The sequence below is a fragment of the Balaenoptera musculus genome, chromosome 6 (genome assembly GCF_009873245.2).
Source record: "Balaenoptera musculus isolate JJ_BM4_2016_0621 chromosome 6, mBalMus1.pri.v3, whole genome shotgun sequence".
Lineage (NCBI taxonomy): Eukaryota > Metazoa > Chordata > Mammalia > Artiodactyla > Balaenopteridae > Balaenoptera > Balaenoptera musculus.
In genome coordinates this window covers 33,714,233-33,849,085 of record NC_045790.1, presented here as the reverse complement: position 1 = coordinate 33,849,085, position 134,853 = coordinate 33,714,233, and the positions used below count along the sequence as shown (strand labels likewise).

General features: G+C 36.9%; 1 protein-coding gene and 1 non-coding gene across 2 annotated transcripts; one reads left to right on the top strand and one right to left on the bottom strand.

Annotated features, from left to right (window-relative positions):
- Window positions 1-49,402: 49,402 nt before the first annotated feature.
- Window positions 49,403-130,401, bottom strand: GKAP1 (G kinase anchoring protein 1). Its single transcript, XM_036854132.1, has 14 exons — window positions 130,142-130,401; window positions 129,561-129,694; window positions 121,530-121,782; window positions 119,004-119,147; window positions 112,385-112,404; window positions 110,083-110,137; window positions 106,325-106,448; window positions 103,119-103,141; window positions 68,426-68,578; window positions 59,998-60,099; window positions 56,378-56,441; window positions 53,043-53,113; window positions 52,458-52,535; window positions 49,403-49,725 (listed from the first exon to the last, which is right to left on the bottom strand). Exons 3-14 carry the CDS (start codon window positions 121,737-121,739, stop codon window positions 49,678-49,680), a joined length of 1,092 nt encoding a protein of 363 aa, XP_036710027.1. The 5' UTR covers window positions 121,740-121,782; window positions 129,561-129,694; window positions 130,142-130,401; the 3' UTR covers window positions 49,403-49,677.
- On the top strand, window positions 64,073-64,145 carry TRNAG-UCC. Its single transcript has one exon. It is a non-coding gene; the product is annotated as a tRNA-Gly (tRNA).
- Window positions 130,402-134,853: the final 4,452 nt, after the last annotated feature.

Sequence of the window (134,853 nt, the reverse complement as noted above, 5' to 3'; positions counted from 1 at the left end):
TTGCAGCATGCGGGCTTCTTAGTTGTGGCATGTGGACTCTTAGTTGCAGCATGAGGACTCTTAGTTGCGGCACACAGGATCTAGTTCCCTGACCAGGGATCAAACCTGGGCCCCCTGCATTGGGAGCATGGAGTCTTACCCACTGGACCACCAGGGAAGTCCCTCACCATTTCTTTTTATTTATTTATTTATTTATTTATTTATTTATTTATTTATTTATTTATTTATTTTTGGCTGTGTTGGGTCTTCGTTTTTGTGCGAGGGCTTTCTCTAGTTGCAGCGAGCGGGGGCCACTCTTCATTGCGGTGCGCGGGCCTCTCACTATCGCGGCCTCTCTTGTTGTGGAGCACAGGCTCCAGACGCACAGGCTCAGTAGTTGTGGCTCACGGGCCCAGTTGCTCCACAGCATGTGGTATCTTCCCAGACCAGGGCTCGAACCCGTGTCCCCTGCATTGGCAGGCAGATTCTCAACCACTGCACCACCAGGGAAGCCCCCTCACCATTACTTTTTAATTTTTATTTTGAAATAATTATAGACTCAGATGGAAGTAGCAAAAATAGTACTACAAAGAGTCCCTTGTACCCTTCACCCAGCTTCCCCCAATGGTGACATCTTAAATTTTTGCTGCATGATATCAAACTAGGAAATTGACATGTTAACTAGACTACAGACCATATTCAGTTTTCACCATATTTTTAAATCTTCATTGATTTGTGCATGTGTGTATGTGGTTCTATGCAATTTTATCCTATGTATAGATGCATGTAACCATAACTAGGTGCCAGGATACAGAACTATTCCATCACCAGTCTCACTGTTTTTTATCGTTCCTACACAGCAGGGTTTCTCAACCTTGACACTACTGACATTTGAGACCAGGTCATTCTTTGTTTGCAGGGGGTGGGGTGTGGTCCTGTGCATTGTAAGATGTTTAGCAGCATCCCTGACCTTTACTCAGTAGAAGCCAGTAGTACTACCACCCCACCACTGTTATGACAATCAAAACTGTTTCTAGACATTGCCAAATGTCCCTTGGGAAGCAAGCTGTACAGAGAGCTGGTGGGATCATCCCTACTATCTACATTTTTCCTCTTCCTCTGTCACAAAGTAGAATAGCAAATATTATCAAATATCAAAAAACCATATTTCACTACAGTCTCTTTAATTCTGAATTGATTATATTACTCATGATAAACCTTACTTTGGATTTTCTCCAGTATTGGTAAGTATTGCCAGGATTCCATTATAAACTTGCTTTTAATGTTATTACATTTCACCTACTCATCTCTTATTAGGAGTCTGAATTTATTCAGGCCTTATGAAAATGTCTCAAAATATTCATAGACTATTCTCTTTTGACCTCTCTTATAAATAGGATACTACTGATAACCTGAGACACAGTTCCTAGGGCAAGCCTTGAATATCTTACAGAAGTGGTAAGACTGGTTCTCCTGGAAACATACAAATACAGGGATAAATATTTTTGTAATTAGACTCAAGCTTGGTTTTATTCTGTGTAAAACTCCAAGCCTTATGATTTCTTTTCAGAGGACAAATTTATTCAAACACATGTATTTGGAATGTGTTTCCTGACCTTAGGAGGTTACCTTATATGAAGAGTTTGCCACCTTGTTGTATAAACTAACCAAATGAGCCATGGAGAAATTTTAGGTGTTCTCTGAAGGCAGAGAGAAGTAAGTTAAAGAGTACAAAATCTATGAAGCAAATCATCTAGAAATTTCAGAGAATAATAATGCCTCTGGGAAAAAAAAGAATGCTTCCGGATGCTGGGGAGTTTTGTAGCACTCAAGAAGGCAACTTAAAGGGAATTCCCTGGCAGTCTGGTGGTTAGGACTCCACGCTCTCAATGCTGAGGGCCTGGGTTCAATCCCTGGTTGGGGAACTAAGATCCCACAAGCTGCACAGCGCAGTCAAAAAAAAAAAAAAAAGGCAACTTATTGAGATATTTTACAAAGGAAGATGAAAAGTGTTAAAAAAATTTATTCATCCAATCCTTTCATTTCATCCAAATAATTCTTAAAATCTTGGTTCTCAAATGAGTCGAAAGGTGAAGACAACACCATAGCTTATCTGAGTTGTTCTATAATCTAACAAGAATTGTGAAGGGTTTGAGATTTTTTCCTACTTATAAGCTAACAGTTTCTTGGAATACTGGCAGAAGGCACATGACTCTTACGTTAGAAACAAAGGACTTTGTTACAGCAGTAGCAGTGGGCAGTGAATCAGCAACTTCTTGCACTGGTTCCCCAATCCCTAACTTCTGCAGAATGATGCAAAGGGGGCCAGGTGACATCTGTACATGCAATGGGTTGCATTATAAGAGCGTGGGGAGCCCATGTCTTTCATTTATTTATTTTTTAATATATTTATTTCATTTATTTATTTTTGGCTGTGTTAGGTCTTATTTGCTGCGCACAGGCTTTCTCCAGTTGCGGTGAGCGGGGGCTACTCTTCGTTGCAGTTCACGGGCTTCTCATTGTGGTGGCTTCTCTTGTTGCAGAGCGCGGGCTTTAGGCGCATCAGCTTCAGTAGTTGTGGTGCGCAGGCTCAGTAGTTGTGGTGCATGGGCTTAGTTGCTCCGCAGCATGTGGGATCTTCCCGGACCAGGGCTCGAACCTGTGTCCCCTGCATTGGCAGGTGGATTCTTAACCACTGTGCCACCAGGGAAGTCCTGAGCCCATGTCCTTTAAATGTGCAGTAAGCCTCCAGCCCTTTGCTCTGGAGGGAGACATTATGTTTTCAAAAACCACTGTACAAATATCCTTGAAAAAATAGTCCAGAACAAAGGCAGTGTGTTAATTTCCTATTGCTGCTATAACAACCATAAATTTAGTCGCTTAAATCAGCACAGATTTTTCTTACAACTCTGGAGGTCAGAAATCCAAAATGGATCTTAAAGGGCTAAAAATGAAAGGCTGTGTTCTTTCTGGAGACTCTAGGGGAGAATCCATTCCTTGCTTTTTCCAGCTTCTAAAGACTGTCCTCATTCCTTGGCTTGTGGCCAGATCACTTGAACATCTGCTTCATTGTCGATTTCCTCTGACTTTCCTGCCTCCCTCTTTCCCTTATAAAGACCACATAGAGATGATGTTGGGCCCTCCCAGATAATCCAGGATAATCTCTCCATTTTAGGATCCTTAATCACATCTGCAGAGTCCCTTTGGCATGTAAGGTGACAGATTCATAGTTTCTGGGGATTAGGATATGGACATCTTTGGGGGGCCATTATTCTGCCCACCAGAGGCAGTCAGTGCCTGTATTTATAAGATGTGCAGAATTATGAGAGACCCATAAAGAATTTTCTCTCAATAATATCCACTCCTTGTTTCTACAGTTTCTTGGCTTCTGGCAAACTTTCCCATCAGTATGCCACTCTGTTTGTCATTCTGATTAATCTTACCATCAGAGGCTGGGACCAAATCCATTAAATTTGTTTCATATAACATTTAATAAGGGTACCATCAATAGACTCCAAATAGCAGGATGAGGCCAACCTGCAGTATTAATTACTGTGCTCCCCAGAGGTTCAGACCCAATCAGCTGAACAAATCCCATAAACCATCAGAATCTACTTTGGCTGCTTCCTAGGTATTGTTTCTGTATTGACTTTTCCCCTTGGCCCAAAGCATTAATCTAGTTACAGCAGGATGTCTTAGCAATTGCACGTATTTTGCCATGGCCTGCAAGGAAGAAATCTAGGGCAATTATATCAATCATAACAGCTCTGAGCAGTGAACTGAGGATGGCTTGAATGCCATCTAGGGCCAATGTGATGTCATCCATCTTCAGCTGAAGTCAGGACTAATTTTGTCCTACCTCTTCTAATTCAATGGTTCTCATTGTAGGAATAACTGCCCACTGGTTGCATATAGATAGCAAGTAAGTAAATAATCCCTCTGGGAAACTCCCCCAAGTTATCAAGAGCAGCTTCATTTCGGATAGTCCTCCCAGTAATCTGAGGGCTCTGTGAGCTACTGACGGTGTTTCTTAAAGGTCTCATATGACCTCCCCTAAAGCACAAGCCACTGTGTTTTTAAGAGGAGGCAAGTTAATGCCTAACTTCCACACAAGACGTACAGTCCTGGGGGTGCACGTGGTGTACCTTGAAAGAAAATGTTTATAATTATTGGAACCCCCTAAATGTGATCAGCAGCTGGTTGATAGGCCTTAGGGTTCCTAGTTCAGTTTGAATAATTGAGTCTAGGCCTTCCAACACTCAACTATACCAGATGTCTGTGGATAATAGAGAGCATGGAAAGTCCTCTAAGTACCTTGGCCAGTAGCCCATTGTTGAGTGGCTTTTGCAATAAAAAGTATACCATTGTCAGACTGTAAATGGTCCAGAAAGCCAAAAACATGACACATTAGTTTCAAGGGCCACAATGGTGTGGTTACAGTCAGTTGATTGGACTAGACCAATAACACCCAAGCTGAAAAAGGTCAAGAGCAGTGAGGTACCACCAGTAGCCCTGAGACAAGGGTCTAAAGTCCAATGTATTCAAAATGCCAGGAGTGGGTGGGGGCCACACTCATGCAACGTGGCCTTATTCTCTGTGAGACAAATGTGTCACCTTTTGTCAGCAGTCCAGGTCTGACATGCAGTGGTAGCCTTTGCATCAGAAACATAGACTCCTCTGCTCTGATGGGTGTGGATCATGTCCAGTACAATGATGGACACAGGCAGCAGTAGTGGCAATAAAGGCAGTGCAAAGCTCTGTCAGCAGCTTGACTCCAGTTAGTCTCATCAGAACGGCTCCTCCCATATATATCTATATGAGAGACCCAAGTGGTTGGGTCAGCAGCTGTGGTTTGTTTCCACAGTGCACATCTCCACAGAAGACGAGTGTTTTTAATCTGCCAGTCTGTAGTTTTCGAAGTACAGACCAAAGAGCTAGGCCATTGGCAACAGCCTAAGAGTCAGTACAAATATAACAAGGTTCATCAAGAGGACTGTTGGTAAGAGATAAGAGAGTGGCCTTGAATTCTGCCCACTGAGTATAGTGACCTTGTCCACTTTAGGTTCTACATGTTAACACTGGGATTGAACGGCTGCAACAGGTCCAAGAACTTCTATCAGGTCTCAGTGTAGCCAAACCATCAGTGAATCAGACCCAGGCATTTAGGGGAAACTGAATTGAGGATCCCATTGAGCCAGTGGCTTTGCTTCCAGCAGAAAAGCCAGAGGGAGGAGAAGGTGAAGGATAACTTTTCTCCTGGGGGATAGCTACCACTTTTTCGTATAAAACCAAGATGCCACTGGGGCCAGAACAGTGGTATTCTTGAACATATTTCCATTGACAAGTGAGACTTACTGATCCCTTCTCACCTTGGTGTCTTTCAGTCCAAGTTGACCCACCCGAAAATGGGAGTATTAGCATGAGTTGCAAAGCTTTTATCAGTCAGGTGTTCAGTTTCAACAAGAGCTCAGTAGCAAGCTAATAGCTGCTTCTCAAAAGGGGCATATGTGGCAGCCCTGTTTGTTAGGAAAGCTATGAGTGAAAACCCCAGGAGCACCTACAAATGGAGGTTGCCATTGTCAGAGGCTCCAGTGGGCAAAATCATCAGTCCTGTAGACTTGTAGCTGAAATCGTGGAGCCTCAAAAGTACTAACATTTCTCAGGAAGTGCGAGACCTCCAACTTTGCTTTTCTTTTTCAGGATTGTTTTGGCTATTCGGGGTTCTTTGAAATTCCATAATACATTGTGGGATAAATTTGTATATTTCTGCAAAAAGTGCCCCTGGACTTTTGGTGGGTGTTGCATTGAATCTGTGGATTGCTTTCAGTGGTGTTGACATCTTGACAATATTGAGTCTTCCAATTTGTGAACACAAGATGTCTTTCCGTTTGTGTCTTCTTTAATTTCCTTCAACAACATTGTGTAGTTTTCAGTGTATGTCTTTCGCCTCCTTGATTAAATTTATTCCTAAGTATTTTATGCTTTTTGATGCTATTGTAAATAAAATTGTTTTCTTACTTAAAAAAAAAAAAAGTACTAACATTTCTCTACGTGCAGCTCTTCCCAATCAGGAGGATCTCCTCTGGCATTTATGGTATGAGGAAACACAAGTATATAATGCATTGATTCCTACTGTACATTTAGATGTAAAAGTAACAGCAACAGTACGTTGAATTGGCTTGGAGGGCCCCACCCACAAGGTCATGTCAGCTCTCCTTCCCCAGGTGAACCCTGCCTGAACCCCATTAAGCTGAATCCAGGAGCCAGTTCCCCTATGGGTCTGGTAGAATGGTGACTTGGGCGCCTGTATCCAGCAGAGCCATATAAGTTCGACTTCTTCCCCTCCCCGAAGTTTCCCAGCATACTTACCAGGTGCATACATAGACCTCCGGTCCCCCATGTTGACACAGAAACCTTGGCCCCTCCCCTAATCATCTTTCCCTTAAAGTAGCTGAGATTGGGGTAGAGGAGAAGGGAGGGAGTAAGAGGCATGGAAGGAGAGAGTGACCGTGTGTGGAAAACAAGGTGCATTGACTTTGTTTTAAGCAGTGCAGTGGCTGACCTCAGCTTAACCAAACAAAATTCCAATGTTTCAGTCCACCCAAAGTCATTATTTGGCCACATTATTTCAGCCTTCGGCTCTGCGGCAGCTGCAGCCACGTTTTGCAGCTATGGCAAGAGTTTGTGTCCTTCAGCTGACAACTTTCTTGGAGGAGTCCATCTGTTGCCCCATTATCAAAATAAGATATCTTAAGTTAAATGTAAGTGCTAGGGGGAGTTTTCCATGATATCAGGGCTGATTGCAAGAAGTTATCTATATTTCTTAGGGTCTGTTTCTCAGTCTTCATTGGGTTACTTCATCAGCATTGTAAACCAATCTGGGGCAGTAAGAGCCTTAATCTAAATGCCTCATTGATGGTTTCCCACAGGAATTAGTCTGCCTGAGGAAAATCTCTCTGAGAGGGCCAAAGCTTCTTTTAGCAGTTTGGATGTGCGGTTAAAAAAAAACAAAAACAAAAAAAACCTTTACTGTCATCTCTGGATAGATCTAAGATTAGCGTGATAGACTTCAAGGAAGGGATGAGCTAAAGAACAGTTTACAAGCATTGTATGCCCACTCCCTAGCCAACCAGCCAGAGTTCTAAAAATTTGCCTGGTTTCTGCCATAGCAGTTGCAAATTTCCCTCTTATGTTCACTGTAGCGCATGTCTCTGTCACTGTTGTCTGAAAGAGGGCAAAACTTAGTCCTAGTTGTTACAGTGGGGTAGACCTGAGGCTGATCTAGTATCAGCCTCTACTTGCCCTACTTGCAAGCTAATGGATTAGTCTGCCACAGTTTTGTGGATGTGGACGGAAGACACAAGGCTCCTATGTCATAGACAAAGGACTTTATTACTTGCAGCAACAGCAGTAGGCAGAACAGCAGCATTGTCATGCACCATTTCCCCAGGGCCCAGTTCCCACAGGGCAAGGCAAAGAGGACCAGTGTCATCTGTACTTGCTCTTGTGTTACAAGCGAGGGTTCTCTGAGCTTAGAGAACCCAAATCTTTCGTAATAGGCAGTAAACTGGGCTGCTCTTTGCCCTGGAGGGGAACACTATGGTCCAAGGCTGTAAGCACATCTGCCCTTTGCTCCAAAAGGAGCCAGACACAATATCTTCCAAGGCTGCTGTTCACTGTATAAGCATCATTGAAAAGCTAAAAGGGGTCAGTGCCTTTTCTCACCAGACATGCAGAAATGCAACAGACCAATGGGGAATTGTCTTCCAACAGAGTCTCATGACAATTTATATTTGCCTGAAACTCTCTAGCGTCGGAAAGTTCTTGAGACTATATTTATTCTAGCCCTCCCCATCCTTAGAGACATATCTGAGAAAAGACTATCAGACAGAGGTCAAAAAGTTTTTCTATAAAGGGCCAGGTAGTAAAGATTATAAACTTTGCATGCCATGGAATCTCTATTGCAACTACACTGCTGTTGTAGCACTAAGCAGCCGTAGACAATAATCAGTCAGTCAAGTGTTACAACTTCACTTACAGACATTGAAATTTTAATTTTATGTAATTTTATGGGTCATGAAATATTATTCCCCTTTTGATTTTTAACCATTAAAAATGTAAAAACAGTTATTAACTCTCAGGCTGTAGAAAAATAGGTAGAAAAATGAGCAGCAGGCCAGATTTGGTCCATACTGCTTTAAAGAATAAGATTCTCATAAATTGGCATGAATTCAATTAGGAGAGGGCAACATTTTTCATCTGTTTCTTTCTAAGTACCTATTCCCCAAGTTGGGAGAATTTACAGTTGCAGAAAAATAAAACCACTTAAGTACCGAGGCTTACAAAAATGCTAATTGTGATGCATTTAAATTAAATGCTAATTGTGATGTGATGGTTAAATTTCTGTGTCAGCTTGACTGGGACATATGGTGCCCAGATTAAACATTATTTCTGGGTGTATCTATGAGGATGTTTCTGCATGAGATTAGCATTTGAATCAGTAGACTCAAGTCCTCAGATGGGGACTTCCCTGATGGCACAGTGGTCAAGAATCCGCCTGCCAATGCAGGAGGACACGGGTTCGATCCCTGGTCCGGGAAGATCCCACATGCCGCGGAGCAACTGAGCCCGTGTGCCACAGCTACTGAGCCTGTGCTCTAGAGCCTGCGAGCCACAACTACTGAGCCCATGCGCTGCAACTACTGAAGCCCGTGAGCCTAGAGCCCGTGCTCTGCAACAAGAGAAGCCACCTCAATGATAGGCCCGCGCACCGCAACAAAGAGTAGCCCCCGCTCGCCGCAACTGGAGAAAGCCCGTGCGCGCAGCAATGAAGACCAACGCAGCCAAAAATTTTAAAAATAAAATAAATAAATAAATAAATTTTAAAAAATAAATAAATAAAGCAGATGGCCTTCCCCAATGTGGATAGGCATTACCTCTGGGATGGAGGGAAAGGAATGATAATTGGGGAAGGATATGTGTTTGTGTGTGAGTGCTTTGTTTTATCTGTATTGTTTTATTCTTTAAGCACATCGATACACAAATGTTTGTTGCATCTTTATCTAATCTTTTGTACCTCTGAAATATCTCATTAATTTGGAGAGATTCTTTTCAAACCCTTCAAAACGAAGTAGTCTCCTTCCTCTTTCTCTTCCTGAAAGAGCCCTAAAATCATTAGGTGAGTGAGAGAATAGGGGAGAAGAGGCTAGGTGGTAGGTAGGCATTATAGCCTGGAGCTGGGCATCAGAGCCTGAGCAAGGTGACAAGGGCATTCGCACGTGGAGGGGATGGCAATACCCATGGGAGATTGGTTATAAACAGGGAAATCGATCAAATGAATACAGATCCTCATTATTTGCGAATTCACTTACTTGCAAAAATTCATTTGTAACCTCAAAATCAGTACTTGTGATGCTTTCACAATCATTTGTAGACATGCACAGAGTGGCAAAAAATTTGAGTTACTTGATGCACATGTTCCCAGCTGAGGTCAGACAAGTGACACCCTGCCTTTGTTTCAGCTTCCACATTATAAACAAGTGTCCTTTCCACAGTCTAATTTTTTTGTTTTTTAACATTTGGGGCTTTTTGTTAGTGATTTCACTATTTAAAATGGTCCCAATCGTAGTGCTGAAGTGCAGTCTAGTGCTCCTAAGGGCAAGAACCCTGTGATGTGCCTTACAGAGAAAATACGTGTGTTAAATGAGGTTTGTTCCAGCATGAGTTATATTGCTGTTAACCATAAGTTCAATGTTAATGAATCAATAATATATATTAATAAAATGTCCTTAAACAGAAACACATAAGACAAGGCTATATACTGATCAGTTGATAAAAATGTTAATGAGAGGCTCACAGGGACCTAACTCTGTATTTCCCCTAGGAGCAATGATTCAGTGTTTGCAGTGACATTATAGAACAAACTACCTCAAATCATGAGATTCAACTGTAAATATATTAAGGATAATGGAAGCCAGGTTTCTTCCTGTCAGAGAAGGGAATTACAAATGTGGTAAGGAGAAAACTAGAATGAATTTTATAATGTTGGGATTGGAATCTGTTGAACTCGTAGTTTTCAATATAGATATGACTATGAATGGAAATATGTGTATCCATGAGTGTGTGTGTGCATGTGTGTATTCCTGACTCTGTCCACTGAGAGGCCTAGGAGCAATAAGCACACCAAGCACACAGATCTTGGCTCTTTCCCTGCTTACAAAAGGACCCAGAGTTCCCTGGAAAATACCTGACTCACAGGGCTGCAGTAGGAAAAGTACATCTTTTTTGTCCCAGAAAGCAAAAAAACGTGCTAAGAGAACAATGGGACGTGTCAAAAGTACACAAAAGTCAGCTTGAGGAGGCTCCCGATGACCAAATTGGGGACAATTTGAGAACAAAATAATGGATTACAACTCATTGAATAGAATAGGAAGGCACAAGTCCATAAGATATAAATGAATGAATGAATAAATTGAAAATTTGATGAAGATTAGTACATTTACATAATTTAAAGCACACACACACACAAATTATTAATTACAGAGGGGAGAAGAGTAACTTTATACTGGGAAAACCTGGTAGACTATATCAATCAAGCAATCAAAGCAAACAGCCTCAGGAATGGGACAGACCTGTATCATGCATCACTTAATAGGATACCATGAGAGGAACACAGCATCACTTCTGTGATTTTCCAGCCTAAAATGCATAATTTAATCATGAGGAAATATACAAACCAAACTGAGAGATATTTTATTAAAGAAATGGCTTGTAATCCTCAAATGTGTCAAAATTATGAAAATCAAGGAAAACTATGAAACTGTTCCACACTGGAGACAAAGAAGAAGACAGGCCAACCAAATGCAACATGTGGTTCTGAGCTGGGTGCTTTTGCTGTAAAGGACGTTGTTCCATCAGTTTGAGAAACTTGAATGGGGGCTAAGAATCGAGCTGTTGTAATGTAACAGTGTTAATATCCTTATTTTGATGGTTATATTGCAGTCACGTAAGAGACTGTCCTTGTTTTTACAAAACAGAGAAAGTATTCTGGACTATCAGGTTGGCAACTTATTCTCAAATGATCAGGGGAAAAGAAAGTTTTTTGTACGTATAGATTTTCTGTAAGGTTGTAATTTTTCCCTCCAAAAATTTTTTAATCATTAACATTAAACAAAATTAAGTAATGTGCACTAGAAGACAGAATGGGTTTGGTGAGAATATTGTGCCAGAGTAACTTTATTGATAGGTTTTGATAGCTCTACTGGGCTGATAATCAGGCATAGTAACCCTGATTTCAGCAAGGTATTCGGCAAAAACCTTATACAATGTCTCTGTAAATAAAAGGGGGAAATGTGTGATGGAAAATAGGAAAGTTAGGCAGCTTCAAAGCTGGTTCAATATTTACACCAACATAATGCCTCTTTTTTAAAAAAATGTCAGCCTGAAAGAAAGTTTCCAGCAGCATGCCACAGGACTTTGTACTTGGTCCTATTCTGGTCAACACTTTTGTCAACATGGAAGATATGAGTCATCTTTATCAAAGGTACAGAAAGTAATACTTAGGAGACTAGCTAATATAGTGGATGGCAGAATCATTAAAAAATCTCTGCAATGACAGGCTGAAGAAAGTTTAAAAATGTATAATAGATACATGTATAAAAACCCTTCACTTAGGTATATAAAACTAACAAACACAATCCAAGGAAGACCTGGCTTAATAGCAGTTCAAATGAAAAAACACCTGTAAGTTTCAGATGACCACAAACTTAAGTAGCCTCACTGCCAAAAAATAATTTAAGCTTAGGCTGCATTAAAAGAGGTTTATTGTCTATAACGAGAGTTTTTTGTACTATGAACTTATTCAGACCACATTAAAAGGACCACATTAAGTTCTGGGAGTTACTTATTGAAAGGGACAATGACAACCAGAGTGTACCCAGAGGAAAGTGATCTCAGTGAAAGATCTGTAAATCACATGAAAGACAGATGAGTATAAATAGCTAGTTTTTCAGTGCTTACTCTATGAGGGCTTTGTTACGCCTATTTTACAGGTAAGAAAATTGAGGCTTAAAGAGGTTAGGTATCTTTCGTCAAGTCACATGGCTGGTAAATGGTGGATGTAGGATATGAGCCAGAACTCTTCTGATTTTTTTTAAATTAATTAATTTATTTATGGCTGTGTTGGGTCTTCGTTTCTGTGCGAGGGCTTTCTCTAGTTGTGGCAAGCGGGGGCCACTCTTCATCGCGGTGCGCGGGCCTCTCACTATCACGGCCTCTCTTGTTGCGGAGCACAGGCTCCGGACGCGCAGGCTCAGTAATTGTGGCTCACGGGCCCAGCTGCTCCGCGGCATGTGGGATCTTCCCAGACCAGGGCTCGAACCTGTGTCCCCTGCATTGGCAGGCAGATTCTCAACCACTGCACCACCAGGGAAGCCCCAGAACTGTTCTGATTTTAAAGCCTGTGTTTTTAACCACTCTACTGCACTACCTTGAAAAAGTAGTAGGAAAGTTCCACTTAGATGAGAAAACAGTTTCATTGTGAACATGGTAGTTGTTTTCAAATAGATGTTAAGTAGTCATGTGGTCCCTGAGAACAGAATTAAGACCAGTGAGGGGAAATGAAAAGGAGGCGGATTCAGTACATTCTAAAAGAAGAGTCTTTAATGATTAGAGGTGCTTACAATTGACCAAAATTGACTTGTGAATGTTCATGTAGAAGCCAAATGAAAATCTGGTACCATAGATGTTACAGAAGGATTCTTGCATTGGCTGGGCCGGGTAATCACCAATATACTTCTTGCTTTAATATTCAGTGGAGGTAGAAACAGCTAGGAATTTTCAGCCCAAATATTGTTTTTCAACTTCCAAAGATGCTGAGACGTGCACTTGTATCTGTGTAGTATCTATTCCTAGTATCTGGAAGTATTTGTGAATTAAAAAAAAAGAGAGACAGTATAAAAAAAAGCATATAGGGCTTCCCTGGTGGCACAGTGGTTAAGAATCCGCCTGCCAATGCAGGGGACAGGGGTTCGAGCCCTGGTCTGGGAAGATCCCACATGCTGTGGAGCAACTAGGCTGGTGTACCACAACTACTGAGCCTGCGCTCTAGAGCCCGCGAGCCACAACTACTGAAGCCTGTGCACCTAGAGCCCGTGCTCTGCAACAAGAGAAGGCCCCACTCGCCACAACCAGAGAAAAGCCCACACAGCAAGGAAGACCCAATGCAGCCAAAAATAAATAAAATAAAATAAATTTATTTTTAAAAATGCATATAAGGGAACAGGGTAATTAGATTTTTATCTAATTACAAGCTGAACTGATAATTAAATGAAAACTATACAGGATAGGTAGATTGAGTCTAGACCTATTTTTGTAGGAGTTTAGATTCTATAAAATATCTTATGTAACAACTAGCTGTTTTTTAGAATGCTGTAACTTTATTTTTTAATTTATTTTATTGAAGTATAGTTGATTTCCAATGTGTTAATTTCTGCTGTATAGCAAAGTGAGTCAGTTATACATATATGTACATTCTTTTTCATATTCTTTTCCATTATGGTTTATCACAGGATATTGAATATAGTTCCCTGTGCTGTACAGTAGAACCTTGTTGTTTATCTATCCTATATATAATAGTTTGCATCTGCTAATCCCAAACTCCCAATCCTTCTTTCCCACACCCACCTCCCCACTGGCAACCACAAGTTGGTTCTCTGTGAGTCTGTTTCTGTTTTGTAGATAAGTTCATTTGTGTCATATTTTAGATTCTACATATAAGTGATATCAAGTGGTATTTGTCTTTCTCTTTCTGACTTGCTTCACTTAGTATGATAATCTCTAGGTCCATCCATATTGCTGCAAATGACATTATTTCATTCTTTTTTATGGCTGAGTAGTATTCCATTGTATATATATGCCACATCTTTTTATCCATTCATCTGCTGATGGACATTTAGGTTGTCTCCATGTCTTGGCTATTGTGAGTAGTGCTGCTATGAACATAGGGATGCATGTATCTTTTTGAATTAAAGTTTTGTCCAGATATATGCCCAGGAGTGGGATTCCTGGATCATATGGCAACTCTATTTTTAGTTTTTTGAGGAGCCTCCATACTGTTTTCCATAGTGGCTGCAGCAATTTACATTCCCACCAACAATGTAGGAGGTTTCCCTTTTCTCCACACCCTCTCCAGCATTTGTTATTTGTAGATTTTGTAATGATGGCCTAGAATGGTATAACTTTAAAATCACCTAAATGGGGGGGGGGTGTCTTCAAGATGGCGGAGGAGTAAGACGTGGAGATCACCTTCTTCTCCACAAATACATTAGAAATACAACTACATGTGGAAAACTCCTACAGAACACCTACTGAATGCTGGCAGAAGACCTCAGACTTCCCCAAAAGGCAAGAAACCCCCCACATACCTGGGTAGGGCAAAAGAAAAAAGAAAAAACAGAGACAAAAGAATAGGGATGGGACCTGCACCTCTGGGAGGGAGCTGTGAAGGAGGAAATGTTTCCACACACTAGGAAGCCCCTTCACTGGCAGAGACAGGGGGTGGTGGGGGGGAAGCTTCGGAGCCATGGAGGAGAGCACAGCAACAAGGGTGCAGAGGGCAAAGCGGAGAGATTCCCGCACAGAGGATCGGTGCCGACCATCACTCACCAGCCCGAGAGGCTTGTCTGCTCACCCGCTGGGACGGGTGGGGGCTGGGAGCTGAGGCTCCGGCTTCGGAGGTCAGATCCCAGGGAGAGGACTGGGGTTGGCTTCACGAACACAGCCTGAAGGGGGCTAGTGCACCACATCTAGCCAGGAGGGAGTCCGGGATAAAGTCTGGAACTGCCTAAGAGGCAAGAGACCATTGTTTCGGGGTGCACGAGGAGAGGGGATTCCTTCCCCGTCTGCCTACAACAGGCAGAGCACCACCTAAACAAACTCCAGAGACAGGCGTGAGCCGCAGCTATCAGCTCAGACCCCAGAGACAGGTATGAAATGCTAACGCTGCTGCTGCAGCAACCAACAATCCTGTGTGCAAGCACAGGGCACTATCCACACCTCCCCCCCAACCCCCTCCCACCCCCCAGGAGCCTGTGCAGCCCGCCACTGCCAGAGTCCCATGATCCAGGGACAACTTCCCCGGGAGAACACATGGTGCACCTCAGGCTGTTGCAACCTCACGCTGGCCTCTGCCGCCCGCAGGCTTGACCCGCATTCCAATTATAGCTAGCGTTCCCCTCCCTCCTCCCAGCGTGAGTGAGCCAGAGCCCCCTAAACAGCCGCTGTTTAACCCCTTCCTGTCTGGGCAGAAACAGAGGCCTGAGGGTGACCTACACGCAGAGGTGGGGCCAAAACCAAAGCTGAACCCCAGGAGCTGTGCGAACAAAGAAGAGAAAGGGAAATTTTCTCCATGCAGCCTCAGGAGCAGCGGATTAAATCCCCACAACAAACTTGATGTACCCTGCACCTGTGGAATATCTAAATAGACAACGAATCATCCCAAAATTGAGGTGGTGGAATTTGGGAGCAACTATAGACTTGGGGTTTGCTGTCTGCGACTGACTTGTTTCGATTTTTATGTTTATCTTAGTATAGTTTTTAGCACTTGTTCTCATTGGTGGATTTGTTTATTGGTTTGCTTGCTCTCTTTTTTTATTATTATTTTTTAATTTTTTAATTTTAATAATTAAAAAAAATTTTTTTTAATTTATTATTATTTTTTCCTTTCTTTCTTTTCTCCCTTTTCTTCTGAGCTGTGTGGCTTACAGGGTCTTGGTGCTCCGGCCTTGAGTCAGGCCTGAGCCTCTGAGGTGGGAGAGCTGAGTTCAGGACATTGGGCCACCAGAGACATCACAGCCCCACGTAATATCAATCGGTGAGAGCTCTCCCAGAAATCTCTGTCTCAGCGCTAAGACCCAGCCCCACCCAATGGCCAGCAAGCTCCAGTGCTGGATGCCGTATGCCAAACAACTAGCAAGACAGGAACACAACCCCACCCATTAACAGAGAGGCTGCCTAAAATCATACTAAGTTCACAGACACCCCAAAACACACCACTGGATGTGGCCCTGCCCACCAGAAAGACAAGATTCAGCCCCACCCACCAGAACACAGGCACCAGTCCGCTCAACCAGGAAGCCTACACAACCCACTGAACCAACCTTACTCACTGGGGGCAGACACCAAAAACAATGGGAACTATAAACCTGCAGCCTGTGAAAAGGAGACCGCAAACACAGTAAGTTAAACAAAATGAGATGACAGAGAAATATGCAGCAGATGAAGGAGCAAGGTAAAAACCCACCAGACCAAACAAATGAAGAGGAAATAGGCAGTCTACACAAAAAAGAATTCAGAGTAATGATAGTAAAGATGCTCCAAAATCTTGGAAAGAGAATGGAGAAAATATAAGAAACGTTTAACAAGGACCTAGAAGAACTAACGAGCAAACAAACAATGATGAACAACACAATAAATGAAATTAAAAATTCTCTAGAAGGAACTTATTCATATTTGATGGAGAAATTAAAACCTTTACAGACAAGCAAAAGCTAAGAGAATTCAGCACCACCAAACCAGCTTTACAACAAATGCTAAAGGAACTTGTCTAGGCAGGAAACACAAGAGAAAGAAAAGACCTACAATAACAAACCCCCCAAAATTAAGAAAATGGTATTAGGAACATACATATTGATAATTAACTTAAATGTAAATGGATTAAATGCTCCAACAAAAGACATAGACTGGCTGAATGGATACAAAGAAAGACCCATACATATGCTGTCTACAAGAGACCCACTTCAGACCTAGGGACACATACAGACTGAAAGTGAGGGGATGGAAAAAGATATTCCATGCAAATGGAAATCAAAAGAAAGCTGAAGTAGCAATTCTCATATCAGACAAAATAGACTTTAAAATAAAGACTGCTAAAAGAGACAAAGAAGGACACTACATAATGATCAAGGGATCAATCCAAGAAGATAAAGCAATTGTAAATATTTATGCACCCAACATAGGAGCACCTCAATACATAAGGCAAATGCTAAGAGCCATAAAAGGGGAAATCGACAGTAACACAATCATTGTACAGAACTTCAACACCCCACTTTCACCAATGGACAGGTCGTCCAAAATGAAAATAAATAAGAAAACACAAGCTTTAAATGACACATTAAAAAAGATGGACATAGTTGATATTTATAGGACATTCCATCCAAAAACAACAGAATACACTTTCTTCTCAAGTGCTCATGGAATTCTCCAGGATAGATCATATCTTGGGTCACAAATCAAGCCTTCATAAATTTAAGAAAATTGAAACCGTCTCAAGTATCTTTTCCGACCACAACACTATGAGAGTAGATATCAATTACAGGAAAAACAATGTAAAAATTACAAACACTTGGAGGCTAAACAATAGACTACTAAATAACCAAGAGATTACTGAAGAAATCAAAGAGGAAATCAAAAATACTAGAACAAATGACAATGAAAACATGATGTCCCAAAACCTATGGATGCAGCAAAAGCAGTTCTAAGAGGGAAGTTTATAGCAATACAATCCTACCTCAAGAACAAGAAACATCTCAAATAACCAACCTAACCTTACACCGAAAGCAACTGGGAAAGAAAGAACAAACAACAACAAAAAAAAACCCCAAAGTTAGCAGAAGGAAAGAAATCATAAAGATCAGATCAGAAATAAATGAAAAAGAAATGAAGGAAACAATAGCAAAGATCAATAAAAACTAAAAGCTTGTTCTTTGAGAAGATAAAATTGATAAACCATTAGCCAGACTCATCAAAGAAAAGAGAAGATTCAAATCAACAGAATTAGAAATGAAAAGGAGAAGTAACAGCTGACACTGCAGAAATACAAAGGATCATGAGAGATTACTATAAGCAAACTATATGCCAATAAAATTACTACAAGCAAAAAGCACAACATTCCGAGACTGAACCAGGAAGAAATAGAAAATATAAACAGACCAATCACAAGCACTGAAATTGAAACTGTGATTAAAACTCTCCCAACAAACAAAGCCTGGGACCAGATGGGCTTCACAGGTGAATTCTATCAAACATTTAGAGAAGAGCTAACACCCATCCTTCTCAAACTCTTCCAAAAATTGCAGAGGAGGAACATTCCCAAACTCATTCTATGAGGCCACCATCACCCTGATACCAAAACCAGACAGAGATACTACAAGAAAAGAATATTACAGACCAATATCACTGATGAATATAGATGCAAAAATCCTCAACAAAATACAAGCAAACAGAATCCAACAGCAATAAAAAGGATTCATACACCATGATCAAGTGGGGTTTACCCCCAGGAATGCAAGGATTCTTCAATAAACCGAAAATCAATCACTGTGATACACCAGCTTACCAAATTGAGGGAGAAAAACCATATGATCATCTCAATAGATGCAGAAAAAGCTTTTGACAAATTCAAAACCCATTTATGATAAAAATTCTCCAGAAAGTAGGCATAGAGGAAACCTACCTCAACATAATAAAGGCCATATATGACAAACCCACAGCCAACATCGTTCTCAATGGTGAAAAACTGAAACCATTTCCTATAAGATCAGGAACAAGACAAGGTTGCCCACTCTCACCGCTATTATTCAACATAGTTTTGGAAATTTTAGCCATAGCAATCAGAGAAGAAAAAGAAATAAAAGGAATCCAAATCGGAAAAGAAGAAGTAAAACTGTCACTGTTTGAAGATAACATAATACTATGCAGATGACATGATACTACACATAAAGAATCCTAAAGACTCTACCAGAAAACTACTAGAGCTAATCAATGAATTTCACAGAGTAGCAGGATATAAAATTAATGCACAGAAATCTCTTGCATTCCTATACACTAATGAAAAATCTGAAAGAAACTAAGGAAACACTCCCATTTACCATTGCAACAAAAAGAATAAAATAACTAGGAATAAACCTACTTAAGGAGACAAAAGAACTGTATGCAGAAAACTATAAGACACTATTGAAAGATATTAAAGATGATACAAACGATGGAAAGATATACCATGTTCTTGGGTTGGAAGAATCAACAATTGTGAAAATGACTTTTTTACCCAAAACAATCCACAGATTCAGTGCAAATCCCTATCAAACTACCAGTGGCATTTTTCACAGGAACTAGAAACAAAAACTTTCACAATTTGTATGGAAACACAAAAGACCCTGAATAGCCAAAGCAATCTTGAGAAAGAAAAACGGACCTGGAGGAATCAGGCTCCCTGACTTCAGACTATACTACAAAGCTACAGTAATCAAGACCATATGGTACTGGCACAAAAACAGAAATATAGATCAATGGAACAGGATAGAAAGCCCAGAGATAAACCCACATACATATGGTCACCTTATCTTTGATAAAGGCGGCAAGAATATACAATGGAGAAAAGACAGCCTCTTCAATAAGTGGTGCTGGGAAAACTGGACAGCTACATGTAAAAGAATGAAATTAGAACAATTCCTAACACCATACACAAAACTAAACTCAAAATGGATTAAAGACGTAAATGTAAGGCCAGACACTATAAAACTCTTAGAGGAAAACATAGGAAGAACACTCTGACATAAATCACAAGATCACAAGATCCTTTTTGATCCACCTCCTAGAGAAATGGAAATAAAAACAAAAATAAACAAATGGCACCTAATGAAACTTAAAAGGTTTTGCACAGTAAAGGAAACCATAAACAAGATGAAAAGACAACACTCAGAATGGGAGAAAATATTTGCAAAGAAGCAGCTGACAAAGGATTAATCTCCAAAATATACAAGCAGCTCATGCAGCTCAATATCAAAAAAACAAACAACCCAATCCAAAAATGGGCAGAGGACCTAAATAGACATTTCTCCAAAGAAGGTATACAGATTTCCAACAAACCATGAAAGGATGCTCAACATCACTAATCATTAGAGAACTGCAAATCAAAAGTACAATGAGGTATCACCTCATATCAGTCAGAATGGCCATCATCAAAAAATCTACAAGCAATAAATGCTGGAGAGGGTGTGGAGAAAATGGAACCCTCTTGCACTGTTGGTGGGAATGTAAACTGATACAGCCACTATGGAGAACAGTATGGAGGTTCCTTAAAAAACTAAAAATAGAACTACCATATGACCCAGCAATCCCACTACTGGGCATATACCCTGAGAAAACCGTAATTCAAAAAGAGTCATGTACCACAATGTTCATTGCAGCACTATTTACAATAGCCAGGATATGGAAGCAACCTAAGTGTCCATTGACAGGTGAATGGATAAAGAAGATGTGGCACATATATACAGTGGAATATTAGCCATAAAAAGAAACGAAATTGAGTTATTTGTAGTGAGGTGGATGGACTTAGAATCTGTCAAACAGAGTGCAGTAAGTCGGAAAGAGAATAATAAATACCGTATGCTAACACGTGTATATGGAATCCAAAAAAAAAATGGTTCTGGTGCACCTAGGGGTGGGACAGGAATAAAGACACAGACATAAAGAATGGGCTTGAGGACACGGGGAGGGGGAAGGGTCAGATGGGACAAAGTGAGAGAGTAGCATTGACATATATACACTACCAAATGTAAAATAGATAGCTAGTGGGAAGCAGGTGAATAGCACAGGGAGATCAGTTTGGTGCTTTGTGACCACCTAGAGGGGTGGGATAGGGAGGATGGGAGGGAGATGCAAGAGGGAGGGGATATGGGGATATATGTATACATATAGCTGATTCACTTTGTTATACAGCAGAAACTAACACAACATTGTAAAGCAGTTATACTCCAATGAAGATGTTAAAAAAATTAAAATGTGAAAGAATGAAAAATAAAGTAAAATCACCTTTAAAACAAGCAAGTACAAGGAAGCAGGAAGGATTACAGAGAGCGAGAGGAAGAGGAAGAAGGAGAGGTAAAGTGAGAGAAAGAGGAAGAGATGGAGATGGAAGGAGAAAGAGAGATGGGGGAGGCGGAGGGGAATCATGCTTTGTAGGCTGCTGATCACTTGGGGAAAAACCAAGTATTTCAAAAGGAGTAGCTTCTCCTCAAAGTAGTAACTGAATCTATTGGATTTAGTGTACTAACCACACATAAGAAAAGAAACAGGTCACATTGCAGTAAATGGGAAGAGACTATAGGCTTCACTGAAATGCAAAAGGTATTTTTTTTGTTTACAGTTGGAGGATTAAATCTATTTTACCACTTTATTCCTCAGCATTGCTTTTATTCCAAAATGCTCTAAAGGATAAATGCAAACCCTTATGAATTATATGATCAGTATTTAAAACCTAAGACTTCGAAAGGAGAGACTAAGGCAATGAACATCTAAATAACTATTATCAGGTAAATGGTCAACACAGACGAAATGCACAGTTTGGGTTTTCTGAGTTCTCAAGTGTGCCTTGCTCACTAAAGGGTACTGCATTTCACCAGTATCTACATCTCACCTCAGAAAAGTTACTATGTTTTCCATCTAGTGGAAAGACTGAATAATTGATACTTCTCAATCTCTGATTAATACAAGAGCAATAAACTGTAGGGGGCTTTATTAAACAGCTTGAGGGAACCAGGACAAAGAGAAATGATTTACATTAAATACTGAAGACATTAGCCCCAAATATAATGATATACCAAACAGGAAAATTGCATCCATGTTTTCCAAGAAACAGAACAGTTTTATTCTCTCCTGAATGGAGCAGTTGGAAGTAGACAACAACTGTTGAGCAAAGTACCTAAACAGAAGAGGACTGTGTCAATGATTTTTCCTTTTCCTGTTAACAACACTATTAGAAAATGTCAAGTTCTCGGTCTAATGCATGCCAAGTTTTGTCTATTCTTCCGTTTTTTTCTACTCTTCAATTTTTTATTTTCTAAGTTTTATATCAGTTTTAAGTTCTCTTGTTTGAGCAGCTTTCTTATTTAAGGCTTTGGAAGTACCTCACTGTCTTGATAGAATTGTTTGTTAAACATGTTAAGCCTCTCTAAAGATAAGAAAGCTAATGAAGAAAAGTTTAAATTTATATTCAGAACTCTTAGTCTTTAAGCAGTAGTGTGCTGATAAACCAGTTGGGGTGAAGGTAGGGGTGCTGATTTGTAGCATTTATCCGTTGCCAATTTCCAAGGTGTAAATATTCCCACTAATATAACCAATTTTAGGCTATCAATGTGAAGTGATATCATTGATTGCGGAGTTGGAAGAGATGCACACAGTCAACTCTCAGGAACCAGTAAAAGTCATGACCAACACATCACTGAGATCTTAAGTCATAGATTACTACCCAACATATAGTATTCTTGTTTTTGGTATCTATATTTTTTAAAGTGCACCTTTAAAACTTACATGGTGTTAAAAAATTCCCTGATAATATTTTTAAAATCACAAAAATGCAAAATGGACATTTAGAATCTTCTAGAATCCTTGACATATACATAAGTCATTAAGAGGAAAGTGCCTAGTTTCTTCCTAGAAGAATTTATTTATTTATTTTTAAAATATTTATTTATTTATTTATTTATTTGGCTGTGCCAGGTCTTAGTTGCAGCACGCAGGATCTTTGTTGCCACACGCAGGATCTTTAGTTGTGCCATGGGGGATCTATTTCCCTGACCAGGGATGGAACCCGGGCCCCCTGCATTGGGAGCGTGGAGTCTTAACCACTGGAGCACCAGGGAAGTCCCCCTAGAAGAATTTAAATAGTTATTTTTATTTAAGTGGCTGGTATCTTAGGATCCTTTTCATTTTCTAACGTAGCATGGAATTGCCCTGTGGGAAATATTAAAACAAGAGATACTTGCAAACAGTTCCCCTTTTATACTAGTTAATTTTGTGATATGTAATACACAGTTACATATAGAAAGTGCATTATATATACATTTTAAAAACCATTTTTATATATAGATATAACTATATCCAGGGTCAAGAAATAGAACATTCCCAGCATCCCAGTAGACCCCCTAACTGTGTCTCTTCCTACCATAATCCTCTATGATCTGCTAGAGATAAACAATAAAATGACTTCCAGGATAATCAATGCAATTAAGTTAATTTTGTCTGTTTTCAAATTTCATATGTATAAAATCACACTATTTGTATCCTTTTCTGTCTTCCTTCTTTCACTTAGTATTACATTTGGGATATCCATCCATCATGGTGTTTTGTATGAGTGGGGCTTAATCCATTTCAGATGGATTTTTTCCCTCAGTTTTTCCCTTTTACAAACAACGCTTTTACGAATATTCTTATACACATAAAGCATAAGAGTATATATACTTATGAGTGGAATTGCTGGGTTATGGGGTCTGTGGGTCTTCAGCTTTTCAAGATAATGCCAAAATATTTTCCAAAACAGTTGTAACAATTTACACCCCATCAGCTCTGTATGAGAATTTTGATTAACCCCAAATTTTACAAACTTTTGGTATTATCAGACCTTTAAATTTTTGTCATTTTGGTTAGAGGTATAAATAGTTTCTCACTGTGGTTTGAATTTAAATGAGGCTGAACACATTTTCCTATTTTTTTTGACCATTTGGATTTCTCTTTATGTAAAGAGCCTGATACAGGGGGCATATTTTTTTCTGTTTGGTTTTAACAGTCTGCTGGGTATGTAATGGTATTTCACTTTGGTTTTAATTTTTATTTCCTTTATTAATAAAGCTGATCACCTTTTTATATGCTTACTAGCCATTTGCATTTCCTCTTTTGCGAAGTGTCTGTTCAAGGTTTTTGCCCATTTTGCGACTCTGTTATTTTGCCAGTTATGTATATTGCAAATAGCTTTCCCCACTGTGTTGATTGCCTTTTTATTCTTTCATCGTATCTGTTCATGAAAAGAGGTTTTTTAGTTTTAATTTAAGATAGTTACTTCTTTCCTTTATAGTTAGCGCTTTTTTTGTACTTTAGATACCCTGAGGTCATGAAGATATTCGCCTATGTTATTTTATTAGTTCCTAGAGCTGCCATAACAAATTACCACAAACCTGGTGGCTTAAAACAACAAATTTATTCTGGTACAGTTCTGGAGGCCAGAAGTCTGAAATAGAGGTATCAGTAGTGTTGGTTCCTTCTGAAGGCTCTGAAGAGAGAACCTGTTCTATGCCTCTCTCCTGGTGAGAGTTCTGCTGGCTGCCAGCAACTCCTCACCTTCTTTGCCTTGTAGTTGCATAATTCCAATCTCTGCCTCTATTCATGTGGCCTTTTCCCTTGTGTTTCTCCTGTGTGTCTTATTTTCTTTCTGTTATAAAGACACTCATTATTGGATTTAGGGCCCACCCTAATCCAAGATAATCGCGTCTTGAGATCCTTATTCTAAAAGCATCTACAAAGACTCTTTTCCAAAATAAGTTTACATTGTGGGGTTCCAGATGAAAATATCTTTTAAGGAGGGGCCACTATGCAACCCATGACAGTGATCTCCTAAAAGCTTTAGGGTTTTGCCATTCACAAATAGCTCTTCAGTCTATCCATGATTAATTTTTTGGTATGGTATGAGGTAAACATTTTTTGTCCAGTTTGTACCAGGACAACATATTGAAAAGACAGTCCTTTCCCAACTGGTCTGCAGTGACACTCTTCTCAAACAAGTATTGATACAAATGTCCTCTAAATAAGCTCTCTATTCCACCAGTTTATTTGTCTACTTCTGAGGCAATGTCATAGGCGTAGTTAATGTAATGTAAGAATTCTTGGTAGCTGGTAGAACAAATCCTCCAAAATGATTTTTCATCTTCAAGAGTGTCTTGGCTTTTCTTGGCCCTTTCTTCAAGCTAGTCAAGTACCACAAAACAAAGCAAATATTCCGTTGAGAATGATTGAGGTTGCTTTAAATCTATAAATCCACTTGGAGAGAATTAAAAATCTTTAAAACATTAGACCTTCTAATCCGGGAACATTGTATATCTATTTATTTAGATTGTTATTGTCTCTCAATAAACTTTTATACTTTTCTGTTAACAGTAATTGCACACCTGTTTTGGGATTAGTGCTATACATTTTTATGTTATCTTAAATGATATCTTTAAATTTTTTTAATTTTTAATTATTTAATGGGATATATGAATAATATACACAACCTAAATGCCCATCAACAGATGAATGGATAAAGAAGATGTGGTACATATATACAATGGAATATTACTTCAGCCATAAAAAGGAACGAAATTGAGTCATTGTTGAGAAGTGGATGGATCTAGAGACTGTCATACAGAGTGAAGTAGAGTCAGAAAAGAGAAAAAACAAATAGTCGTATATTAATGCATGTATGTGGAACCTAGAAAAATGGTACAGATGAGCTGGTTTGCAGGGCAGAAGTTGAGACACAGATGTAGAGAATGGACACATGGTCACCAAGGGGGGAAAACTGCGGTGGGGTGGGGATGGTGGTGTGCTGAATTGGGCGATTGGGATTGACATGTATACACTGATGTGTATAAAATTGATGCCTAATAAGAACCTGCAGTATAATAAAACAAACAAACAAAACAACTAATACTAAACTTTCATGGGGTTATTTGTATGGAAATATGTTAATATAAATGTTTCAGACATTACATGAAATTTCTAAAAATCTTATATTTGTATTTGTATGGAAATATGTATGGAAATATGTTAATATAAATGTTTCAGACATTAAAAAAAAAGGAATAATATACAAATAGTTTTGTGTGTGTTTGACTAAAGATGACTTTTTGTTGTTTTCTTTGCTTGTCTCAATCTTTTTTTAACCTGGAACATGTATGGCAAGAATTTTTAAAATCTACTTTTTGGAGATATAATTTACACACATAAAGCACACTCAATTTTAAGTGCATGGTTCCATGAACCTTAATAAAGTATTCATCTATGTAACCACTACCACAATCAAGATATAAAACATTTCTATCAGTCTGAAAAATTCCTTTTTTTTTAAACGTTTTTATTGTAGTATAATTGCTTTACAATGGTGTGTTAGTTTCTGCTTTATAACGAAGTGAATCAGTTATACATATACATATGTTCCCATATCTCTTCCCTCTTGCATCTCCCTCCCTCCCACCCTCCCTATCCCACCCCTCTAGGTGGTCACAAAGCACCGAGCTGATCTCCCTGTGCTATGCGACTGCACTAGCTATCTATTTTACATTTGGTAGTGTATATATGTCCATATATACACTACACTCTCTCACTTCGTCCCAGCTTACCCTTCCCCCTCCCCGTGTCCTCAAGTCCATTTTCTAGTAGGTCTGTGTCTTTATTCCCATCTTGCCCCTAGGTTCTTCATGACCTTTTTTTTTGGAAAAATTCCCTTTTGTCCTTTCCCAGTCAATCCTTACCCTCACCATGGCTCCAGGAAAATACTGAAGTCTTGACTGTCATTATAAGATTAGTCTTCTCTAGAGTTCATATAAATTGAATCAGTATGTATCTTTTGTGTCTGGTTTGTTTTATTCAGGAAAATTATTTTACGAGTCATCCATATTGTGTAAATCAGTGGTTCTTTTAGTATCCCATTGTATGGATATACCTCAGTTTGTGTTTCCATTCACCTCTTGATGGACATTTATGTAGTTTCCAGTTTGGGGCTATTCTGAATAAAACTGCTATGAACTCGTGTACACATCTTTGTGTGGGCATATGTTTTTCTACCTAGGAGTAGATGGAATGAATGGATGTGACTGGATCATATAGTAAGTATATTTTGCTATTAGGTGATGAAGCTTTATTAGGATGAGTGTTTTTAACATAGTATATCTTACTCTATCCTTTCAATTTATATGTGAGATTTCTTGTAGCTAGCATGTCATTCATTGGCTATTACTTTTTTAAAATCTAGTCTGACAGTCTCCGCCTGTCAGTTGGAGTGTTTGTTTAATCACTTGCATTTAATGCACTTGTCAATATAGTTAGGTTTTAAATCTGACATCTTATTATTGTTTTCTGTTTGTTTCATCTGTTCTTTGTTGCTTTTATCCTCTTTACCTGCCCTCTTTTAGAGAATTTTTGAGTATCTATTTGATCTCCACCACTGGCTTCATATATGTATAATTTTTCCCCCCTTTTTGTTATTGCTCTAAGGCATGGTTTCTCAACCAGGGGTGATTTTGCCCCTTGAGGGACATTTGGGCAATGTCCAAAGATATTTTTGGTTGTTACAACTGGGGTGGGGGTAGGGCTGCTGTTAGCATCTAACAGGTAGAGACCAGGGATGCTGCTAAACCACCTGTCATGCACAGGATAGTGCCCCTCCCCCAACAACAAAGAATTATCCAGTCCCAGAAGTCGGTAGTGCTGAGATTAAGAAACCCTGAATTTGAATTCATCACAGTTTAACTTCAAATAATAATATGCCACTTCACATATAACGTAGGAATCTTGGAGTGTATACTTCATTCCCCTCTCCTGTCCTTTGTGCAAGATAATGTTGTTCTATATCATATATGTAATAAGCCCTACAATGCTTTCTTAGATTTATACTTAGTTATCTTTTTAAGAAATCAGAACATGAGGAAAAATATTTTTTATATTTACCCAACATTTCCATTTTGCTGCTGCTCTTCATTCCTTTGTGTAGCTCTAGGTTTCTATCTGGTAGTATTATCTTTCTGCAGAGAGGATTTCTTACACATTTCTTTGTAGTGCACACCTGCTGGCAATGAATTACCTGAGCTTTTGTTCATGTGTTTCACCTATTTTTGAATAATATTTTCACTGGTTATAGAATTCTGGATTGACAGTTTCCTTTTTCCTTTCACATTTCAAAGATGTCATTCTATTGTCTTCTGGCTTGTATATTTCTGACAAGAAGTCTGTATAAATTCTTTTTTTTTATTTTATAGACTTGTTTATTTTTATTTTTTATAAATTTATTTTATTCATTTATTTTTGGCTGCATTGGGTCTTCACTGCTGCATGCAGGCTTTCTCTAGTTGCAGCGAGCTGGGGCTACTCTTCGTTGCAGTGCGCGTACTTCTCATTGCAGTGGCTTCTCTTGTTGCAAAGCACAGGCTCTAGGGCGCGTGGGCTTCAGTGGTTGTTGCATGTGGGCTCAGCAGTTGTGGCTCGTGGGCTCTAGAGCGCAGGCTCAGTACTTGTGGCGCACGGGCTTAGCTGCTCCGTGACATGTGGGATCTTCCAGACCAGGGCTCAAACCCATGTCCCCTGAATTGGCAGGCAGATTCTTAATCATTGCGCCACCAGGGAAGTCCCTGTTTGTTTATTTATTTATGGCTGCTTTGGGTTTTCGTTGCTGCACGCGGGCTTTCTCTAGTTGTGGTGAGTGAGGGCTACTCTTCGTCGCGTTGCACAGGCTTCTCATTGTGGTGGCTTCTCTTGTTGCGGAGCACGGGCTCTAGGCACATGGGCTTCAGTAGTGGTGGCATGAGGGCTCAGTAGTTGTGGCTCGGGGGGTTCTAGAGTGCAGGCTCAGTAGTTGTGGTGCATGGGCTTAGTTACTCCGCGGCATGTGGGATCTTCCCGGACTAGGGACCGAACCTGTGTCCCCTGCATTGGCAGGTGGATTCTTTACCACTGCGCCATCAGAGAAATCCTAATACTTTCTTTAGCAGTGTCTAATCTGCATTAATCCCATACAGTCAATTAAAATTTTTTTTCAGATATTATACTTTTCATCTCTAGAAATTCTATTTGGTTCTTTTTTTTATGTTTTCAATTTCTCTCCTTATGTTCATGTTTTTCTTGAATAACATATTTATCATAGCTGTTTTAACATCCTTGTTGCCAGTTCCATTATCTCTGCCATTCTGAATCTGTTTCTATTGACTGATTTTCCTTTTAATTATGTGTAACATTTTGCTGCTTCCTAAACATGACTAGTGATTTTTTTATTGGATGTTGGATATTGTAAATGCTGATTAGTTCAGATAAGTTTTGAATTCCAACTATTACTTAGAAGTGAGAAGAAAAAATTTTCCTAGTCTGTAAATTGACAGATTTGTAGGACATTTAGAAGAACTGACACGTTATATCCAGCCTTGTTCTCCTTGCTGTAGGAGGTTAAAATTGCTTGAAAATTAGTATGATTACTCCTGCACTTGGATTTCATTTTGCTCTTTTGATCTGGATCAACCACACTTTTCTGTTTTGAGTTGCCTTGACTGCTGCAAATTTGGTACCTGATGTTCTCTCAGATAAATCTTGGTGACATTAGTAAAGTGCTTCATTTTTAGGTGATAAATATCACATTTAAGAAGTCAGACTAGGGACTTCCCTGGTGGCACAGTGGTTAAGACTCTGCGCTCCCAATGCAGGGGGCCTGGGTTCAATTCCTGATCAGGGAACTAGATCCCACATGCATGCCACAACTAAGAGTTCACATGCCACAACTAAGGAGCCCGTGTGCCACAACTAAGGAGCCCACGTGTGGCAACTAAGGAGCTGGCGAGTCGCAACTAAGGAGCCCTCGAACCGCAACTAAGGAGCCCACCTGCCACAACTAAGGAACCCATGTGACGCAACTAAGACCCAGCGCAACCAAAAAAGAATTTCAGACTAGGGACTACCCTGGTGGTCCAGTGGTTAAGATTCCAGGCTTCCATGGTGGGGGTGTGGGTTCGATCCCTGGTTGGGGTACTAAGATCCTGCATGCTGCACAGTGTGGCCAAAAAGAAAAATAAATGAATAAAATTTAAAATAAGAGGTCAAAATTTTTTTAAAAGTCACACTAGAGATACTTGACATTTTTTACACACAGTACAATAGGTCAGTTGCTGAAAGCAAAAAAAAAGTCAGTTTTTACAAGAAAGTATTTGTGGTAACTTATTTTTTAAATATTTTCTTTCTATAGTTTTAAATCTTTCTTCCCCTTTGTATATCAGGAATGTGGTTCTTCAGTTGGAGTTCACCTTATTCACAATGCCCCACTGAAAGCAGTTCTAGCTCAAATGAGACTCCTTTAAAATAGGCTTCTATTGTACATAAAGTTCATTACTTAAGAGATGTTATAACAAACAATACTATTTGCTTCATCCAAAAGAGTGTTATACATCTGATACATCTGTAGACAGCTGGCAACTTTTGCAAATAACTTATTCTTTAAACTTTGAAGTGTTTTTCCATCACTTGATGATGGTAATTTTTAATCATTTGGTGTCAGTATATCTTGATAGTCACTGTTTAAATACTAAATGTGCATTCTGTAGTTTCAAGAGTTCTGTGAAGAACATTTACTTTTATACCTTAAAAGGATTTTAGAGATTATCTAATAAAACTTTTAATTTACAGATAAAGAAATCAAGATGAATTTTATAGGTGAAATTGAAGTTTTGTGAACTTAATGATACTTAAGAAGTACTTTGAAAGCTCAAATGGAAATGACTACTTTAATATACATATCAGAAAAAGCAGTGGTAGTATAGTGATTATCAGATTTTAACATGCATAAGCATTTCTTGGGAAATTCATTAAAACTTTAGACACCCAGACCCACCTCCAAAATTACATGTTTTTTAACAAGTGCCACCAGTTAAGTCTAATGCATTTGATCTGCAAACCAGTTTGAGAAACAGATATAGTAGAATGGAACTGCATCCAGAATTCTAGTACCTGGCTCCATTATTTAGTCACTGAGAGATCTTATGTAAGTCACTGTTTATTCTAATTAAAAACTAGTAATATCCTGGTTCCACAGGTGAGAGCAGATCCTTTTCTTTCTTCTAGTGAGCCATTTCATAGAGAATATAAACTTATCCATAATCTTGTCTTCTGTCTTCTCAGTGGGGAGTCAAGATGAAGATCTCTAGCTCAGGGTAAAGGGAAGGAAAGCTCTCATCACTCCAGGCAGATACAGTATACTTGGATGGTGGGAAGAGCTGGAGGAAAGGTATCATACCATCAACCTAGAGGTGAGGGAGGAGCATCTAAGGAAGTCAGGGAGGGACATTTAATCACTGAGTTAGAGCATGTTTAATACATACCAAGGTATGTGGCTTTGTTCATTCAAATTGCCCAGAAGAGGGCCATAGAACCCTCTATTTCAGGCTAACTGGATGTACTAGTAAGCTCATAGTGAGAGCCACTATATTTATGGGCTTGACTCTCCCTGTGCAGTTAAGCCACTCAAACTTTTATGTATCTAACAGCATGTTTTTCTGAATTCAAACCACTGTAATGTAAGCAATTTGTATCACCTTGCTTATTAAATTACTAAAGCTTATAGCCTTTATGGGCTAACATAGTGAGCAAAGGGAGAGATAGTCTTTGTTAAAAGTGGCATTTGTTTGTGCAGAAAGAGGTTCTCCAAAGGGGGAATATTCTGTATATTTCTACCAATACACATGCTGTAACTCTGGGTCTCAGTTTCCTCATTTGTAAATTGAGTAGGTTGCATATGTTCTTAAGATTCATTCAACCTTTAGTAGTCTCTGGTTCTAGTGGTTGCTAGATTATGAAGACTTGGCTATGGTGGTTTCTTTTTTATATGACAAAGATTTTAAATTAGCCTCAAATAATTACTCATATCTCATTGTAAATATCTAGAATGTTTCATGACCTGAAGACTTGCTGGGTTCATTCATTGTTCATTAAGATATTTGTATTAAGAATCCATGACACACCACACACAAAGTACTGTGGATACAGTATTACCAAAAGACATGACCTTAGCTCTCATAGAACTTACATTCTAGTAAAAACAAACAAAAAAACCAAAACTATAAAAATAAGATAATTTTAGATATTAAGTGCCAAAATTTTTTTAGTGTTAAGATGTAACAGAGAGTAACTAGTAAGAGTTACTTCAAACAGAATAGTCAGGAAAGGCCTCTCTGAGATGACATTTGAACTGAAACCTGAAGTATGAGAAGGAGCTAGATATTGAGAATTGAGAAAAGAGCACCGTAAGGAGAGAGAGCATCAAGTGTGTTTTAGTCCGTTCTGGCTGCTATAAGAAAAACACCATAGCCTGCGTGGCTTAAACAACAGAAATTTATTTCTCATAGTACTGGAGACTAAGAAGTCCAAGATTAAGGTACTGGTAGATTCAGCGTCTGGTGAAGACCCACTTTCTGGTTCATAGACGGCTTTCACACTGTGTCCTACACAGCAGCACAGAGGGGAAGCAAACTCTCTTATGACTCTTATAAGGGCACTAATTCTATTCATGAGGGTTCCAACCTCATGACTTAATCACTGTCCAAAAGTCCCACCTCCAAATACCATCACATTGGGGATTAGGTTTCAGTATATGAATTTAGGGAGTGGGGGACACAAATATTCAGTCCATGGTAAAGTGCAAAGGCCTGCCTGAAGTAGGGAACAACTTAGTGTGTTCAAGGATCAAAAAGGAGTCCAGTGTGTCTGGAGCATTATAGTCCAAGAAGACGGGAGAAGTAGAGGGCAGCCCATGCTTACAGGGTCTTGTGTGCCACAGAGGTAGGTTTGAATTTTATTTTCCATGCAATGCAAAGCCAGTTAGTGACTTTCTGCAAAGAGTGGCACGGCCTGATTTACATTTTTTAAAAAATTGACATGATTGTATGTGAATGGTGTGGGTGCGTGAGCAAAGGCAGGAAGACCAATTAGAAGGCTAGCACTAGTCCAACGTAGAGATAACAATGACTTGGAATAGGGTGTTGGCAATGGAGCTGGAGAGATATGGGCAAATTTGAGATATATATGGAGGAAAATTTGAGAGGACTTGCTAAGAGATGGGATGATGGAGAGGGAGAGATCAATGATGATAGATTTTTGACTTAAGTATATGCATGGATATTAGTATCATTTATTGAGAGAGGAAAAGTTGGGAGGGGAGGGAATAAAATAAGTTTGATATGTCTCTTAAATATCCAAGTGAGGATAAAGTAGTTGGATATGTTATCTATTTATATCCAGCCTGTCTTTAAGGGGGAAATCAGGTATGGAAATATAAATTTGAGAGATATCAACATATTGCTAGTATTTAAAGCATGGTAATGGATGAACTCACCTAGGGTGATAGAGTAGAGTGAGAAGAGCAGACATCCCAGAACTAAGTCATGGAGCACCACAATATTTAGAGGTCAGAAATGCTGTCATAACAAATCGCTATAAATTGGTGGCTTAAAAGAACATAAATACATTCTCTCACAGTTCTGGAGGCTAGAAGTCTGAAATCAAAGTGTTGGCCGAGTCATGCTTCCACTGAAGGCTCTTGGGAAGAATCTTTCTTTGCCTCTCTCAGCTTCTGGTTTGTTCCTGGAAATCCTTAGTGTTCCTTGGCTTATATACCTGCCATCATTCCAATCTCTGCCTCTATTGCCAGGTGGCCTTCTTCCCTATGTTTGTATGTACAAGTTTTCCTCTCTTTTCTCTCATAAAAGTATCAGTCATTGGATTAAGGGCCCGCTCTAATCCAGTATGACTCATCTTTTGGATTCCACATATAAGTGAAATTATACAATATTTGTCTTTGTCTGACTTATTTCACTTATCATAATACCCTCTAGGTCCATCTATGTTGTCCAAATGGCAAGATTTCATTCTTTATGGCTAATATTCCATTTTATATATAAAAATATATATATACACACACACACATTTTTAAAAAGTAGACAAATCCACAATCACTGTCAGATTTGAACATCTCTCTCTCTTGCTCAGTAACTGATAGAAAAGAAGACAAAGAATAATTAAGGATATATTAGATTTGAAGAAACTCAATCTAATCGGACATGTATATAATACTGAATACTGCATCCAACAACTGCATAACACATATTCTTTTTAAGCCCACACATAACATATACTAGTTAGATCACATATTGGTGCATGAAGCAAATCTTAACAAATTTCAAAGTACTGAAATCACAGAATATGTTTACTTATCCCATATAACATGTGCAGTTGTATGCCAATTATATCTCAATAAAGTTGTGTTATAAAAAATTAATTTTATATAAAATGGTACAGTCAGTACCCATTATGTATATTGAGGTATCAAAAAGAAAATTCTCTCTTCCTTAACAAATTCAGAATTGGGAGCATACTATATAAGTTATACAATAAAATAATTCACATTTTAGTTTGTAATATGAAAATCAAAAAACTAATTTTTGAATAGATGTCACCAGAACAGTATAATATGGTTAATGATAGTAAAACTTCTAAAGTTCTGAAATATTTTTGAATGAGAAATAAAACAAGGGAAACATCAACCTGGTTGACTACAATTTTACAAGTTTTCTTGCAGCCACACAGTCATTTTGATTCACAAAGCTACCTTCCCTGGTTCAGTTCTATTATAGTGAAGGGTTCTGGATTAAAAAGCAAAACTTCCATGTCCAGGAGATGTTCTATATTAATTAACACAATTCAGTTGAACATGTCAATACATAAGTTACTACAACCTACTTCTGTAACAGGAAATTACTTAACACAAATCCAAGCAATAGTAATTTTTCTTTTTTTTGAATTACAAAAAATGGTGTATTAGATAAAATTTGGGGGGAAAAACAACCCATAATTCTCCATTATCCCCCATCCCAACACAAGCAGTGTTATTTTGGAATTACTACTTTCCAGTTTGTCCATATGCATATAGATTTTCACTTTACCTGTAATGAGTGTACAAGTTTTTATATTTAAACTTTGTTCAATATATTCCAAGTTTTTACAGAGTTGTTCTAATTATACTTTTCTTAAAGGCTGCATAAATACTAATTCCCACTGATGTGTTAATTAGTCATTCGAGTTGGGGATTTGTGTTAGACACTGAAGCTAAACGTTTGGGTTACTCCATGGTTCCCTGTTACACTTACTGTTATACCTGTATAGATCTTTTAAAGTTTATTCTTCTCTCAAACTGTTTCCTTAGGATAAATTATCCAATATTGGGAATGAGTGGGTATAAACATTTTTCTGGCTCTTGAAATATATTACCACAGTGCTTTTCCAAAAGGCAGAAATCAAAGTACAAGATTGCTAATAGTACATATGGGTATCCACTTCAAAACAACCATACTAGCAGTGGCTGTTAACTTTAAGTAAATAACATTTTAAATTCAATTAAAAATTTACCCCAGGACAATCCGTCAATGATTTACATACTTTGGAGGATCTTTCACTTACCATCTTGTCTGTTGCTTCAGGAATTATTCCTTCATGGAAGTTTACTAATGTCTGATTATGAAATTATTTTATATTTCTTTTTTAAATCCTTAAGTTCTGCTTAAACATTCTTAAACCGTTATAAGGAAAGTACATAATTCCATTAACAGAGAGCAGCTTAACTTAGAATTGAACTATGAATGGGAGAGGGTTGACATGGAAACCAAATTACATAATGGCAAGTAAATACCTAATTGGTGGGCTCTGAAGTCAATTCCTCACCCCCATTCCCCCAATCTCATTGTTTTTTCTTTAATTGGGGTATAATTGCTTTACAATGTTGTGTTAGTTTCTGCTGTACAATGAAGAGAATCAGATAATATGTGTACATACATCCCCTCCCTCTTGGACCTCCCATGCCCCGGCATCCCACCCATCTAGGTCATCACAGAGCACTGAGCTGAGCTGAGCTTCCTGTGCTTTATAGCAGGTACCCATTAGCTATCTATTTTACAATGGTAGTGTCTATATGTCAATCCTAATCTCCCAATTCGTCCCACCCTCCCCTTCCCCTCCATGTCCACATGTCCATTCTCTACATCTGTGTCTCTATTTCTGCCCTGCAAACCGGTTCATCTGTACCATTTTTCTAGGTTCCACATATATGCGTTAATATACGATATTTGTTCTTCTCCTTCTGACGTACTTCACTGTGTATGACAGTCTCTAGATCCATCCACGTCTCTACAAATGACCCAATTTCGTTCCTTTTTGTGGCTGAGTAATATTTCATTGTATATATGTACCACAACTTCTTTATCCATTCGTCTATCGATAGGCATTTAGGTTGCTTCCATGACCTGGTTACTGTAAATAGTGCTGCAATGAACATTGGGGTGCATGTGTCTTTTTGAATTCTGGTTTTCTCTGGGAATATGCCCAGTAGTGGGATTGCTGGGTCATATGGGAATTCTATTTTTAGTTTTTAAGGAACCTCCATACTGTTCTCCATAGTGGCTGTATCAATTTACACTACCACCAACAGTGCAAGAGGGTTCCCTTTTCTCCACACCCTCTCCAGCATTTGTTGTTTGTAGATTTTCTGATGATGCCCATTCTAACTGGTGTGAGGTGATACCTCACTGTAGTTTTGCTTTGCATTTCTCTAATAATTAGTGATGTTGAGCAGCTTTTCATGTGCTTCTTGGCCATCTGTATGTCTTCTTTGGAGAAATGTCTATTTAGGTCTTCTGCCCATTTTTGGATTGGGTTGTTTGTTTTTTTAATATTGAGCTGCATGAGCTGTTTATATATTTTGGAGATTAATCCTTTGTCCGTTGATTCGTTTGCAAATATTTTCTCCCATTCTGAGGGTTGTCTTTTTCTCTGGTTTGTAGTTTCCTTTCCTTTGCAAAAGCTTTTAAATTTCATTAGGTCCCATTTGTTGATTTTTGTTTTTATTTCCATTACTCTAGGAGGCGGATCAAAAAATATCTTGCTGTGATTTATGTCAAAGAGTGTTCTTCCTATGTTTCCCTCTAAGAGTTTTATAGCGTCCAGTCTTACATTTAGGTCTCTAATCCATTTTGAGTTTATTTTTGTGTATGGTGTTAGGGAGTGTTCTAATTCCATTCTTTTACATGTAGCTATCCAGTTTTCCCAGCACCACTTATTGAAGAGACTGTCTTTTCTCCATTGTATATCCTTGCCTCCTTTGTCAGAGATTAGTTGACAATAGGTGCATGAGTTTATCTCTGGGCTTTCTATCCTGTTCCATTGATCTATATTTCTGTTTTTGTGCCAGTATCATACTGTCTTGATTACTGTAGCTTTGTAGTATAGCTTGAAGTCAGGGAGTCTGATTCTTCCAGCTGCGTTTTTTTTTCCTAAAGACTGTTTTGGCTATTCGGGGTCTTTTGTGTCTCCATACAAATTTTAAGATTTTTTGTTCTAGTTCTGTAAAAAAATGCCATTGGTAATTTGATAGGGATTGTACTGAATTTGTAGATTGCTTTGGGTAGTATAGTCGTTTTCACAATATTGATTCTTCTAATCCAAGAACATGGTATATCTCTCCAACTGTTGGTATCATCTTTAATTTCTGTCATCGGTGTCTTATAGTTTTCTGCATACAGGTCTTTTGTCTCCCTAGGTAGGTTTATTCCTTGGTATTTTATTTGTTTTGTTGCAGTGGTAAATGGGAGTGTTTCCTTAATTTCTCTTTCAGATTTTTCATCATTAGTATATAGGAATGCAAGAGATTTCTGTGCATTAATTTTGTATCCTGCAACTTTACCAAATTCATTGATTAGCTCTAGTGGTTTTCTGGTGGCATCTTTAGGATTCTCTATGTATAGTATCATGTCATCTGCAAACAGTGACAGTTTTACTTCTTCTTTTCCAATTTGTATTCCTTTTCTTTTTCTTCTCTGATTGCCGTGGCTAGGACTTCCAAAACTATGTTGAATAATAGTGGTGAGAGTGGACATCCTTGTCTTCTTCCTGATCTTAGAGGGAATGCTTTCATTTTTTCACTATTGAGAATGATGTTTGCTGTGGGTTTGTCGTGTATGGCCTTTATTATGTTGAGGTAGGTTCCCTCTATGCCCACTTTCTGGAGAGTTTTTATCATAAATGGGTGTTGAATTTTGTCAAAAGCTTTTTCTGCATCTACTGAGATGATCATATGGTTTTTATTCTTCAATTTGTTAATATGGTGTATCACATTGATTGATTTGTGTATATTGAAGAATCCTTGCATCCCTGGGATAAATCCCACTTGATCATGGTGTATGATCCTTTTAATGTGTTGTTGGATTCTGTTTGCTAGTATTTTGTTGAGGATTTTTGCATCTATATTCATCAGTGATATTGGTCTGTAATTTTCTTTTTTTGTAGTATCTTTGTCTGGTTTTGGTATCAGGGTGATGGTGGCCTCATAGAATGAGTTTGGGAGTGTTCCTTCCTCTGCAATTTTTTGGAAGTTTGAGAAGGATGGGTGTTAGCTCTTCTCTAAATGTTTGATAGAATTCACCTGTGAAGCCATCTGGTCCTGGACTTTTGTTTGTTGGAAGATTTTTAATCACAGTTTCAATTTAAGTGCTTGTGATTGGTCTGTTCATATTTTCTATTTCTTCCTGGTTCAGTGTTGGAAGGTTATACCTTTCTAAGAGTTTGTCCATTCCTACCAGCTTGTCCATTTTATTGGAATAGAGTTGCTTGTAGTAGTCTCTTATGATGCTTTGTATTTTTCAGTGTCCATTGGAACTTCTGCTTTTCCAATTCTAATTTTATTGATTTGAGTCCTCTCCCTCTTTTTCTTGGTGAGAGTGGCTAAAGGTTTATCAATTTTGTTTATCTTCTCAAAGAACCAGCTTTTAGTTTTATTGATCTTTGCTATTGTTTTCTTTGTTTCTATTTCATTTATTTCTGCTCTGATCTTTATGATTTCTTTCCTACTACTAACTTTGGGTTTGGTTTGTCCTTCTTGCTCTATTTCCTTTAGGGGTAAAGTTACATTTTTTATTTGAGATTTTTCTTGTTTCTTGAGGTAGGATTGTATTGCTATAAACTTCCCTCTTAGAACTGCTTTTGCTGCATCCCATAGGTTTTGGATTGTCGTGTTTTCATTCTCATTTGTCTCTAGGTATTTTTTGATTTCCTCTTTGATTTCTTCAGTGATCTCTTGGTTATTTAGTAATGTATTGTTTAGCCTCCATGTGTTTGTGTTTTTTACGTTTTTTTACCTGTAATTTATTTCTAATCTCATAGCGTTGTGGTCAGAAAAGATCCTTGATATGATTTCAATTTTCTTAAATTTACTGAGGCTTGATTTGTGACCCAAGATGTGATCTATCCTGGAAAATGTTCTGTGAGCACTTGAGAAGAAAGTGTAATCTGCTGTTTCTGGATGGAATGTCCTATAAATATCAATTAAATCTATCTGGTCTATTGTGTCATTTAAAGCTTGTGTTTCCTTAGTAATTTTCTGTTTGGATGATCTGTCCATTGATGTAAGTGAGGAGTTAAAGTCCCCCACTATTTTTGTGTTACTGTCAATTTCCTCTTTTATAGCTGTTCCCAGTTGCCTTATGTATTGAGGTGCTCCTATGTTGAGTGCATATATAGTTATAACTGTTATATCTTCTTCTTGGATTGATCCCTTGATTACTATGTAGTGTCCTTCCTTGTCTCTTGTAACATTCTTTATTTTAAAGCCTATTTTATCTGATATGAGTATTGCTACTCCAGCTTTCTTTTGATTTCCATTTGCATGGAATATCTTTTTCCATCCCCTCACTTTCAGTCTGTATGTGTCCCTAGGTCTGAAGTGGGTCTCTTGTAGACAGCATATATATGGGTCTTGTTTTTCTATCTATTCAGCGAGCCTGTGTCTTTTGGTTGGAGCATTTAATCCATTCACGTTTAAGGTAATTATCAATATGTATGTTCCTATGACCATTTTCTTAATTGTTACGGGCTTGATTTTGTAGGTCCTTTTCTTCTCTTGTGTTTCCCACTTAGGGAAGTTCCTTTAGCATTTGTTGTAGAGCTGGTTTGGTGGCACTGAATTCTCTTAGCTTTTGCTTGTCTGTAAAGCTTTTGATTTCTCCGTCGAATCTGAATGAGATCCTTGCCGGGTAGAGTAATCTTGGTTGTAGGTTCTTCCCTTTCATCACTTTAAATATATCATGCCACTCCCTTCTGGCTTGTAGAGTTTCTGCTGAGAAATCAGCTGTTAACTTCATGGGAGTTCCTTTTTATGTTATTTGTCATTTTTCCCTTGTTGCTTTCAATAATTTTTTTTGTCTTTAATTTTTGTCAGTTTCATTACTATGTGTCTCGGCATGTTTCTCCTTGGGTTTATCCTGTATGGGACTCGCTGCGCTTCCTGGACTTGGGTGGCTATTTCCTTTCCCATATTACGGAAGTTTTCGACTATAATCTCTTCAAATATTTTCTTGGGTCCTTTCTCTCTTGCTTCTCCTTCTGAGACCCCCATAATGCAAATGTTGGTGCGTATAATGTTGTCCCAGACGTCTCTTAGGTTGTCTTCATTTCTTTTCATTCTTTTTTCTTTATTCTGTTCCACAGCAGTGAATTCCACCATTCTGTCTTCCAGGTCACTTATCCGTTCTTCTGCCTCAGTTATTCTGCTATTGATTCCTTCTAGTGTAGTGTGACCCATTTCAGTTATTGTATTGTTCATCTCTGTTTGTTCTTTAATTCTTCTAGGTCTTTGTTAAACATTTCTTGAATCTTCTCGATCTTTGCCTCCAGTCTTTTCCCGAGGTCCTGGATCATCTTCACTATCATTATTCTGAATTCTTTTTCTGGAAGGTTGCCTATCTCCACTTCATTTAGTTGTTTTTCTGGAGTTTTATCTGTTCATTCATCTGGTACATAGCCCTCTGCCTTTTCATCTCGTCTTTCTGTGAATGTGGTTTTTGTTCCACAGGCTGCAGGATTGTAGTTTTTCTTGCTTCTGCTGTCTGCTCTCTGGTGGATGAGGCTATCTAAGAGGCTTTTGCAAGTTTCTTGATGGGAGGGACTGGTGGTGGGTAGAGCTGGGTGTTTCTCTGGTGGGCAGAGCTCAGTAAAACTTTAATCTGCTTGTCTGCTGATGGGTGGGGCTTGGTTCCCTCACTGTTGGTTGTTTGGCCTGTGGTGACCCAACATTGGAGCCTACCCAGCTGTTTGATGGGGCTAATGGAGGACTCTGGGAGGGCTCACACCAAGGAGTACTTCCCAGAACTTCTGCTGCCAGTGTCCTTGTCCTCACGGTGAGGCACAGCCACCCCCTGCCTCTGCAGGAGACCCTCTAACAGTAGCAGGTAAGTCTGGTTCAGTCTTCTATGGGGTCACTGCTCCTTCCCCTGGGTCCCGATGTGCACACTACTCTGTGTGTGCCCTCCAAGAGTGGAGTCTGTTACCCCAGTCCTGTCAAAGTCCTGCAATCAAATCCCGCTAGCTTTCAAAGTCTGATTCTCTAGGAATTCCTCCTCCCACTTCTGGACCCCCAGGTTGGGAAGCCTGACGTGGGGCTCAGAACCTTCACTCCAGTGGGTGGATTTCTGTGGTATGAGTGTTCTCCAGTTTGTGAGTCACCCACCCAGCAGTTACGGGATTTGATTTTATTGTGATTGCACCCCTCCTACCATCTCATTGTGGCTTCTCCTTTGTCTTTGGATGTGGGGTATCTTTTTTGGTGAGTTCCAGTGTCTTCCTGTCGATGATTGTTCAGCAGTTAGTTGTGATTCTGGTGCTGTCGCAAGAGGGAGTGAGAGCACGTCCTTCTGCTCTGCCATCTTGAACCAATCTCTCAAAATCAGTTTTCTTTTTTGTGGTATCTTTGTCTGGTTTTGGTATCAGGGTGATGGTGGCCTCGTAGAAGAAATTTGGGAGTGTTCCCCCCTCTGCAATTTTCTGAGAGTTGAGAAGGATAGGTGTTAGCTCTTCTGTATATGTTTGATAGAATTCTCCTGTGAAACCATCTGGTCCTGGACCTTTGTTTGTTGGAAGATTTTTAATTACAGTTTCAATTTCATTACCTGTGATAGGTCTGTTTATAGTTTCTAATTCTTCCTGGTTCAGTCTTGGAAAATTGTACCTTTGCCAGAATTTATCCATTTCTTTGAGGTTGTCCATTTTATTGGCATATAGTTGTTTGTCATAGTCTCTTATAATCCTTTGTATTTGTGCAGTGGCAGTTGTGATTTCTTTTTCATTTCTAATTTTATTGATTTGCATCCTCTTCCTTTTTTTCTTGATGAATCTGGCTAAAGGTTTATCAATTTTATCTTTTCAAAGAACCAACTTTTAGTTTTATTGATCTTTGCTATTGTTTCCTTCATTTTTATTTCATTTATTTCTGCTCTGATCTTTATGATTTCTCTCCTTCTACTGCCTGGGTTTTCTTTGTTCTTCTTTCTCTAGTTGCTTTAGGTGTAAGGTTAGATTGTTTGAGATTTTTCTTGTTTCTTGAGGTAAGATTAAATTGCTATAAACTTCCCTTTTAGAACTGCTTTTGCTGTGTCCCATAGGTTTTGGGTCATCGTGTTTTTATTGTCATTTGTTTCTATGTAATTTTTTATTTCCTCTTTGATTTCTTCAGTGATCTCTTGGTTATTTAGTAGTACACTGTTTAGCCTCCATGTATTTGTGTTTTTTACAGTTTTTTTCCTGTAATTGATTTCCAGTCTCATAGCATTGTGGTCAGAAAAGATGCTTGATACAATTTCAATGTTCTGAAATTTTCCAAGGCTTGATTTGTGACCCAAGATGTGATCTATCCTGGAGAATGTTCCATGTGCACTTGAGAAGAAAGTGTATTCTGCCACTTCTGGGTAGAATGTCCTATAAATATCAATTAAATCTATCTGGTCTATTGTGCCATTTAAAGATTGTGTTTCCTTATTTATTTTCTGTTTGGATGATCTGTCCATTGGTGTAAGTGGGGTGTTAAAAAGTCCCCCACTATTATTGTGTTACTGTCAATTTCCCCTTTTATGGCTATTAGCATTTTCCCTATGTATTGAGGTGCTCTTATGTTGGGTGCATAAATATTTATAATTGTTATATCTTCTTCTTGGATTGATCCCTTGATCATTATGTAGTGTCCCTCCTTATCTCTTGTAACAGCCTTTATTTTAAAGTCTATTTTATCTGATATGAGTATTGCTTCTCCAGCTTTCTTTTGATTTCCATTTGCATGGAATATCTTTTTCCATCCCCTCACTTTCAGTCTGTATGTATCCTTAAGTCTGAAGTGGGTCTCTTGTAGACAGCATATATATGGGTCTTGTTTTTGTATCCATTCAGTCAGTCTGTGTCTTTTGGTTGGAGCATTTAATCCATTTACATTTAAGGTAATTATTAATATGTATTTTCTTAATTGTTTTGGGTTTGTTTTTGTGGGTCTTTTTCTTCTCTTGCATTTCCCACCTAGAGATGTTCCTTTAGCATTTGTTGTAAAGCTGGTGTGGTGTTGCTGAATTCTCTTAGCTTTTGTTTGTCTGTAAAGCTTTTGATTTCTCCATCAAACATGAATGAGATACTTGCTGAGTAATCTTGGTTGTAGGTTTTTCCCTTTCATCACTTTAAATATATCCTGCCACTCCCTTCTGTCCTGCAGATTTTCTGCTGAAAAATCAGCTGATAACCTTATGGGGAGATTCTCTTGTATGTTATTTTTTGCTTTTCCCTTGCTGCTTTTAGTATTTTTTCTTTGAATTTAATTTTGGTTAGTTTGATTAATATGTGTCTTGGTGTGTTTCTCCTAGGGATTATCCTGTATGGGACTCTCTGTGCTTCCTGGATTTGGGTGGCTATTTCCTTTCCCATGTTAGGAAGCTTTCGACTATTATCTGTTTGAATATTTCCTCAGAACCTTTCTTTTTCTCTTCTTCTTCTGGGACCCCTATAATTCGAATGTTGGTGCACTTAGTGTTGTCCCAGAAGTCTCTGAGACTGTCCTCAATTCTTTTCATTCTTTTTTCTTCATTCTGCTCCTCAGCAGTTATTTCCACCATTCTAAGTTCCAGCTCACTTATTCGTTCTTCTGCCTCAGTTATTCTGCTACTGATGTATTTTTCATTTCAGTTATTGTGTTGTTCATCTCTTTGTTTGTTCTTTAGTTCTTCTAGGACTTTGTTAAACATTTCTTGTATTTTCGTGATCTGTGCCTCTATTCTATTTCCAAGATTTTGGATCATCTTTACTACCATTACTCTGAATTCTTTTTCTGGTAGGTTGCCTATTTCCTCTTCATGTATTTGGTCTTGTAGGTTTTTACCTTGCTTCTTCGTGTTTAACATATTTTTTCATCATCTCACTTTTTTTGATGGGTGGTACTGTTTCCTGTCTTACTGGTTGTTTGGCCTGAAGCTTCCAGCACCGGAGTTTGCAGGCAGTTGGGTAGATCCGGATCTTGGTACCAAGATGAGTACCTCTAGGAGACCTTACTCTGATTAATATTCCCTGGGGTTTGAGGTTCTCTGTTAGTCCAGTCGTTCGGACTCAGTGCTCCCACCACAGGAGTTCAGGCCAGCCCCCCGACCCATGAACCAAGATCCCGCAAGTCGCACAGTGTGGCAAAAAGAAAAAAAAAAAGCAGAACAATAACAAAAAGTAAAAAACAAAATTAGAAAAGATACATTAGAAAAAATAAAAATATAAATGAAACAATCAGAAAGTAAAACAGAACCACAATAGCCCCCCCACAAAAAAATAAAGGGCCAGAAAAGGCCTTGGCTGTGGGGGGGAGGAGCTTAGATGGGGGTGGGGCTTAGGGGGCCAGGGTTTAGGTGGGGAGCAGGGTCTAGGCTCCAGAATCATGCGGCCAGTAAAGGCCCTGGGGGGGTTGGGAGCGGGGCTTAGGCTCAGCGTGGTGGGATGGGTCCCTGGAGTGCCTTTGGCCTTGGAGTGTGGTGGATGAGGCCTGAGACCTCAGCAGGCTCGCCAGGGGCCGAGTGGGCAGGGGAAACACTAGCCACATTCCCCTCCTCTGATCCTCCAATTCCCAAGGGTCCCACCCTGTTGGCCTCTACTCTTCCTTTACCCTCCCTCCGATGTCCCCAGGACCTATGCGGCCAGAGGGCGCCTCAGAAGGCAGAGGGCCAGGCCTGGGGACCACAGCAGGATCCCTGGGGCCCAAATGGGCAGGGGAAATGCCAGCCACATTCCCCTCCAATCCCCCCCAAGGGTCTCTCCCCATCCCTGTTGATCCCCTTGCAGTGAGTGGGCCTCTCCAGGCGTCAGCACCTCTCCCCTGCCCCAGCCGCCCCTCAGGGGCGCTGCTCCCATCCCACCTCCACTTATCCTACCCCGTTGCTCTCCCCCATGTCCTATCCAGTCATTCAGGGGTTCCTCCTGTCCCCTTGGGTGGCAAGGTCCCCCACCAGTGTCTGGTAGGTGCCCTAGTTGTGAGGAGACACGGACTCTGCATCCTCTTACTCCGCCATCTTGACTCCGCCCCCTCTGCTAAAAATGTCTCATTGTTTTCTTAACTGGCTCCTTTTTGTTCATTAACATAGTAAAGGTCTACTGAGTCCTAAATTTAAACAAACCAACCCTCACTCAACCATGTAGTCCCTTCAAAGCACCTTGGGGGCCCTTTCTTATAACTGCCAAAAGTGTTACAGTTTAACTTTTTCCTCAGTGCCTTGCTCCGTGCCATTGAAAAAGCTATTTTGAAAGTCATTAATGTGTTCTTTCTCTGTTAAAACCAGTAGTTTTTCCTCAGGCTCATAACTTGAGACCTCTATGCAACATTCATAACCATGCCTCCCACCTTTCTCACCAATCTCTCTTGTTTCCTACCATTTCCAAAGTCTGTCCTCAGCAGTATTCCTCTTCAAAAACTTTTTCCTTTGGGTATGTCAACTATTTATACAACTTAACTGTAGATGGATCCCAAATCCATCCTTCCCTCAAAGGACCAGATCTGCATTTCCAACTTCTTGGACTATTTTCAGATGCTCTGTAGGCAAATCCAGTTTAAAAAGTCAGAAGTTAATTCTGTCCATCTCCCCCACATCAATTCCTCCATCAGTGTACCTTACTAATGGCACTATCATCCTCACTCTCATTTAGGCTAGAGATCTTGATTTTCATGTCTAATGCCCTTGTTCTTTTCCTCACTCTACATAAATTTGTTAAATTCCACCCTGGGAATTTTTTTTATTCTGTATTCTGAATCCCACTGCCACCTCCCTAGTTCAGATCCTTTTTACATCCTGTTTCTACTATTATAAAAGCTTCCTTGATATTTCCAAACTGATTCTTCTATAATTTTTTATTACATCATTACCATTTCAATCTTCTTAAAGGACAACTTTGCATCACTGCTGTGTCCATAAATTTTTTTTTCAAAAACTCAAAAATTAAGTATTATTATATTAGCTTGATATGCTCAACACATGCCTTGTTATCTTTCTATTCCCTGAACACATATGTTGCTTTTTCTTCACCCCTCTTTTTAAATTTTCCTTTCTTGTCAAACAACCTCTGCCCTTTAAAACTTTTTGGGAAAGCTACTTATCAATTAAAACATTAGCTTTTTAATAAGTAACACTGGACTTCCCTGAACAAATATACTCTCTTCCTTCCATAAAATTGTTATGGAATCCACTGTATTCTATCTTGAATTTCATTTACTTATGTGCTATGCTTGTTTATTCATATTAGACTGAAAATAATTTGCAGGTAAAAATGGCATCTTACGTAATTTTTACCCAGTACTTTCACTGACTATTCTTATTAGATACCAAATTTCATGCTGTTCAATCATTTATTGAATATTTATTATGAGCCAAGGCCATACAACTAATAAGTAACAGAACTTGAACAAAGCTCTAGTTCAAGAGTGTTGGCTTTACTAACACACTATAGAAAATGTCAGAAATCCCAAAGAAGATGTCTAAAATGTTTAAAATAGTAAGATGTATTTTCTTCTGTACCCCAATAGCAATTTGAATACATCAGTATTACTATTTATTGGAATATTTTATGAATATTTCTTTACATTTCTATGTTCTTCCAATTGATTGTGGTTATTTGCATCTCTAGGACTTAGCACAATGCCTAGCACATAATAAGCTATCAATAATTTCATTGCACATTCAGGAAGCAGAAAAGAATCTGAGTAATGATATTTATTAAAAGGGGATGCCTGAGAAATCAATCTAACAGAAGAAATCAACTGATCACTGATTGTCTTTTCTATCTCTTACTAGATAAAGCTTTCTCTGTTGAAATTGAGACATTGGCCTAGAAGTGATAGATTAAGCCCACAGAACTGGATACATCAATCAATGAAAAAAAATCAGCGGGAAAAACAAAGTCATGAGTGCAGTACTCCAGAGAATACCCAACACAAAACAGGATAATCAATGAAGTTTTCTATGTGCTCAGGTGATTTTAAACCATATATACACTAGTAGAAAATGGCATATCTGTTGAGTGTCTACCATGTGCCAGGCACTGTGTTAGATGTTAGATAATGTACCAAATGGATAGTGTATAGGTAAATAATCAAAAGCAGATGATAATGTGATAGGCGTTGGTAATTCAGTTCATTAACTACCTGGGTAATTCAATTATAATTGAAACTATTCAAGTTCTGTCTGGCTTGTTCCTATAAGACAACATTAGAAATTTGATTTTGTTCATCACTGGATTGAAAAATATGGTACCATGGATTACCAAATGTATTTAAGTAATTAACTAGGTTCTGATGGTACCTATTCTTAATCAAAGGTAAAATTAGGGGAAAACTATCTTAAAAAGCTGTACCACTTTATCAATTAATTAAACAAATAATTATTTAACATCTACTCTGTGCTATATAGAGAACTAAGTGTTGAGAATAATAAGCCACAATTCTTTGCAAGGTTCATGTAACCGCACGGAAGAAGCCAGACATATAAACAATGATGACATTAAGTAGTTTTTCTTATTAAAGACTGTCATGAAGTGGAGTCTTTCATATAATGCTGGTTTTGGAGGCCAATACCAGTATTTATGTGTTTACCTTTGTTATAAAACAAAAAAACTCTCTGTATTTTAATGAATCATATTTGTATTTCACTGACAACACTAAAAAAAGAAATCAATCCCATAAACTGCTAATTGATTATATGAATAAAAAAAAATCTATCTTCATTCCTTCCCCACATCAACACTCAGTGTGTCACACTTCTGTCCTCAAGCCAGATTGTCCTTTAAATAAATATTTCAGCCCAGAGTTTGCTCCTTCTGCCTAGGATGCTTCTCAAAAAATTTACAGAAAAGGTATCCACCTTCCAAACAACTACTGGGTTGGCCAAAAGGTTCGTTCGGTTTTTTCCGTAAGATGGCTCTAGTAGCACTTAGTTGTCTTTAACTTCATTCAAAACAATTTTGTTAGATTGTATGTGACAGCTGTCATATCAGTGTGCATTTTTAAAAAGACATCAAAATTGGTGGATTTTTGTGTAGCCATTTTAATATTGAAGACAGAAGAAAAAAGCAACTTTTTCAGCATATTATGCTGTATTATTTCAAGAAAGGTAAAAACGCAACCGAAATGCAAAAAAAGATTTGTGTAGTGTATGGAGAAGGTGCTGTGACTGACTGAACGTGTCAAAAGTGGTTTGCAAAATTTCGTGCCTGAGATTTCTCGCTGGACAATGCTCCATGGTTGGGTAGACCAGTTGAAGTTGATAGTGCTCAAATCGAGACATTAACTGAGAACAAGCAACTTTATGCCACGCAGGAGATAGCTGACATACTGAACAATATCCAAATCAAGCGCTGAAAATCATTTGCACCAGCTTGGTTATGTTAATCACTTTGATGTTTGGGTTCTACGTAAGTTTAGCGAAAAAAACCTTCCTGACCTTATTTCCACATGTGATCCTCTACTTAAACGTAATGAAAACGTTCCATTTTTAAAACAAATTGTGATGAGTGATGAAAAGTGGATACTGTACAATAATGTGGCACAGAAGACATCATGGGGCAAGTGAAATGAACCACCACCAACCACACCAAAGGCCCGTCTTCAATCCAAAGAAGGTGATGTTGTGTATATGGTGGGACTGGAAGGGACTCATAATAGTCCTCTATTATAAGCTCCTTCCGGAAAACCCAGCGATTAATTCCAACAAGTACTGCTCCCAATTAGACCAAATGAAAGCAGCACTCGACAAAAAGCATCCAGAATTAGTCAACAGAAAATGCATAATCTTCCATTAGGATAACGCAAGACCGCATGTTTCTTTGATGACCAGGCAAAAACTGTTACAGCTTAGCTGGGAAGCTCTGATTCATCCGCCGTATTCACCAGACATTGCACCTTTGGATTTCCATTTATTTAGGTCTTTACAAAATTCTTAATGGAAAAAATTTCAATTCCCTGGAAGACTGTAAAAGGCACCTGGAACAGTTCTTTGCTCAAAAAGATAAAAAAGTTTTGGGAAGACGGAATTATGAAGTTGCCTGAAAAATGGCAGAAGACAGTGCAACAAAAGGGTGAATACGTTGTTCAATAAAGTTCTTGGTGAAAATGAAAAATGTGTCTTTTATTTTTACTTAAAAACCGAAGGCACTTTTTGGCCAACCCAATATCTCATGCAAGTTTTCTCAATTTCCAAACAATGTAATATCACACTCTAATATGTATGGTAATTTTTTGTTGCTGTTGTCATTACCCACCCCCACCTTCTATTTCCCCTGAGCATAAGCCATTTGAGGATATCTTGTATGTTCTATAGGGTTTAGCATGCACAAAGTGCTGCGTAAATATTCACTGAGCTTAAATCCAGTTAAATTGATTGTGCTATAAGCAAAAACAATACTTTGACACTGTTTCTGAAATTTTAAAAAAATCAAACATTAATGGAAGAGTAAATTAATTTTATTGACTGATGAAAAACTAAAGTGATAAGAAGTACGAATAGTAAACAATAATCATTGAGTTGTGCTGGAATTCTATTTTTCTTCTTTTCACTTTAAGCCAAAAGGACATAAGATTATAAACCATTAGTGAGCTAATCATTTTAAGTTTCTTCAACAAAAACTGCATAGTTCAGCAGTTGCACAGCATTAAATATATACATTTTTGCAAAACCCTGAAAGTTTTAATTTTTGTGTTGACCTCAAAGGCTAATGGAATCACCTACACTGGTCGGATTCAGAGTTTCTTTTCCCTTTTCTGCCACCCTGTAAAGAAAAATAGGGTCAATTATTTAGGAAATAACATTTTGGGGGCATTTTCTTTTCAAGAATAAATGAGATCAAAGGCATTTTTGACTATGAAAAGGAAGGAACGTCTTTTCTGAGTTTGTTGCAAATTTGAATGAACATACCACTAAATTATTTATACGTATTTTAAATAGCAATAACCGTTGTTATTTTTACAAACGGTTAAAGTAGGTTGTAGAAAACAGTTATCTATTTGAACTAGTCTGGACTTAGTCTGATCACCAGTATCTTATTTTTTAGAGCTCATTTGCACTGTCCCAGATTTTTTTTTTAAATAAAAATTTTGATCAGGACTTCCCTGGTGGCGCAGTGGTTAAGAATCCGCCTGCCAATGCAGGGTTCGATCCCTGGTCTGGGAAGATCCCACGTGCTGCAGAGCAACTAAGCCCGTGAGCCACAACTTCTGAACCTGTGCTCTAGAGCCTGCGAGCCACACCACTGAGCCGGCACGCCACAACTACTGAAGCCTGCGTGCCTTAGAGCCCGCGCGCCGCAACTACTGAGCCCACATGCCACAACTACTGAAGCCCGCGTGCTCAAGGGCCTGTGTGCCACAACTACTGAGGCTTCGTGCTGCAACTACTGAAGCCCGCGCGACTAGAACCCATGCTCCACAACAAGAGAAGCCACTGCAATGAGAAGTCTGTGCACCACAATGAAGAGTAGCCCCTGCTCGCTGCAACTAGAGAAAGCCCACGCGGAGCAACGAAGACCCAATGCAGCCAAAAAAAAAAAAAAAATTGATCAAAATAGACAATTTGCTCCATATGATCAGCAAATTTGGTGATTCACTTCATTACCCTTTTGGGTAATTCAATTTCTAATTCAAGTTCTATATAGTTTTGTTCATATAAGACAGCATTAGAAATCTGATTTTGTTCATCAGTGGGTTGAAAAGAAGATTATACTTTTCATATTTGCTCAGTGACATATATAAATCTGTATTTAATTTCCTCCAAATGAAATGTAATCAATGGTATTTGACTTGAGCCAAAGAAAGAGAAAGGTGGCTTAAAAGACAGGAAGTATTGTTCATTAATTACTTTTAACAACATTTTCTACCTTACTCTGATTCAAAAAGCAAATAATCATTTAAAAAATATGGAAAGCACAAAGGTACAAAAAAATTTAATCATCCATAACTATTCTACCCTCCATTTTAACCATAAATAATGGTTTGATGTATTTATAATACTTTTATAATTTTTCTACATTTTTATAAACTATGGCAATGATACTCAAACTTGGTTAATTACTAGAATCATCTAAGTAGTAATATTTTAAAAATTCTGATGTCTAGACTTTGTCCCAGCCTATTTACTTATGATAATTAGTAGTGGGCTGAACAATCAAACAGTTCACAAGAAATTCTGATGATAAGCCAAGTTTGGGAACTACCTGTCTGTGAAAGCACATTTTTTAGAGTGGTGGTTATATCAAGGGCACATGGGACCCAGACCCATTTAATAATGTTGGCAGCTTCTCTTTGTTTGTTTCATCCTTTTTCTGCCCATAACCTCCCTCTTGGAGTTCAAAAACATGTCCACAACCAACCTTCTTTAAAAAAAAAAAAAATCAAGTATGAGAATGCTGTTAATTCAGTCCTGACCAAATAAAAGTTTTTCAAAGATTCATTCAGAGAAAAAAAAGTATGAACAGGTTATATGAAACTTGAGATGTATAATGACAGGTGTTAAAAATAAGATGTATTTCCTGATAGCAGGGAAATAAAAAATTTACTAAAAAACTTTCTACATGGTAGATACCCACTATACAGAGGTACCAATGTTATATAGCTTAAAACTCTTACCTTTCTTCTAAACAAGAGTTTTAAAAAAATAATAATAATTCAAAGATCCTTTTCAAAGCTTCCCAGGCAAAGGGAATCTTCCTTCCTGGATTGATGACATGTCAAAGCTGGAGCTAAACAACTTTTATGTTCTCTAGGCCACCAGTGGTGGCTTTCAAACTTTTAAACTATGACCCCACATCAATTAACTCATTTTATATCATGACATAGACACACATACATATGCATATACAAATATATGTGTGTTTGTGTATATTCACACATATACATATACACATATATTGAAACAAAGCCCTGATATTGTTTATTGCTTCACCCAGAAAAAAATGCCAAATGCCATCTTGTAAATGCAGAAGAAATGATAGAATTAGAAAAATCACTATTTTGCAACTACCAAAATAATAACTGATACAAATATCATTAATCTGGATGCTAAAATCATTGGGTAAAAAGGATATTCACACAATCTCAAACTATAACTTCACATATTATTTATTAATTACAAAGGGGGAAAGATATCTTTACAATGAAGATATCTAGGAGAGATTGCTGTACCCAAGTGATCAAACTTATTATATAATGGGATAAATGTCATTATGTACCTTCCCTCGATATGATTCACTGGCACATATCTCACATCATCTATGTAGTACTGAAGGTCTTTTTGAGTTACTTTAGTTATTGCTGTATATACCAATATCTAGAATAAACAACATTTTCTACGATGTAAATTATATAACCAATAATAACAAAATTATCAATATGTTTGGTGAATAAATTTTGGACTAAGAATAAAATGGTACATTTATTCTCACATGTATATACCTATTCCAAATGTATTATTTGTGATGAAAACACTTTCATAATTATAAAAGCATACCTGATATTTGGCTAATTCTGCTTGTAATACTTTCACTTTAGATCTTTCTTGTTCTAACGCAGCATGAAGTGAAGTTACCTATAACCAAATATTCAATAAAAAAAGACTTTTTTTGGTCTTTTTTGGTAAATATTCTTAATTGTTATTCACAATGATGATTTTTGACTATGAGATTAATGAGCATTAGAAGAGAACCTCTATCCTCACAAACAATTTCAATTAGGCATTTTATTCAGCTGTATATTAAAGATATGTAGGGCAAGCTCACTGTTCTAAGACAAGACCAAAGACTAAGGATGGGAAGGGGAGAAAATCAAGTCCATGAACAGGATAAGTTCTGTCTGTCCTTTCTATCTCTATATTCAGCCCACATCAACTAAAATACAACCTTATCTTCCCCTATTCTTTAGGACATACATACCTCCCTCAGTTCAGTAAACAGAATTTTCAATCATTTGTTATTACATAATAATAATGAAGTATGGTTTGCAGTATTGATGGGCTGTGTTTTTGTTTAGTCAAGTTTCATAATTCAGGACTAAAGAACAGCTTAATATAACCAGTCCTATATATAGTTTTTCTTACCTGTATCGTTAGCTCATTCTTGATACTTTGTGATTCATCAACTTGCAGAAGTATTTCTGCTTTATCTTTCACTGACAAAAAGGAAAAACAGCAGTATAATCTTTTCAATCACTCAAATACTTTAACAATACTTTTAGTGAACCAAGACAGCAATGCAGTCAGGCAAAGATGAATTGTCCTCATACTTAATGTATTCCTTGACCCTATATATACCTCTTTATTTTCACTGGTAAATTCTGATCATTATTATCACCACAGCAGCTTTTATTGGAAATTCTACATTTCTGTGGTGTTAAAATATTAATTGTACAGATATGACAAAAGATTAATTTTTTCCATTTATACTAAAAAGGACAAGGACAGAGAAAATAAAATATTTCACATAGGGAAAGAAACTTTAAAATGCCTCGACTAATCTTAAAGCAAGATTTTAAAAACAATGTAGAGTGTTTTTGTTTGTTTTGTTTTGTTAAATTGTCAAGGTGTGCATATCATAAGGCCCACAAGAATTATTTTTATATGACTTTTCATACCATTAAAGCACTATCAAATAAGTGTTAGCTCATATGAGCACAGTTAATCATATAACATCTGTGGTATCAGAACTGTTCATTTGTCTAGAGGTTTTTCCCTCTTTGGGGAAGCAAGAGATCTGTTCTTTGGCCTCTGTGTTCCCTAAGCTTTAAAAATTTCCACATGGCTGACAATTTACTTAATCTATGGTAAAGGCTAATGCATGAAAAACTAATTCTTCAACTTTGAAAAGCTAGGAGAGACTGAAGAGGTAAAACTAATAAAATGAGTAAAGGAGGAAATGTTCAAATATACGAGTACTGATATCACCACAGCTCCACCAATATAACTCTGTCATTCAAATTTATTTTTCATAGTTTAATATGATATGCACTAAGGTGAGATGCTGTGTCAAGAAACAAATCACAGTCCCTTAAGAATCAACTTGGGAACTTTTACAAATTATACTTTCTACTCCTCCATCCTCAGAATTAAACGCACTCACTGAGAACTAGTGATTTTTAACAATTATGTAATATTTTAACTACAGTCAATTTTCCTATAATGCTGTTTTGTGTTTCAAAGAGATTGATACATCGGGGAACAACATGAACATAACATGAATTGTGTACTTAATGCTTAAGCACAATTTCATGAATAAAGCCACACCCATGTACACACCTCAAATATCTACCCGCTATTTCAGCGCACTGTGTCAAGAACCACACCAACTTTGCATCCTTCCATCACTTAACAGTAACACACACAAGCTGCAACCCTTCTGAAACCTACTTCTACAGCAAACTTTAGGTTGTCTTCAAAGTAAAGTGCCATATTTATTACAGTATTTATGTGTTCAACCATTTTAACATGTATAAAACTGTTACTGTTTTTATTAGGTTCCTTTTTTTTTAATGTGTCACTGATGAAATTTTTGAGTATTGTATGCTCCTAACTCCATTTTCCCCATAAACTTTGTGGTTTTAACTGTATGATTTTATAGAGATTAGTGATTTTTAGGAACACATGTTGTACTGTAACATAACTGACTGTATTTGCATTTATATTATAAATGTTAGTTTGTAAACTCTAACGTACTGTATTTTTCATGTCATGGTCCTCTATAAAATTGTTCTACTTGGACTACTTATAGTACGGAGTATGGACACTGATATTATTTACTGGTAGCCATTTTTAATCTATTTTTAAAAATTTATTTATTTTATTTATTTTTGGCTGTGTTGGGTCTTCGTTGCTGCGCGCGGGCTTTCTCTAGTTGCGGCGAGCGGGGGCTACTCTTCGTTGCGGTGCGCGGGCTTCTCACTGCAGTGGCTTCTCTGTTGCAGAGCACGGGCTCTAGGCACACGGGCTTCAGTAGTTATGGCACCCGGGCTCAGCAGTTGTGACTCGTGGGCTCTAGACCACAGGCTTAGTAATTGTGGTGCACGGGATTAGTTGCTCCATGGCATGTGGGATTTTCCTGGACCAGGGATCGAACCTGTGTCCCCTGCATTGGCAGGCGGATTCTTAACCATTGTGCCACCAGGTAAGTCCCTTTAATCTATTTTTGAGAGTAAGTTTTTATCAGTTAATTTTCTCACTTTTCACAAATGTTTCCTTAAGGAATATTACTTTATTTTTAGGTATTTAAAAATCATACATCCAATGTTCAATGATACCCTTACTTTCTTCAATTAGAAATATATCTTGTAAACAATTATTTTCATAATTTTATTCATTAAATGATCCACATGGAGCTCAGTGACATGCATATCTAAATTAACCTCAGGATATTGATATCTAATTGTTCAAATAATGCCTTTTCCCATTATTTAACTTCTATTTTATCACAGTTAAGCTTGTAACAGTTATATTATAAAAATCGTAAAATTATAAAAAATGTTTGACTCTACTTCAAGACTGTATATTCTGTTCAGCTGGACATGATTTCTGGTTTTTGATAACTGTTATTTAATAGTTTAAATATTTGGTTGGACAATTCCGCTCCCAGTATCTTCATATTTGAAACAATTTGGGGTATCTTGTTTACTTATCCTTTAAGGTGAGCTTCATAACTTCTCAAGTGCTGTACAGTACTCACAGGAGCTATATTTGGGATTTCATTAACATTTGTTAACAAGGGAAATTGTTTATTACACTTAATTTTGTCTATTCAGAAGACTTTCTCATCTATTCATGTCTTTCTCTATGCCTCTTTTATGGTTCATTTTCTTTTGCAAATTTAATACACGCTTCCCTTTCTGTTATTAATGGAAAATTTTCAGAGAGCTTTCAAGGGTAGCATCACTAGGTATTCACATTCAGGAATGCAACTGATTTGGGGGGTTTCATATAACATCAACTTTACTAATGTTATTATCTCTAACCTTTTTTGATTGATTTCCTTGGCTTCCTGCTGGTAATCTACTGCCAAAAGTTTAGAGTGGCAGCAAAAGTATGAAGAGTCGGGGTGGGGAGTGGGAGGGGTAGAAGGAAAACCTAAAATCATGACAGGCCTTCTCCTCTAATAATTAATAAACAAAATCTTAAGCAAATGTTTTCTTGTTTTCCCTCTAAATATACTCCAATAATTTATAAGAATTGAAATTTCAAGAGTTTCTTAGCTGAATAGTTGTAAACTTGTGTAATACTAAGGTGCTGCAAAAGAAACTGTAATAATAAAATTATCAACAATAATCCAGTTTGTATCCTTTTGGGAAACCTTTTTATTTTGTTGAATTAATAAATCATATATCTTGAAAAGTTATCTTCAAATATTTTTAAGATTAACTTTTAATTCTAAAAACACAGAAATCACTTACTTTCACCTTCCTGAAGCATTTTCAATAACTGTGCATTTCTTGCCTTTACTTCTTTATACTTTGCCTAATAATCAAGGAAAAAAGATTTAATTTTTAAAAAGTAAATGATATAATTAATGATTTACTACCAATTTATGGAGCTATGAATTCTAGGCTTGCTCAAAGACATAAATTACTTCTGAAAGAAAAAAGATGGAGGAAAATGTATTCACAACTGTCTACTACTTAATTAAATCCCTCGTATAATAATACAAATCAATATTATAGATGACTGTATTTAAGAAGAGTAGAATAAAAGTGGAGAAAACTCAGAATAAAACTAAATTTTCCTGAAGAGTCTTTCTCTTTTCTTCCTCAAATAAAATCCTTACACAATTCAAAATAATTATATGAAAACAAAAAGAAAAATGATTCATAGTTCTATACCAGTACTATACTAGAACTCTCTGTATCTGTTTTTCATCTGCCACTGTCCAATATGTGGCTACTAACTACTGGAAACGTGGTCAGTGTTACTGAGAAAATGACTTTCAACTGTCTTTAGTTTTATTTAATTACAATTTTTATTTTATTTAATTTTTATATATAAAAATTAAGAATTTTACTTTTATGTATTTAAAACCCATGTAGTGTATTAATTTTACACCACGTGTAGTAGTTACTGTACAGCACAGTTTTATATTTGCTCAGTTAAGGCTTTACTAATCTTTTGTTATTTCATTAACTAAATATTTTTAAAGTAATTTTTGAATTACTTTACTTATATTTTGGCTGAAATGAATTAGTAATTTACTGAAATATCTTTCAATTATTTTTCAACTTTAAAAAAATGGCTTAGCTTCTTTTCAAACTACATGAATGACACAATTATACATTATAAACAATTTTGGAATTGTGTTCCCACATTAACATCCATATTCCAGGGAATTTTTCCCCTACACTACTCTTATTCAATGTGTCTTATAGCACACACTGAAGTATTTATAAATATTTAATATATTAGTACATTAGAGAAAACAATATATTTAGTAACTATAGAAATACAAGAGGTCAGGGAAAGAAAAGAGATCAATATAAGAAACTTGTCATTTCTTCTCTCAACATGTACACAGATATGTACAGAAGTTACCAGATTCAAAAATCTTTCTTGTAAAACAAATTTGATATATTTTAAATTAAGTCCAATAGATGACTTTTACTAAATACTCTGTCCAGTAAATTGCTGAGGATAAATCAATAATGTTACTGAGTAATACTGAAGACAATACACTGAATGGAAGAAGTAAACATAAAAGGGAGTAGGACTTTTGAGAAGCTAAGTAATGAAAGAGGGAGATAAGTCAGATGGAAACATAAAAATATGAAGGGGAAAAATAAATACAGTCAACTACAACTATACTCACTATGAATATAGAAATATATCTACTGGGAATATAAAACTGTATCTACTATGAAATTCTCACTCTCAGGGTTTCAGTCAATGTTAATATCTCATCAAACTCTATCTTTAGCTCAAGCCTTTTCTCCAAGGTTCAGATCAGTGTATATGGAAGCATGTCTTTAGTTAGTCTTCAAGATCTAAAGCCAGCTCATAAGGCAAAAATTGCAAATGAACAAAATTACCCCTGAATATTCTTTATACTGCGATAAAAATAACATATATAGTTTTGCATTTACAATACTGAACAGTAAATGTATCTATGAAAACATAAGACTATAAAATCCTAGTACTGTGCAATTTATAATAAAGAACATATGAAATATACAGTGCCCTCATTATATTTTTAACTTCATGAAAAAGAGAACACAAAGTTAAACGCACATATGGTGTGACTCCAATGTGTCCAACACAGATGTTCAACATCCTGAACATCTATGCCTGCATCCACAGCCATTTCAAACTCAACATGTCCAAAATGAGATCTATTAGTTCCGTTTCCCCAAACCAGTTCAAAATGTGTTCCTCCTCTTACACTCAGTACCTGTTAATTTTGTTACCAGACAGTCTTCACTCCAGGCCTCAGCTATGTGCATTATCTTCCACAAAACAATTCTCATGTCACTTCCCTTCTAAAACCTTCACTGCCCTCTCCTTGTCTAAAATGCAAATGCCTTCAAATACTGACCTCAACTAACACCCCCAATCTCACCTTCTACAACTTTGCATTTCTCTAAACGTCAGTAACAATGCATTTCCTACCATTCTCGTGCCTTGTATGCACTGTTCTATCTGGAAAAACTATCTTTTTTTTGGTGAAACCTTTACCAAATTTCAGTAGCAGCAACGGATTCATTCCTGTTTCTGGGCTTCTGGAGCACTCTGTCAGATCTCAATCACAAATTCTACATTGTACTGCAATTACTTATATGATTATCTTCTCCATTAGACTATGAGCTTCTTACTAACTCATCTTTGTATTCACTGTGCCTAACACATGGTAAGTGCTCAAAAAAAGCAAAAGAAAATATAAATGACAAAGAAAAAGCTAAGGCAGAATTGGGTGCAGTTCAAAAAGGTTTTTAACAGGGATAATTCTTAAAGGCATGAGTAGACGAGGAAGGGAAATGTAAGAACCAGCAGGGCTGGAACTTGACTTTTTTTCACTATTACATACACAGGGTCCAGAAAAGCACCTGGCCTATTACAGGCATTCAACAAATAATTGTTGAGTGAATAAATATTAGTTCAAAAAGAGAATGATACTTGAGATGAATAAGAGATTTTTTTAAAAGCCTAATAAGAAAGGAGGAGAGTAATAGGTTTGTGGTTTAAAAAAAATTGTATAAATGACAAGTGTTGGCAAGGATGTGAAGAAATTGGTACCCTTGTTCATTGCTGGTGGAAATGTAACATGCTGCAGCTGCTATGGAAAACAGTTTGATGGTTCCTTAAAAAGTTAAACATAGAATTACCATATGATCCAGAAATTCCACTCTTAGGTATATACCAAAAGAATTGAAAGCAGGGACTCAGATACTTTTACACCACTGTTCATAGCTGTATTATTCACAATAGCCAAAAGGTGGAAACAGTGCAAGTGTCCATCAACAGATGAATAAACAAAAAAATATGGTATATACATACAGTGGAGTATTATTCAGCCATAAAAAGGAATTAAGTTCTGATACGTGCTACAACATGAATATGCATGCTGAAAACATGCCAAGTGAAATAAGGCAGACACAAAAGGACAAATATCATATGATTCCACTTATAGGAAGTACCTAGAATAGGCAAATTCACAGAGATTAGAGGTTATCAAGGATTGCAGTAGAAGGGGAAATAGGGAGTTTAATGGGTACAGAGTTTCTGTTTGGGATGATGAAAAAGTTCTGGAAATAGACAGTGGTGATGGTTACACAACACTGAGAAAGTACTTAATGCCACTGAATTGTACATTTAAAAATGGTTAAAATGGCAAATTTAATGTTATATGTATTTTACTATAATAAAAATATACTATCATTCAGATTATATATAATTAATGAGTTAAAAAAACCTAAATAGCAGAAATATTATTTCTATCAATCAAATATTAAACATATTTCAATATAATAAAAACAGAAAATGTACAAATTTATAGAATTATTTTAGTTTACAACAGTAAATATATACAAACCTCCCACTGAGTGATCACATTTTTCAGCTTCTGGATTTCAGCATCTTTTCTTTCAAGTTCCAACTTTAGTCTTTCAATTCTTCCGTCTTTTAGAACTACTTCCTAAAGGGGGAAAACACCATTTTAGAACTAAGACAGTTCTGCCAATTCTGATTTACAATATCCTTTTTGAAAGGTTTAAGAGGAAAAAAAAGTCCCAATTTTAATTCATTTTCTAAAGCAACCTAAACTGTTGACTACATTTCCACTTGTACTCAATTTTATAAATGTAATTATGTACAGTACAAGCAAATAAGATACTTATGCCTAATCTCAAACTACAAACATAACCTAGAACAATATCAGGGCTTTGAAATGATATTTCCATCCTGGAATAAACATACTAAAGTGGTCTCTGACAAGTTGTTATTAGTCTATCTTAAAAACCTAAAAGAATTGAAAACTTATGAGAAAAATACAAAATAAATAATACAAAAAACCAAAAATAGCTTTTCTCTATATTAGCAATTAACACATAGAAGATATAACTAGAAAAAACATTTTCTCCGGATAGCAATAAAAAATATCCCTAAGAATAAAATTCAGTAATTTTCAGGATCAATAAATGATAAAATACTGAAAAGGACAGAACAAAGCATGTTTTTAGATAGGAAAACTAAGTATTACTAAATATTAATTTGTACATTCAATAAGATTTCAATAGAAATTTCAATAGAGTTTTTGTTCTTTGGAACTTAGCGAGATAGTCAAAACTTCACCTGGGAGAATACAGGAGAGAAACAAAAAGTTAATGCAGTAGAATTTGCCTACCAGATAATTATATATTATACAGCAAAAATAATTAAAACAGCATGTCATGGCACCTATGTTGACACAGCAATGTAACAGAAAAGAAAGTCCAGAAAGAGATTTAAAACACAAGAATTTATTATAATATAACTATGGTATTTTAAAGAAGTGAGAAAAGGCTGAATTACAGAATAATGGTAGTATATAGGACAAATGGCTAACTGGAAAAATCAAGTTAAATGCCTGCCATCTTGTAACATACACCAAAATAAATAAATTTAAATGCAAAAAGATCAACCCAAAGTCATACTTTTCATAAGAATATATATTGGTTCTCTTTATCTAATGAGTAATGTGGCAACAATTTTATTCCAAAAATACTCACTGAGCACCTATGCTGGGTGCTGGGTGTACAATGGTGAACAGAACTGAAAAGATTCTTGCCCTCATGGGACTTGTCTGGTGGAGGAGGCAGATATTACATAAAGAAATGCTGCAATTAGAAACCAAGGTTTAAGCAGTGACGAAAAGAAACACAGGGCTATAAAGGGAATAATGTGGATTATTCCTTGGTGGATCAGGGAAGCTCTGAGGCCATGACCCTTAAGATGAACCTTGAGTGACTGGGTAGGAATTGGCTAAGTAAAAAGTGGAGGGAGATAAGAGCTTTCCAGGTAGAAAGAACAGTATGTATAAAGGCCCTGAGGCAGAAAAGAGCCTAGAGAATTTGAAGGATAGTAAAGAGGCAAGCATGGTTGGAGCTTAGTGAAGAAGATGATAGTATAAGATGATTTCGGAAGAAAAAATTTAGATCAAAATTAGAAATATACATACTATTATAATGGCCCCAAAATCTCATTTCCAGGAATTTATCTTAAATAGATAAGCGAGGGGGGAGTAACTATGAAAGTGTTCACTGCAGTTAAAACAAAAAATTGGACATCAATTTAAATGCCCAACAATAAGGATATAGGCTAAATATATGACAAATTTACAAAACTGAAAACTCTGAAATCACTAAAAATGATGATACAGAACCATGAAACACATCTGTATGATCCCAAAACTGTAATACTATATACAAAGAAAAAATCCTGGAAGGACATACACCAACATTTTAATAACTCTCTTAGAATTATTATGGAAGATTTCACTTTACTGTTTAAAAATTTCCTTTCATCAAAATTGTTTTATACTGAGTATATATCATTGAATAATATAAAATAGTATTTTAATTAAAAAAAATAAAACCACTTAAGTATTAAAATAAACTCTTTATAATATTACTAGCTAACATCTTTGAATAGGAAAGCTCTTCTGAACATAGTATGAAAGGGAGAAAACAAAAAGGAAAAGATTGATAGATTTAACTTGATGAAAAATCTCCAGAAACACTGAAACAAAATCAAAAGGTAAATGAAAAAAACTAGAAAAAACAGTTGCACCTATATGCAGGCATATGACCAATAAAAAATCAAAAAGTGTACAACCTCAGTAGTAAGCAATGTTATATCAAACTGGTATATTTAAATTTTTTCCTCAGTGTGGGTAACTGAAAGCAATTTAGCTATAAACATTATTATTTAATGTAAAAATATTACAGTTGACCCTTGGACAATATTGGGGTTAGGGACGCCAACCCTCTGAGAAATCAAAAAATACTCATAGTCGTATATAGTCAGCCTTCTGTATATGCGGTTCCTCTGCATCTGCAGATTCAACCAACCTCGACTGAAAAAAATCCATGTATAAGTAAACCCAAGCAGTTCAAACCTGTGTTGTTCAAGGGTCAATGTATTACTTAATGATCTGAATTGCTCACCATCTCTGTATTTAACTGAAAAGTGGTCCATGTAAGTTGCTACATGATTGGGGAAAAAGTGTAAATCCACAGAAAAGTAGGACCACAGCAAAGTATCAATGGTAGTTTTCTCCAAGTGAATGAGATTAGGGTCAATTTTTTCCCACTGCATCTGCAAATTGGGGATCATAAAGATGCCTATCAACTTCACAGTTAACTGTGAGAACTGAATGAAATAATCATTTTAAGTACTTAATAGAATATCTGGCAAATATATACTAAGCCCTCAAATATTTTTGCCATCATTAAAATTTCTTCACTTATCAGTTATTTCCAGAATTTCTACAACAAACATCACTTTTTAAATCAGAAAATCATATTGTTTTAATGTATACCCATTTTTATGAAGTCCTATATTTCATTAAATAAATTTTAAACTTATCTTCTAAGTAGAAGACATTATACTAAAATGAAGATAAAAGGGTGTATAAGTCTATGTCCACAAGGGATTTGTAATCTATTAAGAATAGTAACAGGGCTTCCCTGGTGGTGCAGTGGTTGAGAATCTGCCTGCCGATGCAGGGGACACGGGTTCGAGCTCTGGTCTGGGAAGATCCCACATGCCGCGGAGCGGCTGGGCCCGTGAGCCACAATTGCTGAGCCTGCGCATCTGGAGCCTGTGCTCCACAGCAGGGGAGGCCGCAATAGTGAGAGGCCCGCGCAACGCGATGAAGAGCGGCCCCCGCTTGCTGCAATTAGAGAAAGCCCTCGCACAGAAACGAAGACCCAACACAGCCATAAATAAAATAAAAAATAAAAAAAAAAAAAGAATAGTAACAAATAAAAATGTGCTGTGTGAAATGTGCCATAAGAAAAACAAAATGCTATGGGGTATAGAAAAAGAAGGAAAGATCATATCCAGGTTTTCTGTGTTTGGGATTGGGATAGGGCAATGAGAGAGCTTCAGGGAGGAGATGGCATGTGAAATGAACCTTGAGCAAAGCTGGGAAGGATCCAGCACTGTGATAGGAGTGCTCTGCTCTAGCTAGGAGAAAAAACTGCAAAGAGTACAGCTGAAGTTACTTAGGCCGAAGCTACACTGTAGAACAATGCTTTCAAACTTACTTGACAGTGACCCATGTTAAGGAAAGTTTTATATCATGACCCAGAATGCACATACATGTCAGTGTATATATGTATATTTGTATGTTATATATATATACACATATACACAGAAACAAATTTCATAAAATACGAACAGATGTCATATACGCTGACAACTTTTTTTTTTGATTAGTGCTGGCAGCAATCTACTAAATTGATTTCAGGACTGGTTAAATGGGTTGGGACTCTCAGTCTGAAAAGCTTGAGGGCTTTAAATGTCAGGTCAAGGACATTTCCACTTGATTCAACAGACACTGAAGCTTAGGGACATGGTGTGGCAGGATGGAAGTCTTGCTTTTCAAAAAGTCATCTGTTGGGACTTCCCTGGTGGTCCAGTGGTTAAGACTCTGCACTTCCACTGCAGGGGGCACAGGTTCGATCCCTGGTCAGGGAATTAAGATCCCACGTGCCGTGTGGTGCGGCCAAAAACTTTTTTTAAAAAGTCATCTGTTAGCAATGTATAAGATAAATTACCTAGAATTAGAAGGCAGGATGCAGAAAGACTTACTAGGTTACTGAAATAATACCAGTAAAAGATAATGAGAGCCTAAACTAGAGAAATGTTAATAAGAATGGAAGAGAAGATAGATCTGAGAACTATTTCAAAGATTAAAAACTCCCAAACCTTGAAAAACAGAAAAGTGAAACAGGAGGTTCAGAGTCTGACTATCTGGATAAAATGATAAAACCAAAAACAGAAATGATGAAGTCAAGCCAAATGCTTGGTTTGGAGAGTAAATGATGACCTCGAGTTTGGACATAGTGAGTATAAGGTATTCACAGAACAAGAGAGTGAAATATGCCACAAAGACAACTGATAAAACAGAGCCCCGAAGGCCATTAGAGGGAATGCCAGTGAAGCTGTGGAAAAGTTAGTAAACTCATATCCTGCTGCTAGAAGACAATGTTGGTAACACATCAAGAGCAACACAGATGTTTACATGCTTTGATGCAATTACTATTTTTAAGAATGTATTCCAAGGAGAAATTCAGCAAAAAATTAAATATATGAATATATTCAATGAATATCAAGTGACCAATTCTAAACAACCTAAATGTTCAATATTAGGGTAATGACCTTAAACAAATTACAGCACGTTGATTTGACAGACTATAACCATGGTTTACATAAGGGGCTACCAAGAACTATAGTCCTTATCATCAGTTATTTTTTAAATACCTATACACGTGGCATTTTCCTAGAAAAGTACTATTCAAAAATGAAACCAAATGTTAAGACTGGTTGAACTAGGATGGATTTATTTTTCACCTTTAAAAATTTCTGGTACATTAATGTACAGTTTAAAAGAATTTTAACCTTTGCAAAAAGAAGGGCTTTCTTTCTCTGAAAAAGGAGTGCAAGGGAGAGAGGAAGGAGGTAGATAAAAAGATTATTTTTAATGGCCTCAATCTTTCTTTTTTCCCCACTATACTCAATGACATGACAAAAATCCTAATATTTTTAATGATGAAAAGTTTTGCACGTGCAAAATAATATATAAAGGAATGACACAAGGTAAAAAGAAAAATAAAACAATATGCAGACTGTGTGAACATTACCAGTATTTTGGCATCCCCCATGTGCCTCTCCCCAATACATCCCTTCCCCCCCCGAAAATATCCACTATTATGAATTTTGTGTTTGTTATTCTCTTCCTTTGTTAGTCTTTTAGAACAATATCCCTGAGTAATATATTAAATTTTCTATATTTTGAAATTTATATAAATGGCATCAAACTATTACTATTTGGTGACTTGCTTTTTTCATTAAAGATTATGTTGGGGTTTTTTTTGTTTTTTTAAATAATTAATTAATTAATTAATTATTTTCTTTTTGGCAGTGTTGGGTTTTCGTTTCTGTGCAAGGGCTTTCTCTAGTTGCAGCAAGCGGGGGCCACCCTTCATCGAGGTGCACGGGCCTCTCACTATCGTGGCCTCTTTTGTTGTGGAGCACAGGCTCCAGGCGCGCAGGCTCAGTAGTTGTGGCTCACGGGCTTAGTTGCTCCGTGGCATGTGGGATCTTCCCAGACCAGGGCTCGAACCCGTGTCCCCTGCATCGGCAGGCAGATTCTCAACCACTGTGCCACCAGGGAAGCCCAAGATTATGTTTTTGATATTCATCCATGTTGCTATGTATTGCTGTAGCTCATTCATTTCTCCTACTGATTTTGTTGTCACAAACAACTGAGTTTGAATCATTCTTGTTGAAGATGTCTTCAGGGTTTAATCTAACGTAGAATTTCTAAAACATAGTCTCCCCATCATCTTCAACTTTAAAAGTTAATGCCAAATTGTTCTCCAAAATGGTCATACCAAATTACATTACCACTAGTAATTTGTTACTGTTGTTCTACAACCTTACCATATGGCATATTGTCTGATTCCTATCACTAGTCTTCACCTTCCTTCAGTTTTTCCTAGGCACTGCAGTGAAATTAGTATTACCATACAGAACTTTGTCCTCTGCTCAAAAACTTAAAAAAATTCTTTATTATCTCCTGACTAAATCATAAATCAGGCTTTTAAGTCCTCCACAATCCCTCCAAACCCACTGTGCCAAACTTATACTATGCTCCTCTTTGAATTTTGTCTTAATTAAACTGGTTTATTCTTCACTGCCTCCATTCTTTTACTCTGACATTCCAGTTTCTTCTCCCTCACTTCTTCATGTTCAAATTCTACTGTCCCTTAAATTCCAATTCAAAAGCTATTTTCCGACTTCCCTGGTGGTCCAGTGGTTAAGACTCCGCGCTCCCCATGCAGGGGGGCCCAGGTTCGACCCCTGGTCAGGGAAATAGATCCTGCATGCTGCAACTAAGAGTCTACATGCCACAACTAAAAGAGCCCGCATGCTGCAACTAAAGATCCCACATGCTGCAACTAAGATCCCACATGCCACAACTAAGACCTGGCACAGCCAAATAAATAAATAAGTATTTTAAAAAAAACCCACAAAAACCAAAAGATATTTTCTCCTAAGAAAGCCATCTCTCATCTCCATTCCTATAAATTACCTTTTTTGGATCTACCACTTTCCACCTTGTACAAAAACAATTATCAAGTGCATGCTGTGTACAACATGCTCTGCTAAACATTTTACATCATAATCGCTAATTTTCATAACAGTGCATGAAAGGCAGGTAATTTCATTCCAATGTAACACAGCTGATAAGCTGCAGTGTTATATTTTGTGTTATTAGGTTTGATTTCAAAGACCGTTCTCTTTCTACTATACTGCACTGTCACTTTGGTTTTAAAATATCATTAACATTACTTAATAATTTAATTAAACTTATGTGTACCCAACTTTGCCCTACAGAAGATCTGAAACATCTAATTATTTGCTCAAGTATATTAATATCATTCTTACTATCTAACAATGATCTGAGATGGCTTAGAAAAATAAGAAGATACAAACCACAACGGGGAAAATCATAATCAATGTAAAAAGAGGAAACAAATATGCTAACTATAAATGTTAACACAGTTGCTTGCACTGTACATAAAATTTGACAGTCAAGACAAGACAGGAAAACACAAAATTTAACTCAATGCCAGAAAGGAAGAAGCTCACAAGTACCTCAGGGCAGGCAAGGATTTCCCGTACTAAGTTGAAAATAGATTTTCATGTGGTATACTGTTTTTATAAAGCAATATTATTGCTGCATTGGAGTGACAAGTTCTTAAGAATCTGGCTTCTTTTGTGTCCTATATAACACAACACAGCAAGTGTTTAATTTGTTGAATGACTAACCATTAAGTATTGGAGGTCAATATAAGGTAAAGAACAGATTCACAGTTTAAGAGGAAGTAAAAGAGAAGACTGGTGGTTGTGGTGAGAAAAATAAATGCAGACTTAGAGGTCTCTATAGGATAAGATCTTTTCTTTCTTTCTGTATTTCTCCAAACAATATTTTAAAATGTGAATACCATTCTTAGCTTGTGAGCTTTACAAAAACAGACTGCTGACCAGCCATAGTTTGCAACCCCTGGTCTGCAGGATAAAATTCTAACTTCTTAGTTTCACATAAAAAGACCTTTATAATCTAAATCCAATATATTTCTCTAGTCATGTTATCCCACACTCACTTAAGTCTATACTTCTTAGATGCAGAATTTTTCAGTTTCCTGAATATTCAGTCTAAGGCTTTTCATAGCTCTGGGCCATTGTTCTTGCAGCTCCCTTAGGTTTTCTCCATTTCTCAGTTTATACAGTTATTCACCATTCAAAATCCATCCTGAATGTCACTTCTTTATATACCTTTCCCAATTCACCCAAGGAGTGATCTATTACCTTCCCTATTCAAAAACCTCTTTTTTATTGTTCATATCTCTCTTAAAGCCTTCATCATGCTGAATGATATTTTTACAGTCTCCCTCCTCCTATCCCCACTACTCTGTCTAAGGCATGGATGGTCTTATCCATCTTGATATTCCCACTCCCCTACATTGGTGCCTAACAATACCTAGCATTATAGCACATGCTCAATAAATATTCATCAACTAAAGAAGTATTTCATACTTTTTAATATAAGTATCTATGTGTAATAATGACTAAGATAATATCCTAAAACTGTAAATTTATACAATCATAATTGGGTTCCACTGCTTAGGTTTTTTAAAAAAGAAAAATAATTTCACTGTGATTTTAAGAGAATTTTCTATTTTACATGCCTGGTTGTGTTCATGAGCTGTGCAATTATCTGTTCCATTATATTCTGTAAGCTGTTCTCTTCTTTTTTCTCTAATAAGAATTTTATGAACATCATCTTCCAGTCTATTGAAGAATCCTCCATCATGTGATAAAGTCTGAGAAGAACTCAATTCCTGTCAAAAATGAATTAAGATTTACTATCAATCAATACAAAAGTGCATGCATTTAATAAACCTGGTCAGCCACTAGAAGGATAGAGAATGAAAAAAAAATAACATAGAGACAATCAACCATCTGATTCTTCTCTATCTCCAGAAGATAACCAGTAGAGATACATTTGCAAATGTCCTTTATTTCATATTTTTTGAGTTGGGTGTTGATTTTTACATTATTTTTTATCCATATACCATACAATTTACCCATTTAATTTGCATATTTAAATGGTTTTTAATATATTCACAGAGTTGTACAACCATAACCCATTTATAAAGTTACATCAGCCCAAAAAGAAACCCAGAACTTATTAGCATCATTTCCCATTCCCTCCTAATCCCTCCCCTCAGCTGTTCCCTAGGCAACACTAATCTACTTTGTCTGTATAGATTTGGCTATTCTGGACATCTGATATAAATGAAATCATACTGTATAAGGTCTTTTGTGGCTGGCTTCTTTCACTTTGCAAAATGTTTTCAAGATTCATCCATATTATAGCATCTATCAGCACTTCACTCCTTATTGCCAAATAATATCCCACTGATGGATATACCATATTTTATTTCTCAATTCATCAGTTGATGGACATTTGAGCTGTTTCTACCTTTTGGTTATTATGAATAATGCTCCGGTAAACATTCATGCAACAAGTTTTTGTGTGGACATGTTTTCAGTTCTCTTGGGTATATACCAGGAAGTAGAATTGCTGGGACATATGGTAACTCTATGTGTAACCTTTTGAAAAATTGCCAAACAGTTTTCCAAAATGACCATACTATTTTACAACCTGTCAATGTATTCAGTGTATGAGGCTTCTAATTTCTCCACATTCTCACCAACACTTGTTATTATACATCTTTTCAAATTATAAACACCCAAGTGGGTGTGAATGAGATTCACTGTGGTTTTGAATTGCATTTACCTGATGGCTAATGGTGCTAAGCATCTTTTCATGTGCTTATTGGACATTTGTATATCTTTGTGAAAAAACGTTTATTCAGATAGCTTGCCCAATTTTTTTGTTGTTTTTTTGTTTTTTAAACTACATGTGAATTTATTATTAAAAAAAATTTTTTTGGGCTGCACCACACAGCACATGCAATCTTAGTTCCCCAACCAGGGATCGAACCTGTACCCCCTGCATTGGAAGCGTGGAGTCTTAACCACTGGACCGCCAGGGAAGTCCACTCTGCCCAATTTTTAATTAGGTTACTTTTTATTTTTGAGTTGTAGTTCTTTATAAATTCTAGAAACAAGTCTCTTATCAAATACATGATTTGCAACTATTTTCTCCCATTCTGTGGGTTGTCTTTTCACATTCTTGACAGTATCCTTAGTATCACAAAAGTTTTAATCTTGACAGAGTCCAATTTATCCAAGAAATCACTGCCTAACTCAGGGTCATCAAGATTTACTCCTATATTTTCTTCTAAGAGCTTTATAGTTTTAGTTCTTACATTTAAGTTTATAATCCATTTTGAGTTATTTTTTGCGTATGGTGTGAGAAGGGGTCCAAATTCATTCTTTTGCATGTGGCTATCCAGCATCATTTGTTAAAAGATTATTCTTTTCCCACTGAATTGTCTTGGCACCCTTGTCCAAAATCAATTGAACATAAGTATAAAGGCTTCTTTCTGGACTCTTAATTTTATTCTTTCAACCTATATGTCTACCCTTATGCCATACCACACTGCCTTAACTACTCTAGCCTTATATTGCTCAAACTTTTACAGTATATTTAAAAACAATTTTTACATAAATTCTACACACAAATGATAAGGAGCTAAGACTGTATCACAATCTACTCAATTATGTAAAGTCAGAGATTTTATATGTTCTCCAAGAAAAGTATCATTTCCTTTCCAACTTCCTGTTGCATGACAGAGACTGAAGAAAATGTTCCTCTCACTCTCATAGGTTTTCCCTATGTCCCACATTCTTGAGCTTTAATATTCCCAATTTTACCCATTTCAACTGTATTTGTCAGCAAATGACCCAACAGTTCAATGACTGTTCATCCTTTTCCTTTCACCTTATCTTAGAAAGTGTTTGAAAGAAAAAAAAAGTGTGTATCAGTGCTTAATATACAAATAATATTTAAAATATTTGTAGAGCACTTTATATTTTGCAAAGCACTTACAGAAACATCCCTTTAGCTGAATCTCATTAACACTGTAAGAAACTGATAGAGCAAGAATAATTTCCCCACAAAGTAATCATAGTCACAGGAAAGTTAAATAACTTGCTCATGAGTGATTCTACTGCCAAGTGGTACAGCTATAACTCAAAGTCTACTGCTTCATAAAATACTTCCATTCTGGTAAGACTTCATTTTAAAGCAATGAATACAAAAATGCTTAAAACACTGCTGAGCTTCTATGGAAGGTATAGCATGATGATGGCAACTAATCAGCCTCTGGATTTCACTACTTTAAATAGTGCAGTTCCAACTAATGTCCTCTGTTTTTTGATAGCTGCTACCATTACCAGCATGCCTATCCCAAAGGGTACTCTGTCCTTGATATTTTTTCTTTAGCGAGGCATAAAATTTCTTTTCAGCCTAAGGACAGAAGTTTTCAAAAGATACCTTGACAGGAAACTACAGAGAAATGAAACAAAAATGAACCAACAACGCCCCCCTCCCCCAACACACACACCTCAACAGAAAAAAGACAAAAATGCAGCAAGTGTTAAGAACACAGATTCTTTAATAAGTCTAGCCAATTCAATTTCAATTAATTAAAATTCTGAGCACCTATTACGTGCCAAGAATATAATGAAAAAGACAGTATGGTGTTTGTGTAAGTATAGCCTTATAGATCACTGGAACATAATTAGGAGACAGGACATAAGCCTTCACATTTATGGTCAATTTATTTTTTATGAAGGTGTCAAGTTACTTCATTAAAGAAACAATATTGTTTTCAACAAATGGTGCTGGGAGAACTGGATATAAACATGCCAAAAGTGTATTTGAACTCTTTCTTCACACTACGCACAAAAATTAACTCAAAATTAGATCATGGAGAAGATTCTGTGAAGATGGCAGAGTAGCAAGCACCAGGAACCTGTGTCCTCACACAGACAATAACTGCACTGGCAGAATCTGTCTGATTTTGGAACAACTATTTTGGAATTCTGAAGTCTGTTGAAGGCTTGCAACTTCCAGGGGAACTCTGGGATGGTAAACTGCAGTAAATTTTGGTCAGTTTCAGCTCTTAGCACAGTAGCAACTACCCATCCACCACCCTCAGTGATGTGGCAGGCAGCTGTGTACATGTTCCTGGAGCAGCTTGTACACAGCTTATGGGAGCCAGGGTGGGCAGCAAGGAGCCTCTCCTCCAAATAATGGGGATCTGTGTTCTGGTCACTAATCGCCGCTTCTGATTACAGAGGTGCAGACCAAGAGACAAAGAGGCAGACAGCCGTTGTTGCTGCACCTCCCCTCATTGTTGCAAGCCCCTCCCCCTCTAGCTGAAGTGACTTCCAGTGGATTTAAAGAGCTAGTGCCCTTCCCCTCCCCCCTCATATTTTGCTTTTCCACTTTTGAGAGCCAGACTTTAAAAAATAGGCCATTCATGGGCTTCCCTGGTGGCACAGTGGTTAAGAATCCACCTGCCAATGCAGGAGACACAGGTTTGAGCCCTGGTCCGGGAAGATCCCACATGCCATGGAGCAACTAAGCCTGTAAGCCACAACTACTGAGCCTGCGTTCTAGAGCCTGCGAGCCACAACTACTGAGCCTGCAGGCCACAACTACTGAAGCCCGCACATCTAGAGCCCATGCTCCGCAACAAGAGAAGCCACTGCAGTGAGAAGCCTGTACACCTCAACAAAGAGTAGCCCCGCTTGCCACAACTAGAGAAAGCCTGCACGCGGCAACAAAGACCCAACGCAGCCAAAAATAAAATAAATAACAAATTAAAAATATATATTAATGTTTGAAAAAATACAATAAAGACCAGCTTATTAAAAAAAATAGGCCATTCAAAAACAACTGCCTGTAAGGGGAAAATTAGAAAGTGACTATGAATGCCCAAGGAAAGGCTATGAAAAGACCTAAGACATTAAGTTTACAACAATCAAAAAAAACCAAAAAACAAAAAACCCCAAAACAGTAATAAAAAACACCAATCCCTGAGGAAGGAGGAGAATCTGATTTCCAGAGTTACCATATTACTAGACTCAAATGTCTCATATTCAACAAAAAATCACAAGGCATACAAAGAAACAGGAAAGTATAACCCATTGAAAGTAAAAAGAAATCTATAGAAACTGTTCCTGAAAAAGACTTATTTATGGCAATTGTATTAGACAAAGACTTTAAAACAACTCAACTGTCTTAAAGATGCTCAAAGATTTAAAGGAAGATGTGGAGAAAATCAAGAAAACAATGTGTGGACAAAATGGAAATGTAATTAGGGATTAAAAAAAGAAACCTAAAGAGATGCCAAAAGGAAATTCTGGAGCTAAAAAGTACAATAACTGAAACAACACATTCACTAGAGTGACTGAAAGGCAGAATTGAGCAGGCAGAAGAAAGAATCAGTAAACTTAAAGATAGGACAACAGAAATTATCTAGGCTGAGGAACAGAAAGAAAACAGATTGAAGAAAAGCAAACAGAGCCTAAGGGACCTGTGGGACACCATCAAGCAGGCCAACATACAAATTGTGGGAGTCTTAGAAGAAGAAAAGAGATAGAAAGGGGCAGAGAGAATATCTGAAGAAATAATGGCTAAAAACTTCCCAACTCTGATGAAAAACATGACTATAAACATCCAAGAAGCTTAAAGAACTCCAAGTAAGATGGACTCAAAAAAAGACCCACAGCAAGTCACATTATAATAAATTTTCAAAAGACAATGACAAGGGACTTCCCTGGTGGTCCAGTGGTAAAGAATCCCCCTTCCACTGCAGGGGACACAGGTTCAATCCCTGGTTGGGGGAACTAAGCTACCACATGCCGTGGGGCAACTAAGTCCATGCGCCACAACTACTGAGCCCATGCACCTCAACTAGAGAGAGTCCACGTGCCACAAAATACAGAGCCCACATGCTCTGGAGCCCGCACACCACAACTACAGAGCCAATGTGCTCTGGAGCCCATTTGCCACAACTAGAGAGAAAAAACCTGCATGCCACAACTAGAGAGAAGCCCGCGCACTGCAACAAAGACCTGACGTAGCCAACTAAAAAAAAAAAAGACAATGACAAAATAAAATCATAAAAGCAGCAAAAGGAAGCAAATCATCATATACAAGGGATCCTCAATAAGATCATAAGCAGTTTTCTCATCAGAAACTTTGAAGGCCAGAAGACAATGGGCTGAAATATTAAAAATACTAAAAGAAAAAAACCTTTCAACCAAGAATGTTATATGTGGCAAAACACTCCTTCAAAAGTGAGAAATCAAGACATTCCCAGAAAAACAAAATCTGAGGGAGTTTGTGACCACTAGACCTGCCCTGCAAGAAATACTCACGGTAGTGCTGGGAAGGTAAAAAGAAAGAACATTAGACAGTAACTCAAAGCCACATGGGGAAATAAACATCTCAATAAAGGGTAATTATAAAAGCAAGTATTATTGTAACAATGGCATGTGACTGTACTTTTTGTTTTCTACATGATTTAAGAGACTAATATGTTTAAAGAAACAAAAACAATTATTAGTGTAAATGCTAACATTAACATAACTTTGATTTCTAACTCCAAATCTTGTTTTCTACATAACTTGAAAGACTAATGCACTTAAAATAATCATCAGTTTATGTCTTGGGGCATGCAATGCATAAAGATGTAATTTTGTGACATCAGCAACTGAAAGGGAAGAGTGGTCAAGACGGCAGAGTACAGAGACCAAGAGCTTACCTCCTCTCACAAGCACACCAACTTCACAACTATCTGCAGAAACAACCACTGATGAAGAAGACTAGAACCTACCAGGAAAGATCTTCTACAACTAAAGACATAATGAGATGGGTGGGAGGGGTGGACTCGTGACATAGTCAAATCCCATACCCCCCAGGTGGGCAACCCAAAAACTGGAGAATAACTATACTGCAAAGGTTCTCCCACAGGAATGAGAATTCTGAGCCCCATGTCAGGCCCCCCAGCCCAGGGGTCCAGCGCTGTGAAGACAAGCCCCCAGAGCATTCGGCTTTGAAGGTCAGTGGGGCTTAACTGCAGGAGCCCCACAGGACTGGGGGTGATAGAGACTTCACTCTTAAAGGTTACACACAAAATCTCATGCACACCAGGGCCCAGGGCAAAAGCAGTAATTTGACAGGAGTACATCTACCTGCTGGTCTTGGAGAGTCTCCTGGAAAGGTGGTGGGGTGGATGTGGTTCACCCTGGGGACACAGACACTGGTGACAGACATACTGGGGAACATTCAGCTGTGTGAACACTGCTGCTATGGGGGCTGACATCTGGGCTCATTAGCTCCAAGACCTGGCATCACCCAACAGCCTGCAGGCTACAGTGCTAGGACACCTCAGGCCAAACAACTAACTGGGCAGGGACACAGCCCCAGGCATCAACAAACAGGCTGCCTGAAGACTTCCTGAGCCCACAGCTGCCTCTAAACATGCCCCTAGATATGGCCCTGCCCACCAGAGGGCCAAGACCCAGCTCCACTCACCAATGGCCAGGCATCGGCCCCTCCCACCAGCAAGCCTGCACAAGCTCTAGATTAGCCTCACCCACTGCGGGCAAACACCAGAAGTAAGAAAACTATGATCCTGCAATGCAGGCCAGACCCAACCCTGGGACCAGACAGGCCCTGACCCTGCCCACTAGCTGGCCAAAGCAACCTCTGGGACACCCTGGACCCAAAAACTGTATCAGGAATTGCCTCCCCCAAATAATCTGAAACGAGCTCTGAGATCCCTGGGCCCTACAGCCAGACTCTAGGACAAGCTCTGCCTGCCAGTATTCCAGCACTAACCACAGGATCTGGCAACGGTGGACTGGCAACAGCCACAGAGTCTTTAGGACCCTGACTCTGCCCACCAGTAAGCCAGTATTAGCCCCAGGGCTCCCTAGGACTCTGCATCCAATCCAGCCACTTTATGACCAGGCCCTGCTAAACAGCAGCCAACAGCATCTGCACAAGGCAGGGCCTAGCAACTAAGCAGACTAGGGGCCAATCAAGGCTACCAGACTGCTCACATAGTGAGCCTGCTGCAAAAGAAGGACCACACAGCTCTCTTAGTGGGAAGCCCTAGAGCACACAGCTTGGGTGCCAAGAGGGGAGTGCACAGTGGGGACACACAGGATGCTTCTTACAGAAGGCCACTTCTCCTAGGTCAAGAATCAGAGCTGACCTATCACATACACAGAGATATGAATAGCAACGTAGACAAAATGAGGCAGCAGAGGAATATGTTCCAGACAAAGGAACAAAATAAAACCCCAGAAGAAGAACTAAGTGAACTGGAGATAGGTAATCTACCCAAGAAAGAGTTCAAAGTAATGATCATAAAGAAGATCCAAGAACTCGGGAGGAGAATGGATGCACAGAGCAAGAAGTCGGAAGTTTTTAACAAACAGCTACAAAACCATAAAGAAACACCAAACAGAGATGAAGAATACAATAACTGAAATGAAAAATACACTAGAAGGACTCAACAGTAAACTAAATACTTCAGAAGAATGGATCAGTGAAATCACTGCCACTGAACAATAAAAATGAAAAAAGAATGAAAAGAAGTGAAGACAGTTTAAGAGACCTCCCGGACAACATCAAAAGCACTAATATTCACATTACAGGGGTCCCAGAAGAAGAAGAGAGAAAGGGCCCAAGAAAATATTTGAAGAGATAATAGCTAAAAAACTCCCTTGAAAAGTAAACAGTCACCCAAGTCCAGGAAGCACAGAGAGTCTCATACAAGATTAACCCAAAGAGGAATACACCAAGATAAACTGTAATTAAAATGACAAAAATTAAAGATAAAGAGAGTATACTAACAGCAGCAAGGGAAAAGCAAAAAATAACATACAAGTGAACTCCCATATGGTTATCAGCTGATTTTTCAGCAGAAACTCTGCAGGACCCAAGGGAGTAGCATGATATATTTAAAGTGATGAAAAGGAAAAACCTAAAGCCAAAATACTCTACCCAGCAAGGCTCTCATTCAGATTTGACAGAGAAATCAAAGGCTTTACAGACAAACAAAAACTGAAGGAATTCCGCACCACCAAACCAGCTTTACAACAAATGTTAAAGGAACTTATCTAGGCAAAAATGAAAAGGCCACAACTAGAAACAAGAAAATTACAGAATGAAAAGGCTCACTGGTAAAGGCAAACATACGGTAAAGGTAAGAAATCATCCACACACCAAGCTTGTAGGGAGATTTAAAGACAAAAGTAGTAAAATCATCTGTATCCACAATAAGCAGTTAAGGAATGCACAAAACAATTAGACATAAAATATGATATAAAAAACAGTAATCATGAGGGGAGGAGAATACAAATGCAAGGTATTTAAAAGGCATTTGAAATTAAGGGTTAAGCTACTTGAAACAATCATGTATATACATACACTGCTATACAAAAACCTTGCGGTAAACACCAACCAAAAATCTATAACAGATATACACACAAATAAGAAAAAGGAATACAAATACAATACTAAATATAAAGTCATCAAATCACAAGAGAAGAGAACAAAAGAAGACAGGGGGGAAATACCTACCAAAACAAATCCAAAACAATTAACAAAATGGCAATAAGAACATACATATTGATAATTACCTTAAATGTAAACGGATAAAATGTTCCAACCAAAAGACATAGACTTCCTGAATAGATACAAAAACAAGACCCATATATATGCTGTCTATAAGAGACGCACTTCAGATCTCGAGACACATACAGACTGAAAGTGAGGGAATGGAAAAAGGTACTCCATGCTAATGCAAATCAAAAGAAAGTTGGAATAACAATCTATCAGACAAAATAGACTTTAAAGTAAAGACTGTTACAAGAGACAAAGAAGGACACCACATAATGATCAAGGGATCAATCCAAGAGAAGATATAACAATTGTAAACATTTATTCACCTAACATAGGAGGACCTCAATACATAAGGCAAATGCTAACAGCCATAAAAGGGGAAATCGACAGTAACACAATCATAGTAGGGACTTTAACACCCCACTTTCACCAATGGACACATCATCCAAAATGAAAATAAATAAGGAAACACAAGCTTTAAATGATACATTAGACGAGAAAGACTTAATTGATATTTATAGGACATTCCATCCAAAAACAACAGAATACACTTACTTCTCCAGAGCTCATGGAACATTCTCCAGGATAGATTATATCTTCGGTCACAAATCAAGCCTTTGTAAATTTAAGAAAATTGAAATCGTATCAAGAATCTTTTCCGACCACAACGCTATGAGACTAGATTTCAATTACAGGAAAAAAACTGTAAAAAATACCAACACGTGGAGGCTAAACAACAGACTACTAAATAACCAAGAGATCACTGAAGAAATCAAAGAGGAAATCCAAAAATACCTAGAAACAAATGACAATGAAAACATAATGACCCAAAACCTATGAGATGCAGCAAAGCAGTTCTAAGAGGGAAGTTTATAGCAATACGATCCTACTGCAAGAAACAAGAAAAATCTCAAATAAACAACCTAACCTTACACCTGAAGCAATTAGAGAAAGAAGGAAAAAAAAACCCCCAAAGTTAGCAGAAGAAAAGAAATCATAAACATCAGGTCAGAAATAAATGAAAAGGAAATGAAGGAAACAACAGCAAAGATCAATAAAAATAAAAGCTGGTTCTTTGAGAAGATAAACAAAATTGATAAACCATTAGCCAGAATCATCAAGAAAAAAAAAGGGAGAAGACTCAAATCAACAGAATTAGAAATGAAAAAGGAGAAGTAACAACTGACACTGCAGAAATACAAAGGATCATGAGATTACTACAAGCAACTCTATGCCAATAAAATGGACAACCTGGAAGAAATGGACAAATTCTTAGAAAAGCACAACCTTCCAAGACTGAACCAGAAAAAACAGAAAATATGAACAGACCAATCACAAGCACTGAAACTGAAACTGTGATTAAAACTCTCCAAACAAACAAAAGCCCAGGACCAGATGGCTTCACAGGTGAATTCTACCAAACATTTAGAGAACAGCTAACACCCATCCTTCTCAAACTCTCCCAGAATATAGCAGAGGGAGAAACACTCCCAAACTCATTCTACGAGGCCACCATCACACTGACACTAAAACCAGACAAAGATGTCACAAAAAAAGAAAACTACAGGCCAATATCACTGATGAACACAGATGCAAAAATCCTCAACAAGATACTAGCAAACAGAATCCAACAGCACATTAAAAGGGTCATACACCATGATCAACTGGGGTTTATCCCAGGACTGCAAGGATTCTTCAATATACGCAAATCAATCAATGTGATACACCATATTAACAAATTGAAGTATAAAAACCATACGAAAATCTCAACAGATGCAGAAAAAGCTTTTGACAAAATTCAACACCCATTTATGAGAAAGACTCTCCAGAAGGTAGGCATAGAGGGAACCTACCTCAATATAATAAAGGCCATATATGACAAACCCACAGCCAACTTCGTTCTCAATGGTGAAAAACTGAAACCCTTTCCTCTAAGATCAAGAACAAGAGAAGGCTGCCCACACTCACCACTATTATTCAACATAGTTTTGGAAGTTTTAGCCGCAGCAATCACAGAAGAAAAATAAATGGAATCTAAATCAGAAAAGAAGAAGTAAAACTGTCACTGTTTGCCGATGACATACTATACATAGAGAATCCTAAAGACTCTACCAGAAAACTACTAATCAATTAATTTAATGAAGCAGCAGGATATAACATTAATGCACAGAAATCTCTTGCATTCCTATACACTAATGATGAAAAATCTGAGACAGAAAATACGGAAACATTCCCATTTACTATTGCAACAAGAAGAATAAAACACCTAGGAATAAACCTACAAAAGGAGACAAAAGACGTATGCAGAAAACTATAAGACACTGATGAAAGAAATTAAAGATGATACAAACAGATGGAGAGATAGACCATGTTCTTGGATTGGAAGAATCAACATTGTGAAAATGACTATACTACCCAAAGCAATCTACAGATTCAGTGCAATCCCTATCAAACTACCAATGGCATTTTTCACAGAACTAGAACAAAAAATTTCACAATTTGTATGGAAACACAAAAGACCCCGAATAGTCAAAGCAATCTTGAGAAAGAAAAACGGAGCTGGAGGAATCAGGCTCCCTGACTTCAGACTATACTACAAAGCTACAGTAATCAAAACAATATGGTACTGGCACAAAAACAGAAATATAGATCAATGGAACAGCACAGAAAGCCCAGAGATAAACTCACGCACATATGGTCACCTTATCTTTGATAAAGGTGGCAAGAATATACAATGGAGAAAAGACAGCCTCTTCAATAAGTGGTGCTGGGAGAACTGGACACCTACATGTAAAAGAATGAAATTAGAACACTTCCTAACACCACAGACAAAAATAAACTCAAAATGGATTAAAGACCTAAATGTAAGTCCAGACACTATCAAACTCTTAGAGGAAAACATAGGAAGAACACTCTATGACATAAATCACAGCAAGATCCTTTTTGACCCACCTCCTAGAGAAATGGAAATAAAAACAAAAATAAACAAATGGGACCTAATGAAACTTAAAAGCTTTTGCACAGTAAAGGAAACCATAAACAGACAAAAAGACAACACTCAGGATGGCAGAAAATATTTGCAAACAAAGCAACTGACAAAGTTGCTTGTATATCTCCAAAATATACAAGCAGCTCATGCAGTTCAACATCAAAAAAAACAAACAACCCAATCCAAAAATGGGTGGAAGATCTAAACAGACATTTCTCCAAAGAAGATATACAGATTTCCAACAAACGCACGAAAGGATGCTCAACATCACTAATCATTAGAGAAATGCAAATCAAAACTACAATGAGGTATCACCTCACACCAGTCAGAATGGCCATCATCAAAATATCTACAAACAATAAATGCTAGAGAGGGTGTGGAGAAAAGGGAACCCTCTTGCACTGTTGGTGGCAATGTAAATTAATACAGCCACTATAGAGAACAGTATGGAGGTTCCTTAAAAAACTAAAAATAGACCTACCATATGACCCAACAATCCCACTACTGGGCATACACCCTGAGAAAACCATAATTCAAAAAGAGTCATGTACCACAATGTTCACTGCAGCACTATTTACAAGAGCCAAGACATGGAAGTAACCTAAGTGTCCATCGACGGAAGAATGCATAAAGAAGATGTGGCACGTATATTGTGCAATATTACTCAGCCATAAAAAGAAACGAAATTGAGGTATTTGTACTGAGGTGGGTGGACCTAGAGTCTGTCATACAGAGTGAAGTAAGTCAGAAAGAGAAAAACGAATACCATAAGCTAATACATATATATGGAATCTAAAAAGAAAAATGGTTCTAATGAACCTAGGGGCAGGACAGGAATAAAGACGCAGATGTAGAGAATGGACTTGAGGACACAGGGATGGGGAAAGGTAAGCTGGGACAAAGTAAGAGAGTAGCACTGATATATATACACTACCAAATGTAAAACAGATAGCTAGTGGGAAGCAGCTGCATAGCACAGGGAGACCAGCTTGGTGCTTTGTGACCACCTAGAGGGGTGGCATAGGGAGGGTGGGAAGGAGACGCAAAAGGGAAGAGATATGGGGATATGTGTATATGGATAGCCGATTCACTTTGTTATACAGCAGAAACTAACACAACATTGTAAAGCAATTATACTCCAATCAACATGTTAAAAAATAAATAAAATAAAATAAAGACTGTTACAAGAGACAGAGAAGGACAATACATAATGATCGAGGGATCAATCCAAGAAGAAGATACAACAATTGTAAATATATGCATCCAACATAGGAGCACCTCAATATACAAGGCAAATGTTAACAGGAATAAAAGAAGAAATTAACAGTAACACAATAATAGTGGGGGGCTTTAACACCTCACTTACATCAATAGATCATCCAGAGAGAAAATCAATGACAATACATAGGCCTTAAATGATACCTTAGACCAAATGGACTTAATTGATATTTATAGAGCATTCCATCCAAAGGCAGCAGAAAACACATTCTTTTCAAGTGCACATGGAACATTCTCCAGGATAGACCGCATGCTGGGCCACAAAGCAAGCCTTTAAGAAAACTGAAATAGCATCAAGTGTGTTTTCTAACCACAATGCTATGAGATTAGAAATCAACTATAAGAAAAAACTGCAAAAAACACAAACACTTGGAGGCTAAACAATATGATACTAAACAACCAATGGATCACAGAAGAAGTCACAGAGGAAATCAAAAAATACCTAGAGACAAATGACAATGAAAACACGATCCAGGGACTTCCCTGGTAGTGCAGTGGTTAAGAATCCGCCTGCCAATGCAGGGGACACGGGTTCGAGCCCTGGTTCGGGAAGATCCTACATGCCGCAGAGCAACTAAGTCCGTGCGCCACACTACTGACCCTGTGCTCTAGAGCTCGCGAGCCACAACTACTGAAGCCCGCGCGCCTAGATCCTGTGCTCCGCAACAAGAGAAGCCACCGCAATGAGAAGCCCATGCTCCACAACAAAGAGCAGCCCCTGCTCTCTGCAACTAGAGAAAGCCTGAGCATAGCAATGAAGACCCAACACAGCCTAAATTAATTAATTAAAATAAAATTTTAAAAAAACCACACACATACAAAAACACACGATCCAAAACCTATGGGATGCAGCAAAAGCAGTTCTAAGAGGGAAATTTATAGCTATACAAGCTTATCTCAGAAAACAAGAAAAATCTCAAATAAATAACCTAACATTACATCTAAAGCAACTTCAGAAAGAAGAGCAAACAAAGCCCAAAGTAAGTAGAAGGAAAGGAATCACAAAAATCAGAGCAGAAATAAATGAAACAGAGACTGAAAAAACAGTAGAAAAGATCAACAAAACTAAAACTGGTTCTTTGAAAAGATAAATGAAATTGACAAACCTTTAGCTAGACTCATCAAGCAAAAAAGGGAGAGGGCCCAAATCAATAAAACCAGAAAGAAAAAGGAGAAGTTACAACCGACACCACAGAAATAGAAAGGACCATGACAGACTACTACAAGCAACTATATGCCAATAAAAATGGACACCCTAGAAGAAATGGACAAATTCTTAGAAAGGTGTTATACAATCTTCAAGACTGAAACAGGAAGAAATAGAAAATATGAACAGACCAGTCACAAGTACTGAAATGGAAAGTGATTTTAAAACCCTCAACCAAAAAAGTCCAGGACCAGATGGCTTCACAGACGAATTCTATCAAACATATAGAGAAGAGTTAAAACCTATTCTTCTGAAACTATTCCAAAAAACTGCAGAGGAAGGAACACTTTCAAACTCATTCTATGAGGTCACCATCACCCTGATACCAAAATCAGACAAAGATATCACAAAAAAAGAAAATTACAGACCAGTATCACTGATGAACGTAGACACAAAAATCCTCAACAAAATACTAGTAAACTGAATCCAACAACACATTAAAGGGTCATACACCATGATCAAGTGGGATTTATCACAGGGATGCAATGATTTTTCAATATCCACAAATCAATCAGTTTGATGCACCACATTAACAACTTGAAGAATAAAAACCATATGATCATCTCAATAGATGCAGAAAAAGCTTCTGATAAAATTCAACATCCATTTATGATTAAAAACTCTCCAGAAAGTAGGCACAATGGGAACACACTTCAACATAATAAAGGCCATATATGACAAACACACAGCTAACATCATACTCAACAGTGAAAAGCTGAAAGCATTTCCTCTAAGATCAGAAACAAGACAAAGATGTCCACTCTCGCCACTTCTATTCAACATAATTTTGGAAGTCCTAGCCACAACAATCAGAGGAAAAAAAGAAATAAAAGGTATCCAAATGGGAAAAGAAGAAGTTAAACTGTCATTGTTTGCAGATGACATGATACTATACATAGAAAATCCTAAAGATGCCACCAAAATATGACCAGAACTCATCAATGAATTCAGTAAAGTTTCAGGATGCAAAATTAATACACAGAAATCTGTTGTATTTCTATACACTAACAACAAGAGGTGAGAAACAGAAATTAAGGAAACAATCTCATTTACCACTATCAAAAAGAATAAAATACCTAGAAATAAACCTACTTATGGAAGCAAAAGACCTGTACTCCAGAAACTATAAGACGCTGATGAAAGAAATCAAAGATGACACAAACAAATGGAAAGATATACTGTGTTTTTGGATTGGAAGAATCAATATTGTCAAAATGACTATACTACCCAAGGCAACCTACAGATTCAATTCAATTCCTATCAAATTACCAATGGCATTTTTCACAGAACTGGAACAAAAATTTTTTTACTTTTTATGGAAACATGAAAGACCCAGGATAATTAAAGCAATCTTGAGAAAGAAAAATGGAGATGGGGAGGAATCAGGCTCCCTGACTTCAAACTATATTACAAAGCTACTGTAATCAAAACAGTATAGTACTAGCACAGAAACAGAAATATAGATCAATGGAACAGGACAGAAAGCCCAGACATAAACCCACACAGCTATGGTCAATTAATCTATGACAAAGAAGGCAAGAATATACAATGGAGAAAAGACAGTCTCTTCAATAAGTCATGCTGGAAAAGCTGGACACCTACATATAAAAGAATGAAATTAGAACATTCTCTAACACAATACACAAAAATAAACTCAAAATGATTAAAGACCAGATACTATAAAACTCCTAGAGGAAAACATAGGCAGAACACTCTTTGACATAAATCACAGCAATATCTTTTTGGATCCGTCTCTTACAGTAATGGAAATAAAAACAAAAATAAACAAATGGGACCTAATTAAACTTATAAGCTTTGCACAGCAAAGGAAACCATAAACAAAACAAAAAGACAACCTATGGACTGGGTAAAAATATTTGCAAACGATGTAACCAATAAAGGTATTAATTTCTAAAATATAAAAACAGCTCAATTAAAAAAACAATTCAAAAAATGGGCAGAAGACCTAAATAAACATTTCTCCAAAGAAGACATAGAGATGGCCAACAGGCACACGAAAAGATGCTGAACACCACTAATTATTAGAGAAATGCAAGTCAAAACTACAATAAGTTATCACCTCATGCTGTTCAGAATGGCCATCATCAAAAAGTCTACAAATAAATGCTGGAGAGGGTATGGAGAAAAGGGAATCCTCCTACACTGATGGTGGGAATGTAAACTGGTGCAGCCACTATGGAGAACAGTATGGAGGTTCCTTAAAAAACAAAAAATAGAGTTATCATATGATCCAGCAAGCCCATTCCTAGGCATATATCCAGAAAAGATGAAAACTCTAGTTTGAATACATACATGCACCCCAATGTTCAGAGCAGTACTATTTACAATAGCCAAGACATGGAAGCAACCTAAATGTCCATCTTCGGATGAATGGATAAAGAAGATACACACATACACACATACACAGGAAAATTACTCAGCCATAAAAGAACAATGAGATAATGCCATTTGCAGCAACATGGATGGACCCAGAGATTATCATACTAAGTGAAGTAAGTCAGACAGAGAAAGACAAATGATATCACTTATATGTGGAATCTTAAAAAAATGATATAAAGGAAGTTACAAAATAGACATAGACTCACATAGAAAACAAACGTAAGGCTACCAAAGGGGAAAGGGGGAAAGGGATAAATTAGGGATTTGGGATTAACAGATACACACTACTATACATAAAACAGAAAAAACAGTAAGGATCTACTGTATAGCACAGGGAACTATATTCAGTATCTTGTAATAACCTATAATGGAAAAGAATCTGAAATATATGTGTGTGTATGTATATATACATATAACTGAATCAGTTTGCTATACACCTGAAACATTGTAAATCAACTATACTTCAATTAAAAGAAACTGAAAGGGGTGGGGACAGCAGTGTAAAGGAATAATTTTTGTATGTTACTGAAGTTAAGCTGCTATAAATTCAAATTAGTGTTACAACTTTAGAATGTTAAATGTAATCCCCAAGGTAATCACAAAGAACATAGCTAGAGAATATACACAAAAGGAAACAGGAAAGGAATTTAAAATATTTCACTACAAAAAATCAACTAAACACAAAAGAAAACAGCAATGAAGGAAATGAGAGACAAAAAACCTATAAGGCATATAAAAAATAAATAGCACAATGACAGAAGTCCCTCCTTGTATCATGCTAAGTGAAATGAGTCTGACAGAGAAAAACAAGTACCATATGATTTCACTTATAAGTGGAATCTAAAAAACAAACATACTTATAGATACAGAGAACAAAGTGGCAGTTGCCAGATTAGGGGAGGGGGATGGATGAAATAGGCTAAATGAATTAAGATGTACAAACTTCTAACTGTAAGATAAACAAGTCACAGGGATGTAACGTACACATGGGGAATGTAGTCAATAATGCTGTAGAAACAGGGGACTTCCCTGGTGGCACAGTGGTTAAGAATCCGCCTCCCAATGCAGGGGACATGGGTTCGAGCCCTGGTCCAGGAAGATCCCACATGCCACAGAGCAACTAAGCCCATGCCCCACAATTTCTGAACCTGCGCTCTAGAGCCCGTGAGCCACAACTACTGAGCCCACGTGCCACAACTACTGAAGCCCACATGCCTAGAGCCTGTGCTCCGCAACAAGAGAAGCCACTGCAACAAGAAGCCCACACACCGCAACGAAGAGTAGCCCCCACTTGCTGCAATTAGAGAAAGCCCGTGCGTAGCAACGAAGACCCAACACAGCCAAAAATAAATAATAAATAAATTTTAAAAAAATACTGTAAAAACAACTTTGTGTGATAATGGAGGTAACTGGTTTTATCGCAGTGATCATTTCACAATGCATAAAAATATCAAATCACTATGTTAAATCTGAGAAACTTAACATATTTTATGTTAATTATAACTAAAAAAAAAAAGAAGTACCTCCTTATCAGTAATAACATCGAATGAAAATGATTAAGCTCTCCAATCAAAAGACAGAGATTGGTAGAATGTATAAAGATACATGATCCAAGTATATGCTCTCTCCAAGGGACTCACTTGAGATCCAAAGACACAAACAGGTTGAAAGTGAGGGATGAAAAAATACACTATGTGAAAATAATAACCAAAAGAGAACAAGAGTGGCTATACTAGTATCAGACAAAACAGACTTTACATCAAAAAAAGTTTCAAGAGATAAAGAAGGACAGGATATATTAATAAAAGGTTTAATACAGCAAGAAAATATAATTATAAACATTTACACACCTAACTACAGACCATAAAAATATATTAAGCAAAAACTGACAGGTTTGAAGGGAGAAATAGACAGTTCTCCAATAACAGTTTGGGATTTCAATACACCACTCACAATAATGAACAGAACAACCAGACACAGGTAAGGAAATAGAGGAGTTAACACAATAAACCAATTCGATCTGACAGATACATGCAGAACACTCTAACCAACAACAGTATACACATTCTAAGCGCACACAGATTTTCCAGGATAGCCCACATTAGGTCACAAATTAAGTCTCCACAGATTTTAAAAGACAGATATCATACAAAGTATTTTCTCTGACCACAGTCGGATGAAGTTAGAAATCAACAACATAGAGAAAAGTGGAAAGTTCACAAAATGTGGAAATTAAACAACACAATTTTATCCAACCAAAGGATCAAGGAAGAAACCACAAGGACAATCATGTAGAGACAAGTGAAAACCAAAACACAACATACCAAAACTTACGGGACACAGTGAAAATGGTGCTAGAGGAGAAATTTATAGCTATAAATGCTTACCTTAAAAAAAAAGAAAGATCTCAAATCAAGAACTTAACTTTACAACTTAAGGAACTAGAAAAAGAACAAACTAAATTCAAAGCTAGCAGAAGGAAGGAAATGATAGAGATAAAGCAGAGAACAGAAAAATAATAGAGAAAAATCAATGAAACCAAAAGTTGGTTCTTCAAAAAGATTTTTAAAAACTGACAAATCTTCATCCAGATGAGCTATGAAAAAAAGAAAGAAGACTTGAATTACTAAAATCAGAAATGAAAATGGGGACATTACTACTGATTCTACAGAAGTGAGCATTATAAGAGAGTATTATAAACAGGTATACACCAAAAAAATTGGATAACCTAGATGAAATAGACAAGTTCCTAGAAACACAAAACTTACCAAGACTAAATCACAAATAACAGAAAATCTAAATAGACCTAAAACTAGTACGGAGATTGAATCAGTAATGCAAAATCTCACAGCAAAGAAAAGCCCTGGACCTGATGGTGTCACTGGTGAATCCTACCAAACATTTAAAGAACTAAAATCAATCCTTCTCAAACTCTTCTAAAAAACTGGGGAGGAGAAACACTTCCTAACTCACTTTATGAGGCCAGCATTACCCTGATATCCAAGCTAGACAAAGACACTACAAGAAAACTACGGACTAATACCCCTTATGAACATCAATGCAAAAATTCTCAACAAAATACTAGGAAACAGGATTCAGCAGCATACTGAAAAAATTACACACTTGACCAAGTCAACCCACAGAATGGGAAAAAAATATCTTTGAATCACATATCTGATAAGGGATTAATATCCAGAATATATAGAGACTTCTAAAACTCAGTAACAACAACAACCAAACAACCAAATTAAAAAATGGACAAAGGACTTGAAGAGACAGTTCTCCAAAGAAGATATACGAATGGCCAATAAGCACATGAAAAGATGATCAACATCACTAATCATCAGGGAAATGCAAATCAAATTACAATGAGATGTTACCTCAGACCCTTTAGGATGGATACAGTAAAAAAAAAAAAAAAAAAAAAGAACAAGTGTTTGCAAGGATGTGGAAAAACTGGAGCCCTTGCACACTGTTGGTGGGAATGTAAAATGGTATAGCTGCTGTATAAAATAGTATGGGGTACCTCAAAAATTTTAAATAGAATTACCATATGATCCAGCAATTCTACTTCTGGGTATATTCCCAAAGGAACTGAAAGCAAGGTATCAAAGAGGTATTTGTACACCCACATTCACAGCATTATTCCCAACAGCTAAAACATGGAAGCAACCCAAGTGACCAACAACGGATGAATGAATAAGCAAAATGTGGTATATACAAAAAATGGACTATTAGCCTTAAAAACAAAGGAAATTCTGCAATATGCTATAACACAGGTGAAACTTAAGGACGTTATGGTAAGTGAAATAAGTCAGTCGCAATAAGACAAATATTTATGTATGATTCCACTTATATTAGGTACTTAAAAGTACTCAAAGGCATAGAAAGTAGAATGGTGGTTTCCAGGGGCTGGGGCGGAGGGGAGAATGAGTTATTGTTTAATAGGTACAGATTTTCTCTTTTACAAGATGAAAAGAGTTATTGGGATGAATGGTGGTGATGGCAGCACAATGTGAATGTACTTAATACCGCTGAACTGTATACTTAAAAATGGTTAAAATGGTAAATTTTATGTGTATTTTACCACAATGAAAAAAAGAAAAAAATGGATCATAGACTTTAAAGGAAGAATTAAAACCATAAAACTTCTGGAATAAATCATTGTGGCCTTGGGTTAGACAAAGAGTTATTAAATGAACACCAAAATCATGACCCATAAAAGAAAAAATTGATAAACTAGACTTCATCAACATCAAAAAATTTTCTGTTTCAAAAGACACAATTAAGAAAGTAAGAAGGCAAGTCACAGTCTGGGAGAGAATATTTGCAAGTCATATATTTGATAGAGGTCCTGTATCCAGAATTTTACAAAATAATAATAAGACAACACACATAAAAATGGGCAGAAGGTATGAATAGACATTTCCCCAAATAAGATGTAAGAATAGCTGATGAGTAAATAAAAAGATGTTCAAAATCTCTAGTCATTACGGAATTGCAAGTTAAAATGAGACAGCCACTCACATAGCCACTAGTGTGGCTATAATCAAAACAAGAGACAGTATCAAGTGTTGAGAAGGATGTGGAGAAACTGGAAGAACCCTCATATATATTGTTGGGAATGATAAATAGTACAGCCACTTTGGAAAACAGCTTGAAAAGACACTTAAATAAAAGTTAAACATAAATTACCTACAACCCAGCAATTTCACTCCTAAGTATCCACCTAAGAGAAATGAAAACACCTCCACACAAAGACATGTATCAAATGTTGATAGCAAATGTCCATCAACTGGGGAATAAATAACATGTATACAATGGAATGCTATTCAACAATAAAGTGAGATGAATTACTGACACATAACATAGACAAACCTCAAAAACATTATGCTAAGTGAAAGCCAGATATGAAAGAATACATGTTGTATGAGTCCATTCACATTAGATACCAGAATACGCAAATCTATAGGGACACAAAGTAGATCAGCAGTTGCCAGGGGCTGAAGGTGGAGTAGAAATTGACTACAAATGGATATAAGGGAATTTTGGGGGATGATAGAAATGTTCTAAATTTAGACTATAGTTATGGTTGCACAGTTCTTTAAATTTATTATAAATTATTGAATTATATACTTAACGATGGGTGAATCTTATAGTATGTAAACTATAACTCAGTAAAGCTTTTTTTTTAAAAAAGGACACCCATTATTCCACTATTTTACTTAAAAACTAGACTATTACCCATACCATGTGCCCTCCAAAAGAGTAACAAATTTAGTGTTTATCATTTCCATCTTTTATTGTTGTCTTATAGATGTAACAGGAAAGAATATATTTTCATTTTGCTTGTTTTACTTTTTATTATGAAATTTTTCACCCATATACTCTACACCTAGTTTTAACAATTGTTAAGATCTTCCTTAACAATTTATCCCACCCCCTTTTTTGCTTAGGTATTTTACAGTAAAGTATTGACATCACGACATTTCATCTTAAAATTCACATGCAGCTAGCTACAAAAAATAAATTTTCTAATTTAACCATAATGTCATCACACCTAACAAAAATACTCCTTAATACCTACTTCATATTCAAATTTATTCAATTGTATAAAAATGTCTTCTATTGCTAATCTAATTTGGGTCTAAACATTACATTTGGTCATTCTTAAATCTCCTTTAATCCAGAACCTCTCCTCTCCACAGTCCAACTTTTCTTCTCCATACTACTTTCTTGCTGAAGAGACCAGGCCAGTTGTCCTACAAAATGTCCATCTTCTAGATTTGCCTGATTGCTTCCATTAGGTATCAGTTAACTTGTACATCTAATCCCTATATTTCCTGTAAAATGGAAGTCAGATCTTCAGGCTTGATTTATATATAGCTTAAACATTTTTGGCAAGAATGTTTAGTTTTGCTTGATTTTACATTTTATAAAATTGGTATCACTTTGACATAGTTCTAAGACATTTTCACTTAACATTCTCTTTTGGATTCATCCATTTTGTTGCCTAGAGCTATACATTAATTTTCACTACTGCATAAACCATTGTGTGATTATATTTAAAATTTATTCATTCTACTGAAGATTAACATTTGGATCTTTCCATGGTTTTTTTTTTTTTTTTGGCTGGGCTATTACACATTTATAAACATTCAAGTACAGTTCCCAGGACACATGGGAAGGTTTCTCTAGGGTATGTATACCTATATGAGAACTGGTAAGTCTTATCAGTGGTCAGCAAACTATGGCCCAAAAGGGGCCTGTTGCAGTTTTCTGTAAATAAAATTTTATTGGAACACATCCCTGCTCATTTATGTATTGCCTATGGCTGCTTTTACACTACAGTAGCAGAGTTCAGTAGTTGTGAAAAAGATTTGATATGCCCCAAAGCCTAAAATATTTGCTACCTGTCCCTTTACAGAAGTTTATTGACTCCGGGGTTATAATGTATATCCAAATTTCCAAGAACACCAAACTTATACAAAATATTTGTACTAATTTACACTTCCACCAATGTAAACTGATCCATAACTCCCTTGATTTATAACCTCTGAATCTCGGTATTTCCAAACTTCAAAATTTTTGCCTACCTGCTGAGTGGGGAAAAAAATGGTATCTCAGTGTGGTCTTAATGTGCATTTCTCCAACAGTAGCAAAGTTGGACTATTTTTTCATGTTTTTTGCTATTAATTTTTCCCTGTTTTGTAAAATGCCTGATGTCTCTTACCTATTTTAAAAAATTTTTATCCTATGAGACAGTAAGAAAACAAGACAACAATCTCTTTTTTAACCATGTGACAGTTGTTATGTACCTGGACACTAATAGAGATAGAGATCAGTTCCATGTTTCGAAAATAGCTTCTCTCAATTTGTGCCTTGTCTTTTAAATTCTTTTTAGTATTTTTGTGGAAAATAAGTTACTTATTTTGAACAGCATCCAATTTAACAATCTTTCATTTTATAGTGTTTTTGTTAAGTTTTCCCCTACCCCCAGGTCAGAAACATATTCCCCTATATTTTATAGTTCTAAGGGTGGTATAATTTGTATTTCATATACAAGTATTTAATCTGTGTGGAACAGATTTTAATGTATGATGGAAGGTAGAGATCCAATTTGATTTTTCTAATGACTAACAACTGTCCCTTGCTCTTTCATATATAAGACATTATGATGTGATGAGCACATTGCAATATTAGCACAGGAATAAATGGACCCGTGTAATAGAATACAGGTATACCTCATTTTATTGTGCTTTGCTTTATTGCGCTTCACAGATACTGCGTTTTTGACAAACTGAAAGTTTATAGCAATCCTGTATTGTCAGATGATGGTTAGCATTTTCTATCAGTAAAATATTTTTTAATTAATGTATGAACATTTTAAAAGACATAAAGCTATTGCATACTTAACAGACTACAGTATAGTGTAAACATAATTTATATGCACTGGGAAACCAAAAATTCGTGTGACTCATTTTACTGCAGCATTTGCTTTATTGTGGTGGTCTGGAACCAAACCAGCAGTATCTCCTAGGGTACTCCTGTAGTTTTCAGTGTACAGGTCTTTCACCTCCTTGGTTAAATTTATTCCTCGGTATTTTATTTTTCTGATACAATTGCAAATGGGATTGTTTTCTTAATTTTTCTGATAGCTCGTTATTAGGGCGTAGAAATGAAAGACATTTCTGTATCTTGGTTTTGTACCCTGCAAAGTTCATTTATTAGTTCTAACAGTTTTTTGGTGAAGTCTTTATGGTTTTCTATATTACAGTTGACCCTTGAACAATCCGAGTTTGAATCACATGGGTCCACTTATACGTGAATTTTTTTTCAACAGTAGATACTATAGTACTACATGATTTACTGTTGGCTAAATCTGTGAATGCGGAACTCCAAACACAGAGGAACCTCTAATATGGAGGAACTGTGTATACAGAGGGCCAACTATAAATTATACATGGATTTTTGTTTGTTTGTTTTTGTTTTATAAATTTATTTATTTATTCATTTATTTAATTTTTGGCTGCATTGGGTCTTCGCTGCTGCACGCGGGCTTTCTCTAGTTGCAGTGAGCGGGGGCTACTCTTTGTTGCGGAACGCAGGCTTCTCATTGTGGTGGCTTCTCTTGTTGCAGAGCACAGGCTCTAGGCGCGCGGGCTTCAGTAGTTGTGGCACACGGGCTTCAGTAGTTGTGGCTCGCGGGCTCTAGAGTGCAGGCTCAGTAGTTGTGGCGCACGGGCTTAGTTGCTTCGCGGCATGTGGGATCTTCCCGAACCAGGGCTTGAACCCATGTCCCCTGCATTGGCAGGTGGATTCTTAACCACTGCGCCACCAGGGAAGCCCCTATACACGGATTTTTGACTAAGCGGAGGATTGTCACCCCTGACCCCTGCATTGGTCAAGGGTCAACTGTAATATCATGTCATCTGCAAACAATGACAGTTTTATGAATTCCTTTCCAATTTGGATGCCTTTTATTTCTTCTTCTTGACTAACCGCCCTGACTAGGACATCCAATACTATGTTGGACCAAACTGTTTATAACAGGTTACCTCTTCATAAGCAGCATACTATTCATTATGCTGTATCCTCAGCAACACTTCAAATCATCAGACTCTGATTTTTGCCAACATGGAGGATAAATAATTGTCTCACTGTGGTTTTAATTTGCATTTCCCTGATCACAAAAGAGGGTGAACATCTTTTTGTATGTTTTTAAGGACATGTAAATATCTTCTTTTGTGAGTACTTGTTTTTCCACCCATTCTTCAATTGAGTTCTTCTTTGGAAAAAAATCTTTTCCTACTCTGGAGATCATCCTTTCACTTTTCTAATATACTTTGATGAAAAGAAGTCCTTGATTCAATGTATAAATTTAAATCTAGTGGGTTTTGTGTCTTCCTTACCCTAAAATCATATTCTTCTTATATTTGCACCTAAAAGAATCAGAACACTGCCTTTGACTTTTAGGTCTTTGATCCACTGTGGATGAATTTTTGTGTATGATGTGAATAATCCAATCCCTTTTTTCCATAAATATATTCAGCTGGCCCCCCAAAACCCACTTATTCTAAAAAGTACATCCTTTTCCCAGTAATACTCCACATCATTCTGTTATAAATCAAGGGTACACACATGGTTGGTCTGTTTATGGCCATTTTGTTCTAATGGTCTATTTGTCTATCACTGTGCCAAATCCTTACAGTATTAATTATTAGTTTTATAAAAAAAAAATCTTGGATATGTGATTGCTCAAGTCCTCCTATCTTTTTCTTCCTCAAGAGCATTTTGGCTATTTTTGGTCCTTTGCACTTTCACATTAATTTTTTTTTTTAATTTTTTTAATTTATGTATTTATTTTTGGCTGTGTTGGGTCTTCGTTTCTGTGTGAGGGCTTTCTCCAGTTGCGGCGAGCGGGGGCCACTCTTCATTGCGGTGCGCGGGCCTCTCTCTCACTATCGCGGCCTCTCTTGTTGCGGAGCACAGGCTCCAGACACGCAGGCTCAGTAATTGTAGCTCACGGGCCTAGTCGCTCCGCGGCACGTGGGATCTTCCCAGACCAGGGCTCGAACCCATGTCCCCTGCATCGGCAGGCAGACTCTCAACCACTGCGCCACCAGGGAAGCCCCACATTAATTTTTAGAAGTGATTTCATTTTTATTTTAAAAACTAAATTGTGATTTTGATTGGGATTACACTGATTTGATAGATTAACTTCAGGAAAAGTGACCCCTTTATAATAAGTCTGCCAATCCATGAACATGGTATGTATCTCCATTTAAGTCTTTACTATCTTTCAATAAAGTTTTATAATTTTCCCAATATAGGTCTCACAGATCATTTATTAGATTTATGTCTAAGTATTATTATAATCTATTATTGTAAAAAGCATTTTGCTTTTTAAAAAAGTATTTATTTATTTTTTTGCTGCACTGGGTCTTAGTTGTGGCACATGGGATCTTCGTTGCCTTGTGCAGGATCTTAGTTGTGGCATGCGGGCTCTTTAGTTGCAGCATGAGGGATCTAGTTCCCTGACCAGGGATTGACCCCGGGCCCCCTGCAGCGGGCACGCAGAGGCTTAACCACTGTACCACCAGGGAAGTCCCGCATTTTGCTTTTAAATTACACTTTCTGCTGTTACTGGCACAGAGGAATACAAATAATTATTGAAAATGTTTTTCATTTAAAGTTTAGTGCAAGGAACTAAGACTAGCATCATAAAAAACCTTTTGTCAGCCTCCCTGCAAGGAATGCAAAAATAACTTTCTTTATTTCACAAACTCCCACCTATATGTCCACAAGTGTAAAATGGCACAGCCATTTTGGAAAACTCTTTAGTAGTTTCTTACAGTTACATCTACCCCATGACACAGCAATTTCATTCTTAGGTTTTTACCTAAGAGGAATTGAACACATGTTCATAAAAGAACCTGTACACAAATGTTCATAGCAGCATTATTCACAATAACCAAAAAAGTGGAAACAACCCAGATGTCCAACTGATGAATACAGAAATAAAATTAAATACAATGGAATGCTATTAACAATAAAAAGGAACTGTAGCATGTCCTGATACATGCTACAACGTGGATGAACTTAAAAACCATCATGCTAAGTGTAAGAAGTCACAAAAGACTACATATTTTATGACTCCATTCATACAAAATGTCCAGAATAGGCAAATATATAGAAACAGAAAATAGATTAGTAGTTGCCTAGGCCAGGGGAGAGGGGAGGATAGGGCAAAAGGGGTATAGGTAACGGGCACGAGGTTTCTTTTGGGGATGATGGAAATAATCCAAAATTAGATTATGGTAATGGCTGTACATCTCTGTAAATATACTAAAATCCACTGAATAGTACACTTAAAATGGATAGCTTTTATAGTATCCATAAATTACACCTTGATAAAGCTGTTTTTTAAAATGTCATAGCAGCCTTATTCATAACTGTCAAAAAATGGAAACAAACCAAATGTTCATCAACAAGATGAATAAACAAACACACTGTGATACATTTACACCACAGAATATAATTTAACAATGAAAAGGAAAAAGCCACTCCTACACAACAACAGGGATGAATCTTCAAACATTTTGCTGAGGGTAAGAGCCCCAGACCAAAGAATAACATACTGTATGCTTTATTTTAAATAAAGAGGCAAGACTAATCTATGATGGTAGAAATCACAAAAGTGGTTGCCTGTGGGGGGTAGGGGAGGGCATGAGAGAATGACTGCGATGGGGCCGAAGGGAATTTTTTGTAATGTAATGAAAATGTTCTTTATCTTGATAGAAATGTACGTCATATAACTTTATGTATGTGTCAAACCTCATCAAACTGCACACTTAAGACTGGTACTTTCTATTGTGTGCAAATTATACTTCAATTAGTAAACAAACCTAGCTTCCCACTGAGTACCTGTTTCCTATCTGAAGAACACATCATTTATAGAGTAAACTGACAAGTATAAATGCACTGATTAACAATTCTTTTCATATTTCTAAGGGCTCCAAGCCAACTCTTAGAAGAATAGCCTCCCATCTTTACAGTTAAAAGAAACAAAGAAAAAACCCCCCAAAATAGTTTTAAGATACCTTAATATACAGTAACATGTAAACCTCAAAATGTTCCATCTGTATGTTATTCCTCTTTTGCCACACTTGACTGCTTTGAATTTATTCCAAGAGGAAATCAAAATAATGGTGTTCTTTATATAAGCATAGTATTAAAGATGACAGTATATATAGGATAAGTCTACTTTCTTCTTTCCCCTAGAACAGACCCTGATGAACTCAAGTCTTGAATTTGACTTGAAATAATTATTTGTTAAACCCTTACTATGCAATTAGTACTATGCCACATATCAGCTACTCTCATGGAACGCACAATTTACTGCGAAAGACAAAAACCAACATATGATATAATAATAAACACAATAATTAAGCACTCTTCTATACACATCAGGGATGGCAAATACCTGTAAAGCATGCAGCCACTTCTTCCTCTTTTATAAATGGCAAACATAATTAACTGATAGTGTGGCACTTTTTCTTGCTGAGCAAGGATGCAGTCTTAAAATTCTTCTTAATGCAGAACTCCATGAAGGCCCTAACAATGTGCTTGAACTGGCAGAGGAATTAAAACCTATATGCTTCTGTTATAGTGTGATAAAAATACACAGAAGAAGCAGACCAAAAAAGGCTAGAGAAAGTTTTAGAAGGAAAGCAGAACATTCACTCATCAACCAACATTCATTTACATTACCTACTATGTGAAAGGAGTTAGGACTACCAAAGAAATTAAAGCAGTAAGATATGGTCGTAGACTTCCAAGAACTCAAATTCTAGTGAAGAAACAAAACAATGATAAAACAGGGTGTTGAGTGATATTAAGAATACACAGGATGTTTGGGCATCTAAATAAGACCATGATTAGTGAACCTTTCCAGGAAAAAGTGACTCTTTGGCCAAGTTCTGATGCATAGTTAGCCAAATAAAAAAAGATGGAAAGGGTGTGACATCATCAAGATGGTGACATAGGTTGTTCCTGATTTCACTGCCCCTCACAAGAACTAACAACTATCCACGGACAAGACACCACTGAGAAAGATGGAAGGGAAGAATACATGGGAGACAAGGTAGTATGAAAAAATACAGCACGTTCAGAAGAACTCTAAATACTCTTGCATGGCTTGACACAGAGTCAATCTTGAAATATGAGAAGGACTTTAAAATGTAGTAAGGGAATGACAATAGCTGGGATACTACTGGTTTCATAAACTTTATCATTCAATTATTACTGTATGCATGTATTCCTGAAGCAATAAATTTAAATTTAATGAAGAACAAGCTCTAAAGAAATAATTATGATCAAGCAAATAATCATTAATAGCTACTAAAAGCATCACGTGAAAGTCTGATGGGAAACTTTATACTGGCTCACAAACCTGAACCCACTAATCAATTTTTAAAATAAACTTTTAATTGCAGAATAGTCTTAGATTTACAGAAAAGTTTCACATAGTACAAAGTTTCCATATATCTCTCACCCAGTTTCCCCGGTTGATAACTTCTTACATTATTATGGTACATTTGTTACAACTAAGGAACCAACATTGGTATATTACTATAATTAGACTCCACACTTTATCTGGATTTCCCTAGAAGCAGTTCTTCCCTAATGTCTTTTTTCTGTTCCAAGATCCCATCCAGGATATATTACATTTAGTTACCCTGTCTCCTTAGCCTTCTCTGACCCATGACATTTTCTCAGACTTTGTTTTAGATGACCTTGATATTTTCAAGTCATACTGGTATACTGGTCAGGTATTTTGTAGAACATCCCTTGATATGGGTTTGTTTGATGTTTTTCTCATGATTAGACATGTGTTTTTAGGGGGAAACCCACAGAGGAATAGGCCATTCTCTTCACATCGTATCAAGGGTACATGCTATCAACATGATTTATCACTAATAATATAACATTGATCACCTGGTCAAAGCTGTGTTTGCCAGGTTTCTCCAGTGTAGTTATTTTCCCTCCCTTTCTGTACTCTATCTTTGGAAGCAAGTTACTAAATACAGGCCACACTCAAGGGGAGTGGAGGGAGTTAAGCTCCCTCTCCTGGAGGGGGAATAAATCATATAAGTTACTGCAAATTTTCTGTATGGGAGATTTGCCTCTTGTCTCTCATTTATTCAAATAACTTATTTATATTAGTATCAACTCAGGGATTTTATTTTGTTTCTCATATTGTCCCAGCTCTGGCCATTGCAAAGTATTTCAGGTTGGTTCCTATGTCCCTCTGATATGCCCCAAGCCTATCCTTTTGTTTTTTGAGCACTTCCTTATTTTCTGGCACTACAAGATGCTCCGCGCTCATCTTATATATACCCTGTTGCAGCCCTAGAAGCAGAGCCATTTCTCCAAGAAATTGTGATTCCTTTTACTGGAGAATGATAGAACCACTCATCAATTTTAACATAACAATAACCAGACATTATATGCCCCCTGATGCTGAGATGACAGGAAGTGTGACACACCACCCAGGAAATACTTTTGCTCCCTTCTTCTCCAAAAAACAAACAACAACAAAAAACACCTGAACTTCACTCTACCAAGCTTCAAGAGCTAATTAATAGTTTATAGGAAATCCTATAATGATGTAACCCTGAGGTCCCCCAGTAACCATGTGAACTGCCATGAGGTGAGGCCATAAATGGCAACTGAGACTTGGGAGAAAAATGAACTATCCTAAGGCTATATAAAATCCATGGCTCCAGTAACTATAGGGCCAGTTCTTTCCCTATTCTTCCATGGTTTGGCTATATGAACCAAGTGTCTCCTTTCTTGCTTATGCTCAATTGAGTTCAGCTTCTGTTACTTATAACCAAGAGAGCTAACAAATATAATAAACATGAATAAGGAAAGGCATGGGAAGAAAAATGGATTCAGGACATTGAGAGGGGTAGGATATAGGCTGAATTGCTTAGGTAAAGTCAGATTTTAGGTGAGATTTTTTAAAGCTAGGGAGAATTTGTTTTTAGAATTTAATGATCTGTTATTGCTATTCTCCTGTGTTTTGGTAGTATTAACTACAGGGTTCATTTTTTAGCATATAATATTTATTTCAATCACACACTGACCACTTATCATAATTTTAGAAATCAACAGATCCCATATCTTACTTTTTAGCTAATATAATTAGGATCTAAAATGAATAAATTATTTATACAAGCTCATATATCCAAGGCAGACATGCTGAAAGCACAGTCCAATAAAAAAGAAATAGGCTGTGGAGCCACATAGGACTGGGTTTTTTCCCCGGTTCTTTCTCTCACCCAGTGCTTTTTCTTTTTAATATAAAATTTTAATAGGTAGTACACAGACTAGATAGAAAATTCAACAGCTTATATTGTGAAAAGTAAGCCTTTCTCCTATCCCTGTCCCAGGAACCCCTTCTTCCCCACCCTTTGGCAACCACTGTTACAACTTCTTGCATTCTCTTCTAGAGGTAGTCTATTTAGGCTTATTGAAGACTTGACCTTTTAGACTGCAAGCCATGATGATGATCACTAAAATTTTTAAAGTTATTCAGTGGCATTAGAAGGACTGGAGTTGGGAAGGCCTGATAAAAGTGGGACTAAAGAGAAAGGAGTAGCTATGTGATACTCTATCCAGAAGCACTGACACTTAAAAAGGCAACAAGTTAAAATTAAAAACAAAAAAACTTTAAGGATCAAGTAATGTTCCTTAAAGGCATGATTATTTGAGGTTTTTAAGAGCACCTACTCTATTATTCACTCTCCTTGTCTAGAATTCTCTTGGGATCTTCTTGACTATTGCAGCGAATAATGGGGAGGGTACTGATTTAACAGTGTAACATCTCCTGGACATCCAAAGAAGAAAATTTAATTGTTCCCACCTTCTACTCCTACAAGTGTCATTTTTATTCCAATTGTTTTAGGGTGAGAGAGATTAAAAAGAACTGGGACTGAAAAGAAAACACTGAGATTAATAAGACATAACCAAGATGGATGGAGAAAGAAAAGGGAGAATGACGAAATTAACCTGAGAACACATTTAGCTAGCAGCTACAGAAATATACAGGCAGTTCAAGTACTCATCCTCACCAAGCAATAAAGTAAACATCTCTTCTTTTTTGAATTTTACCCAGTAAACTCCTGACTTAAAAGGGGATGGCTAAGATACCATGCCTTTGCTCTCGACAGAGGTTGGGAATTTTAGAGTACCCATGGGAAAAAATCTCTTGGCATAAGTGACATATTAAATATGGAAAGAATTAAGTCAATTATTGAGCATACAAGGTAACAAAAATTAGTACATTTTTAGGAGTAGAAAACATATCTCATTTTAGAGTTGAAATGAGAATTTTTTTCAGACTTATTTTTTTAACTCTCCAGAAAAAAGTTTTTCTAAATTCCTAGAACAATGGCATAACCACTGCACATTTAAATATCCAAGTCCCGAGAAAATGAATAATAATACTAACAGAAATACAACATAACTTTGGTATGTTTTTAACAAGTGTCATAGGATAATGTGAATTATATATTCTTTTGACCAATTTCTTAAAATAGTTATGTAGGAAATAAATTATAATTAGAATGCATTTACAAATGTTTAAAATGTCTTAATCATCAGGATTACTCAAAGTGAATTTTATTACACATCAAATTATTTAATAATAGAAAACAGCTCTAAAACTATAATGAGAGACAAAACATATGCTATGTCACATACCTATGCTTGTTTAAATACAACTTGGGTTAAATATATTAAATAGATGAGATCCTGTCAGTCTGCATTTTTTTCTTTCAAATCAGTGAAGAAGAAAAAGCAAGCATGAATAGTTTATAAAAATTATTTTTCCCTCCACTACCAGTTGCTGGTAGTATCTTAAGAACACGGTGTACCATTTGTATCTGCTTTCTCATTTGCATAAAACTATCCTCCAAATAAATCAATGGGTAAAAAAAAATTGAAATCAGTCCAAAAGTACATGTTTTCCACTTTCAAACATATAATTAATACTCAGTCTATATTTGCAGTCATTTAAATTTTAATCTAAAAACAGTGACAGTGGTTTGTAAATAACTTTAAAAGAATTTCTATCATCTGTCTAACAACAAATCAATTTTGTGCTTGTGTGCATAGTTGAGGACTATATTATTAATATAGTCAAAGAGTTATTTAGATGTGGTTTTCTCAGAGATAGATTTCATTTCCCTGACCTGTCAAGAAAACACCTAAAACAACAACAACAAAAAGTGCTCAAAACCATGTATGCATTCTAAAGTGAAATCAAGGAACATGTGACCATTAAAAAAAATCAATTAATGGAATTACTAACAAGAATAATATGTAACAGAAGAATAATGAAACTTTCAATTATTACCTAAAGAAGTCAAAAGAACTCTAACATTTTATTAGTAACTTCCTCAATATTAGAAGAGATTTTATAGTAGTATCTTCCAATTCTAAAAGGTTTATAGAGGCTGTATTAGAGTCTTAAAAGAAAAAAAGTAATCAATAACACTAGGAAATTATGTGTAGGCTGCACTACCCTCTAATGGTGAATGGTAAGAGAAGTATATGATCAGGTTATCTTATCCACAGATATAAACTATAAAATCACAGCTTACCTCACAACTTCCATAATTCCAAAATATCCTGAGTCATGGTTTCAGGATGTTTTTTAGTAAAGATTGAAGCGTTACACCCCTTTTCCCTAAAATTTTAAGCTTATATGTGGTAACCTTCAGACACACAACAATTAGGATGCTAAAGTCAAACGATATTATACTGCATGCAAATAGTATTTTTATTCTACTGTAATGTACTTTATATCCTTTTAATTGCCAGAGACAGGATTGAGTTCATTCATGACAAGCTAATGGGTTAAATAGCTATGTCTCAAAACAGACTTACTGCTAAACACTAAAGTATCATTCTTAAAACCATCAAGTGGGTTTCCCTGGTGGCACAGTGGTTAAGAATCCTCCTGCCAACGCAGGGGACACGGGTTCGAGCCCTGGTCTGGGAAGATCCCACATGCCGCGGAGCAACTAAGCCCGTGCGCCACAACTACTGAGCCTGCGCTCTAGAGCCCGCGAGCCACAACTACTGAAGCCCGTGTGCCTACAGCCCGTGCTCTGCAACAAGGTGAGCCACCACAATGAGAAGCCTGCACACTGCAACGAAGAGTAGCCTCCGCTCACTGCAACTAGAGAAAGCCCGCGCGCAGCAGCAAAGACCCAACGCAGCCAAAAATAAATAAATAAATAAATAAAAAACAAACAAAAAAAATCATCAAGTGTTTTCTAGAATAAAGATGGTTATAATAATACTTACCTCAGTCTTTTTACTAATGTGATCTGTAAATGAAAAAAAAAATGGTGAGACTTCACTGAAGGACATAAACATATAAAATATTTCAGTATGTAAAAAATATTTAAACAAAGTTATTGAAAAGAATTTCAAAATTATAATAAGAGTTACAGAAGACATTTGGGGGTTGTCTGGGACTCACATCAGAATTTACTTTTCTAGGGATATGATGTTAAAATTTACCATATAATTACTAATTTGCTCAGCTTAAAAGACTTATATCCCAGTAAATGCCACCCATACCAAGGGGTATTATTAAATTTTAAACATTTGAATCCCATATATTTTAGATTTGTGGTTTCACATAATTTTGCGGGGGAAGAACTTGCAGGGGGGTAAGTATGTCTAAAATCAATCACAGGGTACTGTTACTGTAAAAATTGTACAGATCACTGCCTTTGTGGAATAAAATAAAAGGTAGAATAGTAATTTGTGTCCTTCAAAACTATTACCTAGTTTTTTTTTAATTTTAAAAATACATATGGAAGCAACCTACATGCCCATCAACAGACGAATGGATAAAGAAGTTGTGGTACATATATACAATGGAATATTACTCAGCCATAAAAAGGAACGAAATTGAGTCATTTGTGGAGACATGGATGGATCTAGAGACTGTCATACAGAGTGAAGTAAGTCAGAAAGAGAAAAACAAATATCGTATATTAATGCATGTATGCGGAACCTAGAAAAATGGTACAGATGAGCCAGTTTGCAGGGCAGAAGTTGAGACACAAATGTAGAGAATGGTCATATGGACACCAAGGGGGGAAAACTGCGGTGAGGTGGGGATGGTGGTGTGCTGAATTGGGCAATTGGGATTGACATGTATACACTGATGTGTATAAAACTGATGCCTAATAAGAACCTGCAGTATAAAAAAACAAACAAAACAACTAATACTAAACTTTCATTGGGTTATTTGTATGGAAATATGTTAATATAAATGTTTCAGACATTACATGAAATTTCTAAAAATCTTATATTTGTATTTGTATGGAAATATGTATGGAAATATGTTAATATAAATGTTTCAGACATTACATGAAATTTCTAAAAATCTTATATTTGTATTTGTATGGAAATATGTATGGAAATATGTTAATATAAATGTTTCAGACATTACATGAAATTTCTAAAAATCTTATATGTTCTGGTATAATGTTATAAGTAATAATCCTAGTTATTACTTTAAAATGTATATCTCAGAAATAACTAATTTTCTTGTCAACTGCAAAAAAAAAAAAAAAATACATATCATAGTGATTTGATAATACTGTGAAAAAAATCCTAAAAATTAATGTTTATAAATGAATACAAAAAAGATGGCATAACTATATCCAAATTAAACAAATCATTGACTTAGTAACAACACAGTATTTCTGGGAAGTGATTACAAGGAAGACATAGGGAATCCACACAGATATAAGGTTGAACTAAAGTACAAATAGGTAGCAAGTGTTCTTAAATTGGAGATGATCAGGATATCTAATATTTAACAATGCTTCTCGTGCACAGCAGAAATTTTCCATTCTCAAGGACTAAAAATAATTTAATAGCATAGCTTCTTATGAGAAATCTATTTGAGAATCTAAAAGCTGGTCCAGTTCTCTAAAGCATCTGTTGATCAGAATAGAGTCCATAAACCCAGTAAATGTCAAAATCACATGTTTCAGGTCAAACTACCAAATCCTGGTGGGTTATCCAGTCATTCTTCTAGCATGTTCTACCTAGTATACAATGTGATGCCAGAAACCCAAGGAAGAACTATGACTGTGTTAATCATGTTTTGAAATAGTTGTACAGCTTCCCTTTAACAGTATCACACTAATGTCTTTCTCAATGCATCTAATAAATTTACATAGTACTTAAACATATGAAAAATAAAGAAGTTTTAAAAAGCATTCTTTTCATGTCTCTGTCTAGTTTTTAATGACATAATTCTTATACTAAAATCTTTCTTACTAAAGTTGGAAATTTAACATGTATCTGTTCTTTTTAACCCCGAAACAAAGCAACTTAGAGAAGCAGACTATAGGGAAAAGTTTTCTCATCCTTAAATGAAAACAATATGATTCTCTAAATTTATTCCTAACTTCACAGGTAGGCTTGTTTCTGAAAACAGTAAAGTATTTTGGGGTTTTGGTTTTTTTTAGATTATTGCTATGGTCTTATTAATCCTCATGGAACTAATGCCCAATGTATTAAGCTTAAATTCATATGAGTCAAACTGACTTCTTGGTCAATGAAGAAAGAGCTGTTCATTTGGTCAGCAACTATTCTTTTTTCTTTTTGAATACAGTTCCTTGCGCTATACAGTAGGACCTTGTTGTTTATCCGGTTAGCAACTATTCTGATTGGTATAGCACAGCACTCTTCATCAAAATTTTCTGTGATGACAGTAATGTTCTATACCTGTGCTGTCTAACATTGAAGCTACTAGTTACATGTGGCTACTGAGCACCAAATGTGGCTAATGCAACTAAGGAATTTTAAATTTTAGTTCATTTTAATTAACTGATCTTTAAATTGCCACACATAAATAGTAGTTACCATATTATACAGCACAGACTTAAGAGTTTTCACCATTTCCCAATTCAAAAATAATGTGCTTTGTGCTCTGTCTTCAAAAGTTCAGTGGATGGTATAATTTCCTTCTGTCTTCTTTGTTCAATAAAACCAATACAAATGATGTTATAAAGAGATTTCTGGTAATAAGTCTCACTCTAAAAATTTACGTTTTAATTTTCTAAGATATAGTTCCAGATAACTTGAAGAGGTTGACCAATAATGGATGAAATCTGAAAATACTATTCCTGGTCTAGTGTAAGCCAAATCAATTTATGTATAAGGACAATAATATGTTTCAAGATGACTCAAAAACTACAAATACCAATTTTTATTTTCAGTGAGTTTTAGAAAAGGAACAAATTCAGAAATACATAAAGATAAATTCTTATTGAAATTTTATGACGTTTTAATGACTGATTTTAAATTACTTTAACCCCCAAATAGTTTATTTTCAAGCAGGTTTACATTTTTTACATTCTAAGTAACATATTAATAAAACAATCTTTACTTATTTTAAAAATTAGAGAGGTACTTAAAATGAAATTATACAAGGACTAAGAATAGCTTCTCTAGTGTAATAGATTTCATACGTATATTACCTTCAGATTGAAACTCTTTTAGTGATATTGTGAGAGGTTTGTCTTTTCCCTGATGAGTCTTTCTTTTGTCTTTTTTATTCATAACCCTTGACTGAGTTGATGCATTTTCAGCATTTTCATATTCCTAAAAAAAATTACCAACAATAATTAAGCTCGGTTTAACACTAGTAAAATCAACTAACCAATGGGCAATATGTTTCTTAAAGTTTTATTTTTTAAAGATAAGAGGCAAATAAGAAAATCAAAACATAGGCTAGCCAATCCGTATAAAAAGACACCTGTTTATTTATACACTCAATCTCTTCCTCTTAAAAACACTAAAATAAAAATAAAAGCTATTCTTGGTCTGTAACTCCTAGTTGCCACCCTCTTCTCTTCATTTCAGGACCAAACTTAACACAATAATCTACAGTCAATTTCCTTTCTTTTTTTTCTTTTTTTTTTTTTTTAATTAATTTATTTATTTTTTATATTTATTTTTGGCTGTGTTGGGTCTTCATTTCTGTGCGAGGGGCTTTCTCTAGTGTGCGGCAAGCGGGGGCCACCCTTCATTGCGGTGCGCGTGCCTCTCACTATCCGCGGCCTCATCTTGTTGCGGAGCACAGGCTCCAGACGCGCAGGCTCAGTAGTTGTGGCTCACGGGCCTAGTTGCTCCGCGGCATGTGGGATCTTCCCAGACCAGGGCTCGAACCCATGTCCCCTGCATTGGCAGGCAGATTCTCAACCACTGTGCTACCAGGGAAGCCCCTCAATTTCCTTTCTTAACCACACTGAAATCTGGATTCTGCTAGTCCCTGACACTAAAATTAAAGTCAACCTCCTCTTCAATGCCAAATCCAAAGACATTATTTTTTCAAGCATCTCTTGGTTTTCTCAATACACTTCTCACTATTCTTAAGTCTCCTTCACTGGTTTCTCTTTCCCCAACTATATTCTTAAAAATGCAGCCGCTGTTTACCATTATTCCATTCTTAACCTATTCTTCTTATGCTTTATACCTGTTGTTCCTCAAACTCAAAATTTAAAGTTCTACCTGATGACTTGTGTATGTACTCAAACAGAATGTTCAATAAACATCTGCAAACTAATATGTTCACCTGCTTCCCTACTTGATCTTCTAGTAAGTACCTTGCTTAATGTCACCATCATCTACACAACTGTCTAGGCTAGAAACTTCAGTCATCCTCGCTTATTCTTCCTATACACTTCATATGCAAATTAGTCCCTAGGTCTTGTTGAGTTTATCTCCTAAAGATCTCTTAAATCTATTCTCATTTATTCATACCTTCTGTCACTTCCCCTGTCTTCTCTAGCTTGACACTGCAACACCCTCTAATTTTAGCCCCTCCATTCATCTTCTACACTGTTACGGCATAAGTTTCTAAAATGAAAACCTGTAATCAATCTGAAAGTTAAAAATATTCAACAGCTCTCTGCCAACAAATGTATAAAACTCAATCTTCTTAGCCTGTACATGAGGTTATTTATATTCTATTCTGGTGGCAGTATCTCCAGCAACTCTAGGTCCGTAAATTATAGTTTTTCAAAATGCTACTCTTTCATGTGTACATGTCATATACTTGTCACTCCTTCCCTGAGAATGCCTACTTTCTCTTGCCTACTGCTGAACTTCTAATACATTGAGTACGACTCCTCTTTAAGAACGCTTTCCTAAGATATCCTGCCATTTGTGACAACATGGATAGACCTTGAGCACATTATGCTAAGCGAGATAAGTTAGACAGAGGAAGACAAGTACTGTATGATATCACTTATATGTGGAATCTACAAAAAAAAAAAAAAAGTCAAACCTGTTAAAATAAAATGAGTAAAATGGTGGTTACCAGGGGATGGGGATGGGGATGGGGATAGGGATGGGGATGGGGATGGGGATGGGGGTATGGTGTTTAAGTATACAAACTTATAATGAGTAATAAATAAACCATAGAGATCCAATGCAAAATATAATGAATATAGTCAATAATACTATACTACAATGCTGTAATATGATAAATATTGCTTCACTGGCAATCATATTAAAATATATAAATGTATCAAAGTATCACACTGTACACCTTAAATTTACAAATTGTAACATTCAAATTTATCAAATAAAAAAAAAGAATCCTTTCCTAAAACCCACCCCCATCAAAAGCACAGAAAATTCTTCTATCTTCCTGAATTCCCACTGCACTGAAAACATAAAATCTCTCAATACTATACACTACAATTATGGGTGTGTCTCCTTCCACTGAACTCAATAGCTTGGACCATGTCTTTATCTTTGGACTGTATGCCTAGCAAATTTTAGCTAGTCAAAAAAATAACTGGTGAATGAGTGACAGGATAGAAAATGGCATCCCACACCTTAGCTATTATAAAAATCCTTAGGCTAAAATAATTATAGTTATTTTATTGGAATATTGACTTAAAACTCAATGGCTACATCAATGTAATCACATCAAACTAGCCATCACATACAAAAGGAGTTTCTCCATTCTCTGAGAGTCATTATAGCCTGATAAAACCTATGCTTTTAGGTACCAGGCCTATGCGCCAAGAAAACTGGCTGGGAGCATATTTTACCAACACCATCTACTCTACTCCTTCTCCATAGGTACAGCTAATCCTTTTAGCTTTAGAATGTAGACATATATCTAACAACAACAAATCATCATTGTATGATAATATTCTTTTTGATAAATTTTATCTTCAAACTGGGCAAGTCAGAAGGATTTTTCCAGTGTAATGTGAAAGTCCATTTAAATGATTAAATCATAGTAAAGCTAGCTGTATCCACTTTTGTAATTGCCAGCTTTGTGTCTAAACGGACAAGTAACAACAAGGATTATAGTTATTCTTGATTATTCCGGGTAACAGGAATAGGGACATGGAAAATGAAACTAACACATATAGTGTACCAAGTCCAGTCTAACGGCAACCTTCATCCTCTTCCCTGATCATAAATAAATAGCAAAATCATCTACTGTAAATGTTAATTCCTCTCCTCCCTTCCTCTTGAGTGAAGAGCTAGTGTACAATGACATAGTATAAAGGCCCTTAAGCATGACCAGAGGCCATTTATGATCAACACTGAGTGATCACAAGTTGAATAAACTTTACAGACCAAAAAAAATCCCAATATATGTAAAGGACTACAATGTTAAATAATATGGAGATGATATAAATGCTCAGTTTAAACATAGAAAAGGGAAACAAACACTACTTTTTTGCGTAAATGTCCCTACAGTTACAAGCTGTAGAATGCATTTCAACACACAGCCCAATATCAAAGCTTAGTGATAAACGCTGAATTCACAAGGCCAAATTATCAGAAATGTCCTTCTATTTACTTCAGTTAATTAGTAGTGTATCTCTAGCAGAGGGTCTCTTAATGGATGCCCCTGTACTCACAGTTACTTAAATTTTTAAAATTTAACTATTTTCTATGTTCATTTAAAATAAGTTAAAATAAATCATCTGCTATTAGCCTCATTTCCTCTCTCCCCTTCATCTTGGTTGGAGAAATTTCTTAACTGAACATTCCAAATCACCAGACAAAGCTTAGTGCTCGTGTTTCTGTTATCTCTCAGAACTTGAGGAGAAATCTCATGAAAACTTTATGTTAATTACTTTGTTACAAGGATAAATATTTAGGACAAACTTTAAAGAACTTTTATACAAATTCAGGAAGGGTGGTTCTAACTTTTGACCACTTAATGAACCTAAAATATCTAAATCCATAAATGTGTAAATACCTTTTTGTGTTCTTCATATTCTAATTTACTTAGCAACAATGCCTTCTCAAGATCTCTTCAAACATTTCAGATGCAGCTAAAAATAAAAGAAAGTTTAACGATATAAACAGATAATAGCATTATACAACACGACAATATATACAGGATAAAGGAAACGATACCTTTCAATAAACAGTCTAGGTTCTCCAAAGTTATCTATCCATGCCAAAGTAGAGAACTCTGTGTTTTATAGAAGATACCAAAGCAAAAACTTACTATTTTGATATTTTTATTTCCTCATTGTCAATTATCTGTTGTATAATAATCTTTTTACTGTAATAAAAAAAAATCTCACAAAGGAATTGACACTGTAATAGATGTTAAAGATGGTATCTAGTTTTGGACACAGAAAATATAACAGTGATTATTACTCAAAAATATAAGAATACTGAAAACTCAATAAGCATTATAAAACATACCATCTACTTAATACAGACTAATTCACAGGTATAGAACCTTTAAATAAGGGACCAATTGTCCTGGTATATGCCTGATGTTACAGAAAAATTGTAGTGCATCTTTTTACTGCTATCTTTTTATTCCTTTTGTATGACTTCCCTACCTTTAAACTCCTCTAACACTATAATAAAATGATTCTTTGTGATCTGTATCTTTTGGTACCTCTTTCTCACCGCTCAATCTCACCTTAACTTCTTATAATCTAGCTTCTGCCACCCTCCAAACAAATCACTCTCTAAGAATTACTTTTCCTAATTGCCAAACAGAATTGGTACAGTGGCTGGACGGGACTTTGGGTTGTCTGCCTTTGGGGATAAGGTATATCTGCAGCTGAATAGGATAGCTGCCACATGTAAACATCTTGGATTTGTTTACATGTATGTGTCGACCTATGCATACTGTATAATAAAAGCATAAATTTAGTGGACATTGCTTGTTTTTGTCTGTCCATAATCCCTTCCTTTATTCCTTTGAATAACTACAATTCAATCCAGTGTCCTAGGATTCCAGCAAGACAGCCAATCACCTAATTCTATATACCACCCACTACCATACCCACACAAATATGTGTATGGTATCACCAACAACAGGATGGGAGCAAAGGACCTAACTCTTTTTTGTTCTCCTAGGAACTAAAATTTGAGAACAAACACAAAGTAAGTGGGGTTCAATCAGCTGATGATAGCCTCTAAAAGTGAGTGTACTAGTTCATGCCTCTGAGCACCCCAGAATTCCTTAATTTCCATCTTTCCCAAGGTCTCATTGTTTAGTTTTTAATTCAAATCTGTGAATCACTCAGTATCCTTTTGTCAAATTATTTTTTGCCAAAGTTATTCAGAATTGTTTCTGTTGTTTAACGATTTAAAAAAAACACTAAACTAAAACAGAAACCAATTCCAAAAAGAAGTCATCTGTTTCAAAGGGACACCTTAAAAAGTGGAAAAATGTTAACACTGGACACCATGAACTAATAAATCTTTTACTTCTAATCAAAGCATTTCATCCAATCCTATACTAAGACAACAAAAAGAGGGGGAAAAAATAGGTTTATCACAGAAAAAAATTAATCTAACTCAGAGAAAAATAGTTAGAATTAAAATGGTAAATAAGGGCATATAGCACTAGAAATTCTGGTTAAGCCCCAAGTAAACTGTACATACTTTTTCTACGGAGTAACTGAAAAGAACTGAAGAATTAATTAAATCCAAATTAATAATAATCAGGAAAAAGTAACCTTTTTTAAAAGGTTAACCTTTTAAATACTTTATTATATAAATGTATATTAAAAAACAATATACAGTTAAAAGGTAAAAAGGAAGTGAATTCATGTTAGTGTTACACAAAAAAGGAAGTTTACATCAATTTCTCCACCTAAACTCAAAGCAAACTGAGTACAAAATAATTCAATATAATTAGAGCATAGCAGTCATCCAAACATAGAAAAAGTAACAAAATTACTTAAGTTTATTCTGAGAAAAGTTGGTTAAATTTACCACTAAGCTTTTAATCCATATTAACGACATTTAACATTTACAGAAAACACGTTTAAGATTATTTCCAATATGTCACATATTCTGACTGATATTCCAAAAATAAATTAGTGGGCAGGAGAAGAGGAGACGAATTTGGGAGTCTTGCAAGATGTCATTATTTTTTTTTCAAACTATCTCAAGTAACTTAGATATTAAGACAGCTGATTGTAAGAAAAGGATAAAAACGGAATGAAATGGAACTTTTAAAAGTGAAAAATACGGCTCTCCCCAGCATTTGATTCTAAATATAGCAGTTTAAAGCTTACATTTACCTTTTAATTATTAACAAAAACTAGTATACAAGGAAATACAATTAGGCAAAAATGATTTAAATTTCAGTTTAACTCTTTGAAAACTAGGAAAAACTTCCCAAATGTCACTGTATGGTTCAGCCTATAAGGATTCACAGAGAACCCTCTATGTGCTTTGCCTCTAGTCCTTTAAAGTAGCAGCAAAAATTTGGCTTTTGCCCTCAAAGAATTTCTACTCCAGTTGGGAATAAAAAACTAACACACATGACATACAGAAAATAGAATAAGATATTAAAAGTGCTACAAAAGTTGACAGAAAAAAGGTAAACAAGAAATAGAATTCAAAGAAGCATACAGAAAAGAAAATAAGTTGGTCCTTAAAGGAGAGATATAATTTGGATAGGTAGCAAAATGAATGGAAGAATTTTAGGAGGAAAGAGTCACGTGAACAAAAAGTATGATATTAAGAATATATATATTATGGGATACATGATAAAAGATAAATACTATGCAATACAAGAGAGATGTGGAAAAAATCCACACTTTGGGATATCACACAGGTGGATAATTTATATTTCTATTCCACGCATTCTAGCTGTGATCCAGGGCAAGTTATGTAACTTCTGTGAATCTCAGTTTCTTCATAAATAAAAAGGAAACAGAAATATCAACCTTGCAGTGTAGTTTTGAAAATTTAAAGCTATAATATATGTAAAGTACCTAGCACAGTGCCTACCTGGCACAAGAGTTACACACAATAAATTAGAATTCCCCTTCTCTATGTTGGAGAATAGTAGAAAATACGATTGCTTAGGTAGGGTAAAATTAGGTTCCAGACACTCCCTAAAAATTATGGATTCAGGATAGATGAAAGAGGAACTCTGATAAGAGTAATTTTAAAGAAATAAACTGTCATATTAGAAGAATGAGAACTTAGAATCAATGGGTCTGGCTAAACCACTGTAGTCTCAGCATACAGGAACCTGGACCTGAAAATAGCAATGCAGGAAACAAAGAAGGCTATTTCTCAGCAAAGAATGACCAAGTTTCAGAACACTGATTAAATATGAAGAATGAAAGAAGAATGATTCAAAGATAAGATTTTTTACTCCAGATAACAGGGAGAAAGGTAACACAAGACTACAATACCAGGAAAGAGAAAGAAAACATGATTCCAAATTCCCTAAACATGCCTTAATTAGAGAATTAGTTAATCATAAGACTGATGTCAATGTAATTAATCAGTACATGTAGAGGTAGAACTGGGAGGGAAAAAAAAAGTCTGGGCCTGAAAGACAGGCACTGGACATGAAAATGCAAATAAAACCATGATTTTTAAAAAGTATCTTATATGTTAAGTATGCAAATTTAGAATTCCTCATCATTTTCTTTGTACTTATGGGAGGAGGAGGAAAGGAAGAAAAAGAGGAAATAGTAGGCACTAAAATGCCTACAGGATTGGAGAAGATACTTACATGTGCCCAAGATGGAGTACTTCAGATCCCCTTCCTCCTGGCTTCCTTCATTGCCTCCTATCCCCATCTAGTAGTAAAACATTTTTTTTCTATTTAAATAAATAAACCTATAGCTCAAGGGTTTATGATCAGTTAAAGAGTATGAAGAACCAATGAAAAATGAGAAGGACAGTAAATATGTTGTAACTAGATTTTTAAAAATTTGTAAATTGAAGTACCATAAAAATTTTACCCACTTTGAATCCAAGCAAAACAAATCCCAAATGAAGAATTAATCTTCATTTCTCAGGGGAACAGGGTTATTGTAACACAACACACAACAACATTCTGAGGACATCTAACACTTGCAGCCAAGTGTTTAGCCACAGTAGCAGTAGTGCCTTCTGGTCCTCTAACTCAGTGATTTTCAAAGTGTGGAACATATACCTTCACTAATTTGGAAAGCAGAATCATTTCCCAGAAATCTTCCAGTAGTCTTATTGAACATTATGATTTTAAAGGTTGTAAATATTCTACAAAAACTGTATCTACGTGTTCATACTAATGATCAGGTTCGGTTCATCTCAATTAATGCATCTTCATATCTTTTGAGTGCTGTTTACATTTATTAAGTTGTATGCTTTAATTATATCTCAAAGTAATAAAAATGGTTCAACGATTCACTGAAGGATTAAAAGTAATAATGAAAATAGTAAATAATGCAACTTATAAAAAACATAAATTTTAAAATGAACAGGACTCTAATACAGTGAATACAGAATATAAATCTGTATGTGTTAGCACAATAGTGATTGTCACATAAGCAAATGAAAAGGAAAATTATAAATAGAAAATTAACATAGTAAATATTTGAAATTTCAATTTATTGAGTCATCAATCTATTTGTTCCTAGCTTCCTGCTACGAAACATGGTCAGACCAGTGGCCTAAAGACATTATAGTTTTTGTTTCACTTCCAAAGCACAATGACCTGTATGAGTCTTTCCAGAACAGAACAAGTACTAAGTAATGCTTTCCAGAACAAAAGTGATGAATGTTGTTGCTAAAGAAAAAGCCAAAAAAACAAAGAGCACTGCTTATAGTAAAACCAGGTGCAAGTCAAACTATCAACAATAGACTTATTATACCAGCCACAAGGTTAATGAGAAATATCACACTCACAAACAAACAAAAAACAGAACAAACTATTGGCAAAATGCCTTTATCAGATAGATGTACTAGAGGCTACAATGTGAAAAAACAATTAACTATGCACATGCTAGCAGATATTCAACTTCAGAGTTGGACAAAACCAGTGATATGTGGAGTCTGAATCAATACAACAATAGTAAGAAATACACAATAAAATTTGATCTATTTATCACTGAATATCCATGAGAAGAGATTTTTCTATTCATTCATTATTTTTGAGCCATGATGTAAAATTTTTTAAAGGTAATACTGGAATCAGTATTATCAATGCACTACCACAAATATAAGAGGTTATACCTGAACAACATCTACACTGAGATTTATTCCCAGGCAACAAGTGATGGTGAACAATATGGCTCTTGATCTTGATTCAATATTAAAAAGAAATGGTAAAAATTCTGAATACAATCGAATCAAAGTCATGGCTTATTCTTTTTTTTAAACAGCTTTACTGAGATATAATTCACATATTTTATGTATCACATATCACATAAAATCTACCGACTTCAAGTGTGAAACGTATACCTCCTTTGATGTATACATCTCTGCAAAGAAATTTTGTATTCTGCTCATCTCCCTTTCAATTTCTCTTACCCGATTTTTCATCTCAGTCTATTATTTCACCTTTTTATATAACATTACCGTCACCTTGACTTTTACAAAATGTTCTAGCTCCTTGGTTTTTATTAAAGCAAAAAATAGGTGCTGTCTAAAATCAATTTCTCTGTTCCCTGTAGCAAATCTTTTTCAAAGTACACTTTCACTTTGGACATTAAGTACAATGTTCTTCTCCTTTTATGTGGCAGAAACTTTTCTTCAGCTGACATGAGATAACTAAGACGCAGTGTTTGCTTCTAAGTAAGTGGAGTGGATGTTTCTTTACTGTCTATCTTGTTGCTGTTTAATGCCAGCTCTCAGATTTTATGCTGAGGCTTAGCCAATGTAAATTTACATTATCGCTTTGATAATTTAGGAGTAGTAAACTTTGTCTTAGCATTTCTCTTTTGTGTTTAAAATAAGCAGCCACATAACAGACAGGATTTCTATATCCCGCTTTTTGACTGGCTCAGCCCTCAACACGTGGAGCTTCTCATAGTGCTGTTTCCCTGTGTGAGGGAGAACACCCACCACAACTGCATACCTTCTGCCTAGTACAGTCACTGTCTGGTCCCTACTTTTAAAATCTATTATTCCACACAGTAAAATAGATTCCAGGTGGTATACTGTCCATCAGTCCCAAAGCTTGCCCTTATCTCTTCTTCACTTGTCACTGTAATTATCCCAAGAACTACTTTACTTCTCATGACCTTGATTATTTTCCTACAAGTGAGACTTCCAAATAAGGTACCAGGTTTTCCTAAGTGACCCATCAATAGTATATCCAGCAGAAATTCCTCAAAGTTCCTCAGCCTTGGATGATATTTTTATATAGGGTTGGGGCCAAGTTGACTATTTCCTTCTCATAATTACCTGGTCATTTTGGCAGCAATCAATGGCGGCAGGAAGAAGGGCAATCAAATATGTGCTTAAGTTCCCCTATTACGTGGCATTTATTGTGGTGCAAAATTGAGTAGTTTTCCTTTATTAATTTTCCAGTGCCTCTTGGGCCACTGGGAGAAATTCTCTCTGGTGAAGACACTAGCAAATTCTATTACTGCCTAAACAAGTAGATCATTACGTTAATAATACATGTAAACCAGAAAAAATTTGTCATAATGAATGCTGTAGAAGGGAAAAAGAATCAAATAACCCCTCTAGAAAAATACAAGATGATTTATCCAGTTTACCAATGCTCGGAAATACCATTTTTGCACAGCCCTAGTGTAATAACTGATGCTCGTAAAGATGAGCCTGAGGCACTACAAAATTCTATAGAAAATGTTATAATTAACGTAGTTTATGTTAAGAGCGTAGTTCAGTATAGTCTAATTCTTTTTTTTTTTTTACAGGAACATGTATTTATTTATTTATTTATTTATTTATTTATTTATTTATTTATTTATTGGCTGCGTTGGGTCTCTGTTGCTGCACACGGACTTTCTCTAGTTGTGGCGAGCAGGGGCTACTCTTCATTGCAGTGCACGGGCTTCTCATTGCAGTGGCTCCTCTTGTTGTGGAGCACGGGCTCTAGGCGCGTGGGCTTCAGTAGTTGTGGCACGCAGACTCAGTAGTTGTGGCTCGTGGGCTCTAGAGCACAGGCTCAGTGGTTGTGGCACACGGGCTTAGTTGCTCCACGGCATGTGGGATCTTCCTGGACCAGGGATCGAACCCGTGTCCCCTGCACTGGCAGGCAGTCTTAACCACTGCACCACCAGGGAAGTCCCTAGTCTAATTCTTTTAAAACTGGTAACCCAAGCATGATAGGTATAGCCACTCCATTAAGCCAAACATCTGCTAAAACAATACCTATTCCCAACAGATCAAATGGCAGTTTAACAGATAAGAAAATAACTATTAATTTCCCATACATACAGCACCTCCTAGAGTACATTCCAGGCTTAGTGTGTTATTTTCCTGGATACCACACACACAAAAAGAAATTGATTGGTTTTATTAAATTATCTCTTTGATTTGGTTATTAATGACATTTATTTAATAGAGGCATAAAAGAACAAAACATCGTGTAAATAGGTTAAAAAAAACAAACAAATGTCATAAACTATTTTACAACAAGGTTGAAAAGGAAAAGTTTCTCCTCAAAGTCTTTCTTTCTTTAAGTAAAACTGTCACTGAGTATTTTTTTTTAACATCTTTATTGGAGTATAATTGCTTTACAATGCTGTGTTAGTTTCTGCTTTATAACAAAGTGAATCAGCTATACATATACATATATCCCCATATCTCCTCCCTCCCACCCTCCCTATCCCACCCCTCTAGGTGGACACACAGCACCAAGCTGGTCTCTCTGTGCTATGCACTGCTTCCCACTAGCTATCTATTTTACATTTGGTAGTGTATATCTGTCCATGCCACTCTCTCACTTCGTCCCAGCTTACCCCTCCCCCTTCCCGTGTCCTCAAGTCTATTCTCTACGTTGGCGTCTTTATTCCTGTCCTGCCCCTAGGTTCTTCAGAACCTTTTTTTTTTTTTTTTTTTAGATTCCATATATATGTGTGAGCATACGGTATTTGTTTTTCTCTTTCTGACTTACTTCACTCTGTGTGAGTCTCTAGGTACATTCACCTCACTACAAATAACTCAAGTTTTTTTTATGGCTGAGTAATATTCCATTGTATATATGTGCCACATCTTCTCTGTCCATTCATCAGTTGATGGACACTTAGGTTGCTTCCACGTCCTGGCTATTGGAAATAGAGCTGCAATGAACATTGTGGTACATGACTCCTTTTGAATTATGGTTTTCTCAGAGTATATGCCCAGTAGTGGGATTACTGGGTCGTACAGTAGTTCTATTTTTAGTTTTTAAGGAACCTCCATACTGTTCTCCATAGTGGCTGTATCAATTTACATTCCCACCAACACTGCAAGAGGGTTCCCTTTTCTCCACACCCTCTCCAGCATTTATTGTTTGTAGATTTTTTGATGATGACCATTCTGACTGGTGTGAGGTGATACCTCATTGTAGTTTTGATTTGCACTTCTCTAATGATTTCACTGAGTATTTTTAATAAGATACCTCTGGTCTTACAAATGTGATTTTTTTACTTGAAATAATTTAATCCTGTTTTTCTCCCTTCCCTATATCTCCCTCATTTGTAAAAAGGCAGATGAATTTAAAACTCAGAAAATAACTGCTTGAAATTGCCAAAACTAACAAATATAATAAATGTGTCAATCTGCTTTCCTAGTAGATAAAAACCAGAACCTCTTATAAAAAGTAGCAAACACATGTGAGTTAATTCAATATAAAATGCTCCTCAGAACAGTGGTGTCATGGTCAGATGCACTGCTATCTTAAAAATGCAAAAATTCACTGAAAACCAAAGCAAAACAATTTGATTTACTTAGCTGTACCTGCTCATCTCTTTGTCTCCACTCTTGCCAATTTTCTTCCCGTGAATCCTTCTGTACCGGGTTTGGTAATGATAGCTCATGCTGAGCATTACAAATGGCATGGGAGGATTTCTGGGGAATTTTCTTAAAAGCAAGATTCCTGAGCTATGAAACAAACAAACAAAAAATTAAATTCAGTTTACCAATCCTGGGATACAAATGATTTTTTTGGAAGTTAAGAAATCAATATTTTTATACTTCTAAATACTCATTATGCTAACTCACAAAGTCACTATTTGAATTTTTTGTAGTCTTTTGTAGAATGCTAATTTCACCAGCATTTGAGATAATTTTGGTGGATTTCTAGATGAAATGATTAATAAGTGAGAATGGATTATACTCTATTATACCACCATTTTAATGAGTCTGCTTTACTAAAGGGAAGTTTATAGGAGTAGAGAACAGGATAACAAGTATGCTTTTAAAATACAAAACAATAGGGTTCAATAAGATTAAAGTTTAATAGCTTATAAATTTAAAAGTTTAAATAGTGAGAGAAGATAGCTTAAGGAACTCTAACAACTACTTTGCTAGTCCTTAAAAATACAGGGCCTAGTCCACAAAGTAACATAATGAACTAAAACTGTACTGGCCAAGCCACTCCCAACAATAAGAAAAATCTTAGTCACAGAGGTTGAAACAGGGAGAAAAATACTGAGAGGCTACTATGGATTAAATTGTATTCTCTCAAAAAATATGTTGTAGGCCTAACCCTTGCTGTCTGTGAATGTGACCTTATTTGGAAATAGGATCTTTGCAAATATAATCAAGTTAAGATTAAGGTTATACTGAATTAGGGTGGGCCCTAATCCAATGAAGGGTATAGACAAAGATACACAAAGAGAACACCATGTAACAAAAGAGGCAGACTGGAAAGATGCAGCCACTAGCCAAGGAATGTCAAGGACTGACAGCTACCATAAGAAACTAGGAAGAGGCAAGGAGGGATTCTACTCAGTCTCAGAGAGCGCCTGGCCCTGCTGACACCATGGTTAGAACTTCCAGCCTCTAGAACTGTTAAGAGAATAAATTTCTGTTGTTTTAAGCCACCTGGTTTGTGGTACTTTGTTACAGCAGCCCTAGGAAACCAATGAAGAGGTTTTAAATCAAGGATCAACAATTTAACTGATAATCAATAGACTGTTCTGCAAGAGGGAGTGATGAGATACAAACATCGCTTTAAGCAGCTGCTTTCTGCTGTGGAAAAGACAGAGTAGAGGGGATGCTGCTAGAGACAACGCCATGGCAGGTACACTACTGATTTATTACAGAAAGTAGACTGACAGAACTATAGCTGTGGAAGTGGGAAGGGAGGATCCTCAGGCTCATTCTCAGCAATGTAATGTAAACTCCACTATTACCTTATTTTCTGTTCCCCACATCTAATACCAAAAAGAAAATGGTGGGCAATCAAAAGTTCTGTAAGACTGAACTTCTGAAAGGTTGTATGGTGAGAAAAATGTCTTTTAAAGTGACTCTCTGTGTGGCAGCATTTTAAAGAGATACTTGGAAAGCAATGGTGATGGAAATAAACAAATTGGAAAGGCTTTTTCTAAGTCTTGGGATATTATAAAATGAATATAGGGGGGGAAAAAAACACTTTTACTACTTCTCTCATTAAGTGATATTGAGAAAAGTCCTTAATACCTGACTGCTTCTTCTGTTAAAAGACAAACAGACACAGGCTAGAGTTGTTTTTCAACGTTTCTTTTAAAAATAAATGGGCGCATTAAATGTTGGTCATGTAACTCATGCTAGGCATGTCTAGGGGAGAAGGGCCTGTTTACTACCCTTAAGAAACAGATGACCATCAAATGCATAAAAATGTATGTTCAAGGCTAGTCATAGGCTTATTGTCTAGTCATAGGCTTATTGTCTATAACAGTAAAAAAAAAAAAAGAAAAAGAAAAAAGGGGAAACAACCTAAATGTGTATCACAACAATCTGATTAAGTAAACTATGACAAAGCCACATAATTTTAAATAATGTGGAGTCATTTAAAATAATGTAGATCTTTATTTACTCATATGGAAAACTGCTCATGCTAATTTTAAAAAAGCCAGTTATGAAAGTCTATTATATAGTCTCATTTTCATTTAAGTAAAATATGAACGTATATATGAATGTATCTATATATTCAAGTAAACTTATATATGTATACAGAAAACACATACCAAAATATTAATTGTTATATCTCTAGTTATATTTACAAATGACCTTTGTTTCCTTTTAAGACTTTCTTGTTTTTCAGAAACTTTTTGGAATGAGCACGTAAGCTTCCACAGACAAAAGAAAAAAAAGGCAATTTAAAATATGTTCATTACCTCTGACTTCAAATACACACAAATTTATATCCATTCATTCAAGTCATATTTACCAAGTACCTATGGACCAGGACTGTGGATACATAGGTCAACAAGATAGTATCTGCCCTCATGACGCATACAACCTACTGGGAAAGCAGACATGAATAATTATAATTGCTACCTCATTTGCTTCACTCTGTTGCTGTTCCTTCTTTTTTCTTCTTTTCTCTCTTTTCTTCTCATTTGTAGTTGATTTATTTGTTTGAGACTTTCCAGTATTCCGACCTTTGCCTTTTCCAGGCTCAGAATCAGAACCACTGCCACTATCCACTTGTAACAAGGCAAAACGAGAAGCAGTAGTGGGAACAGAACTAAGTACTGCTGAGGCCATTGTAAAGATTTTTCTTTTAAAATACTTCTGTCAAGAATAATTCCTGTGGGAAGGGAGAAAGGAGGCAGATGAATAAACACAGTAAAATTTGTCTCAGATTTCAGAACAAATATATATATATATATATATATATATATATATACACACACACATACACTTCTCCTGACACTGAATTTAGTAACAGTTGGATTCATACACACAGTTCTATTGGCAATAACATACTTTTTAAACTTAAGTAAACAACATAAGACTGTATAATATAAAACAGAAAAATGATATACTGAGATTTCACAATTATTACAAGAATACCACCAATACAATGTATTCATTTTTCCATATAGTTTCCGAAAATTAATGTTTTTCCTCTTTCTTTTAAATACACTGCTGTATATTTACATATTCATGGAGACTATCCTAATATATACATATTTATGAAGAACATCCTAAATCTGATTAATATATACGTATTTATGGAGAACATCCTAAATCAATATGGTTTACAATGGAAGAGTAAGAATATCATTTTTCACCGTACACAGAGACCATTGGTCCAACTACATGCTTATCCCCAACTTCCAAGACAGGAAAAAAGGAGTAGGAAACAAAGAACATTCTTACTGTATACAAATTCTGCCTTAAGTTTGATTCTAGAGAAGTGACAGCAAAATAGAGAACTTAAATTCTCTCAACCAAAGGAAACTTTTCAAAATCACCTTCCACCATTATCTTTTAGTTCACTAGTCTCAGTGCCCCCTAACTCTCTTAGCTTTTTTTTCTTTTATTGTAGTTAATTTACAATGTTGTGTTAGTTTCAAGTGTACAGCAAAGTGATTCAGTTATTTATATACATATATATACATATATATTCTTTTTCAGATTCTTTTCCATCATAGGTTATTACAAGACAGTGACTATAGTTCCCTCTGCTATACAGCAGGTGCTTGTTGTTTACCTATTTTATATATAGTAGTGTGTATATGTTAATCCCAAACTCCTAATTTATCTCCCCCCACTATCCCCCCTTGGTAAGTGTAAGTTTGTTTTCTACGTCTGTGAATCTATTTCTGTTTTGTAAATAAGTTTGTTTGTATCATTTTTTTAGATTCCACATATAAGAGATATCATATGATATTTGAGTTTCTCTGATATACTTCACTTAATATGATCATATGTAGGTCCACCCATGTTGCTGCAAATGGCATTATTTCATTCTTTTTATGGCTGAGTAATATTCCATTGTATGTATATACATCTTCTTTAACCATTCATCTGTCGATGGACATTTAGGTTGCTTCCATGTTTTGGCTATTGCAAATAGTGCTGCTATGAACATTGGGTTGCATGTATCTTTTTGAATTAGAGTTTTCTCCAGATATATGCCTAGGAGTGGGATTGCTGAATCATATGGCAACTCTATTTTTAGTTTTTTCAGGAGCCTCCATACTGTTCTCCATAGCGGCTGCCCCAATTTACATTCCCACCAACAGTGCAGGAGGGTTCCCTTTTCTCCACAGCCTCTCCAGCATTTATCATTTGTACTTTTTAATGATGGCCATTCTGACTGGTGTGAGGTGATACCTCACTGTAGTTTAGATTTGCATTCCACTAATAGTTAGCAATACTGAGCATCTTTCATGCGCCTGTTGGCCATCTGTATGTCTTCTTTGAAGAAATGTCTATTTAGGTCTTCTGCCTATTTTTTGATTGGGTTTTTTTTTGATGTTAAGCTATATGAGCTGTTTGTATATTCTGGAAATTAATGCCTTGTTGGTACCTTTCAGCTTTTTAAGAGCCTGTTAAACTTAAGACAAGATAGCAAAGGTTCTCTAGTAAAACATATATATATATAAAAAACTGAATCACTTTGCTGTACACCAGAAACTAACACAACATTGTAAATCAACTATACACCAATTAAAAAAATTTTTTTACAAAAAAGGTCCTCTAGTAATATCTAACCCAAATCCTTTTTTACAGATGAGGCAACTGGTACTTAGACTGGTTAGGTCATTCTGCAAGTTACTGGCAAAGTCAGGACCTGAAACTAGATTTGCTGAACCTTACTCTGCAATTTCTAAGTAAGAAGCCTTGTAACTACTAGAAGACCAAGTACTCTCTCAATTCAAAAGAAACAGATTCTCTTAATAAATTGTGAAACTGAGAAATTTGTTTATTTTTATTTTGAAATGTATTGAGTACATAACTGAATAAACTATTAAGTTTTTTTAAAAAAAGGAACACTCCAAGTACCTAGCACTAAGATTGACAAAATGTTAACCCACCCCATGCCTCTCCCCAATAGCAACCCCCCAACTCCCACTCTGTCCAGAGATAATTATTATCCTGATTTGTGTTACTTACTCCTTTGTTTTTCTTTACAGTTTTATCATGTCTGTCTCGAGCCACAGTGCTCATATCTGAACTAGCTACTGTTATTTCCACAATATCCTACTGTTTACACAGGTCCACCCTATTCATTGTGGGAAGGGACTGTGTAAAAAGTGTGAATACTAAGAGGTGAGGATCACTGAGGTCCATTTTGAAAGCTAACCACACACTACAGTTTGCATGTTTTCAGGAGGGAACAAAAATGAGAAGCATACGTTCAATCTTCCATCTTAACCTAAGAATCTAGAAAATTATTTGGAAATCTTTCAATTTTTTGTTAAACAATGAAAAAAAATCAAAAGAAGAACTGAGATTTGAAGATGTCATCTAATAGTTATGAAATCAAAGTATTTTTATTACAATACCACGTTAATACCTATTGCTCCTATGCTCAGAAGCATATGGATTAAGATAAAATACCACAACATACAGAGATGACATCACACCATTAAAATTATGACGTATTTTTAGGCTTAAATCTTTCCCACAGACATGAGAATTAAGGCTTTGTAAGTTACTATAAGGAAGAAAATATTACAAAATGAAAAGGAAATTCCAGACTCAAAAATATTATGGAAAACATTAATTCTGCTTCAACTTCAACATGCCATGTTAAAATCCTGTAAGTTTTAGTAGCTTTGACCACTTTAGGTACACTAATCCTACACAGTTGTTCTACAACTACTGTATTTAATTTTAACTGTCGCAACTATAAATTGCATATGATAGCTGTTCACAAATATTCACTGCCCCTCCCTGAAAGAGAATTACGTATCACTCTCATGTTGAATGCAGGCTGGCCATGTGACTACCAGTGAAATATAAGCTTTAAAAAGCTTTAAAAGCCAGAACATGGTTCACCGTGTTCTCTTTACTCTGCTTCTGTTATTGTGGAAGTGTATGCTGAGATGAAGCCTCCTACAGTCAAGTCTGATGGAGTCTAAAACTACAATGAACAAAATCTCCTTACTAACCTGTAATGGATATGTAGCTTGAGCAAGAAAGCAACTTTGCTGCTTTAAGCTGCTGAGGTTTTCAGGTTGTTACTGCAATATAATCTAACCTTATCATCACTGATAGCTTACACAAATACATTTCCTCTCCATTTCAGGACTGATATCAAAACTGTGAATTTCATATTTGGATTGTTCTGCATGAGTGAAATGTTCACAGGTGTTCTAAATATCTCGCCAAAGCTCACAGAAATTTTTTTTCTTTGAAATGAAAAGAAAAAAGATTTTAGGCATTGAGAATTTGTGGTTGAGCAGTCGGCCACTGAAGAGTCAGAGACCTAAAGATTATACCTAACATAATGCATAAGGAAAACACCAATCTATCTGAAACCCAAGAATCACAGTAGAGACTATGTCTTATACAGTGGACACACACAACAAGCAATAAATGTTTCCTGAATGAATGAAAAGAATAAAAGAAAGACAAAGTGAAAAGAAAGCATTGGAACAAATCTGTTAACTGACAAAAGAATCAGTGATAAACACGCAAAATAATTATTTTCCTGAGGCAGCTACCTATGCTACATCTTAGCAACCCATGTGTTAAAATACTTTCTCTAACTAATGAAAGGGTAAATGGAAAGGGGAAATGCTCACCTCCAATGATCCCTTGTTTGGTAAGGGGTACAGGTGGGAGAATAGGAGAGTGGTAACCACCTGCACTATACTCTACATAATAGTAAATATTAAAGGCCAAAAATAGCTCTACTCAGCAGCTGAGGGAGTAAGGAGATGGGACAACTGGAAGGGCTCATCATCTGTACTCATGCTGTACTTAAAAAAAAAAAAGTGATAAACAGCCAACACATCAACTACCTCATTAGCCATGAGAGAAATCTGTATACTATGTCAAAAATCTATATACCATACACTAACCAGTACTTCAGAGGTGGAAGAGGGGGGAAATGTAAATTTTAAATGAAAGAAGGGAATAAAAATATAAAAATAATCCCCAATTTGTGTAAATATGTGTATTATTTATTTACATACCAAAAGAAGGAAATGCATGGGACTACTCCTTTTCCTTTCTATAGTTTTCACTATTTCCCCAAATATTCTGTAACGACCATATTCCTTCTATAAGAAAAAACTCTCATCGTGAAAAGGAAAAATGGTCATCTATACCCAAATTCAAAAAAGAAAAACATAATGTAATCAATGCAATATTGATTTTTCTGCCCTGTGTCAAAACTTAAAAAGGGCAACTACAGGTCAGAATTAACAATGACATGCCTCAGGTTCTTTTATGTTAGTGATTGAGAAGATAAATGACACAAAGCAATTGTCAAAGACTGATTATGGTTCATGTTTTTAAGAAAACATTGCCTTCATTAACAAATTTTTCAGAATTTGCAAAAAGATAATCATGTTATACAATCCAGGAATTCATTTGAAACTGCTTTAAAACCTTGAAGAGAAAAAGAGATAAATAAGCAGACCACAAAAACATTAGACTTTTAAAGATACTATTTCAGGGAAAGGCTAGGGTTAGTATTCTTGTGAGGCTAGGGTTAGAGATCTTGTGTCCTAAACTTCTGCATCTCCACCTATGGTCATATCTAAGAGATACTTGGATAAACAGATTCAGAGTTCTTCTCCCTCCCCCTGTTATCTTCCCTTTCTTTCTCCATCACATGGTCTTTAAAATTCAGATACTTGAGTATATATAAATGCTCATTTATAAACATACACTTAAATAACAAGGACATAAGTAAGGTACACAAAACAAAAATACAGTGGACATCCACTAAGCTACCTACATTGGTCAGTCTATGAATGCAGTGGCTAGTGCTCTATGTTAAATAGTTAAAAATTACTAAAATACTACACAAATTAGGTTTTTAGTCCAGAAATTTAATGATTATTTCCTATGTTTCTTCCTCTTCCCTTTGAGTCTCCTTTTATTTATTTATTTATTTTTTTTTTTGACACGCCCCGCAGCATATGGGATCTTAGTTCCCTGACCAGGGATCAAACCTGCAGAGTCTTAACCACTGGACCACCAGGGAAATCCTGAGTCTCCTTTTAAAAAATAATTTAAAGGCTAATTTAAGTAGTTGAAGGAAGACAAAAGAAAATTTGAAAGATAATTTGAAAACAAATGTTTCAGGTCAAATGCACAAGAAACAAGTAAGTTTACAAATATAAATATGCAGGCAGCTCATCACATATAAGTGCAACATTCTATAATTTCTTAATGAATCCATTAGTAAAAACTATTAATTCCTCTATACTTAAAATCACAGCAAAATCAAATTACAGTGAAGTCTCCACTTTATATATACTCAATACTAGAAAAGCCAATTACTTATTAAATATTAGAGCATATGTTAGGGCTTTCTATAGCAACTGTCCTTCCTCAGATTTTGTACTCCAGCAAAACAAACTACTTAAAATTTCCTGACCACACATTTAGTTTTACTTGTTCAAATCTTTTTGCTGTGCCTTTTGCCTAAAATGCCCTCCATCTCTTCCACTTACAACTTGTATTTGTTCCTTAAAATCCTGCTCAGATGCTAGGATCTCTATAAAGCTTTCTCTGACCTGCCTGTTTAATCATTCCCTCCTTTGTAATATTTCTGTAGTTTATATTTACTTTTATTACTGAATAGATTTATTTAAAATTATCTGTTTACTGTTGTGCCTAGCCCCTTATAATCCTGATTTCAACATCCTGAAAGGCAAGAGCTTCTTCTTTCCACCCCTAACAAAACCACAGGACCTGGCACACAGAAGATACATTTATTGAATTTGGTTTTTTAAAAAATATTTACATTCCCCAAGTACACAGCCACCTATGCATTCAAAGACATGCTCTAAAATAGAATGGAGCAAAAGAAAATGCAAAGTGCGCTAGAGATAATCCCCAATTCCCAGAATGCAAATGTGAGTTAACAGTGATTATTAGCATATTTGTTTAGGAAACACAACTGGTTTCAAAGTATTGATTAAAAAGAACTAGGATACATGAGGAGCTTAAGTAAACTGCTTTTTAAAATGAATAGCCTAAACTGCAAGCAGAAGGATTTATAAACAGCTGATCCTCTTGGGCTCCTCTACTAAGGTTCTGAGGACCAGTGCCACTATGATGTAATCCCTTTAGACTATGATCTCTCTAAGGTCAAGAAAGATGGTAGGAGTAGCCATATCTCAGTCCAGGGAACCACAATTAGGGCACTTCAAAACTGGTATATGTATAAGCTCCTCAATCAAGACCAAATATATCCCTTTTATAAAATGGAATGACAGTCATCTTCCATTAACACTATCGACCAGTAAGCCTAATGAAAAAAGAAGTGAATACCATGTAGATACCAACTAGTGTGGGCTCACTGAAATATAGCTTAGATTAAAAAAAAAAAAAAAAACCATAAAATGAAATGGCATTGAGTATGAGTGACTTAATACCTGGTGAAATTTTTTTATCGTATTATTTTACGTTCTGTTCCTCAAATAACACAACTACACAATATCTTTCACTTTGGCTTCTTATAAAGTAAGGTTCACAACCAGTAAGTGCCAAGAGCATACCAAAACTTTGTTCGCAACAAACTTAGTGCAAACAAACCATATAAACTTAATGGGTATATCCTAAATTCCATTTTTTTTTCTTCATAGTTAAATACTGCCTCCCCTCTCCAATCCGCATCACCTAATTTCTGTGGGTTGAAAAACCTAGGCAAAAAGTACAAGCAGGTACGGGTTGAGGACCTAAGGGATTCGCCCATGAATAAAGCACATGTATTTTCAATTGCCCCAGTGATCTCTTGGTCAACTTCTGGGTTCTTCACTCTTAAAGAGTGAAGCCACCTGACTGATTATCTTATAGATAAGTTTGTTGTAACCATTTATGACAATATCTTCCATTAATTAGGATTTGACTAATGAGAACTTAAGTGTTATGAACCTGTTGAGAAAAAAAAAAAAATCTACGTTTCCACAGATTAAAGATTTAAAAAATTTTTAATTGCCACAAAGTTCAATATTCTTATGGCTGCAAGTCAAATTTATTAAACTGATGATTCAGGTTACAATCACAAGCACGTTTACTACGTAAAGAAATAGTACTAAACGGTGCAGAGAAAATGTCACTGGCTTTTCAGTAGAGGAAAGACGATCTTTCATTAGTGCTTCTAATGAAAGCCATAGCACCTACTCAATTGTAGAATCTAGCTAAGGTAAGAATGAAAAATCTAAAACAAGGCGGAGAGAAAAGACAATTTAATAAGTCATTTTTTATCATTGTTCAATACCTACCAAGCACCCTAAGTGCTAGAGATGACAAAAATTCTGGAAGACTGCTTGTTCCAAACAATAACTACAAAAAAACAAACAAAATTCAAAACCCTTCTCCCTTTTACTTTTCAATAGTTAGCGGAGAGGAGGAGGAGCACTTTACTCAAAAAGTAATTCACTATACCTCATTCACGAATGAAAGCCAAATTTCACCCACAGGCTGTTAACCGAGGCTCCAAAACTTATTCGCGCAAAGTACATAGAGAAGGAAACAGAGCTGGGCGAGACCTAACTCGGGCAGAGAAGCGGCTTCAAAACCTGAAAGGGAGAAAACAGCGAGTCAGTTCGAAGCTCCAGAAATTTCCGAGCGCCTGGCTCCCCGGGCGGGAGCGCGATGCCCGCGGCGGGGAGGGGGCGGCGGCACCTGTCACTCGACGGCCCCGCGACCGCGGTGGCCCCCGGCCCCGGCCCCCGCGGGGTCTCGGGAGCCGCAGGCACCGCCCGGGCGCCTGGGCCTGAGGTCGGCGCGGGTCTCACTCCGCCGCCCCCGAGACCAGCGCCGAGCGTCGGGGCCGCGGCCCTTCCCAAGGAGCGGCCCTCCCGCGCACTCTGCCCAGCGGCTCCGGACAGCGGGGCCCATCGCCTCAGGCCGAGTCCCCAACTGCCGAGACGGGGGCGCATGGAGAGGCGCGGCCGAGCCGCCACCACCGCCTCAGGAGCCCCGGAGCGGACCCCCGCGAGGCGGCCCGCCCTCCGCGTACTCACCGGGCCTCCCCGGCCGCCGGCACGGCCCTCCTCTCCCTCCTCCCCCCGCCGCCGCCGCTCCGCGGCTCCTGGGGCGGCCGCACTGGGCGTTGGGACTGCGCTGGGTCAAGTGTCGGGGGGCAGGGGCGTGTTCGCGCCGGGCGGGGGTCGCACGGCGGCCCCGCAAGCGGGCACGGAGCACTAACGGGCCCCGGGGCGCCGGGCCGGGCGGACCGCTGTAGGGAGCGCGGCTGCGGGCTGCGGTGAGGGGCGGGGAAAACGCGGCCGCGAGCCGAGGGCGGGAGGGAAGTCCCGGCGGAGGGGGCGGCGTGAGAGCCGCGGGGCGGAGCGGGGGAGGGGCCTGGCGCGCCTGCCGCCGCGCGCGGGGGTTTGTTTATTTTCCAGGTTGGTTGCGGCGCTGTCGCGTGGGTAGGGGTTCGCGGGTGACGTGAGCGCCCGGAGTTGGGGGAAAGGACCAGACCCACCTGCTGGAGAAGGGGAGCTACGGGGGCCGGGCAGGGTCCAAACGTCTCACGTAGGCGGTGGCGCCGCGGTCTTCGGGGTTACCGGGAAGAGAAGGGCTTTCCCGGAGTAGGTGGAAGGACGGAGGCCTCCCGAGAGAATAGTAGGACTCCAGGCTATTCCCCTGCAGTTGGGCGGCTTCACCTGCATCGCGGAGAGCAGTTAGCCCTGCAGTGGAAAAGGGCCAGTGGAACGTGGGGGCCCGAATTCCCAGCCCCTCCGGGCTCGACCTCCAGTTCGTGAAGTAGGGTTGGTCCTGCAAACAAGATTTGAATAGAAAGACTGCATCAGTTCTCTGTAAGGAAAATAATGAACATTGCCCAGTTCTCTGTAGAGTTACAGCACTTTCACGTTACCTCCCTTGGTGCTCCATCAGGTACTAGGATTCTCGTTTTACAAGCCAAGTTAAGTGACTTACCCAAAGCCTCACATCTAATAAACGGCACAGCCGGAACACACCTGTACTGACTTCAAATTCTGTGCTGCTTACCGTTGCGTCACGTTATCTTCCTGAATCACTTTGTTTCAGCTAATAGTAGACGCCCCCATAGGTAAGACGCTGCAGGGTTACAGAGGGGAGTTAAAGCTGTTATCCTTGCCTTCAAAATAAGAAATAAAACAAGGATAAAACAGTTAAAAGACAAACCATGACAGATGCCATGTGAAAAATACAGAGTACTGCAGAGTATCAGGGAACTGCTCAGACCTGTCTGGGGAATCAGGAAAGAAAGGCAGTAAGGAGGAGAAGGCATTTGGGATTGACCTTGAAGGAGACGAGGATGGCTTTACAGCAAGAAGAGACAGCATGAGAACATATATGAAGGTGAATCAATGGAAGTTGTGTTCAGGAAAAGAAAATGGTAAGGCTCTAGGGCATGTTGAGAAGTGGCAGACACAGAGGAGAACGGGGCCTGGGATGCCAAGTGGAAGAATTTGTATTCAAATCATTACTTAGTTTTTGTGGTTTAAAAGTTTGGGGGTTTAAAAACCTTGCTTTTCTTTGATCTCTCTGTGAATGGATACAGAAATCAGAGGTGGGAAAATGGTCAGATAGACTTGCGATAGGCCAGGTAAAAGGTAATGATAAATCTGAACTAAAGGTAAGGCAGGAGGAATTTAAAAGAGCTTGGCTAAAAGATGATGTGGAAGCAGAATCTACAGAATTTGGCATTTGATTAATTGGTTTTCCAGTAAGAGGGGATTGCTTGAGAACATACATGAAGGAGGAAGAGAAAAATAAAAGGTAATGGAGGTTTTGAGTTTGGAGATAATTATAGAAGATAGAAAAAAGACAATTAGAGATAGGAATAGGAACTGCTTCTTGAGATATCAATTTAGACTTGGACATTTTAAGGGTTTGAAAGATTGTTGAGACAGCCAGATAGAGGTGGACACTGAGAAGTTAGATGTAAAGGTTTTGAAGTAAGGGTAAGAGGGTTGAACTAGAAGATAGATTGGGAAGTTATCAGCCTAGCAGTGATATCACTGTGAGAGAAAAGAAGAAAACAAAGGGCAGAATCTTGGAGAACATCTTCTTTAGAACCTTGCTACTCAAAGCATGGTCAATGGCCCAGCCGCACTGGCCCAGCATCACCAGGCGGTTTGTTGGAAAGGTGGAATCTCAGCCCTCCCCACCCCAGACCTGCTGAATCAGGTCTTCAGTTTAACAAGAACCCCAAGTGATTGTATCACATTAAGTTTAAGAAGCTCAGACCTAGATGAGAAAAGCCACAAATAAAGAAGGGATCTAATCTAGATAGAGAAGCCAGCAAAGAAAGAGAGGAGGAAAGTGGGAGGAGAACCAGAGAAATGCAGAATCACTAAAGCAAGATACACTGGAGTTTCACAAAGACAGGGGCAGGAAGGAGGGTTGATCACAATATCCAAAACCACAGAGGTCGAAAAGTGCAAGGAAAGAAGGTATGTTTGAACTTTGTGATTAGGTGGTGTGGTCATTATGACCATGTTGTTCTAACTGAAAGCTTGGAAACTGCCCCTTTGTGATTGGGGACAGCCTAGAAATATAATCCCTCCAGTCCCCACATATATGGGACATATCAAAGTAGGCTTGTGGATTTGATAGTGGGACAAAATAGAAGTTCCTTTCTAGTTGCTTCTATTTTCTCAGTGAAATAAGAAACAAGATCATTTTGGGAGACTGCTAATTGTCCATCACAATGTATTCTTTCTTTCTTCCTGACCACAGAGACTATTTTTCTCAGCCTTTCTTTCAGTTGGGTATGGTCAAAGGTGAAGTTATTGCTACTGGAATGTGAGCAGAGATGATGTCGGCCACTGCCAGGCCAGTGTGCCTCCTTCATGCGTTTTTCCTTCCTGCCAGCTGGATTATACAGATGACTACAAGTCCCTGAGGTTGGCAGAACCACAAGAAAGAACGTGCAGGGATGAAGGAGAGCTGCCCATTGACCTAGAACACACACTCTGGATAATTTTGTGAGCAAGGTATAAATTTCTATTGAGTAGGAGCCATAACATTTTTGTTTGTTATAGCAGTTTAGCCTACTGTGGCTCATGTAGTTATTAACTGAAAGTAATGAGGGGGTAGTTAGCGGGGGAGGGAGAGGGGAAGAGAGATGAAATACTAGTCTGTCAGTGTGGGAGAGGGAATTGATGAGGGAAACATGGTAAGGTTTCCAGGCACTAATAAGGACGCACCTGAGTGAGTGGCCATGAATTTATAGTGAGACCAGTCAGCATGGTTGTGCATTTTTCTCCAGACAGATTTAGTTGCTCATGCGATGCACAAGCACTGAGTAGGCAGTTTTGGATTACCCAGGACTGAGATTTGGCTGGGCAAGTAGGATGGGGAGAGATCGGCAAAGGGTAGTTGAGGGTAGATGCAAAGGAGGCATTATAATTTCAGATGTGGTAAGAAATAAGGCTTTGAGAGGGGTGGGGAACTGTGAAAAGATGGGAGAGTGAATGGAATGGTGATTCTGATCAGGTTGAAGAATTGTTGGAGTTTAGGTACCACAGAGAATGACCTGAAAAGAGAAGAGATGGGTTGGAGAGTAGTAGGCTTGAAATTAAAATTAGAAGTAATGTCAGTAATGTCAAGGTGTAGGGAATGACCATAAGAGTGGGTAGCTGAGATAGCAGAGGGCAAAGATCGTTCCAAGAGAGATGGTTAAGGAACTGAGAGGCAGTAAGGATTTGAAAGATATCTATGTCTATATCTATATCTATATCTTGCAAGGAATTATCTGCAGACGTGGCAGTGGTGTTGGAGTAGTGAGTAGCCTTGAAGAGAGTGATAATGAGCCTGGTCCTAAAATCTTCAAAGAATGAGGGGCTGAATGCTCTGAATTAAGATGTTCAAGGCCATCAGTGATTTAAGATGTTAAACTCTTGCATGTTTCAGGCACTTTAAAGTTTTGTTACTAATGTGAGATTTCTAATTGCTTCTCTTTGACCTCTCAGATTACAGATGGTGACTGCTTTCTTTAAGAGGAAATGCCCATCTGTCAGTATTATAAAACAAACACATGCCAGGGTTCCCAGTTTAAATGACTATGCTTTAAAATTTGTCATAAACTACTCCTACCTCCAACATGTATCTTCAAATAGACACATCAAAAGTGACGCTAGCCTTGCCACATCAAATAATGTGCTGTAAATGTTAAAATTCTATGTGAAAAACCTCAGCTATAGCTTAAGCTAACAATAAATAGGGATTGATTAGAGGCCTGACAAGTTGAAAATAACAAGATTACCTGTAGTTTAAAACATGAAGTACCCCATTATATAGCATAGGTGGTCTGGAGTCAGACTGCTAGGTGTTGAATCACAGCATCCATCTCATGGGGTTATTGTGAGGATAAAATATTAATATATATAATACATATAAGCATTTAAAAGACTTTTTAGCACATATAAGCACTCAGTAAAATTTAGGTATATTATTGTACTAATCTATATCTAATTCTTATAGAATTGCCTATAACTATACTTGGACTTTTCCCACTTAGAAAACATGTTCGTTACATCTATTCATGTTAATGGTAAGGAGACTTCTGGTTAAACACGGTGCATTGATCACATGTTTTTCTCTACTCACTCCAGATACCTCATTAAAATGAGAGTGAAGGGATAAAAAAGGTATAAACCCATAAAGACAATGCAAACAGGATAAAAGATCCCTGCTGAAGAAGGATGTCAACAAACTTAGGAACATGGAAGGAGATGGATGA

Excerpts from the sequence above, each read along its gene's own strand:
- GKAP1 (XM_036854132.1), bottom strand. The coding sequence starts at position 121,739 with ATGGCCTCAGCAGTACTTAGTTCTGTTCCCACTACTGCTTCTCGTTTT. Across the intron at positions 106,449-110,082 it reads AATATGAAGAACACAAAAAG|GAATATGAAAATGCTGAAAA; the intron begins GTATTTACACAT and ends AATTTTTTTTAG. Across the intron at positions 56,442-59,997 it reads ATGTGATCACTCAGTGGGAG|GCAAAGTATAAAGAAGTAAA; the intron begins GTTTGTATATAT and ends CTTGATTATTAG.